General features: G+C 39.4%; 8 protein-coding genes and 1 long non-coding RNA gene across 14 annotated transcripts in view; 5 read left to right on the forward strand and 4 right to left on the reverse strand.

Moving 5' to 3' along the window:
- Positions 1–3,260: 3,260 nt before the first annotated feature.
- On the reverse strand, positions 3,261–60,811 carry commd10 (COMM domain containing 10). 2 transcript variants are annotated; one of them, XM_086075109.1, is made up of 7 exons: positions 60,664–60,811; positions 59,907–59,997; positions 59,371–59,481; positions 58,830–58,985; positions 54,186–54,296; positions 19,737–19,796; positions 19,380–19,652 (listed from the first exon to the last, which is right to left on the reverse strand). In XM_086075109.1, the coding sequence occupies exons 1-7, from the start codon at positions 60,690–60,692 to the stop codon at positions 19,614–19,616; spliced, it is 597 nt and encodes a 198-aa protein (XP_085931235.1). In that variant the 5' UTR covers positions 60,693–60,811; the 3' UTR covers positions 19,380–19,613. The 2 variants fall into 2 exon arrangements, with proteins under 2 accessions (XP_085931236.1, XP_085931235.1); XM_086075110.1 differs by lacking the exons at positions 19,380–19,652; positions 19,737–19,796 and adding an exon at positions 3,261–3,287.
- An 811-nt stretch (positions 60,812–61,622) lies between these two features.
- On the reverse strand, positions 61,623–70,441 carry ap3s1 (adaptor related protein complex 3 subunit sigma 1). 2 transcript variants are annotated; one of them, XM_086076819.1, is made up of 7 exons: positions 70,133–70,441; positions 68,669–68,760; positions 68,485–68,596; positions 68,331–68,402; positions 67,442–67,549; positions 65,511–65,552; positions 62,223–62,370 (listed from the first exon to the last, which is right to left on the reverse strand). In XM_086076819.1, the coding sequence occupies exons 1-6, from the start codon at positions 70,199–70,201 to the stop codon at positions 65,517–65,519; spliced, it is 489 nt and encodes a 162-aa protein (XP_085932945.1). In that variant the 5' UTR covers positions 70,202–70,441; the 3' UTR covers positions 62,223–62,370; positions 65,511–65,516. The 2 variants fall into 2 exon arrangements, with proteins under 2 accessions (XP_085932944.1, XP_085932945.1); XM_086076818.1 differs by lacking the exon at positions 65,511–65,552 and having other exon boundaries at positions 61,623–62,370.
- A 2,607-nt stretch (positions 70,442–73,048) lies between these two features.
- Positions 73,049–79,599, forward strand: cdo1 (cysteine dioxygenase, type I). Of its 2 annotated transcripts, none has more exons than XM_086076956.1 (5): positions 73,049–73,304; positions 74,280–74,357; positions 75,321–75,475; positions 75,979–76,148; positions 79,019–79,599. In XM_086076956.1, exons 1-5 carry the CDS (start codon positions 73,156–73,158, stop codon positions 79,043–79,045), a joined length of 579 nt encoding a protein of 192 aa, XP_085933082.1. In that variant the 5' UTR covers positions 73,049–73,155; the 3' UTR covers positions 79,046–79,599. The 2 variants fall into 2 exon arrangements, with proteins under 2 accessions (XP_085933082.1, XP_085933081.1); XM_086076955.1 differs by having other exon boundaries at positions 73,052–73,304; positions 79,016–79,599.
- Positions 79,600–81,744: 2,145 nt separating this feature from the next.
- On the reverse strand, positions 81,745–92,613 carry cep78 (centrosomal protein 78). The gene is made up of 16 exons (XM_086076143.1): positions 92,483–92,613; positions 91,754–92,017; positions 91,505–91,680; positions 91,216–91,288; positions 90,989–91,092; positions 90,210–90,384; positions 89,970–90,083; positions 89,435–89,499; positions 89,253–89,343; positions 88,640–88,757; positions 88,311–88,374; positions 88,086–88,238; positions 87,935–88,012; positions 87,413–87,588; positions 84,135–84,264; positions 81,745–83,770 (listed from the first exon to the last, which is right to left on the reverse strand). The coding sequence occupies exons 2-16, from the start codon at positions 92,013–92,015 to the stop codon at positions 83,270–83,272; spliced, it is 2,280 nt and encodes a 759-aa protein (XP_085932269.1). The 5' UTR covers positions 92,016–92,017; positions 92,483–92,613; the 3' UTR covers positions 81,745–83,269.
- Positions 92,614–94,249: 1,636 nt separating this feature from the next.
- LOC147173622 (leukemia inhibitory factor receptor-like) lies at positions 94,250–112,371 on the forward strand. The gene is made up of 18 exons (XM_086076142.1): positions 94,250–94,383; positions 100,166–100,307; positions 100,396–100,532; positions 100,722–100,875; positions 100,972–101,247; positions 102,503–102,632; positions 102,788–102,924; positions 103,488–103,630; positions 103,720–103,873; positions 104,522–104,586; positions 105,083–105,320; positions 105,526–105,699; positions 107,296–107,388; positions 107,499–107,648; positions 107,763–107,900; positions 108,557–108,650; positions 108,752–108,818; positions 109,657–112,371. The coding sequence occupies exons 2-18, from the start codon at positions 100,226–100,228 to the stop codon at positions 110,311–110,313; spliced, it is 2,889 nt and encodes a 962-aa protein (XP_085932268.1). The 5' UTR covers positions 94,250–94,383; positions 100,166–100,225; the 3' UTR covers positions 110,314–112,371.
- Positions 112,372–112,960: 589 nt separating this feature from the next.
- spef2 (sperm flagellar and cilia associated 2) lies at positions 112,961–131,094 on the forward strand. Its single transcript, XM_086077020.1, has 36 exons — positions 112,961–113,160; positions 113,969–114,071; positions 114,179–114,407; positions 114,509–114,664; positions 114,814–114,954; positions 116,195–116,271; positions 116,778–116,970; positions 117,092–117,280; positions 117,376–117,563; positions 117,862–118,009; positions 118,687–118,903; positions 118,984–119,057; positions 119,134–119,188; positions 119,264–119,298; positions 119,379–119,482; positions 119,944–120,185; positions 122,016–122,094; positions 122,172–122,332; positions 122,410–122,580; positions 122,924–123,048; positions 123,145–123,272; positions 124,316–124,454; positions 124,541–124,678; positions 125,259–125,381; positions 125,596–125,655; positions 125,742–125,919; positions 126,002–126,133; positions 126,317–126,455; positions 126,572–126,644; positions 127,339–127,590; positions 127,778–127,960; positions 129,341–129,430; positions 129,519–129,689; positions 129,800–130,003; positions 130,532–130,654; positions 131,007–131,094. The coding sequence occupies exons 1-36, from the start codon at positions 113,103–113,105 to the stop codon at positions 131,070–131,072; spliced, it is 4,944 nt and encodes a 1,647-aa protein (XP_085933146.1). The 5' UTR covers positions 112,961–113,102; the 3' UTR covers positions 131,073–131,094.
- Positions 131,095–131,763: 669 nt separating this feature from the next.
- On the forward strand, positions 131,764–137,805 carry LOC147173624 (UDP-glycosyltransferase 3A1-like). 2 transcript variants are annotated; one of them, XM_086076306.1, is made up of 11 exons: positions 131,768–131,902; positions 132,207–132,308; positions 133,708–133,809; positions 133,890–134,010; positions 134,100–134,263; positions 134,350–134,514; positions 135,449–135,657; positions 136,568–136,713; positions 136,789–136,874; positions 137,014–137,233; positions 137,338–137,805. In XM_086076306.1, the coding sequence occupies exons 2-11, from the start codon at positions 132,227–132,229 to the stop codon at positions 137,603–137,605; spliced, it is 1,563 nt and encodes a 520-aa protein (XP_085932432.1). In that variant the 5' UTR covers positions 131,768–131,902; positions 132,207–132,226; the 3' UTR covers positions 137,606–137,805. The 2 variants fall into 2 exon arrangements, with proteins under 2 accessions (XP_085932431.1, XP_085932432.1); XM_086076305.1 differs by having other exon boundaries at positions 131,764–132,308.
- On the reverse strand, positions 132,190–138,945 carry LOC147173625 (uncharacterized). Of its 2 annotated transcripts, XR_015094857.1 has the most exons (6): positions 138,853–138,945; positions 138,632–138,773; positions 136,817–137,559; positions 136,562–136,707; positions 134,341–134,508; positions 132,190–132,367 (listed from the first exon to the last, which is right to left on the reverse strand). It is a non-coding gene; the product is annotated as an uncharacterized LOC147173625 (long non-coding RNA). The 2 variants fall into 2 exon arrangements; XR_015094856.1 differs by having other exon boundaries at positions 138,632–138,918.
- A 3,181-nt stretch (positions 138,946–142,126) lies between these two features.
- Positions 142,127–143,478, forward strand: part of pdxp (pyridoxal (pyridoxine, vitamin B6) phosphatase) — a 2,741-nt gene continuing 1,389 nt past the window's right edge. Inside the window, exon 1 of the mRNA XM_086076804.1 lies at positions 142,127–142,929. Within this exon, the coding sequence (XP_085932930.1) occupies positions 142,332–142,929 (598 nt within the window). The 5' untranslated portion in view covers positions 142,127–142,331. The remainder of the gene's footprint in view (positions 142,930–143,478) is intronic.

Below are 143,478 nucleotides of genomic sequence, written 5' to 3' on the forward strand. Positions count from 1 at the left end.
TAAAATAGATTTGTAGATAGTGATTGCATAGGATACAAAGGCAACTCCTAACTATTAAATAAAAGATTAAAAACATTATTATACATCAATTACCATAAAAAGGAATCAGAGATTTAAAAAAAAGTATGATGGATGGTGGGTGGACTGTTGTCCGCAATGGGCGGAGACGCCAGCCCACACATCAGTGGAAGGAACGTGACGACGGGAGGTACCAAGGACGGAAGGACCGTGCGATTCCCTTTCGCTCCAGGAGGGGGGATCAATTCCCCTATCCTGGTCGAGGAAGGGCTCAATCCCTCATTCCTAACCCTAACCCTAACCCTAAACCCTTAACCCTTAACCCTAACCTTTATAAATCATTAGAAAGACTCTAAATCGTCCATAGGCATCAATGTAAGTGTGAATGTTTTTTTCTTCTTTATGTGCCCTGTGATTGGCTGGCAACCTCGCACCCAAAATCAGCTCTGATCGGTTCCAACACAGGCGTACCGCTTCCATCTGTTGCCTTGTAAACGATTGTCGAATGTGAGGGCCATTAAGGCTTGTTTATCGCACGTGCCCAATGATCCGTTCTAAGTGAAGCCACATGAGATACGACAGCAACGCATGATATTTATGCAAAAAAGCCGTGGACCCGGGTTCAAAACACCACCACTTAGCATCATGCCTTCTAATGCATTTCAGACAGCCGCAATTCACCTGCAATCGTTTTTTTTTTAGGAATTAACGACACCACAAGAAAAGCTTTTAGCTCATAAATCGGTGCATGTGAAAAAACGACTTTTACCAACATGAATTGCCTCGTAGCTGTCGGGGGTGCGGATCGTGTGGAGGGTAAGAAGAGCGGACCCTCCAAATTGGAAGTCAACATTCTGCGACTGTTCTAATGACGGATTTTCTTGTTTTTCTTTTTTCTTGGAGGTTGAAAATCTGCAGCATGTTTATGACAAAGGGGGTCTGAAAATGTCGGCCCTCTCTTGTTTCTCACTCCTTTTCTCTTCCGCTACCTCGCTCACGCGCACACACATATGAAAGCCCCTCCTCCATAATTGATGCAGTAGATAAGGCTCCCCGGGGGGGCCCCTCCTATTTTCCCCAGCTATTCGGCCATCTCCTGCTCACCTTCTTTCTTTTCCTCCCCTTTGGTCTCGACCACGAATTTACATGCTCAGCTCCATCGACGCTCGTTTCTGGATGGAGGTCACAAGTTTGATTCCGGCAATGCAAACCAAAGCGCGACCCCTGTGACCTTTCTGTCTGCTTGGCCTTCTCTCGTGTCTATATATCGAAATGACCCGTATATAAATTCCTCCTTCCCTACGTTGAGGCACGTACACAATCTGTAGACAGGACCAAGCGGGCGCCAGAAGCTTTTTATCACACTGTACCCGCATCCCCGTCCAGATGGGACGTGTCTTTTTTTTGCCTTGCGGAGATAGCCGGACACACACGCACATTTACACACACGCGCACTCGATTCAGAGGAAAAGCGAGCCTCCCGAGAGAAGCACTCTAATATTCACATCAGGCTTTGGTGCTCACCTTGCGCTTTTATTCTGATATTGCAGCAAAGAGTGCAGATAGTACGTTTCAGTTGACATAATGCACACACTTACCAGCGAAACTCCATTCATCACAACCACCCGCTTTCGGAAATATTCTTAATACACATATTTTATGGGCTTTGCTATTCATTATTCATTCATAATAAATAAATCTTGCCATAGAGAGCCCTTTTGAGGATGAAAAAAAAGAGTGTGTCACTTTGAGGCTTCAGCACTTCTTTAAGTATTTACATTGGAACTTCCATTTAAATCACACGCAACCAACGGATTCCGGATTTAGCAGACAGAAAAGAGTCCACTGAAAATGTAAATTCCAGATTAGGTTGCTAATTTGCTGAAATTCGTTTGGAGACAACCAGAGACTGGTACAAGTATTTCCGGCTGTGAGGCTGTGTGTGGCTAACAGATGTGTCTGCGTGGCGGCCATTTTGATTGTGGCAACAGCCCAAAGGCAATGAGAGGAAAGCATGGACATTAGCTTAGCATCGCTATAGGCACGCAACAAAAATGGAGCGCGTCGTATCTATCTATTCATATCTATGACTATTGTTTAATGGAGTTCACTTGTGTTCTTGAACATGCTAGTTTTGGTACAGTTTATAGTTGTTGTTTTTTCCAATCTAACGAAGATTGAAAAACAAAAAACAAACTCAGCTTGAGTGACCAGCTGTATGTCATTATATACTTTATGTTTCAAACGACTTGAAAACTTTTCAAATGGTTTTGAGCTCTTTTATATATATATATATATACATATATATATATATATATAAATAAATGTACACAAATTTTGAAAAAACAGTACTTCAATTTAATGGACAATCAGCTTCCTGGCCTCTTGTTTCTTTATATTTTTAATGTCTTAGTGATAAACAACTCAACAGTAATATTTACAAACACAAAAAAGCTACTATGATCGAATAAAATAAAAAGTAATAAGTGTATATATATATATATATATATAGAGAGAGAGAGAGAGAGAGAGAGAGAGAGAGAGAGAGAGAGAGAGAGAGAGAGAGAGAGAGAGAGAGAGAGAGAGAGAGAGAGAGAGAGAGAGAGAGAGAGAGAGAGAGAGAGAGAGAGAACCAGTCGTGTTACGAGCGTGGTCACGGAACCAATTAAACTAGTATCTCAAGTAGGGATGGGCAAATACTAGTATTGGGCTGACACCTGGCCTAATTTTAAAGTATCGGTTCTCACAACAGCAGCCGATACCAGCATTGACTGGCCTCGTATGGCTGCTTTGTAATCAGGAATTCGACGTTAGAATAGAAGAACAGAACATATCTATTCATGCTATATTGGGGTGTGTCTTTCTCAATTCTCAAGGCAACACTGCATGTATAAATATCCAAAACAGTACCCTTTCCCTGATTAATTCCTTTCCCAATTTGCTTTTTAAAAACAATATTGCGTATGTTACCATGGGCACGAGTCCTTGCCCATCATCAACTGAGCACAGTTTGACGGAATCGATATGAGCTCAAATTGTCCCGTAATGACTTCATGTCGGAGTGATGAAAATACATCAGAGATTTGCCTGCCTGCCTTATGAGAGATGCAGTCTGAGGTGTTTGCTGGTTAGGAGCTGAGAGGTACCTTGCGGCAGGCCTTGGGTGGGCGGGGCTTTTGTGTGTGGTGGTGGGGGGGGGGGGGGGTCCCTCGGCCCTTGAGGGATGTCGTGATCCCACCCAGCAGATGGGCCCATCGTCATGGGTGTCTCTGTGAAAACAAGCGTGCTCCAAGTAAAAAACATAGCAGCACAGCAGCCATGAATAAAACATGTCGCTGTGACTCCTATTTGACTCCGCCATGATGGCCTCCCTGTTTTTTTTTCTTCTCTTTCTGTCTATAAAAGCAACACAATGTTGTTGACGCAAGAATCACAGCCGACACACAAACAGGTTTATATTCCGCGGATGCGTTTGCCCTGATCGTTCGTATGTGGCAGGATAACAAGAAGTCTATTTTGAGGCACCGCCTTGAAAACTGCAGCCGCACGCACGAGATGTTTATGTTGTACCAGGAGAACAACAGGATGATATTCTATTCTAATAATAGTTCTTCAACAATGTAAAATCACTTTTTTTTTTCATGAATACAGTGGAGAGAAAAACGTATACAATCCAGTTCAAATGCTAAAGATAAAATCTTTCATCTTTTAATTTTCTTAAAAATGGGAAGTTCAGAATTAACCAATCACATTCATCTTGGCATCCATTTTCTCTTAAATTGGAGTCAGCACACATCAATCAGTATTTAAACATCTCAGATTAACCCCAAATAAAGATGAGATGTTCTAGTAGGCCTTTCCTGTCATCTTTGGCAGAAGCCCAAAAAGATTTTGTGTTAACAATTACAGCTATTTCAAACTGTTCATAATTCACTCCAACTCTTCTAAAGACATGGGTTCCAGTTTACAAAAAAAAAAAAAAGCATGACGCTGCCACCACCATGCTTCACTGAACATAACTTTTTGAACAAAGATCAAATTTTTTTTTGTAATTGGGCAAGAACGAGAAGAAGACAACACAGAACTTGACATTGTTTTATAGATGGAATGTTATGAGGGGATTTTACGCTGTGAGTCCAAATGAAAAGAGATCAAGTTCAGCCCTAATCTTGACCAAGTTTGGTTGTCTTGGTTAAAGTTAAAGCAAGGAGTATTTGTTCTTTTTTTTCTTTCAAATTGTGTTTAAAAAAATAAATAAATAAATAATCTTCTCATCTGAATACTCCTGCCTTTCTTTTCGCCCAAAAAAGGCCACACAAAAAACAATATATGCATCAAGTTAAAGCTATAAAGTATGCAATGATTTAAATAATAATAATAATAATAATATATATTTTTTTTAATTTTAATTATATTTATAAACGGCTCTTGCAAAATAAATTATTGCAGTTTCTGGGCTGATTCTTTAACATTGGTGAGCAACAGAAGTTAAAAAGTACGAATTACAATGCGCTCAAACCTTTCCCATCGGGTTATCAGGTAAGTTCATCGCCTCGATTACATTTTAATTGACTGTACATTCCCAAAAAAAAATACAATATCAAACCGGTAACATTTCATTTTTGGCAGTACTCCATCGTGACTAAGACATGCTAGCAGCTTCAACAACATAGACTCCAGCTTTAATTCTTTACTGTTTGATTTGTTTTCATCGCATTGAACGGTTCATCAGGAATCAATGGAGGATCCTGTAGCTTCTAGTCTGAACTTTTGCATTGTAACGTCAGCAAAGCAGCCACACATCATTTGACCTCTGCATGCTCAATTAATTGGTTAATTAATTGAGCGCTGGCCAGATGGGATATGAGGTGCTAAACTCCTCAGTGGCGAACGCTCCTAAATTGAGGAAGATGAATGGCCTTTTGAAGTACATCCAATCCAGCTAAAGTCTTTGATTAGCTCAAGGCGACCACTCTCATCAAATGCGCACTTCCCTTTGTGTTGCTTGGCCTCGGGGTGCCAGTCGGAAAAGTGTTTTTCTTAATCAAATATATGAACGATGGATTCTTGGACGTGCAACCTCATCCATCACCGCGACCGTACGCGCGCGCGCTCGTCACAATATTTGGACGTTCGCGAATGAGGCAAGAGCTGCTGCGCGCGGGTTGTAAATGAGCTTGTCACCGGTTAGTAAACACAAGCGAGGGTGGCTGTGAAGTTTGCGCGTCTGCGAGTGCGCCGTGTCACATCCAATGACGCGGGCGAGAACTTTGTTCCCTCGGGCTGAGCAGATGCGTGCCGTGCAAGCGATACACCGGGATGAAAAACTCTCCGCTTCACGCATCACTGCATGACGCCACACGTTCATTCGGGATCAAGCGCTGGAAGGCCCCCGCGATAACTCGTGAGCAGCTTTAGTCAAAACCTCCCAAGGGTTTGCATGCATTTTTTTTTGCAAAATGTTGCCACTTTTGGAGCATCTAGGCCAGTTTAAATAGTTGACATACAATAGTCCCCAAGCACCAAGATGCAGACCGGTACCGGGCAACAAGCCATTTGGTATAGAGCTGCACAAGAGAGACAGAAAAAAAAGAAGACGTTTTTTCTTTCTTTTTCTGTCAGGTTTTGAATAGTTTTGTGTCATTTGCAAACAAATTAATCTTTTGAGCGAAAATACTGAATGGAATCACTTCATGAAATTATCCATTAAAAATAGGAACCTTTAATCAGTCCTGTGACGAAGACAGACTAACCAGTAGTCCACTGTACTAGCATAAATATAAAATATATCATATGAAAACAGCTAGACTGTTTATCAAAAGGGATACTTAACACCTGTGACGAAAGAGTACAAATCTAAAACACTGGGTGAACTTTTTTTTTTTTTAATCAAAACGCTTAAACTTAAAACACACTTTTGAGTTCTCACGTTCTCACTCGCACAATTCCCCACAGTGTGCTTCCTTTAAGCTAGCTGTCACTCCCAGTTGAATCTTAGCATAAAATTGACACATAAAACAAAAGAAAAGCAAACACTGTAAATTTGAACTCCAAAAAAGTTCAAACAAATCAAACAAAAGTCCATTAGCTTAATGCTAACATATATAACAGAACACCGTACGCTGGCTCGTGCAAATTAGCATTGATGTTATGGTAGCAAACAATATTCACAGGCATATAATCTCTCTGCTCTTCATACTACAAACATAAAAATGTCCGCTTAAAAATCTGCGACATAGCATGGGTGCACGATTAGTTAACCCAGCATGAGTTACCGGTTACAAGGTATACCACGGTTTTAAAACATCACGCTTTCTAAACCATGACAATTTCCCCCCAGTTTTGCAAGTTATTTTTGTTTTGTTTGGAGTCATCACTTCCTGTTGTTGGCGCGAGCAGTCTGTGAGAAATGTACATTTACGAACGCAACACCCATCGCTCTTTGACAAATTCACAGTAACGTTAATATACTGTACTTGAAATGGACATTTGCTACCAGCTACGAGGGTTAGCATGTCTACAAGCGGTGAAATAAATACTCTAGACTTGCTACCGAGGCAGAGAACTAGCTAGCTAGCATGGCTAACATCGGGTCATTTTATGAGAAATAAGTACTTTTCCTGTTGCACTACATTTTGATTTTCTTTTTTTGAAAACAAGTTGCTGTCACACATGCTCACGCGAAAACAATAATGTCGTCACACATACGATCAAATGTTCATCTAGTCAGGCAGGTGATGCCGGTAGAATTGGAGCTGGCTATCGTAACGAACGCCGGAGCATGACAGCAAAGACGTCATCCTCATGAATCCTTAACTAAAAGTCCATCAATAAACAAACACAGCACTAAATAAACCACCAGGAGACGAGGGAGCGTCTGACCCCTTTTGTAGTGCTTTTTACCTCACACGGCAACGGCACGTCACCACAAACTCAAGGTGGATTACAGACATATCGGTTAGGGTGGATTGTTGTCAAATAGACGAATGATACATGGTATGTTGAAGAAATATGCAGCCCGAGTCGGATTTAGGTGAAGGAATTTGGATTTGAGGGGAACGGATTAGGAGCAGTGCGACGTCGGTGTGTTGCGGAGGGTTAAAGACAGCAAGGAATGAAATTAACAGAAGATCATTCAGTGCCAGCTTTACCCTACATATACTTTTTGGGATTGAACATCTGGATTCTTAAAGACATTTTTTTTTTTTTTTTAATGGTACCTGACATTGAATGAGTTTTCAGGTGGTCCTAAGAAGTAATGACGCAACGAAGACAAATGTTCTAATTTTAGGAATGAGGACAGGAATAAAACTTTAATGAGTAACCTTTTTCAAGCTTTTTTTTTCTTTCTTTTTTTAAAGGAGGCTTTTGTTTTGCTGCCATTTGGTTTCTTTGACCCGCTGTTCATCCATTCATCCACGATCCATCTGTTGGCAGGATAAGACGAAAAAAAATCTGCTGGAACAGTATTTTATAAGTCACACTCAGTTTGTATAAAAAAAAAAGATGGAAGGATGTTTTTCCAATAAGGTGTATATGATGTATGAAGAACTCATTATTAAAAGTATATGTGGTCACCAATTAGCATTCTTGTTTTCATGCCAAAATGCTATATTATTATTTCCGCCAAGGCATTGGTTCTTCTGTTTGTTTTTGTTTATTTGCTTCTAATTAGATACCGTATTCTTCCAAGGATGTTCCCATTAAGGTTTAGTGGAAATCAACACACACTGACGGCAACCTAAAACCATATAGATATCTTATTATATTTCAAAAACACCGTGTACGCATATGTAGGCGTTATTATAGGGATTGTCAGTTTCAAATAAGTAAATAAAGGTAATAAAAATATAACAACCTAGAGTATACCAGAGGTCATAATAACAAAAAAAAGTACATTATTCCCCAGCAAAAGCTCAGCCTTGATGATCAATGGGAGAAAAAAAGTATTTATGAAAAAAAAAAACGTTCTATGTCTACAATTCAATAATAACTTCTAAGTAGAGCCAGTGTGCGGCTCAAAAGCATAAAGTAATACTTTCCCCCCTCTTGACTCATTAAAAAGTGAGGTTTCATCTATCCAAAATAATTTTATCATCTAACTTTTGCCAGGTTAGGAAAAGCTGTAGCTTGTGTGATTAAATGTCTGTTTTCAAAAGGAACAAAAAAATCCATTTCCAAGGCTGCCAGTAGAGGAAATTATTGTTAAAAAAAAAAATAAGCTGAATTCTAACCGAAACCAACGCTGTTCTTCTTTGAGAGCAAGTGCACTTAAAGGCAATTACAGACATTAGGGAAGATTGTGTTCTTTGCTGATAAGAAGCACTTTTAACAGCAGGTACTCAAAAAACATTGGACACTTTGAATATCAATTCAACAAGTCTTTTATTAATGATACATTCACAAGTGGAGTGTGTGAATGGAGGTGCTTGTTGCAGAAAACCATTGAAAAATGGGATCGTCAGTGAATTCAAATCCACATTTGGCCCATATGGGAAGTTGCTGCCTTTGGTGTTGAAATAAATAATGAAGCCCACAAGACGTTATCACTTGTCATTCCCTCGCGGAAATCTTTTGAACTGTGGAGTAGAGCTTCTCCAGTAAATGGGGTACGCGTGTACAGAGAATCGGGTTTAATTGGAGCATTTTTCCTCTTTTCGAACCAAAGATGTCTGATTTTTCAGGGCCGACGGACAGTCGCAAAAGTTAAAATGTGCAATATTTACAATCCCAAATTAATTATTTAAGTGATAATTAGTCCGATTTTGATATTTTCCCCCATCCATTTTGATCAAAATCAGCATAGTCCGGATTATTAGATTACCCAGATGGCATTTTTTTCACATCATCAAGAGAAACTCATGTTTTGCAAATAAATCATGAGCGGCTCCTCTTTTGACCAGTTTGTCCGTGCACAAGTTGGATCACAGGACTTTTTTTTTTAGGGACACTCCCTATGGCATTGATGACCACCATTTTGGTCTCATGATAGTTTCAATTTTCCCCAAACAGAGATTCCATCACATGGCTAAAATGAGAACACTAAAAGTCCAGATTGGCAATTCGCACAAGAGATTCCCTTTTCCAAGGTTTTGAAATTGGATAAATAAAGCAATAACTACCAGATGAGGCCAAGCGGTTGCCGTCAGACATTTATAAATTATTTATAATGTATAAATAAATAAATAAATAAATAAAAGACATGTTTAATATGTTTTACAGTATACTTAGTAGGAAAGGAGAGCCACAAAGATCTCAACTTTTCACTTTTCATCTCACATATGATTTCAAGAGTGTTCCAAAAATCAATAAAGTCAGCGAATGTTTGGTGTCAAAACTCTTAAACTTCTGTCAGATTGCTCCTTTCCGCCCCTTTTTGCTAGCCCAGCACTTAAAATCATGGCTCGCTGGCTACTTTAAGTGTTTAGATACAAAGAAAAAGGGGAAAACAAACCACACTGTGTGTATTGCACACAGGAGTAACATCAGCTTCCTGTACTGAGCAAATAACAACCAACAGGACACGACTTTAAGGGTGTTGGAAGACTGCAGTGTTTGTCTGAAGACAGCAACGTACGACGCTGAAAACATAACGACGACGATAATGTTAACAAGCTTGTGAGCAATCCCTCTGCAGTATCGCGGCGAGGCGGTGAAATAAGGAGAGACAAGCTAAATCAGAAACGCAACGAGGGGGCTACTGATGTGAGGACGTCGTGTCCGTATCAGCGCGAGACTGGCTGGCGCTTCTAATGAGCCTCGTCTGTTTTTCTTAATTAGGCCGAAATGAGTCACTCTCAGCCGACACCTGCCGCATGCGCTCCTCTGGGATGTGTTCAACTTCTGTATTATTCCCCGTGAAATAAAGATGGCGTGACACACGGATGAAGGCCGAGCTACTCTGGGCAGCAGGTGGCATGGCTTTTTCACTTGTGGAGAGGATTATTTTGTATCTACTGCTTTTGGTTTGGAAGATTTACGGAAACATAATAATGATTGTACGTTACTGTAATTGCAGACACTACCCAACATTCGCATTTGGACGTACAAACAGATTGGCATGCTAGTTAAAATATGGTTTGTAATACTTCTACAAGTCCGCAGTAAAAACATGACATTATTGTCATTAGCATCAGCTGTGCTGCGTCAGTTATTTAGCACACTGTGCTGTTGATAGCTTCTGAGCAATTAGCCTTAACATGCTATGATAATCACAAAACAACTAGCGATAATATTTCTGTAGCTAGGCAGCATGGCGGGGGTCTTCACTGTTATGGATCATTTGTAGAGATTAAAGCTCCTCAAGGTTTGTGTAATTTCAACTGGGCACTTAGACCAGCGGTGTGAATCCAGCTTTAGCTTCGGACAAGCTTCGAGGGGGTGAAAAGATATGGCAAAGCCCAATACAATGGCAACATGCTACAATGGAATACTGCTTGTTGCTAACCTCACAGGTTAAAAAAAAAAAAAAAGGTCGGTTGCAAACGTATCAACGGGAGCGGTACAAGATGTATTCTCTGCAGTTAGTGAACTTACAAATACCGCGAGTATTCTGCTTGCTGGCAAGGTTAGTTTATTGCTAATTATGCTGTAATTGCTGTATGGTAGGGATGGACAACTGGTAGTCCATATTTAATGTTCATAAAAATGAAAATTCAATATATATTTTCCATGAGCAACGGGGGCAAACTAGCAACCAAAAATGGATTTTAAAAAATCTAATATAAGAAAAAAAATGTGAATCCGAAGGTGTCGCCGAACAGCAAATATGAACTACAAATATGCAGGGGTTGAATGTTGTTTTAAGTTGGAATATCCCCATTCACCACTAGATGGCAGACATGTCTTACACTGTGAAAAAGTGTACAAAATGAGTTATTGCACCTAATATTGTTTTCTTGTTCAGCAGTTTTGTGCCGTCCTTGAACGGTAATTTTAATTTTTTTGTGGTTATTTTGTTGTTGGGTTACAACAGTATCTTTTATACATGCATTGAAAAATGAAATAAAATATATTAAGAGCACATATTTTGCACATAAGCATGCATTTTTTGTCCATATTTAAAACTTTTTTTTGTGTGACCCCTGCAGTAGCACTGATAAAATGTTTTTAAAAAAGTGGCCCCCACCTTGCTGTATGGCATTCACAAAATCCTCTCCTACACTCCAATATCCGAACACACTTGCCTAGAGGAATGGCCAGTGATGAAGGCAGAAAAACCGCATGAGAACATTGACAAGCCATCAAGGACAGAGGACGGAAAGTAGCACAGAGGAGGGACGGAGGGATGAAAGGACGACGGGATGGAGAAGGATGGCGATCCTACCGCCGGTAGCTGCGCCATCTGTGTTTACGCAACACAGCACTGCTCAACACAACACCACTTTGCAGACGACAAGAAGAAACATCTGCAAGGAGGAATGGCGCCAAAAAAAACATGGACGTCCATCCATTTTCTTATACTGTTCTGTATGGTGAGAAATAATAAGAAAGAAAAAAATAATGCTCCTTAAAGTTAATAAATTGCTCCTCAAATGAAGTCACTGATTAGCAAAAACACCTGAAAACTAATTTCTATTCATGGAAAAAAACGCATGTCTAATTTCTTCCTCAGAATCCCATGCGGAGCCAAATCACTACAAATCTGAATTCATCTCTAATGTAAACAAGCAAGAACAAAAGTACACCTCGCAGCCTGAGACAAAAGAAAAGGAGACAAGACAGAAGAAAGCGAATTGCTGTCAAAAAAGGAGGGAACACGACGAGCGAGCGAGGCACAGCCAACGGTAGAGTGACCGCAGAGACGGATATTAGTGCGGGCTGACAGGGCTGTCGTGTCTTGGCAGTGCCAGCTCCACTCCGGAGACGTCTTCCGCAGACGCTCCTCACAAGATAAACAGAAAAGACCGGGTGTCCGCAGAGAGACGCGCTGGTGGCAGGGAAAGTCCGGGGCAAAAATATGATTGTTATTGAGATAGAAAATGAATTGAGTTTGTTTTGGTGTGAAATATGGTCAAATATAGTTGGGGGGGGGGGGGGCGTGTATTGAAAAACTCTGTTCCCAGTAATTTGATTCCTAGGAATCGTTTGTTTCATTGCCTGACGATTCTGCTTAAAAATTGTTCTTAGAAAAAGAAAGAAAAAAAACACAGCTTGAGTTGTGCGGCCATTTCTCAACCGTTTAAAAGCGTCTGGATTTTGGCCGTGATTGGGCTCGTGTCACGGTGAGAATGATGGAAGAGTGAGAAGGAGAAAAAATATCCGCGGCAAAAAAAAGTGTTGCAAAATGGGCGTTTCCAACGTTTTTCTATTATCGAGCAGATTTACTACTTTTTTTACAGAGCAATTCTTTGTTTTATGTCTGAATAATTTTTGGATCAAGTTGAATGTAAAAGGAAAACTGTAAATAATCCCAAATGCTCGTTGCCAAAGTGTCATTTATTAGGAATAAAATAAAACAAATACCCGGTGGATTAAAGGAGAGCTCATATCCTGGCACAAATATTGAAAGGTAGAAGCTCTTCTTTAACATTGAAAACCCAATGATAGTTCACCCAATGAGAACTGATAACAGAATCAATAAAGAATCTGATTGGTAATGGAATTGCTAGAAAATCCATTCCCATTTGTCTCCAGTTAATCACAGGGCGCATTAAGCCACTCACACCATGACTAATTGAGAACAAAAGTCAGGTGAGTTGAATCACACCGCCAGTGACTTGCACGCGCACAAAAAAAAACAAAAAAAAACATCCAATCAACTTTAATAGCTCACTTCAAGTTTTACCCGAAGCAAGGTCGCGTCCATTGTGACGCGAGATCAAAACCACGGCGCTGCTTGTTTATCCCACAATCAGCCAAATTGGCCGAGCAAGATGGCTGGCAGAGAGATGAAAAGATGACGCACGGAGAAAATGTTGGGGACGCGAACGTGCGACGGGTCTGGCAGCTTCCGACTGGCTGCGCGGTGGAAAGCCAGAGCAGACCAGGCTGGATGCCCAACTTCGCCACCCATGCAGAGGGCAGTGGACCCAATGGGGAGCCACTTGTTGACAGTCGCTCTCCATTTTGATGTGTTTGTGTCAGCCGGGCAGGGCGTGGACGCACCGCACGGGTGGCAGACGACAATAATGACGCTTAACATGGTTGGAAAGTTGTGGAGGAGCACAGACCAGAAGTAGAAAAGAGAAGTGGAAAGGGATCATCGTAATTCAAGTGGAATAGCAAGACAATGGGGAAAAAAAAAAAAAAAGCAGTGTGCATGTTTGCGTGTGTACTACAGAGTAAAACAAGAGCAAAGTTCACCATGAACATTTTTCCCACGTCAGCTAATTAACTAACTTACTCATCAGTGTCAGGTCTTTGCAAATATTGCACTGTGATGTGTTAATATGAGCAAGTCTTGCCACAGTTACCCTAACAATGTAACTAGTTACTTTACTCAGTAATTACTTGCTTTAAAAAGTAACCTATTTGATTTATTACTTGATTTTAAAAGTAAGTTAAATTACTTAGTTGCTCTAATAGTCACTTTCGGCAGGTATCGACCCCCCTGCTTAACATAAAAATGACACCCAGTTTTGCCACTTAACTCATTTGCTCCCAAGAACGTATAAATACGTTCTATATTAAATATTCCTATGCTCCCAAAGATGTATTTATATGTTTTTTTTATGCTAAAGCATACAGATGGCTTTGATGCAGCCGCTGACCTGAAGAAAATGCATGACGCAATTGTAGTTATTAAAAAAACGACCAGCAGGCGGCAGTAGCAGAGTATAAGAGATCAACCAGGGCCATGTTGCAATAAGCTCTTTTCCCCACTGTTTTAAACAGATTTGTGAATAATGATGAAACTTAGCTATATTCTAATGCTAATTGCTGCAAAACGGAAACAGATCGAAATATACTTTATATACTTTTTCTGATCTAATCTTTCTTTTGGTAGGTTCCATGTTTTTATAGCAATAGAACACAATATTTTGTGGGCTTTGCAAAATCAGTCAAAATCCAGTAAAACAGCCAGGAGTGAAGAAGGTTGCTTCAGTGAAAATGACTGGCAGTGAATAAGTTAATTGGAAGTGCATTTTCAACAGAAACATATTTTTTTTTTTTTATTAAAATTAAAAATAAATACTTTTTGACTTACCATAATTATTTATTATTTTATTTAAAAAAAACATATTTTATGGATTTTATTTAACATAAATTTGCACAAAACAGTTAATGTTTAATTCCATGTCATTACTGTATGTTTTTATAAAATGTAATATTATAGAGTGCTATTTTTCTCAGTTAAAAAAAAAATACAACAATTTTTTATTGTTGTTTTGTTTTTTTACAAATAAATAAATAAAACTCAAATCAAGAGGGGGTATAACAAAGGGCACTTAATAAGATGTGATTTTTTTTCACATTGTTTAGACATTTAATGGAACCTAGGCAGCCCCTAGTAGTTGTAAAAAAAAAATGGTATCACTGATTTATAATTTATTTAATACTCAACGTAATTCAATATGCTTCACATTCTATAATTAAAAGTACAAAATTTAAAAGCAGTTACAAATACAGTAAGAGAGATTTAAAAGCAAAGTAAAGAAATAAAAAAAAACTGCTAACTAAAATCACTAAAAGAGAGTACAGTACAAGAACAAGATTTTCAAAAACATGATTTTAGTTACTTTAAAAGACCATAAGGGAAAACAATGCATTTTTTAACCTAGATTTTTAAAAACATTTAGCTTTTTTTTTGTTGAGCAAATTATACACGGGGTACGTATTATTCACGTTTTTTTTTACGGAACTTTATTCATTAGCCCTTTGCCCTTCAAAGGCTACTCTGCTTATGTCATTATTTTATTACTGCAGCCGGTCTGCAGTAGGAAGCAAAATGTCAAGACGGATTAGATTCAACCTTTGCTTAACTGCGTTGTGCTTGCGTGCGAGTGCGCGCGCCTGTTCGTATGCCACCCACAATGTTCAACATAAATGAGCACAGTGAAAAAGTCTGCTTTTAATCCATTTATCTGTCAATTTTCAATCATTAGACTCGTGTTTGAATCATTTGGATATGAAATATTGATTCCGAAACAGAAGCCAAGGTTGGCTAACAAATCAGTTGGAGGATGTACTCATGTATGTTAAGCACCGAGTATCTGCAGAGGAGGCCATTTATATTTTCAGGGCAGACGGAAAGTAAACTCACTGGAGAGGGCAAAAGGGAGTTATAAAAACTCCCACCCAGAGGGAGGCTGTGATCCAGGAGGTAGAGAAGGCAGGAAAGCAGCTTTACGGGGGACTGAGGGAAAGCGTCCTCATCTGTAAGCGGCAGGGTCAAGCGGCGCTCATGGCTGGCAGGCAGGCAGATAGGGACAAAAAAAAGGGGGAGGGAGAAAAAAAAAAGTTCCAGCGGCCAACCAGGTGGCTCACTTCGTTTCAATTGCATCGTATGCAACTCCATTGACGTCAGCAAATGTCACAAGCACACAGGGAAGACTCTAATTGACACTTTTTTGTTGTTGTTGTTCTGTGTTTTGTGGCACAACCCACCGCCACAAGCGTCGTGATTCAAAGTCATGTCAAAGTGCTCGGCTTAAGATGGAAAACCGCAAAGAAAAAAAAAGCTGACTCGTCATTTTTTTGTTCAAAAACAAAAAAGGGATATTTGAAGTGGTGGCTGGAAACTAAACGTTGTTTTAAGAATGATATGTGACCATGTGAGTAATATAAGCAATAAAATGAGTAATAAAAGTAATTCCATTAAAATGCAGTCACGCAATGTGTGTGGTTGACATTTTCCAGCAAGATAAGTTCTAGTCCGTTTAAATGGGATGAAGCCTTCCAAATTACATACAATAATCCTCTGCATATTCGTGGTTTAAAATTCACAAATTCACTTCTTCGTGTGTTTTTTTTCTGCCTAAAAGCAAACATGTCAAGGAAGTATGTTGAAATGATACATCTCCACTGACGGACAAGCTTTGCATGTCGGCGAGGAGCTAATTTTAGCCCGTGTTGTTCGTGGAAGTTACAGAGAGTCTTCACCACATGCACACCTTATTTGTAAGAGTAATCTTGTAAAAAAAATAATATATATATATATATATATATATATATTTTTTTTTTTTAACTTTTAACTATTTGGAGATTGTATTTTATGTTATATTTATGGTGATAGCCACAGTGGATCTATAAAGTCACATCAGAGGCACTTGGATGAAGATTTTTTTTTTTTTTTTTAACATCTTTGAATTATTATTTTTTTATCGGTTGGATTGCAGAGGTCACATTAAACGTTTTGAAATGATTTATTTCGGTTTTATTATGCTATGCCACAAAAGAAAGCATTTTAACGAGGGTGTGTAGACTTTTTATATCCACTATAATATGATGATGCCTTTACAGTCGTAAATAATAGTGCTTAGTTTTGATTGACACTATCAGAAAGAGATCAATTTAACAACCTAATATCGTTTCTCAAAATTAAGAGATTAGAAAAATAGAAAATTCCCATTACTTTTAAGCAATTTTAAAGGAAAATGCTGTATTGTGATATATAGGTCTGCCTTTAAACTTATGTGTTTTCTTGAGTAAATTTTCTGTACCAAACATACTAGCAGATTCAGTGCTTGGTATTGTTTTTTATACTGGTATCGATCTGAAAAAAAAAAGTGGTATTGAACATCCCTAATACTTATTACTATTGCGCTTGTTTTGAGCCCCCAAGTCATGTTTTGGTTACCCTATTTTGCAAAATACAGGAAATAGAAAAATAAATAAATAAATAAATAAAACATAATACACATAAAAAAAATTTTTTTTTAAAAAGACAAAATTACACAGACTATTTGCAGCTCTGCAGCACTGCAACAACAATCAAAACAGAGCAATATTGTCCATGACAGAATTCTGGATACAGCTTCTGTGTATCTCATTAGTTTGTGTAGGTGCACCGAATGCGCTAGCGTGTACCAAAAGTGGCCTCATGGCTTCAATTTGTGGACAACAAAGTACAACATCTCAGACAATTGAAAAAGCTTCAATGGCAAAATGCTGGCCAGCAAGTAGATGGTGCGCATAGGTCATGTGCACGAACACCGCAGCAGTTATTACAGCTCAATTTCAACCTCAAAATCAAACAATTTCACCAAATAATCCCCCCCCCCAAACGCCGCTTCTATACAGATACTCAAATTGTGCGCCGTGTTCACCTTGTGGACTTGGGCTAACTTTGAAATGCAAATGTGCGCCCATGACGGCGTTCAAGCAGCACTCAAACAAGCTCGCCGCTCTGAAGGTACGGAGGAGGACTTCAAATTGGAGGAGGCATCCAATTTTCTCACACTCTCCGCTGTCAAAATGGAGGCCGCGCAAGTACTGCTTTCTCATTTGTATCCATTTAGCCGGGAACACAAAAAGACACTTCACGCATGGTGGATTACAAACGCTCCGGCGCTACATGGACACAAATATTGGAAAGCACGACCAAGACTAATCCAACCTCGGGGTGAGCGTAATTAACAGACTGGTCAGACTGTTGTCTGTCTAAAGCCCCTTTAGTACTTTCTATTCAAACACGAACGAGACCCGCCATTAGCTGCTCTGTGAAGAACAGAATGCGAGTACTTGAGTTCCTCCTCAACATCACAGCTCTGACAAGCACAACTCACAGACATTCGCTCCGCTTCATCTGCATGCGATTCTGCGAGCGCAGCTCGCTGTTGTTTCCGCTCGTCCATCTGCTCGCCACGCTGTGGGGTTAGAAAACGCTCCCACTGGCTGCTGCAGGTGTTTGGAGACAGAAATGGGCAATTTGGGGAGACAAAAAATACATTCATGATATCAGTGAACGAGGACATACAGCGGTGCCTTGAGATACAAGATTTGTTTGTTACTTAATTCTCTCAAATCATTTTTCGGAAAAGCCATTAAAAGGGGAAGTCAACCTTAAACAATATATTGACGATGTTATATGTGACCTCGCTTGTCTAAATAAACACGACATTCTGATTAATATTACACTGGGATATGAGTTATGAAGCAAAATCCACGGCGGCCATTTTCCCAATTGCTGTCGCGTGACAATGACATCACAGTTGCTCAGGGCTCACGCAACGACCAATCACAGCTCACCTGTTTTCTGAAGCTGAGCTGTGATTGGTTGCTACCTGAGACCTGAGCAACTGTGATGTCATTGTCACTCGACAGCAAGTGGCAAAATGGCCGCCGTCTGATATTGATAACAACTGCTGGATTTTGCTGCTTAACTCATATTCCACTAACGCAATATTATATTATTAATATTAATATAATATTATTCTGGCAATATTAACCAGAATACCGTCTTTAGACTTGTGGGGCTGCATAGAACTTAACTATTTTAAAGCCACACAAACAACTCTCATCTTATCTAAACATAATATGTGTGCTGTGACTACATAAACATGAAAGATTGCGTTCCATTCTTTCATTGGAAAAAGAGTATGTTTCTACCTTTATTCTCTTTGTTAGTAATCGCCATTTGAAAATAGGCCATCTGAGTGACATTGAGCGAAAATTGAAAAGATAAGGAGAAAACAAGCTTTTTGTGAAAAGATAAATTTTCTGCACAACAGTGACTTTGACACAAATATTGTTTGTTTAGTGACGCTCTGTGAATTAGATTTAATGCGACAAAAACTTTGATCATTCACGTCATCCTTGAAATTCATCAGATTCGTCAGGTTTCATTGTAATTTATACTACAGGGAGCCCATTGAAAAGAGATACAATGCTGCCATCTGCTGGCCGTAGTTAGTGGGTGTTTGTGATTTCACAAGCCCATTCACTAGGCAGCGCGCGTAACAAGTTCCACTGTCCATTGAGAAAAAAAAACCCCGTAGTAAACGTCAATAAATGTTTTTGGCGGCATTTAGATTTTAATATACGACATTAAAAAAAAAATTGCGGAAAAATAGATCATATTGTCAAGAATTTTTGGGGTGTTGACCCCCCTTTTAATATGTGACATCCAAACCCTACCCCCACCCGTTTGTTAGCGTTAAGCTAAATGGACTTTTCCTAACAACGCTATGCGGTTGTTTTAAATACACGATGTCTAATTCTTGCAAGCTCGTCCAATCATTGGCTCGTATGTTGAAAACTTTGTAAATCAGGCACCACTGTTCTTGACACTCACCTGTCTGCATGAAATAAAGGTCAGGAAATAAGTCGGTAAGTGAGAACCAAATATGCCTGGCAGTGTTGGGGGTAAATTGTTTGTTGAAATCCAAAGTGCACCTTTCAAACTGCACAATGACATTCGATTTCCTTTTCATCGTTCATTTACAGTCAAACACACAAATGACAAAAAAAACGGAACACGCGTTTAAAAATTGTTTTATTGACAAAACATCTAGTGACATTTTGAACACCAGCTCAGCTGTGAAAACGTGGCACACAATCGCATTTGTCATACCTTTCTTGAGCGAAGGAGAAACGGTGGGTTGCATTCAAGGACTTTCTTGTTTTTCTTACAAATCCCCTTTTAGCTGTCAGCAAGACACTACTAAAATGTGAGCGTGTGTGTGTGTGTTTGTGACTGCGGTTTACAATGATCAAGTCAGTGAATCCAGTTGGCCTTGTACAATTTCAAGCTGTAAGAAAGACAAGGTTGCGTAAAGGGGGGCGCTGACACAAACACACACACATACACACAAACGCAGATAGTACACACTGACCTTGTTGTAGAACTCAAGCAGCTCCTGGTGGTTAAACTCCACAAAGACGTTTTCCTGAACCTTCGGAGAGAGCAAGGACACAGAGAGGACACGTTTGGACGATTTTTGCGGTCTTCTGGCGCTTTCCGTAAAAACCCTTCATTTATTATTACGGCACTGGTCAACATGTGCTCGCCTAAAAACTCGTCAACTCCCAGCGTGATTAAAAATACACTGACAGCAGAGCCAAAGCCATCACATTTTCACATTGTTTAAAAAAGATCAGAGGCACTTAATTTAAAGTAGCGCTTTTTAACATTTTTAACCTGAAAGTGAATATAAAAAGTCTACACACCCCTGTTCAAACGCAAGGTTTTGTGATCATCATTTAAAAAAAAAAATCCAGTATTTTCCAGCGTAATTAACCTATAACCTTTGCAACTAAAACGAAAAACATGAACTATTTTAGAGCGGTGAAGTAAAAATAATAGTGCTGTCAAAGTTAAAGCGCTAATTGACTAATTAATCACAAAAATATACCGCATTAATCATGAATTAACGCAGATTAATCGCACTATTAATTTTGACCATAGATTAGCCTTTAACGTTTAAGGTAGCACAGGTTGTGTTTGAGCAATAAACATTATTTCATGCATTAAAGTAAAGCATTTAATGAATGTTTGCGCATCACATTTAGAATATTTTTTCATATTTTTCATCATATCATATTAAGTGATTACTGATTAGAAAAAAAAGGAGGATGAGCGTGTGCAGTGGATCAAAAAATGTTGAAGACGTCCTCATAACATTAAATGTCAAAAGAATTAACACATAACCGGTGCTCTTCAAATTTGGCGGGGGGGAAAAATGTAGATAAAAAAGGCTTTTTTATTAAACGATTAATCGTGATCAATCAAAATTCTAAGATGTGATTAATCTAATGAAAAAATCGTTTGACAGCTCTAAAAAAATAACCAACTGAGATAACGTACGTGCTCAAGCTTATGACTGCGGTTATGGCTGTGTTCAAAAATGATTTATTCTTAATTTTACATCACAAAACCACCTGGCATTTGAACAAGGGTGTGTAGACTTTTTATAGCCACAGTCTATGCTGTTTAGGTCAGATCAGATCCATTTTGACATTTGACTGCAATGATAATAAATAAACTAAATTTCTGTTGTTTTTTTTCCTCACAATAAACTTTGCTGACTTTTTCCAAAAGTGACCCAAAAGAAACAAAAACAGGAATATATTTTAAAATGCGTTTTTTTATGTTTGTACAGGTGTACGTTTTGGATGTTCAGGGTCAAACAGTGAAAGAGTATCGAAATCATCATGGCTGTAAAATTTTTCATGTCTTAGATCAGTCGATCGAAGCCCAGGGATTCGTCAGAGGTCAACACACACACCCGACTCAAATAATTCATGATGTGCACCGCTTGCCCATCATTGGCTGCAGGTGATCATGCTACATTGCTCAGTAGTCGACTTGTGATTGTTGTGATGGTACGTCGTGTGATTTCTTTTTTACTGCAATCCCTTCATACTTAATGTGTCGAGCAAAAAAAGAAAGTAGTCGGACGAATATGTGCAATATGAATTCACATGTAGAACAGAATGGATGGTGTTCCGCACGGTTCAATTCTGAGACCTCTGCTGCTTTCATTGTATCTGCTTCCCCTGGGTGCCATCTTAAGAAAAAGTCAAGTGTCTGTAGTTCATAATGTCATAGATAGTTATTATGAGCAAGCATACTATGTGTGAGCATGGCAAACAATATGTAAGGTTTTGTATGTTGTTATCCCAAAAAGCATATCCCTTGCCCTGTGCAAGACCTGCTTTCATGCAGACAGTCACACACAAACAAATCCTTAATGGAGGTAACTAAGGGCAACCGTCCGTGAGGTGTGATCATCATCACACCATCAGAAGTGAAGGCTGAACAAAAAAGTCTACCATCTGGAACGTCATAAATGCGACACGCACGCTCTTTCTCGATCTTGTCAAAGGGGGCTTTGAAAAATGTGTTTGGCGTAGTACAGATTGTAAGGGGCTGTCTTGAAGCCAAAGTGCACCCTGTGTCATCATAAGTACTGAGGATAAAAGCAACCAAATGGTGGCCAGAAACCAAGACTGTAAAAAAAAGAAGAAAAAAAAAGAAAAGGAAAAATTGCTTAGAGTCACAGAAAGCTGACACGAGTTGTCAGTACTTGTAGTTTGCAAGCTTGGTGATCAAACATGACTTGCAGGCTTGAAAGTAACTGACTGGTTAGGTGGGTGGTTGGGCGCGGGGAGACGGCATGTCAGAGCGAATAAATGCCGAAGATATTAATTAGAGGCAATGTCAAAAGTTCATAAGGGAGAAAATGCTATCTGTTTATCAACGCCCCCCCCCCCCCCCCCAACCCACTCTTGGCTGCACAGCACAGGGAGAGAATGTAGGACATGGTTGAATTAAGCGATTGCTGAGGGAGCGCCGCAAGGACAAGCCTGTGTAACGCTACTTATTCATTTGTTGTGCCGTTGTGTGTGACTCAACTGGGAAAAATGAGAACGGTGAGGCTGGGTGAGCGCCGCTATTGATTTTTGACGCGATGAAGAGAGAGACACCTATTTGGCTTGATGGTGAGAAAAAGGTGACACGTGGGTCATAACCAAATGTGCTTTGCGTGTGTTGACGCAAATAAGATCTGAAAAACATCTGACACTCGTACATGGGAGGAGTTTCAGGATAACCGTCTGGCTGGACTACCCAGGCACTGCCCGGGTGTGCGTACAGACGGGCTGTTCTTTAGCATACACACGAGTGTGTGTGTGTGTGTGTGTTTGGCCCATCCCGTTGTTCCTTAAGGGTTGGGATTTTGCCAAGGAGGAGCGTAACAAGGCGCTGACAGATCTAGGCTAACACTAATGGGGATAGGACGCATGATGCTCATCATCGCAGCCCTCGACTACAACTTACACACACGCACACACATCACATGGCACTCCATTGACTTGCATTTGTTAAGAGACTTACTCTACGATTATACAGTACAGCTTTTTAAGCCAAACTTGCTGGCGGTCATATAATTGGCACATTTTTCAAGTATTTAAGTATGTAATGAGGGCAACGCAGTGGACCCGATTTAAGCATGTATGGGTTTGAATCCTTCCTGTGCTTATGTGGGATTTCTACGGGCACTTCCATATTCCAAAAACATTAACTCTGATGATTAAAGACTGTTGTGAGAAATTATCCAATTGTGACTACTTGACTCTTTTTTTTTTTTGAGCAGTAAAAAGTTTGTCCAGAAATAATTTGATAACTGCATTATTTTTTTTATACAATACCTTTAAAAGCTATTTTATTTTTCACTTGCTGTCGACTGAAGATGACATCACCTGTGCTGAGGAAGTAGGTAACGACCAATCATGGCTCACCTGTTTTCTGGGTTTGGTCAGCAAACTGAGCCATGATTGGTCGTTACCTACTTCCTCAGCACAGGTGATGTCATCTTCAGTCGACAGCAAGTGGAAAATTTTGTTTTTAAAGGTATTAATTCTACATGATAAATAATGAAGTTATCAAATTAATTCTGGACAAAATATTAACTTTTTATTGTTGAAAATGCGTCATCACTTGTCTAGACACGGCAATGTGTTTAATATTGCGTTTGTGGATTATGAGTTAAGCAGCGAAATACACCTGTTTTCATCCATCTCAGGGGACCGCCATTTTGATAGTGGCTGTCGACTGAAAATGACATCACAGTTGCTCGGGGCTCAGTTAACGACAATGGCTCAGCTTGTGAACGTCACATGATGAAACTCAGAAAACAGGTGAGCCTAGATTGGTTGTTTCCCTGAACAGCTGTGATGTCATTTTCAGTCGACAGCAAGTGGCAAAATGGCCGCCACTCGAGATGGATAAAAACTGGTGGATTTTGCTGCTTAACTCAAATTCCACAGACAAAATATTTATTACTCCCACAACCGGTTCTTAACCTTTATTAATATTTCAAGCTTAATAAATACTCTACAATGTGTGGCAAATCTCTGCAATCTGTCCTTATAAATGTGGCATTGATCGACGTTAATGTCCAAACTAATCAGCAATTTGTAGTGAAATCAAATGCATCAACGTTAATACCATCCTTGGCTGAAGTTAAAGTTGCGTGGGGACCAACTGATCCCTGAAAACTGGAAGGATGGAGAAATAAAAAGCAGAAAGAAGACAGGATGATCATCATTAATTCATCAAATGGATCCGGTGTGCTGAACGCGCCGTTAAGTCAGGGAATATCATTTGTATGTAGGTTACATGCTGAGGGAATCCCAACACATTAGAGAGCATAAACTAACAGAAGGAAAAACAAACTTTCAAAAAGAAAGAAGACATTTGGACAATTTCGTCATTCCGTAACATAACATAGTCTGTTGTGGATCACAGCACAAACAAAATCAATGTTTTATAGCGATGTTTCCGGCGCTATTTCCTGGATGAGGCAGCACTGAGCATCAACTCAGTTGGGAATAGGGACTGCTGGGTCACGACATTAAATGTAAAAACAGGCACAATGGACACGCTGCATATTCATTCAGCTGAGCAGTAGCTGCTGTCAGAAAAAAAAAAAAGGAACTTTTTGAAGTTTGGATGGTGTTGACTTTTGTCTGGAACAGACATCTTAACACTGAAAGAGATGAAAGATCAGGAAGGTGAGCAGACCTTGATCCTCTCTCCTGTCAGCACATTCACACCCTGAGACACCCTTTTCCCTTTCCTGACAGCTTTGAACCAGAACCCATTTGTGTCTACGACTGTACTGTACACTGTGTGACCATTGCACACTCTCTGGACACATTAGCTGAGCCCACTTGCATATTTCATTAAATGGGAAGTCAACATTAAACATTTCTTGACAATAACATGTCATATGTGACCTCACTAGACTAAACATGACATTCTGATTAATATTACATTTGTGGATTGATTTATGAAGCAAAATATAGACGTTTTTACCCATCTCAGGAGGTGACCATTTTGCCTCAGCTTCAGGAAACAAGTGAGCTGTGATTGGTTGCTGCCTGAGCAACTGTGATGTCATCTTCAGTCGACAGCAAGTGGCAAAATGTCCGCCTTCTGTGATTGATAAAAACTGCTGGATTTTGCTGCTTAACTCTTATTCCACTAACGCAATATAAACCAGAATACCGTATTTAGACAAGTGGGTCTGCATAGAAAATATTATTGTCAATAATTTTTTGGGGGGGTTGACTTTCCCTTTAAGATCTATTTTACAGCAATCCACTTCATTCCGGTTAGGGTTTGGTATTGTGGAGAATTTTTTTTTTGACATAAACATTTTGCTTCTTTAATGATATCAGCCCACAATATGAAACATCATCAGGCTGCAGGCAACAGCTATAGTTTGTGATTATTTTGCTGTATGTTTAGTATTCCCATGACCTCCTGAGCCTGAGCCAGCCCGTAGGGGTTGTTGCTGAAAGGACCCTGCCACAAAAAAAAAAACGGCGTCCTCATCTTCAGCCTTGTGTTGGAGCCATCACAAAGTGACAGACACTGAACCTCAAAACGTCAGCCATTCTCTCAAAGCCTGTCGACAATAACAAATGAGGGCTGTCAAAGCCAAACACTAGAAAGTGTCAATCAACCTCTGTGTTTAAAAACCAGAGCCATCCAGAAGGGATGCAAACTTGCATGAACAGAATTTGAATTGTGAAAACCCGTATGAAGTGAATATTTTTGCCCAACTTCACATTACTATATTGTTAGTTGATGAGAGGATTTGCAAAGGCCAGAATATCTGACAAATAACCTCGTAAGAGAAACACAAGCCATCTCTGAAGATTCTTCATCCCTCTTAGATATGTTGTTTTCTTTTTGACAGCCCCTTTGAAGCCCGTCTTAATTCAAACACCACAGGAAGCAAACTGTAGTTGAAAAGCTTACAAGAGTGGCGTGTAAGCCACTGAACATCAGGTGAGACTGAGATTTTGGGCAACAACGGAAAGAAAAAACAAGAAGGACAAAATATTACTTAAAGGTTTGCTTGGATTTGCTGCATGAGAGACGGGACAAGCTGGGTCAAGGCAGACACTTCGTCGGCCTGGCATGAATACATTCCTGACAACAAACGACACATCCATAACTGTGACACACTTTACATAAAAGGCTGCCTGGTACTATAACCTCCTATGTTTAAACAAAAGAACACAGGAAGCGGTGTAGCATCTTATGCAAATTAGAAAGGAGAGAAGAAATTAATGTGTAGACCAGAGGTGTAGGAATCCTTTTAAAAGTAGGGAGGAACAAATTGTTCAGGGGTAAGCAAACTTTTAAGACAAAATTCACATTTTCTTGCGTTCAACTGCTCCTCCCCGTAGACTGTCCAAAGAGTTAAATAACCAAAACTGCCAAACCTTTGTTGGGTTAAAACACAATGACAGTAAAGCAAAAGAAGCTCGATAATTCATTGCCCAATGGCATTGAGGATCTCAAATGTGAATACTTTCTGATTTCCTCCATCTTCCATGAAAACGGTCAATTTATGTTTGTGCTTTAACCCATTAATGTAGCACTAAGGAACTTTTCAACCTTAATAAAATATTTTCATATCTCTTCTGATGAAACATTGTCTTTAAACTAGTTTAATGGTACCTTTACCATGGCCTGACGGGGCCTATATAATTTTTACTGGCACAAAGCAACTTTGAGGAGGATGGTAGGAACACTGTCACACCAAAAAACTACAAATGTGCTAATTGCTTTATGGAATACATCACTTCCGCCTTTCCCCATTCGCTACAAAGACGGAAGTCAATTTGAATGTGTGAGAGCTCAAAAACGGCGCAATGCGCTTGTCCTCATGGGAAATGTGGTCTTCCTTCAGGCATAACATTACCGCTTTTGTCCATATGGTGCCGCCATAAACAACGTTAACTAAAATTTCCTTAGTGTTGCTTTAAGGCCGGGAGCGCATTACCACGTTTCTACCACTAGAGCCGGGAGCGCTCTAGAGCTTTTCTAACTTTAAATCCGGGAGAGCGGATACGTCATTTTGTTTTAACCAATTCTTGGTCTCTTAGCCGATGAAATGCATCAGAATATACACGAGAATGTCACGTGGGCCTCGTAGCATGCCTTGGAATTGTATTCGAGCATTCATGGCTGACGCAGATTCGCGGGAGTTATGAAATAATTTGACGACGGCGCGGGGGACTTCGAATCAGTGTTGACAGTGACATATAGTTAAGAAATATGCTTGTTAACCTTGAGAATGTTGACAATTTCGACGGCTGTGTAATGGAATCAACGACAAATAATTACCCAGGTGATTACAACTGTGCTCCAGTGTTGAAGGTAAATATACCCGCAGATGTGACACAGTTTGTTGATAAAAAAAAAAAATATATATATATATACTTAGGTTTGTGTGAACGACACAGGTGCAAGCTCTGAAATGTTTTTGGAACTATGTTTCTAACTGCTTTAGGAGCTGAGATGTCAATTATTTAGTAGGCATTGACAATAAACTTCAGGTTTTCGGGCGTGTTTCTAAAGTCACCCATTGGTTTTAGAGGCATGTTTTGCCAGGCGCTTTAGGCCTTAATGGGTTGAACAAAAACAAAAAAAATCACAGATGACCATGAACAAACGTATTGTATCCCCTGGTGGCATCACCAAGGCGAAACAACCTATTTAGCATCAATTGTGGAAAAAGATCAGCGTAAAATTGTGCACCATCAGTGAAAATCCCAACAACTGCTTAGACTTTATTTTTTATTAAGAAGATGCATGCAGGACTGGAGCCTCCCATTTGCATTTGAAAGTTGTGAAAGCCCATTGACAAGATGGCAAAACGTGAGTAAATTAACCATAACCTGACCTTTATTTGGATTTGCAACCAACTACCAGTACTTAATGCTTGCATTTTGGTTGTAAAATTCAAGAATTAATCTCAGAGAAAAATCCTTGAAATCAGAGGGAAACGTATGAGCTCATCCAAACAAAAGGCAAAGCAGCACTAAACAGACCATAAGCAACTAGCACTGCCAATGCACCATCATACCCACAATTAACCTCAACACGCACAACTGCAATGACTGACTGCCCGTTACCTCCCTCTCGTCACACATTACAAGCTATTTCACAATAACTGCCCGCAGGCTGCACTAACATGATGTGAGGTCTTCCTTCACTTCAAGGTGGTTCTGCCTCGCTCTACCTTCTCTATTCTCGCCACAATCACAATGAACGCACCCCAGCTTTATTGTATTCCTTTATCACTCCGGCTTTGCCTCACCTCATGCATTAAGTGGCAGGTTGTCTTAACAGGCCATCATTAACCTGTCCATCTATAACCCAGCTGTGCACTGACACTTAGTTAGACGTCAACTTTGGCTGCAACCAGCCCATTGCCTCGCTGTGTATACCCGCATGAATACTGCGAACCAATTAGTGGAAAAACAGGGCATATGTCTACATGCAGGGGAAGGCAAGAGCACAGAACACAACAACAAACCCAAAACTGAGACAGCGGGTGGATAAGAGATGAGCACAGATCTCAACTTGCTGGATGAGGTATTGTGAAAGCAAAATATTACTTTTTTTTTTTTTTAAGGAACTGATGAAACAAATCCTTTACATCTTTACTCAACTTTTTGTAAATAGATCATAATTTTTTTTTAATCAACTGCCACATATGACTTTTGATTTGTATCATATTTGATACATCCGATCATAATGCTTTAAATTCGTACATTTGTAACTGTCAAAAATATAATAATAAACAGACATATCAAGCATATTAGTATTTCCAAAAATCATAAAGAACATTTCCCACTATTAATCCCAGCCATTTTTACGTTATGCTGATTTATGATGCTCTGTAGATAGCAACCAAGATCTAAACAAATCACATCCTCTTATTTGTCTGTTGGTTTTGTCACCCAGGGATGAGGTCACCTGTGCGCCGTCTGCCTAATTGGAGCGTATCCATGGTCAGCGGTCATTTGCTTATGTGCACGCGTCCTATCAAATCTCCTCCCATTTTCAAATCCACCACATCCTGTGGAGGTTAGGAACAAAGGAGTCATGACTCGTCTTTCCCCCGAGGTTAACACGGCCGCATCCGTCTCCGGCATCTCACATGACTGACATCAAAAGGATCGGTTTACACATTAACCACGAGTACAATGCATTGGGACATGCATCTTAGGTGTTAGCTCGGAGGATTTGGTTCTACCTGAAATTTAATTGTCAATGTGACTGAGACATTTTTTTGTAATCCCCCTAGGGAAATTAAGCAAGTTTGGTGTGAAAGGTCGTGTGGGGTCATTTTTGAATGTTTTTGGAAGAAAAAAAAAAACACAACAAATTCAACAAACGGGAGTCTGTACCATGGATGGCTGAGAATCAACACTAACCAAAGGTGGCAAATCCAGGTCCAGAAAGTTTACTTACAGGACCGTCTACAAAACCACAACACATTTTTTGGTAAGCAATGCGATAGAAAGCGAATCGATCATTTATTGAGCTTATTATATTTGTGCATACCATATAAAGATTTTCTACATTTAAGACTGTAAAGTCACTTAGGAGAAGTAATGTTACATGTCAGTGATCTCGTCTGCGACCATTAGTCAGCTCATTAACTTTCCCAATTAATGAAATAAAAGAATAAAGATGAAATAATCAAATTCCTCAACAAAGAGTGTGGTTGTTTCAGTATGGAGTCCTCACTCTCCATCTTACACACAGAGCTGACTATCACTAGGTAGGCAAAGGCGGGATTTTCACACGCCTGGTTCCCCTGAATCCATTCAGTACAGTACACAGCATGACAACAGGACACACACACACAAAGCCCGGAATTGTCTGCACTCCGTGGGCCACTCGGAACAAGAATGGCAGAAAGACACAAAGCCAAGGATGCAGATACATGCACAGGCTGCCTCGAGGCATGCCTGAACAACATTCAGAGATTTTTTTTTCTTTTCCTGATGGAGAGCAGTGGCCACATAGCTAACTCTTTGTCCTCTTGGGGCCCACAACTACAACAAACACAAAGTCGCTATTTAGTCAACTAAAAACTGACAAACGATTGACTTCTCAGATGTTTTGAATGCATTTTGGAAAGTTATTCATTAACAGCCACCGAGGGCTCTAATCATGCCTGGTAAAAGCCACCCAAATGTTCTATTATGAAAATAATGTCATTATTACAGTTGGAATAATTTCATCAAATTTATGCAGTCGGGTCTCCTAAATTTGTCTTATGACGGCTGATAATGTGCGTATGCATACAGAATTCCAAACAGTGAATAAATCACCATTAGTTCATTAAATCTGGTATAATACAATGCGTTATGTGATGCTGTATTATACAGAAATCCTGCACTCGTGGGTTTGTGAAGATTAATCTATTTGTGAGTAGTGGGAGGTCAAACATGGATAAAGGAGGTTAAGGATTATAATCGATGTCTAAATTGATCAGATTTATTTAAGATTTATACAAATGACCTGTTCCAGGTTCAAACTGACTTTTTAAAACATTCTCAACAGCCAAAAATTTTAACATATAAAAACGTACAGTATTAGTACCATTCTTTGTTCCTTTTCTCCAGGACTAGTGTCACAAAAGCTATATTTCAAATCCAAACTTCAAAACACCCCCCCCCCCCCCCCCACACACACACACACACAAACACACACACACACACACAGTTCTTCTCGACTAGGAACTGTCAGATGCTCATGGCTCATGGTAATTCGGCAGAATCTCTTTGTAGACATCCTGGTTGATGATCTGGCCCACAATGAAGATGAAAACACGTAATTGGGTTTGGAATATAGCTTTTGTGACACCAGTCCTGGAACTTTCCTGACGCCCATATGTCCCAGCTCAACTCAATGAGGTTAAAGCCACAAGGGTTTGTTTCTGTTGAAGCCAGCAAACCTTTTGAACTTTCTTGACAAATTCTTGATGACGACTTGCTCCCCCCCCCCCCCCCCTTCACCCTTCAATCACCCACATGGGAAACTTCCCTCCTTCCCGAGGGATATATGACAGCTCCTCAATTTCTCTCCTCCTTCCTGTGGTCAAAGTTGAATAGAAACCCAGTCCCAGTCTCATCAGACCTCCAGCCGGCGTGTCCGCAATGCGTCATTTGATAAATGCTGTGGGTAAACGTTTGCAAGTGGCTTTACAGGCAACAAGCTTCCACTGGTAACTTGTAAAAGCTCTCTGGGTCTTCTTATTGCCCGCAGAAACTCTGGAAATATGAACATTATCACTGAAGGAGTTTAATGTAATGCTTGGCACTTTTTTAATCTTTCATTGGACCCTGTGAGACAGTGAAATACGGTGTAGTATATATTCAGCACTTTCAGATGCAGAACCTTACGATGTTCTGCCTGACAGCCAATATATGGCGCTTGAGGGAAAATCTGAATATTTAAGTCATGATAACGATGCTTAATTTATAATCATTCATCCATCCATTTTTGACAGCGGTTGTCCTTATTTGAGTGGTAAGTAAGCTGGAGCCTATCCCAGCTGAATTTGAACAAAAAGTAGGGTACAAACTGGACTGGTTGACAGCCAATCATATATAAGGAATAAAACCAGATGGAATTTTTAAAAAAAAACAGACAATCTCGGCTGGTGTCCCTAAGCAATAAACATTCCCTAGACTTAACAAGCAACCCCATCAACCTAAGTTTGACAATATTATTATATAATATATGACATATCTGGCAAATTGCTTTGTTCAAGGACTGCTGTACTGATGCACAAGCTTGAAAAAGTGTAACAAAAGCCTCCCCTAAGTCTGTAAATCCAAGCAGAACCTTTAAGACGGTGTCAGACAAGACTCAGGCATGTTTTCATCATCTTAAGAGGAATCATGAGGTTTCAGCTCTGGCAGTAAATTTAATGTGGGCTGCAAATTGCAAGAAAAACTTTGAGATACCTCCCTGCCTCCCTCTCTCCTATCAGCCGACATAACTCCCACTCGTATTACACGCCCTTAAAACCCCCAGTAACACTTGTTTAATTCAAAAACGTACCTTTTTAAACTTGGAGAAGTGCACTTTAGTCCATCGCTCATGTGGATTGACAACTATGCACAAATCTTGATTTTCAATTCAATGACTCTTCAGCACCAGCTTCAATATAGGATGTAATCTGCCCTACATCCTCAAGTGCCTGGTGTTTGTGTACAAACCCTGTCCCCCAAGGAAGGATCCTTTACACATACGGTGCATTCGGTTGGAGTGCAAATCAAGTGATGGGGGACATGGAGAAGCCAAACGAGAAGCAATTTAATTTCAAGAGTGAAGCAAGAGAGAGACACGGTCTGCCGCTACCCATCACCACCACCGCTTCATATTGGGGCCAGGCTGACCTAGACGCACACAAATCAATAAAACGATCATGTCTTGCCATATAAATCTTTGGACGGTGTTGCGTCATCCATTTCTCACTTCAAGGCTAAACATGAGTGACAGGTGCTGTAGGGAATGCATACAAGCAAGTGGAGGCTATTCACACACGACGGAGACATATTAGGAGTTGTCATGAGGAAATTCGCAAATGCGTGATCTCAGTCTTCCACTTTTAAAGATTAATAGCTCTAACATTATCTTTGTTCTTAATGGGCAAAACTACACTACCCACAGCAATAGCAATTTGGATAGATAAACCTAGAAAAAATATGCTTGTTCACTGCCAGCCCAATAAAAATTGATTTTTGACGTTAATAGCCGTCAATGGCAGTGAATGTGCTAGATTTGTTTGGTTTGCTTTGGAATTACTAGCAGGCACCTAACAGCTAGCGGCAATTTATTGGTATCAAGCTAACAAATACAAGTGAGGTGGAAAAGCATATCAAGTCATCAAGATCCACTGGTTCTTGTTGTCTTTCTTTTTGTTTAGCACGTTTGTTGGACATAGAGTGAACCCTTGCCGGCAAATTTTTCCATAGAACTTAACTGAAGCCATTTGCAGATTTTTTTTTTTAACGCAATGTTACGCACTTATCCGCGTATTTGTGTGCTCTTTCTTTCACACCTTACTCCTTGTAATGTGCCATGCGAGCTAAAAAGTAGTTGCTTGACAACAAACAGAAGCGCAATGGAAGATAACATAATATACAGCTGGTGCCCAAAGGTTCTGTATTATTAACAATGGCCCTGGGTTACTATTGTGACTGGGTCAGGCCATCCGACCACATTCTTACTTTTTAATATATAATATTCAATAATTTGAGTTGTATTCATTCTAAATGGATCGATCATTATTGATCTTTTTAATGCACTGTACACACTTTTTCCAAAAAGAATGGCGTGTACAAGAGACAAAGCCCAGTAAATGTCAAATGTTAAATATTGTTAGATTTCAAATTGTATATAGCTCTTATATATTGTGGAAGGCGCAACTCATGTCCAATTGCATCACGGCGCCCCAATCTAGCCAAGCTCCCCAAACAATCAGGGACAAAAAACAAACAATTTCATACCACCTCCGGTCCTCCACAATTGAGTGCTACATAAGTCAGTCTTTGAACATGATTGAAACAATCATCTTCAAACATGTACAGTATTTAGAAACAAATCTCTGAATTTACTTTACAGGGGTTTTAATAGTAAATCAGATGTCTTAGTGGTGTATTTGTGACGCTTGCCTTAAATCACATGCCCGCTACAGCAAAAAAATCTTTCCAATGTGGCCATTTACTAGCACAAGCAACATTCAGAATATGAAAACGACCAGACCTCAAAATGTGCGAAGGCCTCTCCCCATACTCGTCATTACCATGTTTGCTTATCAGCGCTTCATTCCTCAAAGGAACTACCTGGCCTTGTTAAAGAGGGAGAGGAAAACTTTAAAAGTGGAAATAAGGCATACATTTCAGGCGGGTCCCAGAACGACGCATGATACCGAGCTATTTCCATAATGGTAGCTTGACAGGCGCTAGCCAGCGGAGTGAGGGGCGCGCCGCCCTCATTAAGGCACTCGCTCAGGAACAGATTAGCGTGTCATTAACATACAGGGAGAAGAGGGGAAAATAACCGCTCTCCATTTCACAGTCTAAAAAGCTGGCACAGACAAGAGTTACAGATAAGTGGCGGGGGAGTGATGGACTCATTTTCAGGGAAGATTAAAAAAAAAATACAATGTTAAGTGTAAAATTGGCAAGTAATTCATTCTGATTGTGTCCGATCATAAATATGCTGGACATATTCCTTCTCTCTCTGCCCTCATTTTGTGTGCTCGCTCCCATGTCCAGCTCTACGTTCTCATTGGCTCCTTCAGCTACACCAGGGTTTGTTGCAATATTAAGTCAAGACTGGCCTGTGATAGTTCTCTTTGTAACACCTGCACCAGCCAATTGAGAATACCCAATTCCCAGTTTGCCAGGGCAAAGCGGGCCCAGCAGGGTAGAAGAATAGAAAGACTTATGCTGGGATATGCTGCTCATCCAATCCACATGTCGGAAAGCAATCAAAGGTTGAGGGGAATTGAGGAACCGGTAGTATGAAGCATGAGTGAAAACTCTGTTGGGAAACTTGTATTCAACAGTTCATATTTCAGTATTTAGGATATTTACGTCCAATAATTTGTGGTCATAAGGCCTAAAAAAATCTACTTGGTAAATATAGGAAGCTCTAAGTTTATCATATGAGTGTCTTAATTGAAATACAAACATTGTAACTTCCATGTCCTTTTATTGAGGATATGGCAGGAAGGTGGTCTATACATCGTATTCACACGACGTCACCGACCCAGAACGTGTTTGGTGTGGCAAACGGCCAGCAATGCTGGGGAGAGCTCGTGCTGCTTACTACAAGTTAATTTGATTCATTGATTTGGTTCATTCATTCCAGTTTTTCACAAACCACTTCACAATATTGCACCCGTGAACGGCACACGTGTGCAATATTGGGCGAACAAAGATGTGAAATGAAACTTCTAGTATTCACATGCCATCATTTGCACCACATTGTGTGCCGGTCCATGGAATGTCGAATGGGAACAACAAAGTGTCCAGAATTACGGCAAATGTTTGTAATCCAAACGATTGCACTAACCCAGAGGCGGGCGATCTCGGTCCTCGAGGGCCGGAGTCCTGCAGGTTTTGGAGGTTTCTCACTTCCAACATGAGCTGATTCCAATCCACAGGATCGTTATCAGTATTATGCTATGTATACTTAACTACAAATAAAATTGACGCTAATCTGATCCCCTTCATGAAATGACTACCCATTCTAATGCGACAGTAAAAATTCCATAGAACGCCTCATTATAAACCTAATCTCTTCCCTCTGTTCAATTCCTGCTATTATATCCTAGTTACAAAACGCATCCCGTTAAATCATTCTTTATGCCACCAGCTAACAGTAATAAGCAGATATCACACTATGCCTTCTAGACGAGGGATGGTTACATAAAGGTTGGCTGGGTTATTAACTCAGCGGTGCGTCTCTCAGTCTCTACACTAAAGCAATGACAAATACTCAAATTTCACAGCAGTAGAGAATATCTGTGTGAAGTGAAGCTTAATGATGCCACATGAACTTGGCAGTCTTTTTAAACTCCAGTTTGCTCACTTCGGAGTACTCGGGTCTTTTGATCTGCAGGAAAAAGGCCAGGTCAAACTTGAGATGAATGTGATGGATACAAATCATCACTAATGGGCTCAAACTCATTGAGGGACTGTTTGCCCTAATTTCAGCCCCTGCTAACTAGAATTCACCTCGTCGAACACCACAATTACAAGACAGAGACGAGAGGAACACTTGCTCGGTAGCAGTGTTGTGCTGAAGTCAAGCTACAGATGGGCTTCAATAACAAATGACCCATACAGGAAGGTCCGTCGCTTGCAGGGAGAACAGAACACTGAACACTGAGTCGCAGAATAATGAGCTCCAACTGTGCTGTGAGGTTTCATTACATGTGAAAGCATCACCTCCGCTTAGCCTGCAGTCTATCTTAGGTATCAGCCCTGGAGAGAGGAATCACTTGTTTTTTTTAGTGTTAATGTGTAATTGGTTTGTATGTTCACTTTGTTTCAGCCCACTAAAAGCTTGGGAAATGTTGTATGTGTTTTTAAAAGAATCAAAGACGCAGATACTGAAGAAGACCAAGACAAGAGTTTTTCCTAGCATTTTTAAGTCTACCACATGCTACAACGTATATTTAGAATGTAATTTGATCCATCCAAACAGTCGCATTACAAAGGGAAGCCAGCTTTATGTAAGAGCAATAGACATGCTGCATGCTAAAAAGCAATACGTTCCTGAAATAACATCCAGCGGTGACGCACAACATCACAGACAAAATTCATCCCAGTGCAGTAGCCTAGATTCTGTTTCCCTCTTTCAACATCTCACTGAGAGGGGGGGGGGGGCAGACATGATAGCTTTGATTGTACTTTATCCTTGACGCGTGAAAAAGTAAACAAAGTGAGGGAGAAAGTAGTATAGGAGAAGCTTCAGGTGTCATCCATATTCCGCTGCTATCATGTAGTCTTTCATGGCCGAATCAAAAACAAACCCGGTGTGTCACGTCTTCACTGTTGGCCTCTAAACTGCCTCTCACCCAGCGCTTTCAGAGCTTTCAGCCATCCATCAACCATTGTTTTTAGAACCTGCACACCCTGCTCAACACATAAGCATAGCATGGCCCATCTGTCATCTCAAGTATCCACATTTAAACACCCATTACACACGGGATGCACTAAAACTGAGTTATGTTCAGTGTGTATCTTCGACAAACAGACCAACAAAATGTGAATTTTGAACTTTTTCCCCTCCCAAAAAAACACCAAAAATCCATACAAAAGGCTCAGGAAATTTGGAATGCGGTCTTCAGCTTCGAGCATATCTGACTGGATGACTAAGTAGCTGCTTTCTGGAAATGTCGGAACTGACCAAGAAAGTCTATGCCAGGTCGGGGCAAAATCAGATAAAATCCCATCAAACAAGTCTGGTCTCGGTACTTGTGGTGAATATGCACCTACTCGTTCATGTCACCTTGAACCCTTCGCATTTCTTCTAAAACCATGATGGCTGCCAAGATTACGCGCTACCCTCCATCTAAGGCACAAGGAAGCTCATTGATGCCCCAAATAGGGAAATGTCTGTGAAAGGCTTTCCCGTGTTTTAAGTCAAGGTTGTGTGCCGTCTCTCTCAAAAATTGATGACTTCTGTCGACTTAAGTGCCTCAGTGGAGATGCAATTCCATGTTGAACTTTGACATCAAACTAAAGAATTAAGTGAGGCGCCACCGCTTGAAGGCATCCAGTGTTGCAAGGCAAAGGCATAAACGATATCCAGTGTGACAGGTTTATGAGGCAAAATATCACTTCATGCAGCCATCTAATTCGGGATATTCTAGAGTTTTTTTTAAGTGAGTGAGCAAAACAGCCACTGGCAAGACTGAAACGTGCCTTTAGACAGGTTTAACTGAATTCCAATCCCGCCGACAAAGATTAACCCTTAAAATCAGCTTGTGCATGTGCTTAATTGGCTTCCCCCATCCCAACTGTGACTAAAAGGATTGTGAGGATTTTTAATGTAATGGCAAAAAAAGAAAGTATGGTTTCGAGCAACGCCCAACTGAAGGATGAGTTTTATTTTTAACCTCCTCCTCAGCCCAACTCCACCTTTCTCCAGTCTTTCTCTTCCCTAGCCTATCTCTTTGTTCCGCTCTCCAAGTGTTTTTAGCGGCTTCAGAGCCTGGGTGTCTTATCGAGGCTTCCCAGGTCTACGGCAAAGCTGCGGAAATGGTACACCGTAAAACCCCGCTCCCTTCTATCAGCCCCATGGCAGTCACAATGAAGCCGACACGCATATCCAAGCCTACAGAATCAAACGCCAGCACACGCTCCGCTTTATAAGCCTCACGCAAAAGTCTGCTTTAGAGTCGAGTCGTTTTCCTACAAAGCTTCTGCTGGTATATAAACTGTGCTGAACTAACATAACTGTGAAATACTTTTGCAAAACTGTCATTAAGTATCAGGGAAATACATTGAGATTGGGTCCAATTTATAAGATGGCAGTTTTTCATGTGACGATGTCGTTGCGTACGCTGAAAGGGATTTTTACAAAAGAGATTTTAAGGAATAAGTATGACGCATGTTTCCAGTTTTTCTTTTGCGGTGGCATTTACCGCCTCAGACAAAGGGTTGCGATTGTGCTTATCACTTTAGGGCCGTTTATAATCTAGACTGCAATGAGTCACATCAGGAAAGAAAAATACGGGCCAGACACAGACAGAGGTAGAGACAAAGCAAGAGAGACAAAATATGCAAAGACATGCAGGCTGTTGACAACTTCAGGCTCTGTCGGTGTGATGACCAGATTGGCAGCACCAGTATCGTTTTACCTCGGTCACCCAGGGAGCAAACATACACAAACAAATGATGTGGAAGAAAATATTCACACATTTTAGAGTAGTGAGTGCAGAATGGAGAGGGATCAGCTCAACTGCCGCTATCATAAAACCCAATATCGATAATAGCGTATGACGAAGCTTATTACTAATGTATACGATTCTGTTCACATTCTTGTTGAGGCTGCTCCTCCTGTTTTCGATGTTTTTATTGCGATTCAAATTCAAATGGGCGTTCACTGGTATAATCGCTTTTCTCTTTTTTGCTTTTTTTTAATAATCGTTAGGTACTCAAAGCGCTTTAAAGAGGAAGTCAACCTAAAAATAAATTGATTGACAATAATATGTTTTTGTAGCCCCACTGTCTAAACACGGTATTTTTGTTAATATTGCGTTAGGGGAATATGAGTTATGAAACAAAATCCAGCAGTTGTTATCAATATCAGAAAGCGATGTCAAGTGAAAATGACATCACAGTTGCTCAGGTCTGAGGTAACAACCAATCACGGCTCAGATTTAGAAAACAGGTGGGCTATGTGATTGGTCGTTGCCCGAGCCCTGAGCAACTGTGATGTCATCTTAAGTTGACAGCAAGTGGCAAAATGGCCGCCCCCTGAGATGGATAAAAACGGCAGGATTTTGCTTCATAACCGATATTCCATAATATTAATCACAATGTTATGTTTCGTCTAGTGAGATCACATATAACATATTATTGTCAAAAAAAATTTAAGGTTAACTTCCCCCTTTAACACCATTTCCTCATTTTACTTACTAATGAATGTAGCACCAGGAGGAATTAGTGGTTCACTATCTTGCTCAAAAGACACTTCGACATGGTCACAATGGCGAGGGAACGGTTGTGGAACCCACAACCGCTGGATTGTGATACGACCATGCCGATTCAGAAAACATTCCCTCCATTATCAAGAGTCTCTCGTGTCATCTCTATAGTATGAGAATACACAATATGCCACATGAAAGGCCTGAAGACTGTTCAATTATCTTACTTAATTCTATGTAAAACACTAATGAAAGGATAGGTTTGAAATTACCTACAAGGATCCATGTTCATACATACTAGCTGAGGTGTTTCAGACAATTACACTATTTTACAAGGAGCTAAAGCCTCGGGAACATGAAGGAAAACGACGCCTATGTGAACAAGTGGGATCTGACGCTTCTACCACAGAACAATAAGGATTATTTCTCCACACCCACCAACACTGGCGCGTTCTGTCCAATCTGACAAGCTGTCATCTTACGCCATTGTACCGCGTGTACTGCTTCCAGACGGGGAAAATACACATTGGTTTGTGGAAAATAGCAAAGATCTATGGGAGCCTAATCTCTGCCAGTGGCCATCATTTGAACAAAACCATTTGAATTGGATGCAAAAATGAGCTGAGAGACTCAGAGAAGCATCCTCAACAGTCTTTTCATGTCAAATGCATAATACAAAAAAAACAAAAAAACGCTAAAGCAATACCCTGCTTGTGTGCCGAGGTATCAATTTTATTTGGTAATCAACAACACGCTATTTAAAATGAAAATGAATACAACCTTCAAGGAGTCGAGACAGTGCTAAGTCACAGCTGGGGGGCAATTCAGGGTGGCGAGCTGCACTTTTTACAACAGTGCATGTGTGTATGTGAGCAGCATCATTAGAGGAAGGTCAGTCTGACTTTATCAACACACCTTCATAAATAATTTACAACTACACAAGAATTAGACTTTGTAATTAAAACGCTCCGTGGAGCTGTGGCTGTATTTGCATGTTTGTACCTGTATGCATCACGCGGCTTGTGTGTCTACAAGCGTGAGCATTTGTATAATCTCTAATTAGCACCAAGAGAAGAACTGCGGCTATTAGCGTGTTGCATTATGCAGAGCTGGGGATGGCATAAGGCAGCACGGGGCTCAAAGTCTCTGGGTTACTTTGGACGGTGACGTATGGACTGGACAGGCATCAACCAAAAGAAATGGACGGAAACAGGAAGTGAAGAATAGGAGAAATAGAAGAAATCCAGAATGTATTTATTTAGTTGTGTGCCTGACACCAAACGACCGTTGCAGCTCTTGGTCAGACGAGCCACGTTTCACATTGCCATTTCCAATCAATGGCATCACCTCAAACAGCACGTGGCATTTGGCACCTCCGCTAATGACATTTCGGCGTCACCAAGAGGGACCATAGTGTCACTCCAATTAGAAGAAACGCGCCTTTGTAGAGGAAGCTGCTACGGACAAACCTTTACTCCACCCTGCAAATTCGGTAATGAATTATTGAAAAGGGCAAAGCCTGAGCACCTTGATGAGGCTGGCACATTTGGCAGTCTAAATGGCTGAAATGACACAGCCCTAGGAAAGATACGAGGGGGTTTAATGGCAATGCTATCTCAGCAACTCACAGCTGATTCAGATGCTCGAGTGGTGGATTCCCGGGGCGAATGCATGCAAAAAACAATTGGCGACAGAGAGAGAGGGACAATTTTGAAAGTTACTGTCAATATCTAGCTAGGCCAAATTTTCAAGGATCCATTAGGACACTACAGTATATATCAGATTTTTTTTTTTTTTGCCTCAAATGTCCTTCCAAAAACAAAACGAAAAGCTAAATAAGCATCAGTCAGAAATAAATAAAGCCCTTACAACATAAGCATATGCACACAAGCAGCTTGCGTGTACGTCAGCCGTCCCCGAGCGTTGATTGAAGCTGATTATGACAGAATAGTGGCACTGGTTCCTCCTCTGTCAAGCTCCGGGGACCCATGACCCACCTCTTCAGTGTTTTGCAGTTTAAAAGACCAAATCATCAAAAGAGTGACTGTCACTTTGACAAGCTCTCACCTTGCGGTTTAGCACTCTCACTCTATTATTTATAGCAGACAAGAAAACTTTTTCAAAAGATTACAGACCACCAAAAAAAATCTAGTTTCCTGACGATGTGATGATGGGATTGATGCTGATGGAAAATGACTATGTACAGAAAATGAATATGAAAATGTGATGTAGAATCAACTGACATTACTTTTTTTTTAGACGGCAATGAAGCATATTACCTAAAAATTGCACCGTTGTCTTTGTTTTTAATTAAAGCTGCTAAGAATGGGCCCTTGCATCCCACACTATTGTTGAGCGGTGAAAGACAAATTGTGGACCACATAGCACACCTTTGTTCAAAACAGGTGAGCCGTGATTGGTCGTTACCTGAGCCCTAAGCAACTGTGATGTCATTTTCAGTCGACAGTAAGTGGCAAAAATGCCGCCCACTGGGATGGTAAATGGTACTTCATTTATCTAGCGCTTTACATTCCACTACTCATTCCCCAACTTATGACGCAACTGGGGGTTCAGTATTTTACTCCGACATGGTCACAAAGGCATGGGATCGAACCCACAATATCTCTGGGTTGATGACCACTCTACCACTGAGCGATGCCGCTCCCAAGATGGATAGACGGGTGGATTTTGCTGCTTAACTCATATTCCACAAACACAGTATTAAATCAGAATACTGTGTTTAGACTCGTAGGGGCATATACAACATAATATTCTAAAGGTTAACTTGACTTCCACTTTAATGATACACTACAGCATATTCTTTCACTCCCACACACATACAGTATATAGATGTATGAATATACACAAAATCGCCCAGAGAGCATCATCCAAAAAGCAAAGCAGCAGGTCATCATGCAAAGAGAACACATGACCAAGTATCTGTGTGTACTTGTGGATGTGAGGGAAAGGGGGAGGCCAGTGTGAGCTGGCAAGCGTCCATGTTCCAAAAAGTTAGAAAGATGTGTGTGCCTGTTCAAAATCTTCACATTTGGCAAATTGGCAGAGCTATTTGACAGCGCAGATGTACAGACAGCTCTCAGAAACTGCTCATTCAGAGTGGTGGAATAAACCAATGAAAGATTTTTGTAGTCAATGAAATCACATAATGAACTATGAGGCCCAAATGTTAAAATACATTGACACGCAAGCCCAAAATGACAATTAACTTGAGAAACTCCCAACATTGCCAAACATGTCGTGTTTCTTGTCAAACTGAAGCCTGAAGAAACCACAAAAACGCAGCTCCTTCCCTTCCTCCCATGCATGCATGCCGTCTCCCCTCTCCTGTTTTGACCAAACACATCAACGCCTCAGATCATCTCCAACTGGCCTCCCTCATCATCAAGGCTGCTGCACCTGCTCGGAGGAAGCATTGATTCTGGCTTTGAAACTGGGAGCTTTCATGTGGCAACACTCTGTGCTCCTCCAATGTTTACCTTCTTCTCCTTTGTTACAACTCCATCTTTACCAGGAACCCCTGGTAGAAACTCGAGTTAAGAAACCGATCAGCGCCCACGCACCAACACGCAGACGTTGTGTTCCCTGTGTGGTGCCCATCAAATATTTACAAGATATTACTTTAGGGCTTTTTACACCCTTCATTGCCAAAGTACTTAAAATGGATCCTACTTGTTTTACAATATGTAAATCTGTTGCAGTTCCACCATCATGCTCTACCTAACCACCTAAGATTAAAAAAAAATCTTGAATATGTGACACCTCCTATGTTTGGATTGATTTTTCCCCCTTCTTTAAAAAAAATAATAACTGCACAAAGTGTCAACACCATGCATCTAGCATGTACACAACCATGGATCCATGTTACATAAATTATTATATTCAATGTTCAAAACAAACAAAGTGAGAGTGGTACTACTACTATTACTTTAAAAAATATATCTTTCACAGAACCAATAAATACTCATCTTCTTCTGTTCTCAAAATCGTCTTCTCACTACTTGTTGAGGTGAATTTTGTATCGTAAAACAGCCAGAAAAAGACAAAGACAAAGCAACGGGCAAGCACACCTCATCCTAAAATTTTGTGAGGTATTTCTTGGGCAGAAGAAAGCCCAAGAAAAAGTCAAACATACAGATTTGCGTTGAATTGATATAACCTGAGAGGCATTCAAATTTAAAAGGGTCCCGTCTCTTTGGTTATAATGACATGCATTAGCATTTTGATTTTTGTCAGTACTGCACAGCTACCCGGTTTCCTTTCTCTCACTTTGCTACAATGACGGTGATGGAAGCGATAAGGACCGTGTCTATTATTAGCACTGTAATGGAAGGCTGTAGTTGTGGGGATGTGACAATGGAGATGATAACAAAAGTGCATATTCCTCTGTTCCTTTATCATTAAGGAATCAGTCGCCGTGCAGGAGCCGGTCGGGGCGCCGTTCTAATGGGCTCGGGATATTACTTGCCATGGTGAGCATCATCCACCATTACTCAATTTGTGCAGACATTAAAAGGAGCATCATTACATTTATGAAATTACCTATGCCGTCGCTGCTCTAACAATCTCCAGTAAGAGAGGCGCTCCGGGAGTGAATCTTCTGTTACGACTACCAGATGCTATTTTGTCGTCACTTCTGTCACGGTTTTAGCTGATCCAAATCAAAACATGCGACATGTTCATGTCAGAAAAGGCAGTTGGATGGGATGTTCCTGCTTGCATTATTATCATCACCTCTGAGCCATTAACTTTGAGCAGGCAAATTTAACACCTGGGAGACATTATGGGATAGATGTGCAAACTCCATGTCTCTCGAAGCTGTCATTTATATGATGCTGTAGTAATGGTGAAACATTGCAATAACTGCAAAGAAAAGTGCGGTGGTGGAAAGTAATGAAGTACAGTACAAATATTATATCTGTTCTAAATGCACAGTTTCATACTCTTGTTAACATAAAAGTGGGAAACAAATTAATGCATCTTTTAGTCATTGATACAGTATTTTTTTTTTTATTCACAAAATTGAGTTAGAATTAAAAACATGTACTGTAGTGTGACTAACAAGTGTGATATTGATTTGTGCAGAGGTCATTTTCTGCCACTAGATGGCATAAATGCATTCGTAATAGCTCAGCTCAGTGCATTTGTCTTATCATATTAAGAGCTATCTTTAACATGAAGTAACCTGTGAAATTCTGCAAATTTTTTAAATTGTAAAATACAACTTGAACCCAGTCTCCACAAACATATGCATTATTGTTAAAGTTATTACTGCTAAATAAGTAAGGGGCAGTCATTAATCACGCATAGAAAAAATTAGTGGCGTTAAAAAAAACTTTAAATTAACTCAACATTAATGCACTCATTTTGACACCCCTAGTTACTATACTTAATTTTTTACTTCGTACAGCATTTATTTTTGGTGACTTTTTACTTTTATTCCTTACATTTGAAAATACTTTCTATACAGCAAATACAGTTTTCACAGGTGACACCTAAACCCCAAAACAAACACTAATGTTTAAACAATCAATCAAAAAAGCAACACCTGAGCAACTACAAACATCCGACAATTCATACCTAATTGGATTACTTAGAGCCACTTTTAATAAGTACAAAAATAAATAAATAAATAAATAGATACACAAGAAGACCTGTTAATTTTTTATTCTTGTTTGCATTTTAAAGTGTGCATTGTTTTGACTTGGAAGCTGTCATACGAGCAGCTTCCTGTATCCATAATTGACTGCACAGTCTTTCGACAAAGAGCATTGGCGTGTTCGGCTCCAATCTAACACAAAGCAACTGATACGCCTCCCAAAGCGTCAGAAGAAAATATAGTCACGGAGCGTGCCACTGAGAGTTATCAGCGACTTTGATGGTGCAAACGAGAAAACGGACTGACAGGCGGGCTGGCAACTACATGAAGAACAAGCAAGATTCTCTTCTCCATCTTGATGGGTTTCCTCTGACCCACATTATCAGGAAACAGACGGCTTGACATGTGAACAGGCTTGAAAAGAATGCTACGTTTATACCTGTTGAGTTTCCTCTTCGTACCACATCCACAAAGGGAAATTAAAGTACTTCTCATGCTTTGTGTACCCGCAATTAAATGTGATGCTCAATCTAAGCATGGATTGGATTGCATTGGGGATATGTTTTGCACATTGAGACGTTATGATGTTTTCACGGGGCCCGCTGTACTGTCAAAAGCCTCCTTAGGGCCTCAGTTTCAACATTGTTCCTATTAATTAATGTGTCCTAATTAAAACACCATTTATTGTTAATGGAAGATGGCATATGTGACACAAACAACGATTGTCATGGGCTTTATCGCTCAGCGTGACGCCTGTGGCAATTGTCACACGGAAAAAGAGGTTCAAGCATCTTCTACTGCTTTTGTTTATCCAGTTTTAGATCATTAAAATGTCAATTGCATACATTAATAAACTATACTCAAGTTGCCTACATGCACACAAGTAGTAGATCCTCACTTGAGAATTTTTTCTTTGACATTAGCCCACATTAGGTGGTTAATGGCATCAGGTGATATTTGATTCAAATGGATTCTTTTGATTGTTGTATTTTTTGAGTATGCGTAGCACATTGAGTTACCTCGTGTATGAAATGCATTACATTGAGCAAAAATGATACAATTCATTCAAATAAACAATTCGGCTTTTAAGTGTCACATCAACATCAACAGCAAGTTCGATGCCCCGCAGACTTCAGTACCGTAAATAAAGGCTGAGGCAAAATTGGAACTATCGAACTGATAAACCTCTCAAAAGTGATGTTTCAAAAGTGTCTATTTAGCCTTGCTGACAAAGAACAAAAAAAATAAAACACATAGGAAGCCATGTCATGATCAAAAAAGAACTAAAGAAAGAAAAAGACAACAAGTGATTGACAGGTGAAGCCGGTCTGAGAAATGTCTGTAAATAGTTTTGTGTTTTCATATTGTTTGTTCACACCTCCCACACTTCCTAGAGGGAGGGTGCCAACACTGGCGTGAGACAAATCGCTTTAAGCCCAAAAACATGGCAAATATATTAATTGGAGTAAAAAGAATTGTGTGACTCTTTGTTCATAGCCCTTTTCAACACAAATGACATCTCAAAAGTTGATCCTTTTAATCCCTGTTATAGCTCGTGCACAATCAAATGAGGCTGTCAAAGTCATACTGACAATGCATGCTTGTCGATGACCACCACAAAACTTTTTGGATTTTTTTTATTCAATCTAACACTTGTATTTCTGCCACAAAAAAACATCAAATATGAACATTTTTTATTTTTTATTTTTTTTACAATAGTACATCATGATAATCATTTGTGCATCCAGTTTAGATGGATGGACGGACGGATGGATGGATAATTCAATGTGCATTATGCTGCTCATTCTGTTGTGCATGTGTTGGCCGCCAGAGTACAATACACACAAACTATACAGATTTTATGATGAAAGTTGTAACAATAAGTAATTTTTTGCAGAGGATAAAGAAAACATGATTTTGAACATTGGGAACTGTGCAACATTTATGCTAATTTCATTAGCCTGTTAGACAAAATTAATGTGGGTTGGTTAAATACACAACAATCTTGTTTTATGTTTAGTTTTAAAGTAAAGTTCTACTGGTAGTGGCACACACATAGGGCAACAAAAATCTTGAAAAACTAGAAATTGATTGGTGCTTTTTGTTTTCTGTCATCAAGAAAAAGCACACGACAAGCGTGTAAATACAATGTATAGCATTTTTCCCCCCACTCTTTGTAAAATGCCATCGTAAAACCAAAGTGGTAATTCTGTTGACCAATGAACAGAGGGCAGCAAGTTTTGCTCCAACCTCCAAGAACAGACCAAAGCATAGCAAACCATTACATCAGGCACCCCAAACAACGGGTCCTGAAAAATGGGATAGTTCAGCTTGGATATTTTGTTACCCATTACAGTGGACATTCCAAAAACGTGTACTAAAGTGAACCGAACCACACGGTCGAAATATGTTGTGGATTAACCAATTCCAATGTATCCTGGTGGTCTACACAGATTCCATCTCTCAGACATAGCAACAGATGAAACAGACAAGATCTGCCAAAACTTTGTAGAAGTTCCTAAAACCACATTGACCTCTAAATCTGTTTTCTACAAAGCGACTTAGAAGCTGAAAAAGCTGTGTCAAACATTAATTTTATTAATGTGTGTCAAGTGTCTTAAAAAAGCGAGCCAAGAACTTGCAGAGCGAGCCTGAACTATCAAATCTGAGTGCCGGGTTCTCACATAAGTGGCACTCGAGACCTTCAGTCGAGGCTGGCATCTTGAAACAGTATGCATTTGAAATATATTGGCCTGGCACATGCTTGGAGTGGGCTGGGCTGGATGCTGTCATGGGCAACTGCAACGTGAGTGCATGCAAAGACATTGTGGCTGCCCCACACGAGTAACGGCTGCTATTCAAACCTAAGGCCCATTTCTTTCCCAGTATAAGGCAAAGCTAGAACATCGCCAAGGCAGCCGGCCTATGCCCCCAAGGTATGTAGACACTGGCGCTCCTTTGCACAGCAAAGGAGTGGGAAGAATTTAAGGCTACATGCAGGAGGAAGAGGAGGAGTGCTATCCAGAGAAATGGCGACATTTCATCACATTCTAATTTGTTCACCATTTGGTTTTTAGAACTGTCCTTGAGACGATAATATTGTATCTCCATTGCTAACAAAATGATAACTGATGGGTTTAAAAAATAAGAAAAAAGAAAAATCAGGCTCCCTCCCTAAAGAGGTCATGATTTTTCTTATGGTAAGGCACAATTTTACATGAAAAATTATTTTATTTTATTTTTATTTCATTATTTTATTGTACATTTTAAATGTTTATAAAAGTACAGGACACTGTGAAAAAATAAGTAATATTTACTTGAAAAAAACTAGCACTGATTTTTCGCTCAGAAATTCTAAGTACATTTTACAAAGAGAGTTTGCAGTACATTTTACCTTTTTTTTTTTTTAAGTATTAAGGATGAAGAACAAACCCACAACCATCAGGTTGGTAGACAGCCACTCTACCACCTGAGCCATGCCGCTCTTGCTGTGTGTTATATATTGATGGTGTCAGGCGGAATCCTTGTACATACAAAATACCCATTTTTGGTCTTATTTTGGACACACCAGCAATTCAGTATAGTTGGAAACAGCAAGAGTGGCATGGCTCAGGTGGTAGAGTGGAAGGTCATGAGTTTGTACCTCAAAGCTCAAAACGTTTTTATTTTTTTTAGATAAACGGGAAAAATTTACTAAAAACTCTCCTTGTAAATTTCTGAGTTTCTAGGTTTCTTCAAGTCATTATTTTAATTTTTTTTCAGCGTACACTATGTCTCTGAGATGAAACTACAGCATAGAATAAACTTACCGGGTCACTGGCAGAGCATAACCAGGTTGCGCAACATCTTGGGAAGCGTGTAAATAGAATGCAGACAAATCAAATCTCCTCTGCACTCATAATAGTTCTGTCAGGGTACTCCGACCTCACACATCCCCAAAACATGCTTCTTTGGTTAGTGTATTTGTGAATGTGAGTGTAAATTGTCGTTTGTCTAAATTAAAATAAATAAAATAAAATAAAATAACCTGAATGATGAGAAATGGCATCGAAACTGATATTTATTTTTTGGGGTTGAGTTTGCTGGAAATGCAACACATTTTGATGTAATACAAACAAGTACCATCAAAGGGTAGAAAAGGAGTTCAAGAAGGCACTAGTGACAATTGTTTTGATTCACAGAGCGAAGGCTCTTGTCATCCAAAAGTGCTTGTTTGATGACTCCGCTCTTTATCATCATGAGTTCAAGAGGAGGGAAAGCCCCGCAACTCAATTCCTTTATCTCGTCCCAACACAAAATGACGAAATGATATGATCAATATGTAGTGCGGTCTTTCAGAATAGAGGAATACTCACAATCTGGTCAATAAGGATAAAGTAAAGTTAAGATTAAGATGTATCAGGCTGTATTATTATTAAATGTGCTATTATGGGGTAAAAAGGCAGCCTTTATTTCCTGTGACGGCAAAATGCCTATCAGCCTTTCAGCGGAATGAATGGATTTGATTCGTGATTTGGCTCCATGCTTCTGCAATCAGAGCGCCTTGTTTCAGCTGCACCAGATTTCTCACCCCTGCATAGTTCTGCCGGGAGCTGGGCCAATGACGAGAGGAGGAGGAGGACACGTTCACGTTCGAAAAATGGAGTCTTAAGCACTCTCTTATCATCGCTACCGGCTACGGCAAAACGACACCCCGTTTTTAGGGGATTAATGATTACTTGACAAAGTGGGTGTAGACAAAACAGGCTGGATATAAAACCTCTGCAGTGGAAATTTAAGAGAGACGTTAAATCAATGAGATTTAAATGGAGCTGGCTTTGCGGGTTGATGGCGTTCCTACGGGGGTGTCAAGCGTTGTGCGGTGAATGTACTAAACAACATCCAAAACATCCCCAAATCCCCCGGGCGCCTTTTGAGAGGCCAAGGAATCCGCAAAGAGAACTGGCTGGAGAAAACATGAGAGGAGGTTAGATGGGCCTGAATGGAAGGGGAGAGATATAAAGGGTATGTAGTATTAGGGAGAGAGAATCAATAGGTGCCCCCCCCTCCCATGTAAAGCAAAGCCATGACATCATCACATGGCAAAGAGCGAGGACTTGGGTGAGGAGGAGTGCGGCGAGAGGGAGTCCACAGTCACCCATTCTGCTCTCGGGGCCCATCCGTTGGAGAGGATAAGAGCCCAACAATGAGCTCCCGATGAATGGGATCCCAAATCCCACAGGAGGAAAAACAAATCACCAGTGGGAAAGCGATGGAGCAAGAGACAGAGAGGGGAGAGACCCCTGAGGGAAAAAAAAAAAAAAAAAAGATGGTCGCACAAAGCAACAAAGCATTTTGGGACATGTAGAGCAAGGCAAGTGGAAGTTAAAACAAAGCAGCCTTTGTCCCTCCTGGCTGGTGGGCGGCTGTGTGCGAAGGATTTCGAAAGTGCTAGCATTTACATCGCAGCGCTCCGATATATTGATCGTGCCGTGTAATCCCACGAGTAAGAACGTAAAGCCTGGATCTCCTCTGGAAGCCGTTTTTATTGGGACTACATGGCAAGGGCGTGTGGGAGGCAGAGGCTTTGCTTTACGTAAGCTTTTGAGTTGCGTTCAAAGCGCAGCCCGCCACCCTGATGAGAGAGACGTGAGGCGGCCCCCGATGCTCAGGAAAGTGTGTGATGACATCACCCCTCCCGCAGAAGTCAAAACAGAATGTTTAATTGCACCCCTCGCGATAAAAGTGCGAATAAGCCTCAACCTCAGCATGCGTGCGTGATGCAAGTTTTGTGTACAAAAAGAATCCATTCCTGATTGTAGGAAGCCAGAAAAATTATAATTTGAAACACAAGGAGAAAACAGTCTTTCATGTCTGATGCTTTGAGAGCACAATAACAAAAAAAAAGAAGAGGTTTCCTTAAACTCAAATTGGTGGGCTTATTTTTTTTCTTTAGACATCAGCTGGGGACAACTTGACACATAACTTTGAAATGAAAAATACCAAAAAAGAAGGATTAAAGGGAACGTTCACTCAGGACTAAACCAGAAACACAGGAAATGAAGGCTTGCATGATTTATTTTGAGGCTTGAATAAAAATTAAAAAAAGAAGTTGAAGGGTAGAATAATGTGATTGTGAACGAGTCAACAGAGGCCACTCAATTCTGATTTGCAAGAAAGAGAATCCATTCAAAAGTGCTGAATGTATGAATGAGCACAATTAACCGCAGAGCCGCTATTATTGTACACATTTCAAGAACAGAAACATCATCCAGCTGCAGTTACTTTTAAACACAGCCTTTTCAAAAGTGCTCATTTTTCATGAACAAGAAATGACACCTAGACATATTGTACAAAAAAAAATAAAAAATCTCAAATATCATTGTTTCATTTGCCTCCTGTTCCATAATGACTTGATCCGCGTGGAGTGTGTTCTAATGTTCAGCACTTTTTGTTTGCTTAACAGCATACACTTTCACGCTTTTTAAACATCTCTTTGAAGTACACCTTGGGTGCCAAATCCGCTGTGCATGCCGGATGCGCTTGTGCTAATGGCGTCTACAACAACGGCTTGGCGCTATCAGATGATAAACGCCACCTAGAAGGAATGCTGTACAGATGTTGCACATCTGTACTTGTACTCCAGACACAAACTATTTTAAAGTGAAGAGTGATGACAACACTTTGCTAGCCGAGTGTCCGGCACTGCAGCACGCCACGTCAAGTAAAGAGAAGTAAACAATTGTGTGGTAAAGTATTACTGTGACTATTTTATTTTATTTTGTGGTATTCTATGGAAGTAGTCAAGTACTTTTTTTTTTACATTCTTTATTTTGTAGTAACATGGCATCCATATTCCTACTTGTATATCCCACCAGACTCGAGGTTCTTTGTTGTTTAGATTTTTTCCTGATCTACTGTTATGTATTCCTTATACATAGTGCCCCCTAGTGTTCAGACTGAGAGACCACTTATCTGAAATGCCTTGTGTTACAGGTTACAAGAGTTATTTGTTCCTTGAGCGAGTTACGCGAGGTGATTATTTGATGGTGGATGATGCACCTGGTGGTTAATTGGAGTATAGCATCTAACTTGGAGCAACGTCATTTCGGCATGAAAATCCAGAATGTTGGGGCCCTTTCAGAACTACTTGCAGCTTAAATGTACTGTATATTACTTTTCTTTTCTTTTTTTTTTGCTTAACATTGTGCCAAGAAATTAATTTAGGGAATCGCAGTACAGCACAAAGCAAACACCTACACAGAAAGAAAAACAATAATTTTGTTTATGTGTTTTTTTCTCCCTCCTCTGGCTTAATCCTTGCATCGCGTTGCTTTTGTGTGTGTTTTTTTCTCAGCCACAGAAAGCAGGCAGTATTTCAAGTGCATTGAAGCGAAATAAAGGGAAAAAATATACGTGTTTGTAAAATTCTAAACACTAGCAAGCAGCTCGTGGGCGCTTTATGCGTTTGGTTCCTCTAGAACTTCTCTTAAACGACTGCACGCGCACATCCAGATTGCAGATTGCAGTTTCAAGGCACATATAGAGACAGACGGTTGATGGATTTGTTTTGACAAATGGAAAAAAGTCCCCCACAGCCATTGTTAGCAAGGGTTCATATTAAAATTCCCTGCTGCCTTTACTTACGGCATCACGTCCACAGGGAAATGCAAAAGAAGCCCAGAAAAAGAAAAAAAAACTCCTCCATATTTCACTTTCCTTTCCATCCTGTCAGTTTTTTTAACTGCATGGTGATCCGTCCCTGCGTCTCTCTATGTGGTTTTCACCAACTCCAGACAACTTGAGGCTTTTTCTGTAAACGCTGCTTCTACGTCAAAATAACATTTCAAGCTTCATTGCAACAGGTGCCATGCGATGACAGGGATGCCGCGCTCAAGTATTGCATGTGGAAAAGCATAAAGTAGCTGCTCGCGTCCAGTTTTTACTGACAGTGGTTATCGTTCACACTAAATTGTATACTTGTATGCGAGTTAACAGTATTCAAATGTTACTACAAGAAACGGTTTTATGATGGCGTCACTTAATTAGCATTTCATGGGATAAAAATGTTTTCCCATATACTGAAAGGGACTCTATTAAATCACACACCCCCACCCCCCCAAAATAAACTTTGTGCGACATCTGCAGCTGTACTGCATGTCTTGTACTGTTTGGTGAAGGAGAAGTAAAGCACCTGGCATTTCTGCTCCGCCTCCTCGTTCTCCTCAGGGAGAGTGCTAATGAAGCAAGAGACTGGTCAGATGGCAGAGCCTCCAAACTTTCTCCGCACCAAGCAATCGATACCACACAGGCCGACATTATTTTACTCCCTCTTGTCCTATTTGTCTTCCCGGCGTTGTTCCTCGGTGTTCTCCAACTTCTGCCAGGGTTAAAGCTCCTATTAAAGTACTATTTTATATCCACTTCCTCTTGTTTTGCAGTTTTCACTTTATTGGAGATAGCAGCAGGCTGTTCAATTAGTGTATGCTACACAAAACCTCAAGAAAGGCTTAAAAAACAGACATTAATCTAATGGTTCTTAGTCACAGCATGCGTTAAAAACTGTGAGACAACAGCGCCCTCTGCAGAAGTATGAAGGAAAGTCTCTCTGGTGTTTTTTTCTCTTTCTGTTGTTGATCCCGCTTCACTTTAAACGAGCAGTTTTTGAGCCCCCAGCTATCTCCGCCCACAAGGGGAGTTGTGTAAGTGGATTTAAATAAATTTATGCTTCCTTTAGTAGCCTCAAGTAAACACTGCAACAACAAAAAAGGAGGCCTACTAAATGTAAAATCCTGCTTCTCTCTTGCATCAACAAAGACTCCGAAAAACCTATATTTCTTTTCCCCCTATCATGGCGCCTATAGGCCCATGTTTGAAGATACCCTACTTAATTCCATGGTTAATCTGAGCCGGCATTCTCTCTGGGAAGATAAGGCAGGAAAAGACACTTGACTAGTAAACTGAAACAAGATAGTCCTGGGAATTAAATTGCCTTGGAAAAAGCCACTGAATGCCTTTTAAGGGACTGATTTAAAATAACTAAGAAAAAACAGTTACAATGAAACATACAATTTGTGCAAGGCTGAATTTGTTTCAGCTACTTGCCCCTACTAATTAAAACTAAACAAAATCTGAAACTTTGGAGTTATTACAGAATACTATGCATGATGTTTATGGATTATCGTTTGCATGGTCTATGATGTGTTACACCTGACTGGATCATTATTATTTTTTTATAGTAGGGGAGGAAATATTTACGTATATATTTTTAAATTTGTATATTATGAAAAAAAAGATGTAATTTAGACCCCCCCCCAAAAAATTTTTTTTAATATATATATATATATATAAAATAATAAAATTATATTATTAAAAAGTTTCTCTTCTAAAATACTGTGTAGTCACACAATATTAATTAGATACTATAGTGAGAATAAAAAGTATCTATTTCAGTACTTTTTGACACATAACCGTGGAGGTTTCAGATAACAAGCTCCCCGACCTCTGAACTTTACACATGACTACTCTGGAACCAAATGTCTATCTACAAAACAAACACCAGAGGGATTAACATCTATTAGCCAAGTAGGAGGGGCAGATGTGAAAAAGTGTGTGTGTGGGGGGGGGCTAATGGAAAGTGATGGATGATGTAGTCTAATTGGGTGGTACTTGGTGTGCTTTCCCACCTGAGAGTCTTCATTGTGGAGGCCCAGTTGGAGCACAGCACTGGGGGACTTGAGTCTGGCCTGGCTGGACTGGGCCATCTGCAGGTTCAACTGCCAGCTGACAAAATCCAGCTGGAAACACAAAAATACAGGACGTATTTATTTTCAGATGGGGGAGACACACTTTCCAGAATGTCAGCCACAACAACAATATGACTCTCTCCCTCTCTGTGAATGTTCTGAACTCCTGCTGCCATGCAAATGTTGTACTGAAAAGACATCAATAGATAGATAGATAGATAGATAGATAGATAGATAGATAGATAGATAGATAGATATATAGATAGATAGATAGATAGATAGATAGATAGATAGATAGATAGATAGATAGATAGATAGATAGATAGATAGATGGCCATCTCTTATCTAAATAACCACCAATCACGGGGCACATACACAAAAAACCATTCACACTCATATTATGGACAATTTAGAGTAGGGCTGAAATCTGTGGCTTTATCGCTACAACTTTACAATTTTCATGAAATAATATGTACGTAAACATGCGGGCTTCATTTCTTAAGCACTGACCTTATCTAGACACTATATAAATAAATAAATAAATAAATAAATAAATAAACAATAAAGCCTACCGACAACCTTTTGAAAATTGCATTCTACAACACTGCCCTGTTGATTTGAATTTCATTAATTGTTCAGCCCCCCCCCCCCTTTTTTTTTTTTTGGGAGTTTTCATATAATCCAACATGCATGCTTTTGGTACGTGGGAGGAAACCGGAGGACCCGTGAGAAAACAAAGCAAAAACAAAGCAAACTTCACACTGGAAGGCCGCTGCCAACATTCGAACCCAGAACCTATGAAGCCGGCGTGCAAACCACTACCCCACTGTGCTGCTCTAAATCAGTAACATTTACAGCCATTGTAGAACAATTACAATGATTTTCAAGGCTGAGTAATTTTTAAATCCTCACACTTCTTTAACTAACCAGACAGTCATGGCAGCAAGCGTAAAAAATGTTGCTTCTGCCCCGACATAAATTGTCATTCAAGTTGGGCCTGGCGGGCTGAAAACTCAATGTTCCCAATCCCCCTCTCCTCCTCAGTCCTCACGCAGCGGCGTGATAGATCCACAGGATTGAGTCAAGGCGCCGCAGTTAAGCAGTTTATGATGCAGTGAGAGGTCCTCATGATAAACTATGTGTGACTTATTGGTTCCGGATGCTTGTGCAGCATCACAGGACCGGCGCGAGGTGGGAAAAGAGCTGCGATTGGCACATTATTCACACCGGGAACAAGATCCGCATTAGCGTTGAGTGATCGTCTGAACTTGTATTACTTTCAGTGTTGACATGCTGTATATAGATCCCTAAATCAATTTCAAAATAAAAGTAATTAATTGCAACGAGAGAAGGATCTGAATTCCAACACGGTGGGTCATAAATAAACATAAGAAAGGCAATTGCATAGAGAGCAAGGTAATATTTTAAAGCATGTCGGCCGGTGCTGTTTACGTTTGCAATCTAACCAATACAAAAACTGTGTGAACATTTTATAATAAATAACTGTATTAGTATACATGTATTATTGTTGTTGTACTTGCTGTGGTTTAGAACGTCACTGCACAACCGAGAGCTTATTTGCTTTGGTGATTATATTCCGTGAAATGAAGCAGATGTGGTAAGTGCACAATCTTAACACGCTAGTAATAGCGGTGATAGGGGAGACTTTTAGAATTAATTACATTCAAAATGATATTACTAATTAAAATGTAATGGCTCTCCTTTATTTCTACTACGGCACAAAGGTTTCCAGTTAATTGTACCCTAATTGAAGGGGTTATTGATATTTTGCATACATTGATTATTAACTACAGTGGTGCCTTAATTCGCTCCATAGCCACGCTCTTAACTCAAAACACTCATACCTCAAATGATCTTTCCTCATTTAGTTCCGGCCCCACAAATGTCATCATTTTTGGTGTGCTCGTCTTGACCACCAGGTGGCAGCATAATACAAACATCCACAAAGCAGAGTTTCACAAATGACACACTAAGGTACAGGTCATATCAGTCATTTTTCGCAGAGGATAAAGAATACATGTCTGTGAGTACTGCTATTAGGGGTGTTAAAAAATAATAAATTTGCCAATATATCGCAATCTTACAGTGCACAATTCTCGAATCGATTTTATATGCGGCCAAATTGATTTTTAAACATCCATTTTTGATGGAAATATTCAACAAAACGTCTTACTTAGGGTTAAGGTTCTCACTTTAAGCATGGAAGAATGTTATATAAATGGAACATTAAGCCTTAATATTTTATTTCAGGGCTGTTTAAACATGAAACAGACTGCAACCTGTTAAATACAGTAGCTCAGTTATAAGCCTGAAGTTTACATTTCCATACAAATCTTACAGTGTACATGTACAAGTTTACTGATTAGTATTTTTTAAATTTGAGTTTTAAAAAAAAGAAAAGAAAAAAAATCGCAATAATCAATTTCTAGATCTGTATTGCTATATTGTCTGTCTACATGTGTTGCTTAAATGTTTGTGTAAAAAAAAAAAAAGGGATAGAACTATTGAAATATGCTAGCTTTTAAGCCTGTCTATGTCGCTTTGCATTTAATGTTAGCATTAAGATAGCAAACGTTCGTATAAGGCGCAATTATGTGGTCGTTTAAAATACACAGTGTAACTTCTTTATTTCATGTTTAGTTTGGCAGTAAACTGGGAGAGGCTATAATAATATCCTGCGTCACCAACAAAAAAAAAAAGCTAAATAGCTACAAGTCAAGCAACTATAAACTTCTGCAGACTCTGAGACGTCCTCCAGAATACGAGACGATCACACTTCTAAAGCCAGGGTGCAAATGAATCACTAATAGCAAAATAAAGCCACCACTGGCAGCTAACAAAACATTTGCTCGGTGTAATTTCACACTTGACGGGTGGGCAGGTGCTCCAAATACCCAACTATTAGTAGTTGCACACAAGCGATTAGGTAAAAGTAGAAAGTCAATTTTCCATAATGTGTTCCCTTTAAGGCTTAATAAACTGCTGTAAATCGTTAGAAAAGATGCAGTGACAAAATAAATGAGGGTGATTATCCTTAATTAATGATTTAGAGGAAAGGATAAGCGTATTTTTATTTTCTACACTGCAGGTACGTACTTGTTTTTGCAGATGTTGATCTTCTGCCAGTGTCGATGCACCCTCTGACCTCTGACCTCTGTCTGACTTCTGTTTCTTTTGTTTAGTTAATGTGTATGATTACTCTTATTAGGGGTGTGAATTGCCTAGTACCTGGCGATTCGATTCGTATCACGATTCATAGGTCACGATTGGATTCGATACCGATTAAATCCCGATACAAATCTATAAATGGATTATTGCGATTGAACACAATCACCACTATTCCATAAAAACTCACATTTACATGACTTGACCCAAACGGACTCTAATCTCTAAACTAATCCTTGAGAGGGGTCACAAACTATGAATGAGAAACATCAACTTCTCCAACAAAGCGGGCATTTATGTCAACAAAACCATCTGTCACTTCCATTGTGACTCGACTGGTCCTCAAAATCAGACGCAACGGCGCACAAACGCCTCGACTGGCTGTTGAATCAAATCCATCAGGGAGGAAGAAGATGACGTGCAAAAACACAAGCAGCCGACACGTCTGAATGACAACCACAACTGCTGCCTACATTCTGCCACTTTATTTGCACTTAGATCTTGACTCGCCGACATTGTTTGAAATGTCGGGGTGGCACAGGAGTGGCTTTTTAAAAAATGTATGCGACAGCTTTCACACGCTGAGAATATTCACTGTTATTATAAACAGCGTGATGTTGATAAGGGGTGCCTAAGTGTAATGTGGATGAAGAGAACACATGAATATGGATGAAGCTGTATTTTGCATGTCAGTATCCATCTCCATTCATCCATTTTCTATAGTACTTGTCCTCATAAAGATGGAGGGTGAGCTGGAGCCTATCATAGACTACACGCTAGAGTGTTTTTTTGCCAATCTCAGGAAACATATAGACTGACAACTAGGGGTGTGCCAAAAAATTGATTCTCATTTAGCATGATTCAGAATCGATTTTGAATGTCCCAAATTCGATTTTATTGAAATTATTTTATACTGTCTTGCCTTTGTCTGTGTGTGCCTTTGTTTGGAGCGCTGTTCATGTTGTACCCGGTTTGGCCACTGAGGGGCAGTGTGGTTCCATGCGGTTTAATACACTGTTAAGTTGTAGCCACATTAGAGAGTAGAAGGAAAAAGTCACGATCAAGTTATTCCAATAAAAGTTTGGGTTTTTTTCAACATGGCGCCATTCTTTTGAGTAGCGCGCTAATTAGCATTAGCGAGTCAGACTGGAGTAGATCATTACAATACCTTGCACATCTATAGATTGAAGCAAAAATCATTGTCAATCAAATCATTTTGAATCAAAAATCGTTCTTAATCGAAAATCGATTCTGAATCAAATCTTGAGACATTCAAAGATTCCCACCCCCACTGACAACCATTCACAAAAAGTTTGAACTGCCTGCATTGAAGTCAGGCGAGAATACAGCTGTTCTTTTCTCAGGTCCAAAAAATTCAGTTGTTATGACGGATCTTACCTTCTTAGGGGCAAAGATATTGCGCTTTAGTCGGTCCACCAGCTCGGGGCCAGAGGTGGACCACGTTTGAGAGAACACTTCGGCCTTGTCGGGGTTCATGCTGATGTCCTGAAGCTGCTGCTGCAGAGAGGAGGGCTTCACATTATGGTACACCGCCTAAACGGGAGCCAAAGATGGGTGAGGACTGGAGTCACACAGACAGTGCAATAGTGAACCCAAGTGGACAAGTGTGAACATTACATGTGCCACCAAACCATTTGACTTTTCACTTGTAAATAATTATAACAAGCATTGACACTCACATTCAAACCTTAAAAACCCTTACCCAGGTGGTCTAGGTGGGCCCAACACATTCATTAAATGTCGTTTCAAAAACTGAACAATTTAAATTTCTATCTAATTATGTCGTTACTGTACGCTTTTTAAAACACTGAAATATTCTGGAGTGTTGTCTTTTCTTTATTAAAATCCAAATACACATTGCACCAGTTTATTATCACTAATGTGGAGAAACAAAGGTCACATGACCGCTCCTCCTCACCTGCTCAAGAACGAAAGCGGACGTTTCCAGGACTAAGTTGAGAGCCTGTTTGTCCAGCGAAAGAGCCGTTTGAAGTTTTTGCTCCTCCTCTTCGCTAAATGTTCGTTCTCCCTGCAAAGAAAAGCCCAAGACATCAACATCAATGGTCATGGTCACTCAACCGGTTAAGATAGACCACAATGCATCGCGAGCAGGAAAACTAAATAGAGCAAGCGAGTGACAGCACGAGCAAGAGCAACATACTACGGTAATAATTCATTCGTTGTCATTGAACATATGCACAGCAAAGGAAATCATTTGACATTATTGCAGCTGTTGTAACAGTTGGTCCTCTGGAAAAAAACATCCACATATATGCAGTGGAAACAGTGCAATGTAGAAACACTACAAAGAATAAACAGTTGCGAAGAAATTAACACAATTTCATGTAAATAACATAGGCCAATGCTTCTGATAGATTAAGCCAAAAAGAAAAGAGGACCACTGCTTCAATCATTTCCTGTATTAATATCAAAGGTAGTATCAAATGGCCATACCTTTAGATGAAGCTTATGGATGATGCGAGAAATCAATCTGGAGAACTTTATCACGTCTATGGCATTGATGAGAGTCACTGCTTCCTTGATACTGTTAAAAAAAAAAAAGGGAAGTAACAAGCATAAATGTTATCAGGATTGATTTGTTTGTTTCAACACAAACATATATTAATATTCATGGTATGTGCGGTGCTGGGATCTTTTGTAGTCAAATGCAGTGCGAGGTAGACATACCGAACATTTGAGCATTTTACTGTCTTCTGATCAAAGTCAGTAGAGGCACAATTATTGGATGTGTGGAAAAGATAAAGATTAATTTAGGGGGAAAAGCACCTTGTTTGTGTTTAAAACTGCATGACGAGGATCTTGTTCAGACGTTGCCAATACTAAAAACTGAGCAATACACTCAATTACAGCAATAACGTTGTCCATGTTTAGTTTTGATTCTAATTTGTCATACAGCTCTTGCATTGTATCGCATTGTGTAACTGCACCAAATAACAACCAGTTTTAACAAATGCAGCAGGTTAATTTAATTAGCAAAATGTTAGAACGATACATTTAGGTGTCCTGTACAACGTTTACTGTATGGATAATGTTATTTTCAAAAGGCAAATAGATAAACAACACTACGTCATGTTAAGTTAATTCTGCACTGATCAACACATTTTGGGACAGCGTTTGGCTACAGGTAGCTAATAGGCTAGCTACGACTGAGGTTGCGTAGCAATTCAAATTATGAAAAACAACAACGAACCTTTGTGTTTCTTTAATAATTGAAGCCATTGCATATACAGTAAGTTCAAGGATCAGAACCAAAGTTTCAAAGCAGTCGCAGCATCCTCAATTTGTAGTCACTTCGAGCTTCCTGGTGTAACAAGACGTTCCTCGCGACTGTCAACACTGCGCAAGGATGCTTCAGGACCCCGAAGCGCCGTACGCCCAATAAATGCAATATAAGCTAGAATTGTAATGAAAATTAACCTGTATAATAATTTTGACTACGTAAAAATAATAATAAACAAAAGGATGTAGAATAACTGCTTAATTTATTCAAAATTATGTATTGCGTAAAATTGCGCAATAGGACTTTTAAAAATAGTTGCAATAACTACGGAAAGCGCAAAAGAACAAACATTGTGGAAAGCGTTACTCCATTGATATGTATAATATATGATTTCCTTAACTGAAACTTCACCTAACGTTGATTTTAAACTACTTATCTTGATTTAATGTGCAACGTGTTTATTTACATAAATCTCATGTATTTGTTTGGTACTTTATTTGGATGTTTTTTAAAGTTATTTTCATAAACCTGATTTTGTTTCACTGTTACTTGCACGAAAAAAAAATGCACTGTTGTTGCAGCTTCTTTTTTTCAAACTAAAAATAATAAACCGGATTACTTTTAGTAGACAGAGAGATATTAGTACTGCTTTATAACTTGGAATTTTGTGTAATTCAACCCGTCTTCTTCCTGTAGTGAAATAAATGCTGCATGAAGTTGGTTGTATTTGTCTGAATGATCAATAATAACAATAGACATTTGGCAAGAAATCATTCACTTAGCCCATGGAGCTGTGTACTGGTCCTGATGTCTGTTGACATAGAATCAAATCATTTTAGCATGTCTGTCATTCACACCATACACACATTATTAAAACTTGTCTTAAGCAAAAGGGTAAGGAGGGAAAAAACAAAGAAAAAAAAAGACTGTCAGTTTGAACTTTTTATTATACAGTAAAAGAAGAGGTGGGCAAAATTCATGCGGAGAATAAAATTAAAAGAAAACCAATCATTTCAACAGATACAAAATATAAATCCAGGATATATGATCATAAATCTGTAAAACAGCATATCAGCAATATCATATTCTTCATTGTTTTATTTGGTTTCACACGCACTGCAAAGTATGACTTTTCCAACACTGTATTGATCCAGACTGTTCCCATTCGATTATGTTTTTCTGGAATGAGAAACTTGCACTTAAATCAAACTTCATTTCTTTTCAGAAAGTAAACACTCGAGTTGGTGAAATGACTTCCGTTGGACTGAGATGGCTTTAGCAGCTGAACGTCACGAGGGGATTAGGAATGTACCGTGGACAAATAAATACTTTATTCTGATTTCGCAACAGAACACAAAATGCATAAAAGCGTCTTTTTTTTCTAAGAAAAACAAAGCAGATCAAGCTTTAAAAAAAAAAAAAAAAACTAATAATCACACAGTACTTCCATGATTGGATAAAACGAGTTAGTAAGAGGTTTTGGTAAACAGATTGCATCACGTTAAAACATTGGGCGACATCTCCAGGCAGCGGATCGTCTGCGTACTGCTATTTGAAGGACGGCAAATTTGGCACTTTGATGCTGATGTCGCCAATGTTGATGTTTCTGGGCATTTCCGGCAGGTTCATGTTCTTTACAGCTGATACGGCACGAGCCGGTGCTCCTGCAATACCAGCCTGTGCACACACACACACACACACACACACACACACAAACACACAATATTAAGACTACACGGCACATCATCAAACAATCACATTCAACGGTGGACACGAGGGACAAACATAACCACGGCACGTTACTCAACGAGACTGTTGACACGATGCCAAAGCACCGACGACTACCATGACACACGTGTGCGTTATGGACATTCAGATGCCGTCATAGCGTCAGATGCACATGCAGTATGCGGTGCTACGTTGGTTATGTCACAACCAGAGCCAATTCTGAATCCACTGTGAGGTCATTCACTTTTTTTTGGATGAGCTGGAGTGGGGGCGTTTGGGCAAGCACTGCTCAGAGTGAACCCACCGGACTCTCGAGGGGCCCAAAGAGAGAATTGGGATATGGATTTTTGGAAATGAAGACTGAAAAGAGTACAGTAAGTTTTGAATGAAAAGGAGAGGGGAAACATAAGACAGTGCTACATTGGATGTTATACAGCGCTTATTTGTCCGGCTAACTGCTATATATATATATATATATATATATATATATTATTTTATTTTTTTGTGGATGTAGGAACAAAAGATTGCGGTATTTACATACTGATGACATGGGTAGGGGCGTTGAAAAGCTAGCACTCAACTAGACTGGAAGATCTGCTTTGCGGACAGAGGAGGCAAGTGACTTTAACACAGTGAGTCTCAATTGGAACAATTTAGAGCAGTGTTTCCCAAGTTTTGCGCCAAGGCACTTGTTTTGCATGAGGAACAATCTCACGGAACACCGCCATCGTCGAAAAGAGTAGATTTCTTCCATTTATTTTCAGAATGATAAGACTGAACAAAAAAGCTATTGTTCTGTTATATGAATAGCAACAGGCTGATACGCAGGTCAATTGTACCTTTTTGCATGTAGTGTATTGGTTCTTAACTCGTTTACTGCCATTGACGGCTATAGACGTCAAAAATTCATTTGAACTATTTCTATTAGTTTAACATTTTTTTCCCACTTTTGTTAACAAGAGTATGAAAACCTAGGGAAAAAAATATTGTACATTCAGACCAGGTATAAAATTTGTGATTAATCGTGAGTTAACTATTGAAGTCATGTGATTAATTACAATTAAAAAATGTAATCGCCTGACACCCTAATATTTTATAATCTTTTCTTCTTCTTTTTTTTCTTTTTTTTTTTTAAATAATATTTTTTCAAAAAAAGAAAAGATTATTAAAAATTAGGTCGTCAGGCAATTAAAAGTTTATAATCTTTTTTTTTTTTTTTTAAATAATCTTTTTTCAAAAAAAGAAAAGATTATTAAAAATTAGGTCGTCAGGCGATTAAAAGTTTTAATTGTTATTAAAAGTTGCTCAGGGCTCATTTAACAACCAATCACGGCTCACCTGTTTTCTGAAGCTGAGCCGTGATTGGTCGCTAAATAAGCAACAGCGATCTCATTTTCAGTCGACAGCATATGGAAAAATGGCCGTCCCCTAAGATGGATAAAAACGAATACATTTTGCTGCTTACTTCATATTCCACAAACACAATAAAAATCAGAACACCGTGTTCGCACTAGTGGGGCCCCATAGAACATATTATTGCTGTCGTAGACAGATGGTATATTTGATATTTGCACTTTGCAGTAAAAAAAATTCCGCGGCAGACCTGACAGCCTCTCATGATACACCAATGTCCTCCAGTGGTTCAGAATCACTAATTCAGAGGTTTTTTTTATGCAACAATGACTTCATCATTATCCAAATTTGAGAATCACTGTGTTTAGAGAACCCCACCCAATCCACCCACGCATGTGAATCTTTTACGCAAGACAGACCCAAAAGTGACCAGTCACAAGTGAACAAAGCTGTACATTCATTGCTCGGGATGTGACATGTCTGGAATGTACATTCCTCCACTAGGCTGACTTTCCGTTAGAGCCCTGATCATGCATGAGCAAATCATTCAGGGCAGGGCATGAAGTTGTAGAATAACACAATAATGATTATTACCCGTTAGAAGCTGGCTGTGAACTGGCTAACCCGTTAGCAGCTAGCTGTGAACTGGCTAACCCGTTAGCAGCTGGCTGTGAACTGGCTAACCCGTTAGCAGCTGGCTGTGAGCTGGCTAACCCGTTAGCAGCTGGCTGTTAGCTGGCTAATCCATTAGCCCGTTAGCAGTTGGGTGTCAACTGGCTAAGCCATTAGCTAGTTAGCACTAGCAGCTGGATGTCAACTATATATGAATTGTTTGTACATCAGTTACGGCCGAAGCCGTTTGCGTATGAATTATCCGTCTTTTTTTAAATTGTTTTTGTAAGTTCACAGTTGGCTGTGTCTATATTTTACCACTGTATGGGCATTACAATACATGTTAACTAGCAGTGGTAGGCTATATTAACTCTTTCACTGCCATTGATGTCAAAAATTCATTTGAACTATTTCTATTAGTTTAAAAATGTTTTCCACTTTTGTTAACAAGAGCATGAAAACCTATAATGTTTTTATTGTACATTTAGAACAGATAAAAAATGTGTGGTTAATCGTGAGTTAACTAGTGAAGTCATGCAATTAATTATGATTAAAAAATTTAATCGACTAATTTTTTAGAATATTTTCTTTCTTTTTTAAATCGCGTTAGGCGATTCAAAATTTTTTATTGTAATTGATTGCATGACTTCAATAGTTAACTCACGATTAATCACAAATTTTATATCTGTTCTAAATGTACAAAAAAAAAATTCTAGGTTTTCATACTAATGGAAAAAATGTTAAAACTAATAGAAATAGTTCAAATAAATTTTTGACGTCTACAGCTGTCAATGGCATTGAATGAGTTAAATTATCTAGCGTTAGTACCTTGTGTTGGCAATTATAGACATTTTAGTTAGTTCTGCATCGCACTCAAGTGTGAAATTAAGCATTAGTCAATGTGGAAAAAATGATGACCGTCGAAGCGGAGATTCCATTTCAATTCAGCCCTCAACAAAGACATTTTTGGGTCTATCACGAAAGATTCGTGGTGTATGTTAGTGAAGTTATTGACATTTTTTTTTATGGAGAGACTCAAGGAGGAAGAGGAGGAGGAGGAGGCGGGTAGGGGAGAGTAAACTTCAGTTAGGATTACAGTACTTGGTTGTAGATTTTAGCAGTACCTGCGTCTACCTGTCCTGCCTGGTAGACTGAAAGATAAACGTCTGTAAAGAGAGAGAGAAGAATGGAAAGAACTAGACAGGGTCAGGGGGGAAAGAGGAATGAGGAATGTTAAAGCAGGTTAAAGTAATTACAGTTTATCTGCACAGGAGAGGAGGGGTGGGGGTGAGAGGATCTATCGTAGACCACCAGGTATTATCCAAAACAGCCTGCTGAAACACACCCCAGTTATGGAGGTCTTAAGAAGCTATTAGTCTATATCAGGCTCATGGAACAGCTCATTCCTTACTCTCCTGATAGCTGCCTAGAAACGGACGCTGCCGTTTGAAATTAGCGTGCGAGTGAGAGACACAGTGTGGTCTAGGGTAGGTCCCAGATGTGAGAGACGAGAGCAGCTCTGATGAAACTCTGCTTACAGAACAGCAATCAAGAAAAAAGGAAAATAACAAAATAATCTGTCGAGTTAAAAAAAAAACACAAAGTGCAGCTCGGATTAAAAGAATGTCAATTCTATTATCACGAGTGATTTGGAGCACACAGCAGATGTCAGCCAATTAGAGAAGCCGGCAACTCGGCACTTGATGTTATTATGTCCTGTCCGCATTTCACAGTGCGAGAGGAAACAAGGAAATGACTTCAAGAAATTGTCTCTGGCTGTTGGTCTGACCGTAATTCTCATTCGCAATTGATATTTATGGAGGACGGTCACACCGAAAATAAATAAAGAAACTGTAGAATTTAAAGTCTTACAGGGATCAAATGAAAATATTTTCATGATAAAAAGTTACCATTTTTGGGTTACCTTGACTTTTTCTCTCAAAAAATGCAATTTGATGGTCAAAAATATATTACCTTTTCTCAAAAAATATGCATATTCTTTTTTAATTTCTCTTAAAAGTATACAAATGTATTCTCATATTTCAACTTGAATATTGAAAATATACAATTTATCCAAAAACATAGCTTAAACCACATTACCAAAACCTTTTTCTAAAAAAATATAATCTCGTAAATATTAAACTTTTTTATAATATTATGACTTTAATAATTTCAATATTATGTTTTTATCAAAAATGTTTATTAATATCAATTTTGAAAATATGTGAATTTTTATCTCTGAAAAAGTTTTTTTCCTCAAAAATATAAAACGTTCTGTTTCTTCTTGTATTTCAACTTTCATATGGAAAAGATACAACTTTACTCTAATATTTGGAATATAATTTAAAAAAAGCTTTTCCTAAAAACACACCATTTAAATAAATAAGAAAATAATAATATCATGACTCAAATCTATGATATCAAATGTATAAATATGGAACTTTTTGTCCTAAAAATATAAAAACTTGCTTGGTTCTGTAGCTGTGTGTCATTTATTTTTGTTTTCAGTGCGAGAGTAATACTCCGTCGTAGAGATTAGCAGAGGCAGCAATAAAAGCAAAGCATCAGATATCTACATAACACATTAAGAAAAATAAACATTAACTGCATCATGGACGCCATGTTTCATTGTCCATCCACCCATCTGCTATATCACCTGTGCATGAATGATATCTGGCAAAAGGGCTGGTCTCAATATTGTACAGAATCCACACGGAGAATATTTTGCTATTTCATTTGTGTGCACTCTTAAAAAAAAAAAAATAAGTGGATGATTTAGAGACTCAATGATCATCTGGAAAGATGGAACAGTTACGTCCGTATGAATGGCAGAGTGTTGATTAGTGTTCAAAGCAGTGCGGTAGCGAGAAAAAACAACGAGAAAGAGAGAGAGCGCAAACACCCAGGATCATGTCGGGAGCATCACAAGGTCACTGGAGAGTCGCATGCAGGGTGCAGCATACGCGCATGCCTGCATACTCTGTACCATCCCTCGTAGAAGAGCGAGACGGGCGGGCGGACGGACGGATGGACGGACGGACGGGCGGGCGCTTACCTCAGACTTCTCCATCTTGTTCTGGGCGTCCACCTGGGTGATGATCTCGTTCATGTTGGTCTCTAGCACCATCCCGCCCATCACCATCTCTGCCAGAATGTTGTGAACCTGAATGGGAGACAGTCCGATAAAGCATTTGTCCATGCCATGCCTCAATAAACAGCCTCATTTTATACAAAATGAAACTGTACAAGGTCCTCAAATAGAGTTCCCCAATTAATAATCAGGTGCAGATTAAATAAACAAACAAAAGCAAATGAACCAAATGTAAATGTGCATTTCTCTCCGCAAAACCGGTATCGAGTACTTATGGAGGCTGCCTGTACTGGCCACTGATAATTCAATAAAAATAAATGACTAAGTCCTCGCCTGTAGTTAATTAATTTGAACTATTTCTATTAGTTTAACATGTTTTCCCACTTTTGTTAACAAGAGTATAAAAACCTAGGGGGAAAAATATTGTACATTCAGACCAGGTATAAAATTTGTGATTAATCGTGAGTTAACTATTGAAGTCATGGGATTAATTACGATAAAAAAATGGAATCGCCTGGCGCCCCTAATTTTTAATAATCTTTTCTTTAAAAAAAAAAGAAAAGACTATTAAAAATTAGGCACATCAGGTGATTAAAATTTGTAATTAATCCCATGACTTCACTAGTTAACTCACGATTAATCACAAATTTTATATCTGTTCTAAATGTACAAATAACAAATCTAGGTTTTCATACTCTTGTTAACAAAAAAGGAAAAAAAATGTTAAACTAATAGTAGTTAAAATGATTTTTTTTAAGTCTATAGCTAGCTAATTTATTATTACGTCACTGTGTAGGAGAAGTAATGCGATAGTTCCTAAATTGTTGCGCAACCCATTTTTGACATTTCCTACCTTGTCTACATGGAAAATGAGGTCGAGCTCGCAGACATTCTCAAAGCATTTGTCCAACGTTTCCACAAATACCTAAAAGGGAAAAGGAAAAGCAACTTTTAACAATACAACATGACAAACATAGCAAATATACAGATTTTTTATTTTTTTCTACCTGTATTAAGTCTAAAATTCCTAGTTCACTCTCTGAGGAATCCACGCAGAACACAAAGTACAACGTGGCGTAGTGTCTGTAGATCAGCTTGTAGTCGGATCCGCCGATCAACCTGACACATGGTAAACATGGCCGACTATCAGTTCACACCAAATAACCAGTTTGCCAACGGCATGCTACTTACATTCCACCTTCCAGAAAATTGCAGACGTTCTCATCTCTTTTGGACACCAAGTGGAAGGTTTCCCTGATAATGTGTTGCTCTGTGTCTTCACTCTGCATGAGAGAAACAAAAAAGTGACTATCACATTACGTGTCTGCTCCTCACGGACGTGCTTTTTATTACTACAAGCACACCATTTTATTTGTCTTCCTTATGTCATTTAACACAAACTGAGCGACAAGGGCCGAGTCCTACATTGCCGTTTGCGTTTGTCATATTAAATCAAACACGCTCGCCCCGGGGGCCACGCAGGCCAGGATTTCAGCTTGCTGTAGACTCTGCGCCGCAGATGAAAGCTCTGTTATCTTCACTTGAGGATTCCTAACAGAAGTATGTTGTACCGACCATTGCTAGGGATGAATGATTTTGAGAAAATCATTTTATTGCAATTTTTTTTCCCCCCTCAAAATGCGATTGAGATTTAATATGCAATTTTTTTCAACATCCTCTTCCCTTGGATTTTTCTGAGCCAGAATAATTAAGGTTGGTATGATTAAGAAAATACACATCAGGATGGTCTTCCAGCCGTGGAGCAACTTGGCCAGAGCAGCCATGCTTGTCTCGATATAGTGTGTGACGTTTCTTAGCAACGCTCCGCCTCTAGTTGCGCTGCATTATTGATAGGAACCAAGAATAAAAGAACACACAAATTAGACCTCATGTTAGGCCCATAGGCATGGAGACAGAAAAAAATAGAAATAAAAGGACAAAGTACAAATATTTCAGAAGTTGCGGGCTCCATTCATTGACTGCCCTCATGAATTTTGTCAGAAGCATCTCTATGCTTCACTTTTTCACCTACAGAAACATACAAAGTTATAAGCATAAATGGGGGGGGGGGCATATACTTATGCTATATCGGCTACATTGGTACAGCTTGGCTGTGGCCCACTGGAAGTCGCGATGGTGGCACCAGTGCAATTTTTGTTGCGGCAGAGACTCTCCACGCTTCACTTTTGAGCAAGTGATGATAGTTTAGACAGACAGACAGACAGACAGACAGGTATACTAAAAAATATCTACGAGTTTATTATCAAGCTTCGTACACCATGTCTGTTCCGTTCCTGCCTCCTCGGTGTCATTTAAAACAAAACAAAAAAGGAGGAGGGGGGGGGGGGGGAATGGAGGTTTGCATGGTGAAGGCACGAGTGCCTCACAAGGGCGTCATTCAGATCATGTGACACAAACAGTCAACTGAGCACAGTGAGCAGTAAGCAGTAAGCGCGCTCACACTCACACGCACGTCGGTTCAGCTTGCCCACGCTCAGTAATTAATATTTCGAACCGGTTGGCAAATTCATATACCCCCCGTAGCTCGGATGCCCTACGGCGAGAAATGCAGATGGGCAAGCATCCCATCGACAAGTACAGTATAATGTAAATAGATGTAAAGTCATTCTACTAAAAATGCAAACGCTTACTCACAAAATGTTCGTAGAATTTGATCAGCCTCGGCTTGCCGTGGTTATTGAATATTAAAATTGCTTTTATCATGATTGTTGCTGAGTTGGGGGGGGGAGGAGGCGGCGGGCGGGGCGGGTCGGGAGCAGAAAGGTATCAGTCCGTGTGTGACTCCCGTCAACCCGAACGCGACCGAGGGATTGACGGCCAAATCCCGTCTCGATTTAAGTTTAATGCGGGGATTGCTTGGACTCGACACGCCACTACTGCTCCATCGTCTCTTTACGGAAATGACTGTCCACGTCAAGGAACCGCTCCTCCCCCGCCCCTCCGCTGCCTGCCTACTACGGCGAATGAGAAGGGTTAAACATGTGCCAGACTTACATAAAATCGTATTGCTTTTAAAGGGGATCTTTAAATAACAAAACAAAAGAGGAATTCTTTTTTGTAACATTGTTAAACAAGCTTTAATTTAAAGGGATAACATACAAAGGACGATTAGACTGCGTCTTGACATGCGCAAGTCACTCGAGAAAGGAAAGGAAAAAATATATAGTACACACAGGCATATAAACACCGTATTGTGCTCTGAGACATACGTGTAAGTCATAGCCATGATGTGTGTGGCACACTTGAGCGCTCAGTGGAGAGGCCCCATTCACATTCAGTTTTAAAAAGTGATATACTCTACTTAATTTTTTTTATGTGATTCGATTACATTTTAACATGAGAACAATTTCAGAATGGCCAGTGGAACACACTCCTCGTTTCCATGTTCAAAATGGAATGGAAAGAAGTCTAACCTTAAAAACAACAACAACAAAACATATATTTTACTTAAATGTTTTATTAATGCAGTAAAAATAGATGGGCACAAAAAACAAAGTGGGTTACTTTAAATCTGATGATTATTCATGTTTACTCGTTTGGACAGTGGTTCGCAAACTAACTTTTTACACTAGTAACACCAGTTTTACAACAAGAATGAGGATTTTAAATAAAATAAAAATAGGGATTGGGGGATAAGTATATTTAAGCCATTGTAAAATTATGCACAGTTTAAATATTAAGCTCACACTTAAATAGTTAGTAATAGTTTTTTTTAAGTACTTAAATATGCATCAAATATTTTTTTGCATATGAAGAGTTACATTAAAAAAAAAAACCTAAATAAAGTCTAAAAACGAACAGTTTTTAAATATTACGTGCAAATGTACTGGACCTAAAAGTTTAATGAACTGTACTGATGCAGTGATTCAATCTCGTACCACTAGAGAGAGCCTGCATACCAGTGGTAATGTAAAGCTGAATGACGCAGTTAGCCACAAGGTGGAGTACAAAGAAAAAAAGAAAGGCCAAAGAAAATTAACCTCATTGTACCAATACTTTTGGAGGGGACCATGTGCAAGTTCCCATAAGAAGTGGTACTTACGCTCAGGGGTCTGTCAGAAAGAAACTGAAAACTGTTTTGCTTTCACTTTGAGAGGATGTGCCCAGCCCATCTCCCTAAACAAATGCAACAATAGCATAGGCAGTAAATTATAATACTACCTCTTTTATTTTTTTCAAAAGTTAACCATTTTCTTGAGAGTACCTCGTGACAGAAATGTTATAGAAATCAAAATATTGTAAACAAGCAAACAGAAATGTAAAAAAAACATCTCATTTAAAATTAATTTTAAAAAAATAATCTAAAAAAAACATTATAATTAGTGCAACATGCTAAAAAAATAAATGATCTAAAAACAAATACAAGCATAATCTGAACTGGCACTCTTTTTTTGCTGGTTTGATAGCCTAAATTTTATAACCCTTTTCATTCCCATGATTAACCGCTATATGCACAATTCTATTCACGTAATGACACAAAAATGTGTTTTTCCAATTATTCTTGGGAAAAATAAATTGCAGCTACACCCACTTCAGCAAATTGTTAAACAATCTCTAGTCTGGATGTTACGGTGTAAATCAAGTGATGTTGTCGGCCACAAGGTGGAGTAAAACAGTTGATGTCTGATGATGTGGCACCTCGGGTGTGAAAATGGAGGGGGACAAAAACAGCACATCTACCTTTTTTTAAATGGTTGATTACACTTGGCTCAAAGCTACGAATAGACAATCTTGCATTGATTTGGTGTTTTATGTTCCATAGTCAACCACTTGACAAACAAAGAAATGCAGATGCATGTTGTTAACCACAACTCCTGAGGACATCATGATAACATTTCAGAGAACATCAAGATATTGTTTTAGCTCTGCATGGCTGACCACTATAGGACTTCCATCTACGTTTGTTTGCTTTTTTTTTCTTCTACTCCATCACAACATCAGACTTACAGGCCTTATGAGGGGAAAATAGGATTCCTGTGACAAATGCTACTTACTAAATTTTCCCGTCGGAAAGAAACAGAAACAAGTTTTGCTTTCACATTTGGAGGATGTCAGGCAGAAAGGTTGTTTTCCGGTCGAATTATTGGCATTCCCCTATTAAATGCACTGTTTTATTTGAGAAATGATCCATAAATGGTGTTTCCTCGTGATTAAGCGTAGCAAAAATGCGCTTGTTTTGATTTTGTTTTGGACAGTGCACTGAATTGGGGTGCTGTGGGGGCCACCAACAGGCTGCAGGGCTATTGTTCAAAAAGGAGTTCAATGAGAGAGGGAGGCTGCGTTTGTGGCAACGTGGTAGAAAAACACTCGAAGAGGACCGGTCCAAATTTGTTTTGAATGCATCAGATGCATTTAATGTTTCGTTGAAGCGTGACCAATTTCAAACAACCCAAGTATGCAACGGTGGTGGGTCAGTCATGTTGAAAGTGAAAACATCCATTTACGTTCTTCGTCACCGCGCAGACCACCCACCCACCTCTGTGTAATTCATACTGGCGTCACGTTTGGGGGCGTGCCCCCCTCCACCCACGATGGTACGGTCCAGGTTATAAATACGGACGCTGTGGCGGTAAGTTAGTAGGTAAGCATCTTCGCTACTTGATAATTGCTAACAGGCGAACAAGCTGTGCTGCTGCACACATACACAAAGAAGAAAAATGCCTTCAAGTCTGCAGGAGCTGATCCAAAAGCTGCACGAAATCTTCAAGGATGATCGTGTCAATGTGGAGGAGGTGAAGGAACTCATGGAAGCATACCGGACCAACCCTCAGGACTGGAAGCAATTCGCCATATTTGACGCACATAGGTAAAACTCATCCTTTGATGTACTATTAGGAATCGTTAATGATGAAGTATTACTCATTTCAAGAGCAAGGATGCGCTTTGCACGCTTGCTGTGACGTCAGTACCTTTGTATTTGGTTTAAAATTTGAAGTTAGTCTCTTTTTTTTTTATTCTGCTTTTTTGTGTGTGCTAGTTTTAAGAAGTGTACAAACGGTTGCGAAATGAGTCACTAAAAGTTTGGAATTATATTTTAATGGTATCATTTTAAACTCCGAGATAGTTGACGTCACACACGTTTATCTACCCTATATTAACCACATTGACCTATAGTACATTGCAAGTGTTCCATTGCTAGTGTTGTGATGGCCAATGGAAGGGGGAGGAGGTAGTGAACGGTGTGCGGTTAACCAATCAACAGTAAGCGAACGACACACACCCGCTCCGTGTGTGTGCGTGTGTGTGCAGAGGTTTGTGCTCCGGTGGCGTGGAGATCACCAGGGAGCCACCGCAGCTGCCTTCAAAATATTTGGCGAATGACGGAATGTGAGGGGAGGGCAAGCGGTTTAGCCTGACCCCTCCCCTTCACAGTCTGTAAAGTACTAAGGGTGGCACCACTACAGCTTAACAGTGGAAATAAAACAGACTAAATGATTTTTAGGTATGGTGTTTTGTTTGTGCCAAAAATACTTTTGGGAATTATGGCCAAAGAATTCAGAATACTACATTTTGTTTCAGAGACTTCTTTTTACTTATGGTCTCGAAAGTATTTCATATTTTTTTTAAGTTGTACAGGTTACATACATGTCATTAATGGAAAGAAGTTATGAAATGATTTATCTTATCTTTTATAATACAAAAAACTGGCATTTCAACAGGGATGTGTAGAATTTTTATATCCACTGTGTGAATTGACATCACTTCCAATGAATTCAGGGCCGTAGATTGGAAATGTGCCGTTTCACTATCACTCATCATTGATTGCTTTTTTTATTTGCAGATATACAAGGAACTTGGTGGACGAAGGCAACGGAAAGTTCAACTTGATCATCTTGTGTTGGGGAGAAGGCCATGGCAGGTGAGAAAATGTTGATATGGATGCAGCGCCATACATTTTGTAAATCTTTAGTACCCAATGCTGTGACAAATCATCAGGTTTGCTGTTGGAAATTATCCAAAATTGCTTAATTGTTCCAAAAATAATGATTTATTTATTTATTTACTAAAAATAGCAGTTATCATCTATCTTTGCCAGCGATGTGTATTGCAGGCAGAACAATTAAATGCTGTTCAATGAAATGGTACACAATTAACGCCTGTGTGTCCACTTTTTTTATTTGGTGATGTGCCGTAAGATTTATTTTGTGCCGGCACCATATTTGTTTTTTGTAAAAAGGTAAGTCAAAATGGCTTCCACACAAGTAAAAAAAAATAAAATAAAATTATATAGTACTACTGATGTATCATTATTTGGTTTAAAAATAATTGAGATTTAATATGTGTGATGTTTTTTGTTTTTAACAAGCAATAAATTCATCTGCATTTCAATAAAAATAGACATGAATGTTTTGATCCTTTAGGTTAGGCTTATGCAAAAAAAAGGAAAATGAACAATAAATTCATTTGAAAGAAGTTTACCGTATTTATAAACTTCAATTAGAGGCATTAACTTACTAAACACTTTGACATGCAGTACAATACAATTATACTTGCTAGTTGCCCTTATTGTGAATTTAGGGAAATGTGGTCAAAGGCATCTTAATAATCCCTGGAAAATAGGACTTGTTAAAAATAATACCATATTTTAGATACACAAACATTAACAACATTGTTTGACCTTAAACACACGAACAGTTTTAAAAACATTGCCGCCTTGTTGGAGGTAATTTTTTTTTAGAGCATAGCACATGAAAATATTTGCTTCTTCTGTTGGTCCACACGTGGCTGCACATATGGTAAGTTTTTTGTTTTGTGATGTTATTGAATATACCGCGCCTACTAACACTGTTGCGCACGCCCGTGTGCTTTGACCACCTTGCAGTAGCATACATGACCACTCAGACTCCCACTGCTTCATGAAGATGCTTCAAGGTGAGCTGAAGGAGACGCTCTTTGACTGGCCTGAGGGCGAAGACAACCAGATGAAAGAGAGGTCACACTCTATCCTGAAGGAGAACTCTGTGGCCTACATAAATGGTAGGAAGAAAACCAGTTTTTTGGGGGGGCAGGTGTCTGCATTCTTACCAATGTAACTAACGTAATCGAGTGTAGAAAATGAATGAATGGATGGATGGGTGGCTGCTACAGAGGTGTGCGCGGAGTTCCACAAGGATCTACCCTGGAGCCATTTGTTATTTTGTTGACAATGCAGATTTTATTGGCCCACTGGTTTTAGTAACTTTAAAAAAAGTTTGTTGGTATAAAATAACGTTCATTTCATTATATTCTCTGAGAGTAGTATACGACCTGTGCAGGGTGTCACCTCTAAAAGTCGATGGATGAATGATTAAAATGTCAAAAGAAACACTGGTCGCTGAATAATATTTTCCCTTGCATTTGGTATGGCCCATGCCCCACAGAGGACTTTGAATGAACTGCGCTGATCGGAAAAGTTTTGTCACCGCTGAGCTACTCGTTGCTTCCAACACCGGGAGAAAGTGTCTGCCATTGCTCTGTGTTTGTGTGTGCGTCTCTTTCAGATTCCATCGGCCTCCACCGCGTGGAAAATGCAAGCCACACGGAGGGATCAATCAGTTTGCACCTGTACAGCCCCCCTTTCCAGACGTGTCAGGTGTTTGACCAGCGCACCAGTCACAAGAGTGTCGCTCAGATGACCTTCTGGAGCAAATATGGCGAGAGGACTCCACTTGTAAGCAACTTTGTGTCATTGTGCAAAAAAATGCTAATCCAGCTATAGTTTACAAATAGCAGTCATACCAGACAAGGAAACGGCTTTGGTCATTCAAGGTGGTGTTCTAAATGGACCCTACATGGGTCGTGTCCCAATTTTGAGGTATAATTTAGTTAATTAATCAAGACAAATATTAATGTTCAAAAAACTAAATAAATATACATATAAAAAGTATCGTTTTATAATCACCATTTGCAAATTCACATATTTAATTTGAATTATTTGTTTATTTATTTATTTATTTTTGGGGTGGTATGCATATCTTCCTTATCTTTGCAGAAAAAAAATCGGCAAAAAACCCACTTTTTCTTTTTTAAGAAAATAAACAGTATAATTCATTACCCAAATGTGTATTTAAAAATGTTTTTAATGCATTTAAATAACTATATTTCATGGTAAAAAATTTTTTAGGACAACATATGTTATTTTTGTCAATGTTCATGGTTTCAGTTGTATTTATTAAATATGCAATCAGATCACTGTTCAGGACAGTTCGCTTAATTATAAACCAAAAAAATAGGTCATTTGATCATGCATTGATACATTTCATTTCCTGGAGACGCAAAAGGTAGCGATTCGGTGGAATGGCTAACGAGCTGTTAAAGTATACCTTGAGCACAACAACGTGGAGTTTTAGTACTTAAGTTTGTGACACTAAATAGACAAGAAGATAAGATAGCAGCAGTACAAGGGAGTTACTACATAATAAACTAGGCCACGTTTTTCTTAAGGTAAAGTTTTGTAAAAATATATTAAAGAAAAAATAATAACTAGAAAAATTTCCGCGGAAATTTTGAATGGGCCTGCTGACTCACGTGGAAACACGCAATAAAAATAAAATTTAAACCATTGAAATCGCTCAAGAAATGTGGAAGTTAACCATAATCAACAGTATCTTACTGCCCCTTTAAGAAACATGCACATTCACGCACACACATTTGATTTTAACTAACATTTCAATGAGCTGAACAGTTTAAAATTCAAACCATTGAAATCGCTCAAGAAATGTGGAAGTTAACCATAATCAACATCAAATAAAAGTATCTTACTGTCCCTTTAAGAAACAGCACATTCACGCACACACATTTGATTTTAACTAACATTGAAATGAGCTGAACAGTTTAAAATTCAAACCATTGAAATTGGTCAATAAATGTGGAAATTAACCATAATCAACATCAAATAAAAGTATCTTACTGTCCCTTTAAGAACGCATACACATTTGATTAACTTGAGTAACTTGTTGGGAGACGTCACGCACCAACATTCCATAGATTTTGTATGGGATAAGCACACCTCAAACAAAAGCCTCTCACGACTTAACGGTTGAAGATGCAGATTCCAGAAATGGCTTGTTTAATGGCAAGGGTTTGGGGAACGCGAGCATGTTCTCAGTTTTTTAATCGGATGAAAAATGACCAAATGAGAGCAGGTTGAAAACCTATGATTTATCGAAAATGAAGAAACAAAGGCGGATAACTAACATTGAAATGAGCTGAACAGTTTAAAATTCAAACCATTGAAATCGGTCAATAAATGTGGAAGTTAACCATAATCAACATCAAATAAAAGTATCTTACTGTCCCTTTAAGAAACATGCACATTCACGCACACACATTTGATTTTAACTAACATTGAAATGAGCTGAACAGTTTAAAATTCAAACCATTGAAATCGGTCAAGAAATGTGGAAGTTCACCATAATCAACATCAAATAAAACATGCACATTCACGCACACACATTTGATTTTAAGTTGTTAGGAGACGTCACGCACCAACATTCCATTGATTTGTATAGGATTACGCTCACCTCAAACAAAAGCCTCTCACGACTTAACGATTGAAGATGCAGATTCCAGAAATGGCTCGTTAGAACGGCAAGGGTTTGGGGAACGCGAGCATGTTCTCAGTTTTTTAATCGGATGAAAAATGACCAAATGAGAGCAGGTTGAAAACTTATGATTGATCGAAAATGAAGAGGGGAAAACGGCGAAAATAACATTGAAAAGAGATCAAAATTGTGCGACTTCTCCTCGCTTAAAGTGAAAATAAAGGTACTAAATGACACCTTAGCCAAATAAAACTTAGTTTTTCAGAAAGCAGAGGCTTGTGGCTACAAAATGTACGAATTTTGATGTCTAGTGAGCAAAGATTGTGGCCATGGTGACGAGTTGAAGTGAAACTTGAAAAAAAAATTTCCCTCTCTACACTCTGTTTCTTAATTGGTCCGCTCTAGCTCATGCAATACACACACATGGGATAAAGGATATTTCACTCACTGTCTTTGAACCCGCACAGGGGGGAGAGCTTTCATTCCTTAAAATTTTTTTTGACACTGAGCTAAAGATGACAAAAATTCCAACAAAATGAGCTAATTTTTACATCGGTCGGTTAACGTATGCGCGCGCAGCGTGTCTTGGAAAAAGGTGCTTGATGTGATGTGATCATTTTCGGTTTCCCATTCATTCCTATGGGACTTTTATTGGCAGTTTTTTGGGAATAGCGTCGCCATGGTAACTGGGAATTCTTATAAAAATAATAGCGCAGCGAGTCAGATCAAGCCGCATCGTTTGATACCTCATTTGTCCCGGTGCGATCTACGGTTCGGGCCGCATTTTTGCGGAAAAATCCGTGAAATAAAAAAAATAAACCCTTGTAGGATAGTAATATGTGCCTGCAGGATAGTAATATGTGCCTGCTTGCTCCGCTTAGCAGGCCCATAATTATACATCATTTCAAATGAAAATATATTGGGGGGTTTCAATAAATGTAATCGTTATTTGATTATTATGGAGAAGCTTAACTGTTTCTCTTTTGTATTTTAGCAGACGACCGCATCAAAAGAGAACAACTAATTGGACTCTGGATCATCAAGATTTTTTATTTTTTATTTTTCTGAATACGCTTTTTGGCATTTTATAGAGAAACTGTGATTTTTATTTCCTATCCCGAGTTTCTTTGAAATGATAACGTCCTGATGGATGGCTAGCAAATTTCTCTCACCATGGAGCACTTTTCTGTCTGCAATATAATGTTCGGTGACGCCACATATAGTTGTCTTAATATCTGCTGAAAGGTGACTGGATTTTAGCCTTTTTTTTTGTACGGTGTGATGAAGGAGGGGGGGGGGGGTTCTGTTATATTTTTTTTGGGCAGGTGGGTAAAATGTAATGTTTGTTTAGCTAGGCCAGACCAATTGTTAAAACAAACAATTAAAGTGGTTATAATTGGCAAACGATACTGTGTGTTGCTTAATTCCGTACACACTCAGGATTCTACATTTTATATTTGTAGCTAGTAAATTCATATTGTGTAGTGTTGTCATATTTTTTTTAATTGATATAGCACTGATATTTGATGCAATAAATGATCAAATGGAACAATAAACATTTTGTTTTGTGGTTTCTTATTTGTTCGTTTGGATTTCCTACGCGAGGATTTTTTACAAACAAAAACATGACTAGCTGGTTAGCTATTAGTTATTATATGTTGACAATGCTGAGTCAATTGGCTCAGTAATTTTTTGTTTGTTTTTTCTCACAGCCTATCGAATATATACACATATACAGTATCTTTCATATTGCTAGTGTCGGGCCAAAACCTCGTAAGTCACAATTTGCCAAATTTCATATTATTTTCAAAAATCTATGGTATGCTATTAGTCAGTCCACACACGTGGGTGTGATTTTTCTTCTGAATTATTAACCAATCTTAAGTGTTGAAAATGGCTGGTTCTCTTTGATGCAATGTTAATGGTTGAAAAAACATTTCATTTTTGTGTCTCCTGAAAAGTGACAATTTTGGAAATGCAAGGTTTTTGCTTGACGCCAGCAATATGTGACAATTGACTAATGAAGTCAACTAACCCTAATGAGGACAAGCATTATAGAAAATGGGTGGTTGGCTGGACAAACAGAAGCATCACTAAGTATGTGTGAGTTAGTGGAAGCTCGACCTTTAGCTCCGACCAATAAGTGTGGGGTTTGCATGTTCTCCCCACGCTTGCACGGTTTGGGGTCACCCAGTCTTTACAAAAACATGCATGCCAAGTCCATTCAATTTGTTCATGGAGTTCAATGTGTGAATGAGTCTGTGAATACTCAATTGATAGTCATAAAATCAACAGTATTTGGGCAAATAAAAGATAAGCTGTATCTGTCTGGCACCTGTCCACAATGTGGAGAATTATTATTATACTATTTTGACTGATTAAAAGATGTCAGGCAGATTGGGAAGACAAGGAGTAAAAAGCTTGATGTGCTTTTTTTCGCATTAGCATGCATTTTTTGGTCTCAAACTGCTACATTGACATGTGTGGCAATAATTTTTTTATCTTTTTTTTCTCTCACACATTTTCTGGCCTTATTTAGGGAGTGTAACAACTTTGTAATTAATTGACTGTTTCAGCATGGTTATAGCCTATAATCAAAACTAATGCAAACTCCAACATTCATTTGTTACAATTGGGATTTTATTGTTGTACAGATTACCACTTAAATTCAAAGACTATTTTTTTTCTTAAAATATGAGTATGGTATTTGTTTTTCCTAATTTTGCATTTTAATTGTCAATATAATTTGCTTCTTGTAACATTCTGAATTTAGGACTTAATTCTTGTAACCCCCTAACATTGCCCATTTTTCTAATAACACTATTCTTCTATTCTTTTTTCTCATATAGTTTCATTTTCGTTGCTCTAATAATCCTAAAATTGTCTATTGAGTGACTTCACACTGATAATTGTTATATCAGCAGACATTGTTATAAATTTTTTAAAGAAACTAAATAATTGTGCAGTATATGAAGAAGCTCACAACACGTGCGATGAACGCCAAAGGTTTGTACAAGCTCACAGGTCAATGGTGGGGACACAGCCCTGAAAAAGGGACCTTTTGCTCATCTAATTTCATCACCGTTTGCTAAAAGTACACAACGTGACATGAATGAAACTCAGGGGAAACCATGGGATGGCCGACAGCCAGTATGAGTATTGAAAGTCAACGTGACAGCATTCATTTTTAACATTTTTTGTTTTGTTTTTTGTTAATACATATGAGACACTGGACAGAGGCTCATCAAATAAAAAATGTCTTATCACCAGGTGACGATAAGAACTTCCTGGAGGGCTACTTGCCAGTTTATTTTTTATTTTTTTTTATATTATATAACTATGTAGTGCGAGCCATCCAATCATTGGTTTGTATCTTTATCTCCAGCTGGCTATAAATGTCACTACCAAAATATAAAAATAGACAATAAATGTAACTATTTAGTTAAGATACAGACAGGATGCTATACAATTTCAACACCTACAATGTTATGATCCTGGTGCTGTACGTAGCATATGACAAACCATACTCCCAAAATAGACAGCGGGGATCCTTGTCAAAACCATAAATTTAGCTACTTACTAGTCATGCGTTTCACACATCAATCTGAAACAATATGATTTGACGGTTTTACACTCATTTACCCATTGATTTGGTCTCTCCCAAAATATGGTGTAAACACTCGGTATGTTCTATATTCCCATTTAATCATGGTGTTCCTCAAAGATCTGTCCTGGAGCCACCAGGTATTTTATTTGTTTTTATTATTTTATTTCAACAATTACAGATGCCCACTGATTCTAATTAAAAATAACTGGAAAAACAACAAATTCTGTTTTATCATAGCAATATATATCACAGTTGTCTTTTTCTGATTAGAATCCTAAAATTCAAAACTGTGATGCAAATGTCCTAAACACTTGTACACTGCGCTGCCCTTAGACCGATTTCGAGCAACATTTGTCCACATTCCTAAATATCCTAAAACATTATTATTGAATCATCAGTATTAACAATATTTTTACTCACCTATATATCTTTGATGAGCATACAGAGAGCGAAAGCACATCAACTCACCTATACGAAGTTTACGTTCCACTTGACTTATTTTATCCAAAGCATCAATTAATGTATATTGTTGAGTTAGCCATATTGTACTGATCAGCCTGGGTCAGCGAGCACACTTTGCAATGACTGCCATCTTTCTGCGGTGACACATGCAAAGAAGCCAAAGAAAACACCAAATACACTTAGGGAGTTTGGATCCTCACTGATCTCACACAATATGCTAACAACTGTAATCCAAAACCCATGACTGCAATAGTTAACTAAAAAAATTGTATTTGCTGTATGCAATTTATAGAAAATAAATAAATACTGCCATGAAAATATATATATTTTTTTAAAATGTGCCAGGTCAGACAACATCTCATTTATCTGTCTTTCTTTTGTTTGGTATCACTGTTCCCTCTGCTTTTTTTTTTTTACAAATTGTTCTCACTCCATAATACAACAATCAGCTGAGGCCAAACCTAGATCATAAAGCAGGAGCGCAGTTTTCTAACAGACTGACAGTGCTAAGTCGAGTCTGGCACTGTGCTCGAACATGATAACCGTGAGTTTGACGAGTCAAAGAAGTGCAAGATGTGGATTGTGGTTGCCATGCATTGATAGTGAAAGCATTCATTCGTGAAGGAGTCAAATAGTATGCGGTATTATCATGTGACTGCGACTAAGCACCAACATCCACTTCTATCTTTAAATTTTTTTCATTTCAATTTGATGTAAAATCTTCTACTTACAATAAACAAAGATATACAGCAACACTTTTGTTTTTGCTCCCATGTTTCATGGGCTGAACTCAAAGATGCAATTTTGTTTCATGTCCACAAAACAACTATTTATATCAAATATTCTTAACAAATCTAACTTACTGTGCGTTAGTGAGCATGGCTAGGAATTTAAAGAAGAGTTAATCTAGTATTGCTGGGAAATTCAAAACTGTTGTTCTAAAAATGCTTTTAAAAGTAGCAATAGCAAAACATGTAAAATACATTAAAAAAAAAAAAAAAACTGCTGCTAAGAGAAACTTGTCATTTCTTAAAAGGTCTTAAGCAACAGCTGATGGAAAGGTTAGCCCGGAGCCCTGAGAATCTATTGTCAAGGAATGTCCAATTAAAACGCAATCTCTTCAGTCTTCAAATAAATTAGATGAAAAAGAGCTGCCGAAACAGAGTGTCCACCGTGCAATCATCCTTGCAGAGCCACCAAAGAGCTGATCTCCTCCAGAATGTCAGGAGTTGTCTTCCGCTCTGACCCTTCTGTCCCGGACTGTTCTATGGCCACCAGCCTCTGAGATCCCGCTGACTGCGCCTTGTTACTTACAATGTCTCTCATGATGTCGCTTGCGCTCCATCTGCCATGGGAGCTGCAGCTGTGGGAGGAATTGCTGTGACTGGAATTTATGCCGTTACTGTGATGGGAACCGCCGAGGCTGCCGCGCGGGCGACTTCCCGGAGTCGGACGACTTCGACGGTGGGATCTGTGGCTAGGGAAGCTGTGCTCTGAACCAGAGTCATACTGGGTTTTGGGTTGAGAAAACTGATCTGGCTCCTGTTCTCTTATGACACTTAACTTCATCTGGGCTTCAGTAGCCTGTTGGAAATTCATGTCAAGACCGTCTTGATGCACAGACTTTCGGTCTGAGGGCGGCGATTTAGGAGTGCTGATGTCAGCTATGTCAGCAGCAGCCTAAAAAGAAAGTGGAGGATTTATTTTTATTGATTTAACCTTTATTGATCCAGGTAAGGCAATTGAAACGTAAATGGACCCTGGTCATTACAGTGCATTTTTTTCAAAATCAAATATGCCAGTTATTTTTAAGTGTAATGCAAGATTATTTTTGACAATTTTGGTATATTTACAGTTTAATGATTACTAGTGGGTATACAAACTTGGGGAGGGGTCTTCAATTATATACATTTCCACTATTTGCAGCAGGACTGCGTTCCATGCTTTGCATTTACAGATACTTTAATGAGTAACTTCCTGTTTGCTAAACCGAGGTAGGCTTTAAAAAAACAGCACAAGAAATCCCTTACAAATGCTTACTTACCACGACAGAATTTTGCATCTGAATATCGTGAGAATGACGTCCACCTCCCAGTGTGGAAGAGAGCTGCGGTCTTCCCAAAGGCGAGAAATCCCCCGTGTCAATGCCAGCCATTGATGCTAGCTGACCTAGGCTAAGTGGGAACATGAAATGGAAGAAAAATGACGTTACCTTACACGCAAACTATAACCAAAACATGCACCGTTAAACACAATCGTTGATGCTGGTTGACTTCCAAGTTTTTCTAATGACCAGTATTTTCAAAACAGTGTTTCCCAATTATTTCCAGCCTCACACAATCACCAACATAAAGCATGTAAAAACTGTGCAAGTGATTTTTATTATTATTTATTTTTAATAACCATCATTTGATTATTTGTGACAAGGAAAAGAAAAGGTTTGCAAGCAAAACTGCCACTTTTGGGCATTTTATAGCTACTGCTAGAGTTAATCAGCATGCCTATATACCATTCCATAACCCTATTTACATAAACATCTGTGTGGAAAATGTCACACATTCACTGCCTTTGCCAACACTCGCCACACAGTGGGTGGAATAAGGGCTTAATTGATGAGAACATTAATCAACATTCAATATAGTTTACCATTTCAATTGCTTTTATAGTCACATTGCGAAATGGGTGACAAATGTGGCAGAGGTCAGAGGACTGAAGAGTAAAATGAATCATGTACCAAAGGGTGAGAGGTGCGCTTGGGTGAAGTCAAATGAAGGAAAAGATTTGATCCTTCTCAAATTGTCTTCAGTTTAGTTTGAACATTTCTAGCTGTATAACGAATATGTGTCTTATTTCTAGTCAGCTGGTCTAAACTCATAAATGCACAGGCATGAACCTGCAAATTACAGTAAAAGAGCATCTCTTGTTTAGCATATAATTGCATTCATTATTTGCACTTCCGTTTTACGTTTTTTTTTTAATTGTTTACTTACTTGCGGATGCCCTTTTAATTCATTTAATGCTAGGAAAGCGTTTCAAAAGTAGATTTTAAAAAGTTTAAATTAAATGTGTTTAAAATGTGTGGGAGGCATAAAACTGAAATGTAATTTTCTAACTCTGTATCGTGTTTTGACCTGTTATGGATGGTTGTGGAATGTACTCTCTCAATAAACCGGGGTTCACAGTTCTGTTAAGTCAGGATGGCTTTATCATGCCAATAACAGATAAATGTTTAGCAACACTGGCAGGGATTTACTGAATTTGATGACATTCTGATCATCTGCAGATTAAAAGGAATTAAGATGAGATAAAATCCTAATCTTTTCATGATCCCCAGGGTTATCAAAGGCAGTAGTTGTGTCAAAATAAAACTCAAGGATCAAAAAAGGGGTGGGTCTATTTGCTAAGAATTGAGCCACTTGACTTTCAATGAAAATGAATGGAAAAATTGGGGTGTTCTAAAACTTTGGCGCAAACGTTTTATTAATTATATATTTAAATAGTGGTTAAGTAAATTAAATATACAACACTTTTTTTTTCATAACAACACACTATAACTCTTGCCTGCCCCCCCCCCCCAACAATTGTCCATTTGCCTGATTTACTGTAAAAAATTACATTTGGCCCTTAAGCACAAATGTCAGTCGGATCTATCAATATAAGCATTGATACTATTCATGTATTTGAACCAGGTCTTGTTTTAAGTGTCCTCGGTTGTTTTGAAACAGGCTCGCTGTGTAAATGTAAATGTATTCAGAACATTTATATTATATTCAAGAGGATCAGAGCATCAGAATAAAAAAAGAAACCTTAATCCTTAGGTGCGACTTTCATTCTGACTGTCACTTCTAGACCATGGAACGAGTTCTCACACTGTCGTTGAACCGACGAAGGAAGTGAATGATCAGCAACCCCGCCAAGGCAATGCATAGAGTTTCATTTTGAGTGTCAGCGATGGCAGCTGAGAATGGAGCGGAGTTATTTTAAACCACGTGACCTGCATGTATGCTGCGTTTTGATGTCATCACTTCTCGCCCATGGAAACCTCCCTTAATTAACTGATTCATGTTCCATTGTTATTGGTTATTTTATAACTACACTAACTATGTTGATATACCACATTCCATAACACATAACGAAACACAAAGTAAAGCTATTTCAAAAAGAAAGGGAAACAACCCCCTCCCATCCTACTCCAATACTTTCCCTCACCAACAGCTAGCTGATTCACAAATGACCTTGGTCAGCGTGAGAAAGCTACAAGCTGAAAGAAAAAGGAAGTGCTTAAGAAACAACATCAAAGCAGAAGTAAACGATGACCGACTTTGAACACAAAATCTTCAAGAAAATAGGGGTTGAACTGGAACTTGTACTGTATCTGGTTTGGGGACGAATTTAATCCAGTAAATGAAGAAAAATATGCAATAAATCAGATCAATCAAGATTGCAAAAGTCAACATTTGAACTCAGCAATCCATTTTGCAAGCAAGCAAATGACTTTAATGATAGATCCGATCAGATGGTTTAAGCATGAGCAACATTTTGGTTTCCAATTAGTGCAATGTACTTCTGCAAATGTCTTCTTTTGCATGCATTTTTCTATTTCCTATATCAACTATTACGATGCCAATTTCCACCTACTGGGACTAATACAGGTGATCTTATTTTATATCACATTATAAATATTTTTTATTTTAATATACTTTGAACCTCATAGGCCCATTTTCTCGGCTGACATCTATGGAGATGTTCATTTCCTGTCCTTCAAAGCTGTGTAGCATTCAATTTGCTTGTTATTTTGCTGTTCAAAGTTGGTTACTCTACGCTATTTAATTACTCGGTTCCAGGCAGACCTATGTGATAAGTGTACTGTATCACCAATTCACTTATTTCGGCGTTTCACATCGACATCTCTGTCATTATAGCTTAGCCGTTATAATTTCTTGATAAAAATACTCGTCAAAAGTATCGCTTATTCGCTGCCACGGTGGTGATGATTAGGGACTTATGCTGTGTAACACCGTGCGCAAAAAGAACTTGGGGCTCCGCATCGTGTTTAGCCATATCAAGGTCATCAGCTAGGTAGCCGTAGAAGCACAAAATAGCGTGCACCAATCATTCCCCAATATAAACAGCGGAATTTATTAAATGTGTACTGGCCAGAGTCTTGGTGGCCCGACACAGCATCCGACAATTATTATTATTTTTTTTAATATCCGGAACAATCCGTGTTCCAACCGTAATGTCTTTGCATTCAGTGGTTTCCTTATATTCAAGTGTCAGAGCAGTGTGGGAATAGAAATGGCGGGTATCTTTGTTACCCACCCAGCATCGTTGACGAGATCCAGGAAAGCGTGGAACTTGGCGAATGAGCGTTCGATGCTCTCCAGCACGTCTTCGTCTTCGAGCGCCCTGCGGTCTGGCGGCACAGAGCCCATGGCCGCAAGTGCCATGGACAGGGACATGTTGTTATCACGAAGACGAGCATTCTCCAGCTCAAACTGAATGAGGAAAAAAAGATGATGACAAGAAAGTTATTTTAGAGCGGCTGTTTAGATAACAAGAGTAACTGTTATCATTTTTTTTTCTTAACGAACATTATCTGGAAGGCAAATAAAAAGTGCTTTTCGTATCATATTGACTCAATGATCTAAAATCTGTGCGCAAAACTGTAAAAATGGAGAGAAATTGGCATGAAATAGCGGTGAGTTGCACTCATTCATAGCGGAATCAAACACCCATTCATACTCACAATAACACAATTGGACAATTTGGAGTCTTCAATGAATGTTTTTGGCTAAAACAATATTTGATTTCAGTAACAATCAAGATAAAGCACACTGGTACCTCTCTGAGTGAAGACTCAGCTTTAAGTCTGGCCCTGCGCTCCTCCCCTAATCTCAAACGACACTCCTGTAGTGCCATCTGCAGGACATGCATGACAAACAGCATTAAAAAAAAAGTTGTAACTGTTAAACTAGGGCCAGATGTGGCTAACCTGCATATGATCTGTCCGCCGTGTAATGTCGCTGTCCTGGTTGCTTCCATTGGATGGCCTTTGATCCCCCGCCACTATTGCCTCGCACTCTTCCTCACCGCCATCCTCTTCCTCCGAATCAGATGCAAATGTAACCCTCACAGTGGACGCAGCCTTATATGGGATCAGAAGAGAACTTATTGCCTATGTAAAATGAGTTATAAAAGTATTAATATAAATCCATACTTGACTTTGAATATGCTGTGTTGCCTGGAAACCGTGGGCTTTTACATCTCCAGGAGGAAAACCTCTGAAACATAAGAAAGCAGCTCATGAGCTTCGGGGCCACAGATACAAAGTACAGTGTCAATATGCAGCCCAGGTCACCGAGGACACAGGGTGTTAATAAAAGATCCTGTCACATCTGGAACTGAGAATCTTTATTCTCTGCCATTCCATTTTAGCTGCTGCAAATTCTCACTCAGATTGTGGGACCTGCTGCCTCGTCATCTTCAACCAGTGCAATATTATGTCCACTTGTTTTTAATTTGCAACTATCTCAACAGTCTCCTCACCGCTGGCGCCCAGCACGTGCAGAGGAATGATGAGGCATATGTTTGCAGCAGGAAGCGGATCGTTGAAGCGGAGTAGAAACTAAGCCTTCATCTCCAGTAGAGGTCAGTTTTTGAGGAGCTGCAGCACAAGATCGCAACATTGCCAGCAAAGTTAGGACACCGCATAATATGATATCAGTAAAGAGTCAGACAGAGTCTTACGGTTGAGTCACTCGAGATCTGCAGAAAGTGTTCCTCAAAAATGAGGCAGGTTTTATTCCTAAAACTTATATTTAAAATGAATGTAAGCTCCTGTAACATTGCACAAGTTGAACATCAACACTGTCCTTAAATACAGAAAAAAAACTGCACTTAAAAATCGGCAATGCTTTAATCAAAATGTACTGCACATACATTTTTAGAAATTAAATACAAATGTATTGTACTTAGTTAAACGTTAAATACAAATCTGAATAGATTTTTTTTCATACCACTAGAGGGAGACCAAGTACCACTGTATAACATTTTGAGACTTACTGTACTGCCTTTTCACATGAATGATTAAAGTGTTCTGTCAGGTCACTTAAGCACATTTTTGAGTGTTGACTTAAGAGAAAGTGTAAATTGTACGTACCGGTACTCTCTGTGGAAGCCCTGGACAGCACTCGCCGATTAGAAGCAGAAACTTTTTGTTGCTCTTTGGTGGCAGGTGTGATCCAGCAATACTGCAGTGAACACACAAATACACGCCATTTATTTATTTGTATTACTTGCTAGTAAAAATTACTTTATAGGGCACGAGCCGAAACCACTCACCTCTAGTGCCTGTGTTCCAGCTTTCATTAGTACTTTCTCTATTATAGTCTTAATTATGGCATTGTCTAAAAGAGAGAGGGGGGGGGGAGTCATATTTAGCACTGAAATGTGAAAATGTAAAGATTCTCATGAAAATGTATACTTTGTTTCATGAGTTGAGCATTGTTCTATTTTTTTTTTTAAAGATCATTCGGGCAGCATCATCTGTTAAAAGCGTGTTCGTATTTGTCTTATTGGTCCACAGTGCAGTGCTTGTGTCTACATACAGCAAACTAAAAGAGGATAGATGCAACTAGAAATGCATGGTGAGATTTAAGATAACCGAAGCATCTCACCAAATATCAGCGGGATTTTGTCACATATGCATTGCATAATGAAAGGCTGGTTAGATGGCGATGCTGAGAATGATCATAACTTCATTAAAATTGTGGCAGTGAATGTGATGCAATGTAAGAAAACGCAATGTAAAGTGAACAATCATTATACAAATAGGAGCATGGGGTGACAAAAACTAAAGTAGTTAACAGCTTCCTACCAACTAAAGGATTATTACGGATATCCAGTACACAGAGAGTAGAATTTGTCTTCAAAACCTCCAGCAGATGACAAGCTCCTCGATTGGAGAGACCACATTTCTGCAGGTCCACAGCTGCTCAGGACACCCAAAACATACAAAGAAAGATCTTAAAGAACTTGGTGATATATAAACACACATTAATTATATATCTAAACATAGATATTTTTATTTGCCGTCGTCATATTTCCACCTTCTAACCTTTAAGCCAGAGGTCTTCAGCCAGCTCACGTGCAAGACGAGCAGCACCCAGATCCCCGATCAAAGTGTTACAGTTCAGGGTGAGGCGGCGGAGACCTCCCATGCCCTCAAATTTTGGCTGTTGATACCTCAAAGATTGTGCCCATGCCGAGCCATGCCTCTGCATGCCCTGATGCTGAAACACAATAGTTTGTTTGTGTCATTGTGGCTATAAATTTAAGAATATTTTGGGTTTCAATACATTTTACATTAGAGAGGCCATTTTGTAAATTATGAAGTCATAATTGCATGAGAAAATAGAAAATAGTGAGATTTTTACAATAATGTCATAATAGTCGGATTAAAATGTTCGGCAACTATCGTTTTGACATCCGCACCTGAAAGCACCACTTAACGTAATTTTGCATGCCATTAAATGGAGACAAAATATTCACAACATTGTGCCATAGCGTAAGGATTCCCAACAGCGACATAACTACATATTCACATTCATGCATATATATTAATGTGTCAATTTTTTCACTAAATAAGAAAAGGTTAATATAAAAATTACCACTGAAATAAAAACAACAGTAGCAAAAAATGTCTACCCAAAATAAGCTATACAAGTCCAAATTGTGCGAGGTATTTTCTAGCAACAATCCATATGTTCTGGCTAACAGTTGTGTGTTATAACATGTTTTAAATCATTTTTTTAAAGGTGTGTTAAAGAAGACGGTGGGTGTGTGAGGCTTACACAATTAGGTAAAGACTGTATTATTGCAAACATTAAATTTCACCTGGATGATGTTGGCGAGGTGCTCAGCTCCTCTCCATGTGATATTGCATCCTGTGAAATCGATTTCTTTGATTCTTGTCGAGTACTTCACACTTTGGCAAATGACTGAAAGATATGGGAAAAAAAACATTCTTGCTAAAATGACAAAAATGTAACCCAATTTAAGATTGTCTGACATTACTGAAAATAGCAAAGGATTACGCACGTCACAAATATGTAAGCACTTACCCTCCAAGCCGTCGTCTGCGACAGGACAGTTTGCCAAGGAAAGAGCTTCCAAGGAAACACTTTTTGCTACACCCTGAAATAGAATGACATTTTTATGCATTAGGTAATACCGTCAATAGAATACACTGATGCCTTGAGATATGAGTTTGATTCATTCTGTAACCACGCTCATAAATTCAAAACAATTCAATCTCAAATCATTTTTCCCTGTTGAAATACATACAAATACAATTAATCCATTCCAACATGCAAAAAAAAAAAAAAAAAACTTTTTTTTTTTTATTCTTACCTTTGTCAAGTTGACAAGGTCTCTTTCCCTCAGAGGAAGCCCGTTAAGCTTTAAAGTCTTCAGGTTGGGAGAAATTGACAGACACTCCTTCAGAGCTTTACACAACCTGAATGTCATATCCTTAGAGCGGATAGATGGGATCTTTTTCCTGAACACTGGCTTGTAGTACTTCCTATCTGTGACATTTAACAAAGAGATGCAAAGCTGAACTCAGTGGAGCCCAATCTTATGTACTTTTTGAAGCCTTACCTATATCTCCACACCCGTGGCTTGTCTGGTACGTGCTAGTAATTGTAATTTGGTGAAGGTGCTTATTGATAGAGATGGAGTCCAGGATGGGAGGCCAATCAGCTAACTTGACCCTGTCCCCATTGAAGTCCAGAATGCCTTTGTCGAGATTTACTTTAACAACAGTGAGGGGGGTGGATTGCTGTTGGGTGCAGGCATAAGTGTAGTATTCCAAGAAGTCATGGGCACCCCGCCTCTTGATCTGAACACTCTCCTGGACCATTGCTGAAGGTGGAAGAAGAATCAGATCATCATGATTAATAACACCATATATTTCGGACTAGAAGGTCCTAAGTATATATCGCACCAGTCAAATGTCTAATGAATTAAAAAAAAAAACAGTAAGTCACTCGGATTTGATTTTTTTTGTAAGCCCCTTGAAAGTTGGAGAAGAACACTAGGTTCTCTCTTTTCGCAGCCCTTTTGTTAGTGTAAGTAATACACATCAGAGAGTGACAAAGCACAAATAATGAACAATTAAACGAAATGTCATTTATTTTGGTTGAAACGTTCAATAAATAAATTATTCCCGGGAAAAATGACTGGACCCAAACAGTTTCAGACGCTAGCCTCCTAGCAACAGTCGCGTTAAAGAGCAAAGTTGTTAGCAACGCGCTGCTACTAACGGTAAGGTCTCGCGCCGTTACAAGACATACAATTTCATGTTTGAACGCATTGTTTACTTTATACCTGAACGTTTAAAAAACTTCGGCTGTTCAGGTCTCGTTGCTCAAATCTTCGCCAACTCCTAAGGTTTGTTGTTGTGGCAGCAGTGGTCTTTCAAATAAAGTGACGGCCACTTCTTCGTTGTACGGATGCCATGTCCGTCATCTTGATGCTAAATACTTGCGCGCCCCCTATCGTACGTAATACACATCCTATAGTGGGCACACAATCATAGCTCACAACTAGCACTGGCAGAAACAAATAGCACGATTTCCGATTTGAATCTCGTTTAACCCTTCTCTTAAAGAAACAGACAATGGCATAATAAATAAATAAACCGCGTTGCCCTTTCCCCCAGCAAGTTTATTTTTCAAACATCAACATTAAATCATCACAGAAATAGCAAAAATACTTTTTCTCTTTGCAGATAATAAAGACGTGTATCTCCTCTTGGGAAAATAACCGTTAATCTAGAGGTGTTCAAATTTCTTCTTCCAAGGGCAGCATTCAGAGAAATGGAAAGAAAGGAATCATTTTAATCTTTAAAACCTACGGAACTGTGAAAATATTGTTTTTACATTTATTTTGAAAATAAAAATAAATAAATAAATAAATAAATACATCCAGGTGATAAAGCAATACGTAAAATATATTTTTAATTAGGATATTTGGGCAGCTGTTTCCCACTGGATTCATGCCCGCATGTACTGAGCAGCAGCTATCACAACTCCTCAGAACCAAAACAAGAACAAGTTTTAAATTGACCTTGACATGCAGAGCAGAATGTGGAGCAAAAAAATCCTTATCTTGAGGCGCGCCTTGCCAAAGGATATGTGATTGGTGGAAAACAATCAATAAATTAAAATGTTTCTTCTTTTGTCCTGCCGAGCTGTGAAGAAAGTAGTAAGTAGTGCAATGCAGGCAAACGGGCCTTATCAATGACCAAAATGTGTAAATAAATAAAAAGATTATTTTTGTAATCGTCAGAAAATTATCAACTAATTTCGAATTAAGTGCATGACCGTCACAGAAAATAATCCTACATAATAATCCTACATGTGCGTCGCTGCATATGGAGATCAGCACAATGATTCAAAACAAAACAACAGTGGATTTTTCATGATTTTGGGGTGGCCCACAACCATGTATCCCACTACATTGTCCCCTGCCCAGAACAGATCTCCACATTCAGAACCATCCATCCATCCATCCATTTTCTTAACCGCTTATTCCTCACTAGGGTCGCGGGGGGTGCTGGAGCCTATCCCAGCTGGTTTCGGGTAGTAGGCGGGGCACACCCTGAACTGGTTGCCACTCAATCACAGGGCACCATTCAGAACCAAAGCAAGAGTATTTGGTAAGATGACAATTTTAAAAGTAGTATTTACTTGAAGGTCTTAGCTAATCATTAATGTGATATCTTCACAAATCTGACTTTAACAAAGACAGCAGAAAGTGCAGGAAAGCATTTTTGCTTCCAAAACTAAAATATATGAATTAATTTGAAATTGTATTATTTAGTTAATAAATAGTTTATTTATAGTCAAATTTCTTAATAGTAATAGTTGTCAGGTACATACATGACCATGACGGATGTGGGTGTAGAAACACCCCACTTTTTCAACACCCGCATTCTTTCAGGGAACGATACCCTTTTCCAGTGGTACATGAACGCACCGCGACAACGCCCTTTCTTGCGGTCGGTTGTCTTCTTAGAATCCTATTGGTTGGTTCAAGCGCCAATCAAAAACATTGCGTTCCAGTAATCCCAACCCACGCTGTTTCTATCCATTGGGATTGGGTATGACAGACAGCACGGGCCCACGACTGTAACACATCAAATCCAGAGAAATCACCGCGCCAATCGTTTACTCACTGGATTACGTGATCCACGACATCATAAAGGATTTGTGGCCACGTAGAAGGTAATTTTCGTGTCACTAGTGAGCTCATAATAACCGTTAAATTATCATTTAATCGGGTATGCTTGTTGTTGGCCTGTTGTTTTTTTCCCCCCCAAACATCATTGGCCTTTCATATACGCGTTTTCGGTTTAAAGAGATGGCAAATATTTAAGTCGCTTTAACAACCCCGATGTGCTTAATATTTCACGATATTACCAATCCAGAAAATTGATGCGACTCAAATGTCATGGAGGACGTCACGACATCTCCGCCTCTGCTGCTGACCACTGGCTAATGCTAACCTTGGTGATGCGATGCAATGCGGACTGCCTTTTCTGTGACTTACTATGGAGGATCAAAAGTAACATATATACAATCTATATAATTTGTGCACATGACATCGTCCTCTAAATGTTGAAAAAAAATGTTTTTAAAATTAAAGGTCATCCAAGATAATTTTATTTACTTACGGCGCTTTACACCTTGAACAGGTCAAGAACCACACTCATACAGTTCATAATATACAGTATTCAAAAAACAATTGTCCCCCATATAACAGTGACTTGGCGACAGACAACAAATGCTCTGAATATATAATAGATAAGCATGTGGCATGTGTTGTTGTTTTTTTTGTCACGTCATATTTCTTCGTATATTTAAGGTCCCCAGAGGACTAAAATGGTCCCTTGTAAGAAAAAGAGCTCTCCTGAGCTCTTCTTCTAATACAAGCTATTTGCCACTTTAATTATAATGTGTGCGTGTGCGTGATTATAGTGCCGTTCTTCTGACTCGTTGTGTGCACTGAATAAGTCTGTAAGGTTTTCTTATACTTGACTCTGGTGTGTCTTGGTAATGGAAACTCAGAGACGTTAATGGCCATTACAGACGGGAGCTCCTGTTACACCACCTCATGGTTTCTTTCTCTCCACTGACTTGTAGGTCTGTTCATATCGGATGACATAGTAGGTTTATGGCAAGGCGGGTGCTTGTTAAATCTCCTGAAAGAAACACGCCACTTATTGCATAAAAAAAAACCCCAATAATAATAATGTTCAATATTCGATTAAGCAGTGTGTATAAGAATAATCCTGCGAAAATAATCAATGGCATCTGATGACCTGGGGGGAAAAAAATAAGATTAAAAGTCACAAATAATAATGATATTACCTTGGGCAGCGCTGTTTTGAGCATTTTTTTTTTAGCAGTCTTGTGCTTAAACATAGCAGATATTTTTTGTATTCGTTTCATGGTCTAATTTGCTATTATAGGAAAAAAGAAAACGCCGCCTGGCATTGCCAAATACTGTCATAATTCAGATAGGGACACTACTCCTAACCCTGCCAGGTTTCATGTTCTTCCTTCGGGAAATAATATTTAATAAAATTTTTAACATATAGCGATAATAGGTGGCAAATGTAGCCCAAGCCTCCAAAAGAGACAATCTCAATCGCTTAATGTGAATAAGCGTAATGCCGTTTTTGTCTGAAAACTGATAGGATTGTCACCACATAATTCATGTACACATCTTTACTCATGCCCACTTCATCTTCTGAAAATATTAAAACGATCAATTCAATGCTTTGGATATTATGGACGTTGGTAAGCCTTTTCCTCTTCATATGCACTCATAGAGAATAAACATTTATGTCACTTAATGTATGAACTACAACCAATTGTTGTGTACATCTATATTCATGCCCACTTATTCATCTGAAAATAGTCAAATTATCGCGCCGGTATTTTGAATTTTCTGAATATTAAGTGTCCTCCGATCCAAAGAAAATTATTCGACAGAAAAATGTGCCTTTGTAGATGTTCTAGGGTTAAATGCTTAAAGAGCTACAGAGAAGAGGAAGGAAGGAAGGACTGATTGAGTCTAACAGCTTCACACACTGGACTGAATGTCCTCTTGCTAGTGATGTCAGAGCACTGGCATTTTCACACACACACGCCCACTCACACACACACACGCGCGCGCGCGCACGCACACACACACACACGTCTGTGAACTTACTTTTGTCCTAAAGCATCCGGTCGTCCTCTAGTTCCCATTCAAAGGTCGGGATCAGGATTGTGGCTCATGTTTCAGAATATCAACGCATACCCGAAAAAGTGATTTATTTTTCTCTCATATGTACCCGCAGTTTCATTTATTGTGTTGCACATCTGAAATGGTAAATAGACTGCTTTTTATACCTAAGTAGCTGCACAATATGGTGCCCTTTTTCTTTGGTGCTTTTATTTCCACTGGTTCCAAAAGATGGACCACCGTGGTCACATGAGTCACATGGCGGCCCACGAATGGTCAGCATATCCAGATTTTATTTATTCTAGGGCTCGGGAAGACGTTATTGCATGGACACAGCCGCCCTTTTTTAAGTGAGTGGACTTTGTGTTTATTACTCGGACGTGCCCACTCTGTTTTTCTGCTCTGTTAACTTCTTATTTTGCCAGCAAATTTTAAGTAACGTTATATGTTGCATTATGGGGTGCCACACTGCCTCACATGATCGCAAAAGGGGGTAAAAAAAAAAAGAATGGCTGAAGAATTCACTACTCTTCTGCTTGGCGGGAGAAAGTTTGCATGATGGTAAAGGCCTACAAATCATGTAGATTGTAGAAAACAGACTGTCCAAAGTTTGGGATCATTCATGCAGCATGTTTATGGCAATTCGAGATTTGAGCACATAGTTGTGATCTAAACATCAATTGTAGGTAATTTAATATAGTCTATCATCACTACACTGTATTTATATTTGTAGTGGCTGTAGCCTGATGTTGGCATGAAAGTGGTGGAAACGTATTCGTGTTGAATTGTGTTTTGGAACCAACAATTGGAGTTGGCTGTGTATGTTGTTGTTGTTGTTGTTTTTTCCCCAAAATAAAAGCCAATTGCTTAGTCTCCTTAACAGGCCTTTCATTCCCGTTATGCATTATTTCTTATTGTTGTTTAATAATGCACCAGCTTTTGCCATGCAGGTACTTAATCAATAACATTAAAAACACTCTATTCTAAAAATGTTTGATAGCTGCAACCCTAAATTATTCCTTAAGTGGGGCCATCTTTTCACACTTACAAGACTTTAAAAAAAAAGGGAAAAGAAAAAAAGAAGAAGTCACTGTGCATTTGTCTTTATACTTAAGAGTGAGTATTTTGTAGGTGAGCAAATCACAAGTTAACCAGTGCTCAGGACTGGATTGTGTTCACTTTTTATCATAAACAACTAAATGGATAGCTGATGTGAAGGCAAAAAGGGATATATATATATATATATATATATATATATATATATATATATATATATATATATATATATATATATATTCATATTTTAAAAGTCATTTTTCTTATGGTTCCCTGTTTTATATTGAGTAATTTGTATATTAAAAAAAAATGTAAATAAATTCGACCAAGTGAGTTGAAGTTCTGTGGTGTGGGGCTTCCGGGCTGGAATGAAAAGGCTGGAAACTCTTTTAGGTGGTCACAACAAGGTCTTACTGTTGTCCTGTTTTTCTTAGAAAGAAACTGGACAAAAAGACCTTTAAACAAATTTGGGTTCTGAGAAATGTTTGCAGTCCTGCACTTTACACAGCATTTCGACATATTTTCCCGTAGCTTTGGGGACAAAAAAAAAAAAAGACAAAGTCTGAGGTGTTGAGGCGAGGATAAAGTCTTGTCTAAAATGGGAACACTGCTGGCATACAGATGAAGCTCCCGGCTTGGTTTTTAAGTGCCGACCACGTTCTCGTAATTGCCTCATCTGTGGTCGCATTTATCGCTGCTGGCCTGCAAACAAGTATTGATTTGTACGCGCGTATGCGGCTTTTAGAGCTATCAGTTTCTTGGGTGTATTTCCCAGAATCTGCCCATTGTCTAGCTTCCAATCACTGGACCTACAGCTCATATGTGGTGGGGGCTGGAAGGCGTATTCAGCTTCAGGATCTTTTTACGTGGGGGGGCCACCAAGCTTGCAACCAGTTCAAAAACCATCGTGGTGCTGACACGCGTGTGGGGAAACAATGAGTCCAGACAGCTGTATTTATGTGAAGCTATGACTTTGTATTTGTATCAAACCATATCAACTGGAAGTATTTTAGATGGAATAAATGACAAGCTCATCATTTTTAAGTCAAAGTGTAGGCACGGTGTGTGTTGCAATAATGGATTGAATAATACTACCTGCGTGTTTTCTTTTTGTCACGCGTGTCCAAGCTTGTCCAATTCGGAAACTGAAGCACCTGTGTTGCAGTTGAACAGAACACATCCGAGAATTGGTTACACAAACACACAGGTTCTTCAAGTTCATGGCTTTAAATATGGCACCCTCCCGAATGCTTTAGCACCAATTTGGTTATCCTACCTTTTCCAGCTGGACTGTGTAGTGCATTTTTAGCAATTATTGACATGACTCTTAAGCCAAACTGAAATGTGGTGTTGACCTTGTTGATGAACTTGACTTGCAGTATATGACTGTATGGGATTCTTACAGGGGGAAAAATCATGCCCCCTTTTTTTTTTTTTTTTTTCAGTAGAGGAGTATTATTTTGTGTTTTAACATTATTATTATTATTTTTTTAAACTTCTTTGGACCATGTGTTAGCTAAAAATGCTAATGGGATTTTGGAAAGAAGACTGCTCTGTAACTTTCCATAAGCTGATGCATGAATAGGTCCCAAAGAAGAACGGTTTTCTTTATTGAATACGCACTCACAACGTAATAATATTCCGTTTTGAGTCCCACTGTAAACATAAAAGTAAACACATTAGGTGCTTTGAACATTATGCTGCTCTCTGGAAGCAAGGTATTGGAAACACTTCAGTATACTGCTGTCTAGTTATTGTGGGAAAAAAAAAATACACAGTGTTTTTTGCTTTGTGTTGAGAGCCAAAATTTGAGTCACAAGTGAGCTTCAGTGCCCCTGCTCGAGTGAAGTGGAAAAAAATGAGACGATTTACAAGTAGAGATTCAGAATCCAGCTCCTGACTTCGCTTCATTAGGCCACGCCCCTTAAAAACACACACATTCTACAACAATTTGCTTTCTTTATGTTCTTTTTCATTATGTTTAGATTTTTTTTTTTACTGCACAATTTTTACTGTGATGTTTTTATAATCTTCATACAAGAAATCTACAAAATAGAAAAAAAAACTAATACTAAAACAAATAAAAACGATGAATAGAAACTAACACAGCTGCTCTGAATACGAATTAAAACTAACTACATTTTAAAATAACAAAACGGAATAAAAACTAACTATGATGAAAATTCCAAATCTATTATAACCCTGCTTGGCATAGGATATATATACCCATGCAATTTTGCTGCAGATGAGTCAAAGGTGCACATCCGGGAACATATTTTCACTCTTTGGAGTTGTGGCAAAGTAGGACAGCACCATATCTAGTAGCGGGAGCTGCGATGAAAAGCATGTACTGTGAAATACCGCCACCTTCTGGACTGGAGAGCAACAGTATCACTTGGCATGCATATCTTTTTTTATTAGTAAAAGGACATAGACTTGAGGTCTGTGCTATATAATTTTGGATCGAGACCTTGTTGCGCAAGTGTGCACATATTGTGACCAATGTATTTTTGTGCTGTGGCTTGGTTTATCCTTCAGGTTGGTACATGCGCTGTTGGAGGGATGGCTCTTCCAGTAAGGATAAGATAGAGTTGACGTGCGGGAAGAGCAGGCGGTCGTTTCTCAAAAATCCAGCTCGTTCAAAACAAACGATCTTGTGCATATAAATGGCTTCACTGAACTAAATGTCCGTATCTGTGTATTTTTATGCTCTCGCAGGGTGCTCTGCCAACAGCATGGTGCTGCCATAGTGCAACGGCCCACAAACAGTCCCTCGCCATGCCTCAATTACAAGCCAGCTGCTGGCCTGTCTGGCTCATCTGTTGCCTCCTTTCAGTGGTACACACTCATGCACAAAATGGTAGGAATCTTCCATCACATCGGGCTGAACTTGCGCAATACCAGCAAAAGATTCAGGCTTTTGTTTGTTGTCTCATTTCTCTTCTCAGACCTGACCGTACCCCATCAGGTAAAACTGGCACCCAATATGAATGCGCAGCAAATGTCCATTTCCTGGCTGGGAGGCAGCGCCACGACGTTTGATGCCATCGTCCTCAGGACGGAACTCAATGAAACCGTCTTCTATGTGAGGGATATTCTCTTTTTCTGAATTCTTATTTTGAATTATGTTGCCAGAGTCTCATTCTAGAGTAGATACCCTACGAGTGGCAATCAGTCCAAGATGTACCCTGCCTCTCAAAATGTATTTTTTTTTTTTTTACTACCATTTTAAGTTGCGAGCACACCGCAGTAATTTGTTACTATAATGTTTTAGGACTCGCTGCATGCGACTCTAAACCAGACGACTGGTCGGTACGAGTGGAATTGGACCTCAGCAGAACCTCTCGAATGTACCTCCTTGTCTGTCCAAATCCGCTCCAGGGAGGGGACGGTGACGAGTGAATGGAGCGACGCGCAAATCCTCCAAGGTCAATCCTCTCTGCTCGAATACACCAAACATGATCTATTTATACTTTTCCACCCTTTGAACGATTCTCTTCCTCTTATAATTTTTCCTTCTTCAGGAAACGATCTGCCCACCAATGAGAAGTTCCAGATGTACCCCCAGGATAGAATCGTGCGTGCGGGTGACAGCACCACCTTCTGCTGCATTGTGGCGGAAGGGCGGATCTTCGGTTCGATGCATTACGGCAACGCAGCCGTGAACGCCACACGGCTGAGTCGGCGGAGTTACAGCGTCACAGTAACTCATCAGGCTCCGTCAAACAGGACAGGGAGCAATGTCATCTGCAAGAACAAGGAAAATAACAAACTGTCGGGAGCCGTGGTCTTTGTTGGATGTAAGTTTACCAACGTGTAATTGCACATCCGCTGCAGTAGGTGGCAGTGTTGCTCTCATTGTCAATGTGTGTAAAGATATTAGCTCCTCTGTAGAGGTGTACTTACAACAATTTTATTTCATACAGCAATGGGAGAATTGCCCGCCATCTTTGTGGAATTTTCTTAACTCTTTTACCGCCGAAAACGTTTAATGACGTATATTAAAATCCAAATGAATCCCGCCAAAAGCTTTAATTGACGTTTACTACGTTTTTTTTTTTCAATAGGCGGTGGACGTGCCTACTCAATGGACTTGTGAAATCACAAACGCCCACTAACTATGGCCACCAGATGGCAGCATTGTATCTCTTTTCAAAGGGCTCCCAATAGTATGGAATTACACTGAAACATGACCAATCTGATTAAATTGAATGTTTTCAAGGACGACGTGAATGATCAAAGCCTTTGTCACATTAAATCTATTCACAGAGTGTCACTAAACAAAAAATATTAGTGTCATAAAGTCACTGTTGGGAAGAAAATGTATCTTTTCACAAAAAGCTTGTTTTCTCCTTATCTTTTCAATTCTCACAAAATGTCACTTAAAAATTACCGAAGAACAAAATAAGAAATATACTTTTGTTTTCTAATGAAAGAATGAAACGCGATCTTTCATTTGGTACCCACCATGTTTATGTAGTCAAAGTACACAATATTATTTTTATTTTATTCTTGAAAGATTAGTTAAAATGCTCGAAAATTAGCTGGCACTGTCGGGGTTGTTTTTTGGATAACGTGTGGCAGTAAAAAGAGTTTTAAAAACAAAAAAACGACCATGGAATGAGCACTTCAAATGCCTCTAAAATCCTCCATAAGAAATAATTTCACATTTGTGCTAGTTAAGTTGAATTTTTGGAGCAAGTGTTAAGTCTTGGTAATTTTGTCCCGTTGCCTGTATGAGCTATTGGTGGATATTTTTAACTTCAACTTGTTAGCCAATCAGAAAAAAAGCGGTTCCCCAAGTAGAAGACAAAAGGGTCAAGGCGCGAATGCTGAGAAATTATTAAATTAAATAATTAATCATAAAAAAAATAATTAAATAAATGATCCTATTTGAAGGTGTTTTTCCCCCCCGGCACAAAAAAAAAATCAGTTTTTCCATAACCAATCGTCTGATTATCCATTGGTGCGTCGTGCTCAGGTTAAAGTGGCCGTTCCACCCAGACTCGGCATCTTTCCCCGTTTCTACTTCTTACTTTACTATTATTTCCCCAGATCCTCCTCTACTCAGTGATTTTCATTGCGAAACTCGAGATTTGACGTCGGCCGTGTGCCAGTGGAAAGAAGTGCGAGACACACGTCTCTACGGCAAGCGAAGAAGAACAATTTACTCGCTGAACGACAGGTACTTTGCATGTGTGTGATATCGCAAACATCAAATTTGAAGCAACGTTCGTCCAGCGAAAAAAAAAACAGTGTAGTTGGCCTCCAAAATGACACTTATTTTGTCTCAACCAAACGGCAGTTCACTGTCTAATATGATTCATTTTACTTTTGTAGGAAATGTGAGGAGGCCACCTTGGTCGAAAATTTGAGGACGTGCAGTGCAGCGCAGTGGGAGGGGAACTGGACGCTGGAAGCTGTGAATCCTCTCGGACGGGACAGCGTGTTGGATTCAGCTGAGATCCGACACAGAGGTGAGTGGCTCGGCCTCACCTCATTGCGAAACACAGTAATGAGTTTTTAACTCATTCACTGCCATTGACGGCTATTGACGTCAAAAATTAATTTGAACTATTTCTATTAGTTAAAAAAAAAAATCCACTTTTGTTAACAGTATGAAAACCTAGAAATGTTTTTTATTGTACATTTAGAACAGGTATAAAATGTATGATTAAACGTGAGTTAGCTATTGAAGTCATGCGATTAATTACAATTTAAAAAATGTAATCGCCTGACGCAATTTAAAAAAAGAAAATATTAAAAATTAGGAGCATCGGGCGATTACATTTTTTAATCGTAATTAATTGCATGACTTCACGAGTTAACTCATGATTAATCACACATTTTATATCTGTTCTAAATGTACAATAAAACAATATATAGGTTTTCATACTCTTGTTAACAAACATTTTTAAACTAATAGAAATAGTTCAAATGAATATTTGACGTCTATAACCGTCAATGGCAGTGAATGACTTAACTGTTAAAATTCTAAAGGTAAAATGCAAATGTAACTAAATTCAATTTTTCATCCCAGTGTACCCGGTGGCACCTGCGAACCTGAGCGCTGTCGTCAATGCTTGGAATGCCACCTTGCTGTGGAATTGGGATTATAACAGATATATTTCCCTGCCGCTTGTCTGCCAGGTGGAGCTCAGGTCAGATGGCAACAAAGCAAAGGTCAGTTACTTCCTTTGCCCAGTAACATTGTTTTTTTTCATGTTCAATAATGTGGTCTTACAAGTGTTAAAAATGTTGTACGTGTCCAGCGCACCTTCACAGGGGTCGGTCTGATGACGGTGCGACTTTTGGAGCTTTATCCCAATGAGGAGTACAACATTAAAGTCCGATGTGGTGCCCAGCAGAATTTCTGGAAGTGGGGAAACTGGAGCCAACCCCTTACTATCAAAACAAATATGGATGGTAAGGATGAATGTATGGTTTGAATACCTTTATTTACTGTAAATCCATTTAACTGCATTTACATTTTTTTATATTTGACAATTAAAAGGTGTGAACTTGCTAACTAGGGGTGTGCCAAAAAATCTATTCTTATTTAGTACGATTCAGAATCGATTTTAAATGTCCCCAAATTGATTTTATTTAAATTATTTTATACTGTCTTCCCTTTTGTTTGTGTGTGCCTTTATTGGGAGCGCTGTTCATGTTGTACCCTATTTGGCCACTTAGAGGCAGTGTGGTTCCACGCGGTCTGATACACTGTTAAGTTGTAGCCACATTAGAGAGTAGAAGGAAAAAGTCAAAATCAAGTTATTCCAATAAAAGTTGTTTTTTTTGCAGCGTGGAGCCGTTCTTTTGAGTGATAAAAGCGCCACGAGTAGCGCATTAATTAGCATTAGCGAGTCAGACTGGAGTAGATCATTACGATTACTTGAACATCTTTAAATTGAAGCAAAAATCATTGTCAATCAAATAATTTTGAATAAAAAAGCGTTCTTAATCGAAAATCGATTCTGAATCGAATCGCACACCCAAGAAATCGGAATCTAATTGAATCGTGAGACATTCAAAGACCCCTATTGCTAACCATCATTTCAATTTCCATCACAGTTCCAGATCAGCTTGATGTGTGGATGCATATCAACAATGACAACTCCGGTCAGATCATTTGGAAGGTGATTTAAAAAATATATGTAATTTATGTATTATTTAAGTGAGTTCATATGCATATTCATATATTCAAAATTAACCATGTTTGCTCCTTAAGTTTTTAGTTTTCCAATGAATGCTACAATGATCATTTGCACTTTCAAAAAAAAAAAAAAGTTACATATCAATTGGACATTTTATTCATGTAACGAATGCTGTAATTGAAGAAAAAGATAAATAATTCAGCAAAGTATTAATTTGGGGGTTTGTCATACACATGTAGCCAACTGATTTTTTTTTACTTGTACAAGGTTTTATGATTTAAAAAAAAAAGGTTTGAAATAATATATTGTGATATCATTGTTTTTACTTTAATTGACCTGTGTTGACTGTCTAAAGCCACTGTAACAGCTAGGTATGAATTAGTCTGCACTAGGTAACCAAGTTTCTATCCCATAATCACCTGAAATGGCAAATTAAACGAAACCTCTCTTCCTTTTACAAAACCTTGCCCCTCTTTAGCCTCTAACAGCCCGAGAAAGCCACGGTCCCATCACGTCTTACGAAGTGACGCTCTGGAGCCCCGAAGAGAACCTGCAGCACACTGAAACGCTCCCTCCAGACACTTTCATGCTGCCAATCAACCTCACACGAATCTCCGCCTTCACCAACGACAACCAAGTCATGGCTGCTGTCGTTGCCAAGAACGCTGCTGGGGATTCGCTGCCCGCAAGTGTTACCATACCTCTACGTGTCGCAGGTGGGTCACAGCTCGGAGGGCGGCGTATGTGTACAGATTTAACTCTTTCAATACACTTAAGCAAGCTAATGCGATCAATGAAAAGAGATTCTGTCTTGATATTTTAAGTATCACACAAAAAATGAAATTCGGATTAAGAATGTCTGAGAAAATCTAATAAAAAAAAATGTATCTATTTTTTTATTTTATTTTATTTTTCTACTAGAGAGGTGCCAGAGGGTGGTCTATATGGACACAGGTTTCCCCCTGGCCTGGCAGGATGACACCAACTCCAGCTGCGGTTATGTCATAGAGTGGCACGACGCCCACTGCCAGCAGGACTGCCACGTGGAGTGGGTCAAGGTGGCAACGGGGAACACAAATACTTCCATTGAGTCAGGTACTTTAAGCGACATGAGCTTTGAGAGAGGGGAAGTGTCCACACCCCTCTAATAATTGGCATGTTTACAATATATCATTCACATTCAAACTCTCATTACGTGGGAGCCAGCACACATTCATCAACATTTAAAGTGCCTGTGATTTACCACTATTACTGGTAGATTGTAGTTGTTCTAGTAGGCTTTTGCTGACAATGTTTACCTTTCAATCAAGAAGTATGGGGGGTGCACTTGTAAAACATACACGAACCAACATTTCTTTTACAAAAACGTGCTGTTCGAGTCAATAATGGAAGCGGATATAGGGATTATACAAACCCAATATTTATAATTAAAATCCTTAGAATGTAATCAATTGATGGAATATTACCGCCTCAAAATTATGTATAAAGCCCATCACCAAATTTGACCAAATAACTTGCGAAATAGATTTATTTTTAAAATAGAAAGTGAGTACAAATTAAGAGGAATTGATTTTTTTTCTAAACCAAAGTATAGAACAAAACAAAAAGAAAGATGTATTTCAATCCAGGAGGTCAGTCTATGGAATTAAATATAACAAAAATGAAACGCATGATATTAATATGTAGCAGTTAACTAGGTTATTGCATTTATTTGGTAAAATTGTAAAACGGTTATTTTGTGTAAGTGTAACTTGACCATAGCTGTCATTCATTTTGTGTTAATTAGAGGCAAATGTTATATGTTTTGCTTCTTTCTGCCCCCTTTCATCTCTCTCTCTTTTTTTTAAAGAATGAAATAAATAAATTAAAGAATGCCATGCTTGGACCTGGGGCCTTAGACAAGTTGGAAGAAATTATGAACAGTTAAAATCTGTCAGTTTTAGGGCTGGGAATCTTTGAATGTCTTTCGATTCGATTCCGATTTTTGGGTCTGCGATTCGATTCAGAATCAATTTTCGGTTAAGAATGATTTTTGATTCAAAATGATTTGACTGACAATGATTTTTGCTTCAATTTATAGATGTGCAAAGAATCGTAATGATCTACTCCAGTCTGACTCGCTAATGCTAATTAGCGCGCTACTCGCGGCACTTTTACCACTCGAAAGAACGGCTCCACGCTGCAAAAAAAACAACTTTTATTGGAATTACTTGATTGTGACTTTTTCCTTGTACTCTCTAATGTGGCTACAACGTAACAGTGTATCAGACCGCGTGGAACCACACTGCCCCTAAGTGGCCAAATTGAGTACAACATGAACAGCGCTCCCAATAAAGGCACACACAATCAAAGGCAAGACAGTATAAAATAATTGAAATAAAATCGATTTTGGGACATTTATAATCGATTGTGAATCGTACTAAATGAGAATCGATTTTTGGGCACACCCCTAGTCAGTTTTATTACAAAACCTCCAGGGTTCTCATAGAACGCAAAATACAATGTCAAGAAAATCCAACTGAACAGCTGAAATGTATTTGGGGTTATTTACAGACACAACCTGGGTTGGAATGTCATGTGACCTTTGCATTTGATTAAACACTCCTGAAGCTGGCTTTCATTGTTACGTTTGGGGATTTTTACTTTCAAACCAACTTCAATAACAATAACAATCTCTTATCCCTTCGTCAGTCAACTTCCAGCCAGGTGTGAAGTACAACATCTCCCTGTTCAGCTGCTCCTCAGAGCTGCTGCAGTGCTGGCAGGGCTACATGCAAGAACTGGGTAAGTAGCACCAACCTTTCTTCTTTTTTTTTTTTTTTTGCCACCGAAGCAGCATTTCTTTTCAAAATGCCGTTGACTTTCAAACGACCTTCATACTTTCCTCACTCAAGCTCCCGCCAGAGCCGTCCCGCACCTGCTCATCAGTCAGCAGGACTCGGACGTTCTCTTGACGTGGGAAGCCATGCCGGAGGCCAGCAGGAGAGGTTACATCTTGGGCTACAACGTTTACCTCAGAAGTGACTCCCAGCTTATGCTACTCGGTATATACCGGCCTTTTCTAACAGTCGAGCAGTGTTTGAGTGCATCAACATTACCGCTACATCCTCTTGTGCTCTTTCTTTCTACCGTGTTCCCCATCTTGTCCGTCCTCGCAGCCAATCTATCGGGAGAAGGAAGCAGGAAGTACACGGTTAAGGGTCTCTCCAAGGGCTCCTATAAATTCACGGTTAAAGCATACACTTCAGCAGGCGAGGACACAGGCGCCACCACCTCCATCACAGTGGAGCAGTTAGGTATGTGCACCCTCTAAATACTTGCGATTACTCCCTGTGAATATACTTATGCAGTAGTAGGGGTGTGGCAAAAAAAATCGATTCTCATTTAGTGCGATTCAGAATTGATTTTAAATGTCCCAAAATCGATTTTATTTAAATTTTTTATACTGTCTTGCCCTTGTTTGTGTGTGCCTTAATTGGGAGCACTGTTCATGTTGTACACGATTTGGCCACTTAGGGGCAGTGTGGTTTCACGTGTTCTGATACACTGTTAAGTTGTAGCCACATAGAAGCAAAAAGTCATGATCAAGTCCAATAAAAGTGTTTTATTTTTTATTTTTTATTTTTTTTGCAGTGTAGGAAGACCATATGTCGATCAGTAATGTTAAGATGCTTCTCTGTATACATTCCTGAAGTGTTTTGTATGAATAGTCGTTCTTTCGAGTGATAAAAGTGCCACGAGTAGCGCGCTAATTAGCATTAGCGAGTCAGACTGGAGTAGATCATGACAATTCTTTGCATATCTATAAATTGAAGCAGAAATCATTGTCAAGTCATTTTGAATCTAAAATCGTTCTGAATCGAATCGCAGGCCCAAAAATCAGAATCGAATCGAATTGTGAGACTCCCAGCCCTATTATGCAGTCATTTATCCTATGTTCTCTTCCTTCAAGCTGATTGGCTCATCCTGGAAATGCTGTCATCTCTTGGATCTCTCGCATTATTGCTATCCATTGTCACCTTCCTTTGCTATAAGAAACGAAAATGGTGAGTCAGCGCACCTTTTATTTGAGCATGTGACATGATTAATGCTAAAGTGATGTTTTTATTTTGACACACTAACATTTTTCCGTTGTTGTTCTCATCAGGGTAAAGACGGCCTTCTATCCAGACATACCGCAGCCCAAATTGAACGACGACTGGACCAGGACACAGGTACGTGTCAGTAAATGTATGGCCACAATTTTGAGTACACTCGTACTTTCTATTTGTATATTAACGTTTTTACATATTTTACATTAATCTCGTAACACACCAATCTTATTCTGTTATATGAATGGCAACAAATGGATACATGGGTTATTTGTACCTTTTTATATCTTTGTGTTGAATTTTTCTGTTACTGGCATAGATAGCAAAACTTTATGATCTTTCATGACACACTAGTGTGCTGTGTTTGTGAATGACTGATCTAAACAAGAGTTCTTAAAGCGGAAGTCAAACCCCCCCCAAAAAAAAAATTTCTTGACAATAATAATGTTCAATACACTTAGTCTAAAATCCATTCTGAATAAGGTTGCGTTCAAGGAATATCAATTAAGCAGCAACATCCACTTTAAAAAAAAAAATCAATTTCAGGGGGCGGCCATTTTGCCACTCGCTGTTGAGTAAAAATGACATCACGGTTGCTTAAGGCGAAGGTAGGCCTAACACCCAATCATGGCTCAGCTTACGAACGTCACATGACCAAACTCAGAAAACAGGTGAGCTGGGATTGGTCGTTTATCTGAGCCCTGAGCAACTGTGATGTCATTTTCAGTTGACAACAAGTGGCAAAATGGCCGCCCCCTGAGATGGACAGGTGGATTTTGCTGCTAAATTCAAAATCCACAAATGATGATGACTGATTTATACTAACTGTAAATAAACTACAATAATAAACGTGGCACTAATCACTGACAATTTGTAATGCAGGTCTATATGTATTTTTATTTTTTTTAACTATTCTGCAACTCGCTTCCATCTTCGATCATTGATTGACTGAACCCGACAGGGTCCGCTGGATGTGAGGCCATCGCCCCACAACCTGGTCCATGTTGTCGAGAAGCCCGAATTGGACTCCCTGAAAGAAGTGCTGGTGGTCATTCCCGAAGAGGATGAGGAGGAGGAAGAGGATCAGATGATCGGAGACGGGCCACTCGACACGGATGAGCCAACGTCGTTACGCTACTACAACCGAATGATCGACGAGCGCCCCATAAGGCCGCGTTATCCGGACTCTTCGGACTCCTCTTCGTCATCAATGGACTCCGGGCAAACCGATGTGACTTACACAGGAATCCAAACTTCAGGGTCATGTCTGGTCTTCCACACAGATCAACAGGGTTCCTCTGAGGTTGAAATGGCGGCCGGTGGAGGTGGTTACCGCCCCCAGAGGCAAGCTGCAGCGTCAAGTGACAACTCTTCCCAAGATCCTCAAGCTGCATGCTCCGGAGGCTACAAACCTCAAAGCTCTTGGAATTTGGACTCGCCCGGGGAGGCCGAGGAGCAGGACTGCCTGGCGCCCTGTTTGGGCTCACCCACATCAGTGGCCTCCACGCAGTTCCTCCTCCACGACGGCGAGTCGGAGGAGGACGGCGAAGAGAAACGTCCGCTTTCTACTTCCGCGGCAGGCTGGTTCACCAACCTGCTGTCCTCTGCAAAACCATGATATCCTCTCATGAGAAGCTGCCCGGCCCGTCAGATGGCCTAGTCCTCTTACATTCATTAGTATTACCAGTGACGTGGATCAAACTGCAGAAAGCTTCATTCGTCAGGCAAAAATGTAATATGTCCATTTGATGTAGCAGTTTGATGGCAGGTAAATAATCATGTTTTCCTCATATAGTGGGCCAGGGGCATTGATTTACTCATTATCATGCTATAAGTGTGCATCCATTAATAAAGCAGAGGCCACTATTTGAGGAAAAATGGCGCACCTATTGGCTTTCTTTGTGACTGTGGGCATTCAGCACTGACGTGTTCCAATGTTGCAGCTTTTAGTTTTTATTAAAAAAAAATTTTATTTTACTCGTGATGTGAATTTAAAAATCCTAGAAAGTAATTTTCAAACCAAACATTTCCATAAGCATTTATTGAAACACTACAAAAGGAATTATTTTTATTTTTATTGTTTTTTACGTTAGATATGAATGGAACATGTCTGTTAATTGTCTTTTGAGTAGCCCTCTCATGAGATGATGTCCTATGCACTTTTAATGAGTCATTATTCTACACACAATCAGAAGGTGATTTATTTTACGCTCTGGAATTGTCTGGATGATGACACTGGTGATATAAGCTAGAGCGTATTCAATTTCATGTACTGAACACATCATGTTACTTTTGTTTACATTTGTCTTGTTTTAATCTGTAGGGTTTTTGTAAATATTTTACAGGCCAGTTTTTTTATTTTTTTTTTTAAATATGTATATCTATAATTAATGTCACATGTACTTTTGCTAGTTAGCGGCTTTCCGTGCAAATATTGAGACTGAACTTTGAGAATCAATCATAGTGTTCCATTTTAATGAATCATTTTAATTTTCACGGACTGCTTTGCTACTCAAATCAACTGGTGTGCATTATGCAAAATGACAGTAGCTCAGAACAGATGAATAATGTATGGGACACCATTTGCAGCATATTGTTGTTTTTAAAAATAATCTGCTTTTATTTTACTTAGGAGAGATTTGCCGTGTCCATATTCCTTTCATGTTATGCCTTTCCACAAATTGTGTCATGCTTCAATTATCCGTTGATATTCATTTGCATATACTGTATGACAGGAAATGTACGCTAATTTCACTCAAGTTTCTCAGTGCCTACAGCTTACAAGCTTTAAGTAAAACTACTGTGACAGGAATAACGTGGCTGGAACTGGATGACTTTGCTGGTCAACTTCTCAGGCGGTCCTTTTCTGACTACTGAGAAAAAATGTCTTCGTTTAGCAATGCTGTTCTTGTTTTACAAGGAATATCGATTGACTGGATTCAATCCAAAAGCTACAGTGGATGGTCGGATGACTATCCAAGCCGATATGAGGTCATATGAAACAGAGGATATAGTTTTGAGAATTTAAACATGGCTGCACATTGTTTTCCCCTTTTAAAGCCTGCATTTCCAATGAGGCAGGGTATGTTACTAGATTTTATTTGTGGCAACAGATAATGTTTTATACTAAACCGTGTGTCATTGTATCAATAGCATTGTTTATGATTTACCCAACAGATCTGAATGTTTTTAGTTAGTAATATTGTGATTGTCTTCCAATGATCGCTTCGTCTGCTTTCACAGCATCTGTGTCAAATTGCTGCCAGACGCTGATGTGGCCTCGAGTAAAGCAGAAAACCGCTTGTGTAAATAATATCAGGGTACGCTTGCTGCTGCACCTTTCCTGATTTGTAAATGCACGGTGTGTAAGCAAACACAACAAAATCACGATACCTTATACGGTTTGAGCTCCCATGGCTTTAAAAACTAACATTGACTAATGCTGTGCATGATTTTATGACTAAATGTGCACCTATAAATGCTTGCATTATTGAAATGCTTTAAATTGTATGATCTGTCAGAGAATAGTATTCTCATGTTTGTAATTCCTGATGATTAGGAGGGAGAATAAAAGGATAGATTATGAAAATGTTGACCCCGCAAACTATGCTTAATGTTAACATCAAGCTGAAATGTTACTCATGTAAAAACAATAATAATAAAAATAAGAATAATTTGTCTGGCTACATGCATGTTATTCCCTCATGTATTTATTGGTTGTTGAGAAAACATTTTGCATAGTCTCGAACAATGGTTGCAAAATCTAAAAATAGCATGTCCCTGTTGACCCTTTGTTTAGCGGTTGCGAATAACAACCGATCCTGCATCTGTGAGTAAAGCTCCATCGCCCTCTGCTCTGGTTGAAGCGCAAATGTGTATAACGGATTCAGGGACAGGTGCCCCGCCTTTTTTCATGAGAGCCTCATCCTGCTGATTAGAGTACTCAACTTTGTTGTCGCGTATCCATGGCGACATGACAACCTGGGATCCTCGACTTGACACCCTTTTTTAAATTAATTCAGTCGCTTTTTATATATATATATATATTTTACGTTTTTTCCATTCAAGGATTTTGTTCAAATAGTCATACGTTTTAAATTTAGTTTTACATTTAAACGTGTAGTTAAATGAGTGGCACCTCGACTTGAACCTGACAAGAAAGAAAACGGTGGCCCCAATGGAAACCTGAAGTAGCACTTACTGGTTACCATAGCAACACCGCTCCGATGCGTCTGTTTACGTGCCGTCGACCAACACTCGATGACGTAATCTCCTAAAAATGTGTACCGTCTCCTGGTTAGGAAGAGTTCCAAACGACCCCCAGAAATGTCGTTTAGAAAAAAAAAAAGTAGCGCTAGGAAATCTACCTTGTTAAATTAAAGAGAGGCACATGTTCAAAAGAAGAAAATGTCGGACATATTGTGCAAGTGGCTCAACGAAGAGCTTCGCCTGTCAAAGGTTATCGGTATGTATGACTGAAATGTACTGACAGTTACTTGTGTGCTAACTCATTTATACTAATGCCGACTGTTGGCGATTTTCTTGTAGTAAATTAATGTATCTTTAATGTTGAGCCATAAATGACAGGTGAATAGAGTGTTTAAGCTAACTGACTGGACTGAATAAAAGCTAACATTTAATTTGAGACCTCTGCAGGTGTAATAAATTACAATATAGTAGAAAGGTTTGTTTTCATTTTCAGTAGTTCAGTTCACTATTACAGTGTTTCCCAATTTTTTTTTTGAGTCAATGAACATATTTTACATAAGAAAAAAATGTCACAAAAAGTGCATTCTGTACACAGGTTAATTGCCATCTAGTGGAAGAGCTTTTAATTGTTCTGCCGTTCTGATGCATAAACTAAATAAGTAGCTGCTTGGTGCCCCCTTGCCACTAGAGGGCTCCCAAAAAGTGTGACCATTTTTTTTTTCTTCAAGCACATCGAAATATGGTGGGGGAGAAGCTTCCTAATCAAATTCTGGTGGGATTAACAATTCCAAATTCCACTTAGTGTTAACACAAAAACTTCAGGACAGGAAAAAAAAAAGTCAGGAAAAAAAGATCTACAAGAACAGCTGAACTTTATTCAGAGTTAATTTAATGCGCTTTAAAATGCAGGTGTGTTTACCATTTAATGTGTGATTAAATAATTCTGAACATGCAACCACATCGCAGTTTTTTTCCATTTACTTCCCCTCTCCCCCCCAAAATCTCAATTGAACTGATTTATTGTTGTTTGTATTATGAAATAACTGGCATGTTCATCCTTTCAGAACCAAAGAACTTCGCTAAGGATTTCTCCAATGGTTACCTAGTTGGAGAAGTTTTACATAAATATCAAATAATAAATGATGTCAGTACCTTTATGAAAACAGAGTAAGTTCATTTATTTTCTCCTCCTTGAAAACCAAACTCTCAAAAACGGATTGCTCTTTTTTGAATTTGTCTTACGTTTTAATCTGGAAAAAAAAATATGCCCACAGCACCCCCACGTCCAAACTGAACAATTTCACGCGCCTCGAGCCAACTCTCCATCGGCTGGGCATCTCCTTCGACCTGGCTGCAGCTCAGGGAGTGATGCAGGAGAAGCCTGGCGCCGCCACGCATCTTCTTTATCAGCTCTACGTCACACTAGAGAAACAGAAAAAGAGGAAATCCGAAATCATGCAACATGATGCCCTGCATAAAAAAAGTCACGAAATCTTCTCTGATGTAAGTGTGATGAGATTTATTATCGCACCCTGTTAAACGCAGGTCTTTACCAAGTACAAGCAATCTGAATGTGAATCCTACTCAGTGTTTGTTTTCTGTAGCGTCTCCATCTTGTGGTGAAGAAACGCGATGCGGAGTTGAAGTTGCAGAAAGTTAATCAAGACATAGAGAAGAGACGCCCTGAGTTTGACAAGTCAGCCCAGAAGAAGGGTCAACTCAAAGACCAGGATGACAAGAGAGCGGCACACATGAGGAAGGTGTTCAAGGAAACTCATTGTCTCCCGGTCTCTCTTGCCAACACAGATATCAATTTTAACCCAGTACAGTGTTAGCTCCCCCACCCGTGTTCTCACCATTAGCCTGCCTAAAAATCACACATCACAGCATTATTCTGTATGTTTTGCAGTTTTCTCGTCCGAAATCTAGTGATGTCATGTCAAATCAAAACCAGTCCGCTGACGTCCAGGTGCCAAAACCACCTCCCTACTCTTCACTGGTCAACATGAGGCGGCAGAAGCATCAGCAGCGCAAAGATCAGCAAGCGGAGGTCACACTCAAACTCAAGCTCATCAGAACTCAAAAAGATTATGACAACGCTTGAATTTGCCCTGCAAATACTCGAGCCTAGACTTAGTTTTAGGTTTGAAAAATAAAGCAGAGACTTACTAAGACTTCTACAAGACTACAAGACGTATTAAGACCTACTTCAAAGACTTCAGTCTTGATATTGCCATCCATCTGCTTGAGTTTAGTTTTGGGCTCAAGATCAAAAGATAGACTAGACCTATGCTCAGAGGTGGCACATCCAGGTCCAGTTTTACTTTCTGGACCTGGACTTCAGCTGAAATAATTGGGGGGAATCAAAGTTGGACCAAAGACCTGAATTTGTAATGATAATAATTAAAATAATATAATTTAAAAAAAAAACTTGTACCTGACATCAAAAACTAGGCTTTGGTTTAAACTCAAAGGCTGGAGACTAGACTTGGACTTGAATTTGATTGAAACCAGTTCAAGGGTGCTGGATTTGTCCTATAAAAATGTAGAAATTTTACCTTGAGTTCAAAAGCTAGAAACTATATGAAGATGTGAAACTGCTACACCACCTCCTGTTGTCTTAAACTTCAGACTAAACTTGCACTCAAGCACAAAGACTCAAGACTAGACTTGGTCTCAGATTCAAAGAATTGGGGCGGGATTCGAAAATACATTAGAGGGGACTTGTGAACCTTATCCTGCAAAAACTCGGTCTCCAGCTCCAAGAAATTAAATTTGGATTTTAGAACCAGGTGTGCAAGTAAGTAGAGTGTTAATAAGTAGACTTAACTTGAAAGAACCTGTCTTAGACCGGTCTTGTAAATACTAGAGACCAGGCACAAACATTTTTGGAAAAGGTGCTCAAGGGGCAACCATCACCAAAGTTATTCACATAAAGAAAACACTCAAAGCTATATATAACTTACATTATATATTAATTTCTGTTCACACAACCAGCACAGTGAGCAGAAGAAGCTACAGCAGATAAAAAAAAAAAAGTCAAAAAATAAATACTTGTCTGATATTGATTGATTTAAGATGAGACTGCGCTTGCTATCCAGCTCAAATGTGCAGGACACAGATTTGCCTTACAATGACTTGATTTGATCAAGCTTGATGCATTTGACATACATTTAGCTTTTGAGAAGACTTGTACTTCATTTCATTGGCTCAAAGAGTTGTAACTCGACGTGGTATCCAGGTCAAAGTCTTTAGGCTTGTGTTGTGTCATTATACTTCCGTCCACGCAGACAGTCCAGGCCGAAATTGCAGAGTTTGAGATAAACAGGAAGAAGTTGACCACTTCAGGCTTGGCTTCAACTTCAGGGTGAGAGAAACATTTTGTGTGCATCTGTATAGAGATGGAGCTCTATTGACTAATTGACGCTTCCCTTGAAAAAAAATCTGTTAACCCAAAACAGTTTAGTGACATTTCCAAATCACCACCGTACATTATCCGTAAAAATAAATGGCTTACAGATAATGATTTAAAAAAATGTCATTATGAAACAAGAACAAATTACAGTGACAAAAAAACAATGCAAAAATTTGTGAATGTACCGGCATGTATGTGCGCCTCACAGTCGAGATGTACAACTTTCACATACCTTGACACCACTGTACTCATTTCCTATTAGGCAAGACTTTTTGTCGCCATCTTGTGGCATTGTAGGGCTTTTCAAAAAGACCACAAACATTTTGATTCGGTGGGTTTTCCAACGAATAGCTGGGGATAGGTTCCGCTGAAAAAAAGGCAAATTAATACATTATAAATAGTGATTACTCTGCATATTTTTGTTGGGTGTTTTTTTTTAACCTCTTTGCTCTCACTAGTGGTCTAGATGTTCCACTTGGAGGTAACACCCAGGGCAGTGGAGGTGAAAATGAGCTGACGTTCCAATCCAGCAGCGCCTATATTCAGGAGATCCGCCAAAGATTGCAAGAGAACGTGGCCGCTTCTGAGCAGAGAGAAAAGAGACGAATCCGGTGCCTGGTCGAGCAGCTCAAAGCCCACGTGGCTCAAGAGGTGGGCCACATAAGCTTGATTGGGTGTACAGAGAGAGACACTGGTCAATTTCTCATCTGTCATTTTGATTGTTCTTAAACTCACCACACGTGAAGGCTATGTGGCTTCCTTCCCCCTGCAGGAAAGATGGCGAGAAGAGCAACTGGTAAGGTCTCTGACAGGCCAGACTCAGCAAGAGAAGCGTTTGGCGGTGCAGCTCCTCCAGATGCGCAAGCAGAAGGATGCGTTCCGGCAGAACCGCCTGCTGATAGAACAGCAGTTCCAGCAGCAGAGAGAGAAGGAATTCCGAGAAGCTCTCGAAAGGGAAGCCGTGAGTGTCACTTCACGGCGCTGTCCGTTTGTAGATGTTATATCGGACGTCTTCTGACTTGCCGCGTGGCCTCCTGGTATCTCTTTGGGATTCAGGCCTTGACCCGCCAAGCTCAATTAGACCGGGCGGAGGAGATCCAATTGGAGCTGGAATTCTGTAAGAAGATGGCTGCGGAGTGTGCTCGGAATAGATCTAAGAAGCATTTTGAGAACTGTAAGGAGATTTTGGAGCAAATTGTGGACTTGGCCACCAAGGTTGGAGAATATCGCCTGCTCACCTCAAAGTAAGCAATATGTTCGACCCCCCCCCCCCCCCCCTTATGTAGCATATAATAATCAATGCAGTATTAATAACTGCATTTTATATAGCACAATAATAATGGAGACCCAAATTTACAATTTGTCACCCACAACTATATATTTGTGTTAAATACCATTTCTCTTTTTTAGGAGTTGAGTGTGGAGTGAAATGATAAAAAAGTAGTGCTTAGTTGGTTGTGTGACGATAGTAAGCAAAGACAATGTTGTGGTATACTTTGTTTGTTTAGTTTTGTTTTCAAGTTAAGGCTGTGTCATTTGCAGTCTGATTCCAGCCAAGCTGATGCGGGAATTAAAGGAGTTGCTGTTAAATGGCCTCCCTCTTTACGAGCAGCAGCGGCCCACATCGCCCGACCCAGTAGAGCTCCAGAAACAGGAGCTGCTCAACAATCAGGATTACGAGGAATTTGTTGTGAGTTATATTGAACACAAATATAAATGTAGCACTTACGATTTTGAGTTAAATTCAAACATCTTAGAATTTTTCTTTGAACTTAAAACCTAATTTATCTCAAATATTATTTATATAATTTTTTGGGGTATTTATTTGAGAGTTTTTTAAAAAAAATATTATTATTCTGGGCAGCATCTACAACATAGGTGTCAAACTCGGGCCCTCGAGGGTCGCAGTTTTGCAGTTTTTGGAAGTTTCCCTCTTCCAACACAAGCCGATTCCAATCAGCAGAAACGTTATCTGGCTTATGCAGAGCTTGCTGATGAGCTGATCATATATCAGCTGTGTTGGAGAAGGGAAACATCCACAACCTGCAGGACTACGGCCCTCGAGGACCGGAGTTTGACACCTATGATCTACAACATCCTGATATTCCACACCTGTGAGCTGGATGGATTATCTCAAAGGAGAAGTGCTCACTAACACGGATTTACACATTTTGATTTGTGAACAATATTTGAGTAAAATAACCTTTTTTGTGTACATAGGAAAAAAAACTATTTTATTTGGAGCAAAAACAAAAGTCTCGCGTTAACATTTGTGGTCAGTGTATCGCTATTTAGGTGTATGTGGAACGGGACCCGCATGCAGGGCAAGTGAACCTTCCGTTCTGACTTAACTTTGCTGTGTGTCAGAACATGGTGGGAGAATGGACATGGACAGAGGAGTCCGGGGAGGCCAGTTCACCGGTTGTGCCGTGCCACAACGTTATTCTCAGACATGTGTTCTTCAGAATGAGGAGCATGCTCCCGCCGCCGAGCCCGTCAGCAATGACTGGCTACAGGATCAAGGCGTGTGTCCTGGGCAAGATCTGCTCGGGCAAGACCGCCTGTTTGAAGAAGATTGCTCAAGGTGCGTGCGTGCGTGCATGAACACCTCATGTGTCTTATGGGCTTTCTTTTCTAAGTCAGCCTGTTGTCTTCTCCTTGTAGATCTCAAAATATGTGTCCTATCAGTGGATAGGCTCATAGAAGAAGCACTGAACTCTCACCAAAGTAGAGAGAGGGTGAGCCGAGAATCACCTTACAGACCATACTGTAGGTCAGGAGCTCGCTAGTAACCGTTTTAAAACATGCGTGCAGGTCAAAGAAGAAAATGAAGAACATGAGAGTGAATTAGGCACAATTATGAATACCGGTGGGCTACTTGTTAATACGACTAATCTATGGCAGCAATTTTTCTTTGTTATTGTATTGATGTTTCATTTTTCAGATCTGTATGGGAAAGAGGAAAAATCGCAGATAAATGTAAGAGAAGCAATTGCTGACAAATCTTAAAGATGCAAAATTCAAGTCTATCCCAAGCGCTCCCTTTCTCTTTGTCCCAGTTGTCGATCCGTGCAATGCTGGGAAGAGTTGCGGCAGAGGAGCTGAGCAAAGGCAACGCCATCCCCGATAAGCTATTGGTGGACATTGTCGTGGAGGCTATCAGGTATCACTGCATTGCACTCAATGATAGAATATCCACACATGGAGAATTAACTCATTCACTGCCATTAACGGTTATAGACGTCAAAAAACATTTGAACTATTTCTATTAGTTTAACCGTTTTTTTCTACTTTTGTTAACAAGAGTATGAAAACCTAGATTTTTTTTATTGTACATTTAGAACAGATATAAAATCTGACGCCCCTAATTTTTAATAATCAACTCAAATTTTTAATTGTAATTAATCGCATGACTTCACTAGTTAACTCACGATTAATCACACATTTTATATCTGTTTTAACTGTACAATTTTTTTTTTATTGTACACTCATACTCTTGTTAACAAAAGTGGAAAAACATATTAAACTAATAGAAATAGTGCAAATTACGTTTATAGCCGCCAATGGCAGTGAATGAGTTAATAGACATACACACTATATAAATATTTATAATCTTGTGAGTAGCCAGATTCCATTCGAGTCAGGCTGGATCCTGGATGGCTTTCCGGTCAACATAGATCAGGCCCATCTACTTGAGACAGCCATCGCCTCTCTGGATACGGGGTACGAAGTATCGGACAGAAAGGTAGACCTCGCCTTCGATCCGAATCCTCCGCCTCTGCCGCCCCCGGCGCCTGCACTGGACTTGGTTGTACTGCTAGATATTCCTGATCAGTGTGCAGCCAAGCGGGCGGTCCATCACACCGGTACGTGTCGAATAATCAGTGAAGTGATAGGTTCTGAATATTTTGGCCTTTTCATGCAGCAAAAATAGATCGACAGTACTGTGCAAAGGATTTACACCGATGCTAGCTTTGTTGTTTTGAGTCACCTTTTCGTTGTTTTATTCAGATACAGTAAACTATTAAATAACAGAACAGAAAACACATAAACAATTTCCCAACATTTCGTGAAGGTGGTGCATTGGCCAAGGAAAAACCCACCACACATTGAAAATCTGGATAAAGGTACAGATAGGCATTAATGCAATAGTCCACTCAACCAGAATCATAATGGCAGAATCCAACATTTTGGGCTCATCTTATTCCTCTTAATTACACATTCCTAGTCCTAGGTTTAACTATTTAATTTGAAATCTTGCATCCAATTGGTACACATCCGACTTAGTGATGGGAAAAATGAAGCTTCGTGAAGCTTCGTGAAGCACTTGCAATATTTTTTGACTCCTCTAGGTGGTGCTCTTTTGTTAATAATAAAGGCAAGTGCAATGGAAATTGATTCAATTTCCACTGCATCTTTAAATCAAGAGTGCCATCTAGAGAAGTAAAAAAATATATCACAAGTGCTTCATGAAGCTTCATTTGTCCATCATTAACGTCAGTTTTCAACTTGACCATTGAGGAGCTAGAAGATTTCTGCAGAGGATACATTAGACATCACTCGATTTAAGCTCGCCCGCGGAAGCTCAATCTTCGCACCTCGAGACGCTCCTTAACTCATTCACTGCCATTGACGCCTATAGACGTCAAGAATTCATTTGAACTATTTCTATTAGTTTCACTTTTTTTCCCCACTTTTGTTAACAAGAGTATGAAAACCTAGATTTTGGTATTGTACATTTAGAACAGATATAAAATTTGTGATTAATCGATTAATTACAATTAAAAAAAAATTATCGTCTGACGCCCCTAATTTTTAATAATTTTTCCCTTCTTTTTTTTATTAGAAGCATCAGGCTGGTGTCTGTGGATCTCACGCGGCTTCGTCTGTCCTTCCTTCCTTTTCTCTGTCCCTCCTTCGGTCTCTTGAGGCCTCCCTGATTTTATGTTTTTTGGATTTGTTGGGGTCTGGATGTTTCTTGGGTTGGGGAGGAGTTCTGGTGGGTGGTGCCTGGTCGGTGCTGGATTTCACCTTCCTTGGTTTTCTTTGGTCCCCTTGGGTCTCCTGACGGCGGTGTTCGGTTTAGGTGAACGGTATGAGATTTTTTCTAATAGGTTTTTTTGGTGAGCTAACAAATACACGCACGCACGCACGCACACACGCACGCACGCACGCACGCACACATACTCACCCACACACACACAAAAATAAATAAATAAATAAATAAATAAAAAATAAAAATAAAGAGCAATGATGATGACATTTCCGAATGAACAATACTGAGCTCTTTATAAAAGAAAGAAAAAAAAAAAGAAGCATCAGGCGATTCTTTTTTTTAATTGTAATTAATCACATGACTTCACTAATTAACTCAAGATTAATCACGAATTTTACATCTGTTCTAAATGTACAATATATTTTTTTTTAGGTTTTCATACGCTTATTAACAAAAGTGGGAAAAAAATGTGAAACCAATAGAAATAGTTAAAATGAATTTTTGACGTCTATAGCCGTCAATGGCAGTGAATGAGTTCACATAAGGAGTAACAAACATTACTGAATGAGCTGTATGAATTATAGTTATACACGGTTAGCCAATGCCAATTCACACATTGCCCGATCACAGTACATTATAAGCAGATTTTTTGATTTATTGCATCTCTTAGAAATTTTTATCAAATTTCTTTCATGAATAGATAGAAGTAATCAAACTCCTGGTGCCGCAGTCTCTCCACATGTAAACAACCGATTGTTTGTGGCACAGATTCCACACAGGTAATAAAAATGGGATGAGCAGCCTTGATTGTCTGTCGCCATGCATCTCCAGCCTAATACCCATTCTCTTCTTTTAGGATCACATCTTTTCAGGATACTTGGGTCAAACTTGAGGAATGGTTTGGAAACGCTGGGCGGAAAAGTATTTTGACACGTGTGAATGCTGATATAGCCAAGGAGGAACTTTACTTGACCATGAAAAGCATCTTGCAGAAGGCTATAGAGCAAAAACTGGAAGGTAACAAGGATGCATTGAGAACCATTTTGTCTGGAACATAACTTTTATTATATATATTGTTTTATTTTCTGCAACAGTCCCTTGGCCGCCGTTTGAGGAAGAGGTTTTGGACACTGCTGTACCTGTCGTGTCCCCCCCTCCTGCTGTGAGCTCCGCCCAAACGCCGGCCGTCACAAATGAAGACGTCAAACATGAAGAATCTCAATTGAGCATTACCGAGGACAAATCCAACCCGGTCACCTCGACAGGTGCAGTGGTCGTATTTGCAAATGTGTGAAAACAAGCTCGAAATGTTTGCAATTGTGTTCAATTTAGGCACAATTTATAGAGATCTACTTCCACTGTGTAGCATATTTGTAGGAACAGGTTTTCCCCAAGCTCGCAAAATTAGAGGCGGTAGAACCTGTAAACTTTGGATAATGTCGATTTCCTGCCAACAAGGAGTACTTTTGTGATTTAGTATGCAGAGTCAGCTGCACTGGACTGGAAAGGCTCGTAAAGGCTGTTTTGTGTTAATTAACTGTGGAATTGAGTGGCGACTATAGAGTAGAAGTCATTCGAGTTTAATGGAGCTTTCTGTCCAAGCTGCAGATCCAGCAAGCAAGACATCAGCTGACTCAGTGGCCGACGAAGACTTGCAAGAAACCCCACCCACTTCTTCCTCACCGTGCCCGGGTTCTCCTGGCTGGGTCTACGTAGACGAGCCGCTGTCCTCAGTAGGAACCAATTGATGTTATCAGAAGGCATGGGAGAATTCCCATCCTGTCATAAACATAAATATGTACTTTTGTTCTCTCCGTGTCTGCCTTTAGGATAAAGCGGAATATCTGTGCCAACAGTGGGAGTCAATATGTGATTCTTATGTGAGCAGTGTAAAGGCTGTGATGCAGGAGCTCCGCTTAGAACGCACTGTTATTGTCCAACACTTGTATGACATCAGGTATACTACATTTGGAAGTGTGTTTTCATATACTGTAATAATGCAATGATGCCCACTTTGCCAGGTGTACCTCTATTAGTATGCAGGCTCTGAATAGTGGTACAGGAAGGAATGTTTTTAATTAAAGCTACCAAACGCAGACAATTCCATTTCGAATCGCTACTGCCATCTGTTGATGAAAATAGAAACTGCACACGGCCTTCTTAACAGACACAATGCACTATTGACATCACATCCACGGACAGAAGGCGAGGCGGGAAATTCAAACCCGAATCCAGTCTGAAAATTATTGGCCTGAGGCTTGCGGGAGTACCCATTGTGAACAGCTAAAGTGTTGATTTACTAATTAGAAGCTGTTCCAGTCATAAATGGTCTAATAAAAAGGCTATTGTAAAGATTTTTTGGGGGGCAAAGAGCAACTTTAAATACTGGTACCCAAAAAATATACAACAATTAAAACATGTAATACGATCAAACATGTTTGAAGAAACTTGTAGTTATGTGTATATTATTTATTTTTGTATGTTAATTTTTTTATTTCACTACTGTATACTTTTAAGTACAGGTCAGTTGTATTCAAATTTTAAATACAGTACAATGCATTTTGCATTTAATCTATAAGAAATGTTTGTTTTTTATGTGCAATCCACTTTCATTAATCCGTATTTAAGGGGATTTTTTCCTTTTCCTTTATTTAAGCACAGTGTTGATAAACAAACTGCATAACGCTACAATGGCTTACAATAACTACAGTAGCTAAATTTGGGGAATAAAACCACTTCCTCATTTTGTTTTTAATGATCACTGAGACCTACTAGATTACTACATTTTAATGTTGTTCATGATGGTGGTACTTGGAGAACTACATAAGTGTTTTGAGGTGATATTTATAACAATTATAGTATATTTTGCTGTCAATCCACTGAGTAATGAAAAATAGTTTTTTCAATATAGTCTAGACTAGTTTGAAAAAAAAAAAAAGACTAACAATATTTTTTCCCCTTTGTATCCCATTCGTTTCGAACCATGTGACACATCTCCAGAGAGGAGTTCAAGCAATTCCTGGAGCGACCGGACCTGAAGCAGGAATTAGTATCTCAGTGGCAGAAGGACTACAACAGCATACCCGATGATCTGAGGAAAAACGAGGAGACCAAAGCAGAGTTAAATCATCGCCTGGATGTAAGTACCCAAAAAAATAAATAATACAATTTGAACACAATAGAACTGGCTTAAGAGTAAACTGAGGCATTGTGATTGGTACATAGGACCTACGGGAGCATTTGTGGGACATCGTCGATACGCACAAGGAGGACGATGAGACACAACGGACCGGGCTCATACGTGAGAAGTGGTTGGAGGAGCACACCATTATCTTAGTCAACCATCATTTAAGACTCATACAGGTAGCACTTTTTCATGAAGTGGACCATCTATGTACGATTACATGTGAGTAATGACTACAGATTTAATGGGAACTGGAGTTTTTGAGAACGTTGACTCCATGAGTCATTTTCTGTTTTACACAATAAATATTTATTGAGTGCCATTTACCGGGACACTTATCCAGTGAAAATAAATCTATTCTGGCAGGTTAGCTCTCCTTTGACTGTTCTCAGGATTTAAAGTTGTTCTATCAGTTGGGCTGTATTAATCTTTTTCGTCTGTTGACATACTTAGAGAATTAAGTTGCCTACTATTTCTGTTTTCCTAATCGTACATTACAAATTGTGAATGCGTACAGGATATGCTGTGCGTTCTTCTGTCCAAACTTTGAAGCAAACACATTTCTATGGTTCCATCCCCTCACCCACTGATAATAAAATAATAAGGAATCGGATCAATAAGCAGGCTCGATAGTGTAGTCATAAAAAAAAGCTAACTTCTTATCAATTCCCATTCCAAGTTATGACCCGATTTAGTACATACACTACCATCACTTTTTTTTTCTCTCTGAACGCTTTTATAAAAATCTATGTTCTTTAGGTGGAAATGAGCCGTTTTCAGAACACACGCAATATTTTGCGGGACTACTATCTAAATGCGGGTCAACAGGAACACCTGGACTCCATCCCCCTCCTTGACGTTGAAGATATTGGACCTGTAAAGGTATTTCCCAGTAATGTGATTTCCTGTCATATTTCCTTTTTGATGTTTTTTTTTGTTTTTTGTTTTTTTTTTTTAAATATTCCCGTTCCCTTATGAGTCAAGTACCATATCGGCTTTCTGCACAGAATTTGGAGAAAAAAGTTGATACAATTGAATCCAAAGCATACCAATGAATATTTGCCATCAGTCAGGTCGTCTTGTTGATTGTGTTCAGGTACTTCGTGAGATCTTGATCGACAAACACGACGATGCCCTCGCAGTCATAAGTAAACTGGTAATGCAGGACAGGAACATGTATAATATATATGGAGCAGATATATGGAAGGCATGTTTTAAACGGTGACTTGTGTCGGCGTGAAGGTGTCAACGGAACCTCAGCAGGTGGAGCTGAAATCACAAGACATCCAAGAGAAGGACAAAGTGCAGGAGAAGGAGAAAGAAAAGGAAAAAGAGAAAGAGAAGGAAAAGGAGAAAGAAAAGGAGAAAGAGAAAGATAATGCAAACAAAAAGACTAAAGACAAAGATAAAAAGCAGAAAGGTGTGTGAAAAAAAAAATTGTGGTTGCTAGCAGGTTTTCTACATTATTTAAAAAAACCAAATTCTTTACGTCTTGTGTTCAGCTTCTCCATCTCCGCCTCCACCACCCAGCCCGCCGCCAGCTGTGGAGACTGTGGAGAAGAACACCGGAGCTGTTAAAAATGTCAAACAGAAACAAATAATCAGAGAATACACAGCCGTGTTGAAGCATGAAGGTGTTATGGCCAAAATGCTATTCATCCAGACATGCACATTTTTACAAGCGATCATTTTCTCCTGTCTGAACATGTTCAACCAATCTGTACACAATAAATTGGGCATGGCAGTTTTTTTTGTTAACCTTTAAAAACACCATTCTCATATATGTTAGTGTGTGTTTGTGTGTGTGTGTGTTCCAGAGAGTGCATCAAAGGTACGAATTCAGCTGGTGAAAGGCCACGGGCTGGTACTGGTAAACTCTCTGCTAAGCAGAGCAGAACAAATCTTTAGCGACATGCGAGACAGATTAGAAGCACATTATGTTGCACAAATGAAGAGGTCAGTGTCTCTTTATTCGACATCATTTCACAGTTTATGTAACGTAACTTGCTATCTTAATAAAAATGAACATGTTGAGAATGATCCGTTAACAATTTATTTAATTTTTTGTTTAGTATTGACCAACTTGCCGAGGTGGTGCGCCACTTTATAGAGACCGCTGCTAAGCTTCAGAACGAGTTGGTGCTGGTAAGTATTAAGTAGTAACACCTTGTTGTGTTTTTTTTTTCTTCTTTTTAACTCATTCACTCCCAGCCTTTTTCATTGAAGCAACCCCCTTCACTCCCGGCTGTTTTACTAAAATTTCGACTGATTTTGCATGGCCCACAGAATATTGTGTTCTATTGCTATAAAAACATGGAACCTAACAAAAGAAAGATTAGTCTCTTCTTTCATCAGGAAAAAAAAAGTATATTTCTGTCTGTTTCCGTTTTGCAGCAATTAGCATTCGAATATAGCTAAGTTTCATCATTATTCGCGAATCTGTTTTAAACTGTGGGGAAAACAGCTTGTTTGCAACATGGCCTGGTTTGATCTCTTATACTGCGCTGCCACCCGCTGGCCGTTTTTGTAATAACTACCATTGGTTCAACCGTTCTCTGCAGTTCAAAGCCAAAAACATTCCAATAAAAAATGTATAAATACGTCTTTGGGACACTGGTTATATTCAAAATAGAACGTGTTTAAACGTTTTTGGGAGCAAATGAGTTAAGGGCATCTGTGCATAATAAATATAATATAAGGTATATCAAAAAGTATTGTGTCATCTGGTTACATTACACCAACCAGGACTGAAAATGGAAAAACATTTAGTTAGAAAATTGTATTCATGGTGAATAACAATCGTGGCTTCTTAATATATTCCATATTCTCTTGCTTTTAGGAAAGTATTGATTTCTATTTGAACGGCGACTCCCAATTGATTGAAAGTCCCCCTACCCCACCGAGTCCACCTGCATCGGAGAGAGAAACAACCTCAATGCTGACCGTCCTTCAGCTGGACTCGCTGTACCACTGTCTTTGCAATGAGGCTCCAACAGGTGTCATGTCCAGTTCTGAGTTCTTCCATCTAATCAGGGACATCCTCCCTTTCAACACTCTGCCCGAACCCTGGGAGAACATGAGTGAAACACAGGTATGCTCAATTCTTCAAAAATATGACATAACATGTCAGGATGATAATAACACAACGTTTCATACAGCTCTTGAATGAGATCTCATTAGATTATGCACCTAATGTAGCCAGTGAGCTTTTATCACTTGGTGAGTAAACAGACCCGGTCACGTGTGTCGTTACATTACATTTCCTCTCTTGTTGGTAGTTGAACGAGATCATTTCTCTGCTCACTGATGGATACAAACAGATCGACTGGCGTCGATTCCTTCTCAGTGCTGCCATCCCGTGGCCATTTCCCTCGTTAACACAACTGCTGCTTGTGCGCAAGAATTTCAAGGCAGCAGACACTGACGACACGGGATACATAAATGACGAGCAGTATATGCAGGTTAGTCTCTCTGCAACAAGAAAGAAGACCCTTAACTCCCTGAAGAGTTGTCTCCATTCATCATCCATTCCAGTGTTTCTGTTTAACAGATGGTAAACAACTCTTCAAGCTGTTTATCGCCACTCCTAGTTTACTGCCAAACATAAATCAAAGAGAATTACATGTTGCGTATCTAAAATGGCATCATCACTTTTTTTTGTTCTATGTTGCCCTAAATATGGTATTCTGGTTAATATTGTGAAATATGAGTAAAATCCAGCCGTTTTTATCCAATTTGCTGTCGACTGAAGATGACATCAATGTTGCTCCGGTCTCAGGTAACAACCAATCACAGCGTCAGAAAACAGCTGAGCTCTGATTGGTTGTTGCCTGAGCCCTGAGCAACATTGATGTCATCTTCAGTTGACAGCAAGTGACAAAATGGCCGCCTCTTGAGATGGATGAAAACGGCTGGATTTTGCTTCATAACTCATATTCCGCAAATGTAATATTAATCAGAATGTCATGTTTAGAATAATGAGGTCACACATAACATCTTATTGTCAAGAAATGATGAAGGTTGACTTCTACTTTAAAGTCCTTTAGCTTAATGCTCACACATGTTTGTATTATACTACCCACTGAATTAACTCATTCACTGCCATTGACGGCTATAGACGTAAAAAATTCATTTGAACTATTTCTATTAGTTTAACATTTTTCCCACTTTTGTTAACAAGAGTATGAAAACCTTGAACATTTTTTATTGTACATTTAGAACAGATATAAAATGTGTGATTAATCGTGAGTTAACTAGTGAAGTCATGCGATTAATTATGACTTTAAAAAATGAATCGCCTGACACCCTAATTTTTAATAATCTTTTCTTCTTCTTTTTTTTAAATTAAAAAGAAAAGCAAATATATATAAAAATTAAAAATAAATAAAATAACTTTAAAAAAAAAAGAACAAAAGATTATTAAAAATTAGGGGCGTCAGGCGATTAAATTTTTTCGTAATTAATCGCATGACCACTAGTTAATTCACGATTAATCAAAAATGTTATATTTGTTTTAAATGTACAATATATATTTTTAAAGGTTTTTATACTCTTGTTCACAAAAGTGGAGAAAAAGGTGAAACTAATAGAAATTGTTAAAATGAATTTTTGACGTCTATAGCCGTCAATGGCAGTGAATGAGTTACTACAAATAATGATACTATTGAAATACAAAGAAATTGTTCTGCCTGTCACTCTACATTGTAACCATAATTAGATGAACAAAGATACATCATTTGTTGTAAATATAGTAATTTTTATGAAATAAAGTGAATGTCAAATCGTTTCTCATGGCACGCTAATGTGGTTGGGAGTCACTGATCTATTCATTTCATTTTCAGACTGAATTGTGGTTTCCCACTGAGAGAGAGCAGTCCATGTCTGAGGACTCCTATGAGCCTCTGAATAACCGCCGCGCTAACCTACGCAAGGTAAAGTGCCAGCAGGGGCGCAATTCCTGACGACTGTTATGGTAAAAACGCCTTATTTGTCAAAATGATTCCTATGTTTTTTTCCTAGTTCTTTTTCCAGCTGTTTTCCGACCACTCTACCACCCCGCCTCAACTGGACTACATGACCATGCTACTGTGCTTCGCCTCTGACCCCGACCCCAAGCAGGGCTTCATTAAAGCACTGAGTGTAATGACGGGACATCATCTCCAGTATCCCATCTCAAGCTCTCTTGAAACGGTACGTTCACTGGTGTGCAAGGAAAAAAGCGGCACTCCTCAACTGGCACTCTGCACAACATGGCGACCTCTTGTTGATGATTCAGTAACACGGACTTGTTACGTACTCAGACCGATACCAGCTTAAGGGAGACCACACTGGCCACCCTATCGGAGCCTGAAGAAAAGTGCAGAGAGGAGGAGGAGTGCTCAGCGAGTAGCTTACAGACAGTGTCCATCCCAGCACTCCTTACTGTCGTGGGCCCCGAAGTGGGAAAGATGAAAGGTGGCGTCAACCCTCCTTCTGGCTGCCTGAGCCAGGAGGAGAACGTCGAGGTATGATGGGAAAAAAATGAATTATATTTGCTTTGTAGTGCGCCACTTTAGAACAAAGGTTATACCTAGGCCTGTTTCGTATGGTGCAAGGGTTGGGTTTAAAAAGTGTTGTTTTTTTTTAAACCACATTAATTATTACCTCCACCAGGCAGAGGGTGTTTTCTTCTCTGTAGATTTGTCCTGTGTGCACATTTCTAGAATTTGAGCAATTCTAATAATGACAAGCCAAATTTGCTGTGATGAACAAGCTTGTATTGCAAAAGGGAGATTCTTCCCACCTGGTAGAGGTGGTCAAGGGCTCACTTAGAAATTGCCCCAAACCCTTAAAATGGACACAATAAACTCAGCTATAAATATAAGATTTGAAAAATGCATTCCATCCAATGGACATATAAATTGTATTTTATTATGCAAGGGTCGTGTGGGAGTCCTCCCCAAAAATCGTATTAATTAATTAATTCATATCTGTTCTTTTGTAAATGTTATGTCACATTTAATAGAACTAACAGTACCTTTACTACCCCGTAGCACCTGATGCAGATATTCGCAGAGCTGGGCTACACTCCAGAAGAGGCCGTTCCCTTTTCGGTCCTCTCCGAGCATCCTTCCTTTCATAACCTGATAGCGATCACCGATAACCACCTCTTTGTTGTAAGTCAAGAGTCATCTCTGTTCTATTCACAAGCACTCTCAACGCTCGTCCTATTAAAATAACAATTCACGGAAGCACACGAGAAGGTTTTTAATTGTACATATTGAACATGTTTAATTGTACATAATCAGAAGAAAAACAGCCCAGTTATCTTTATATTTGGAGGATTTTTTTTAATCACCTTTGTTAACTTTCGAAGCATTTATTTGTTTATTTATTTATTTATTTTTGCATTTTCTTTCACATCTCAGTTAATGAGGCATGAACCTTTCAAACAAAAAAAAAACAAAAAAGGTATTTTACAACCTTAATGTTCCATTTTCTCAAACACATATTTTTCTTGTCTTTCAGAACATTCATAATGTGCTGCAGGCCCCTCAGCCAAAAGGAGAGTCTCAACAGTCTATTATTTGTTGACACATTTATGTCTTTACTTCCTGTCTTTTATGTCTAAATAAACTCTTAGGAGAGAATAAATAGATGAAAGAAACTCAATTCTTGCTTTAGTAACTTCCGTAGTTGATTGAGTCGAACATTCTATAGTTTCAACGCGCATAGGCGACTTGAGCGAAGTGACGAGGCAGGCTGCCTGAAAACATCAGCCATGATGGGACTGACCTCTCTGACTTCTGCATTCTTTTTTTCCTGAAACACTCCAGCAGTTTTTCTGATTCACTTGTTTTTCTAATGACCTCTCTGACACAGAGGAGCATCGGTTTGCGTCCACAATGAGCGCATTGTCCAGGATAACCTACATGTCAAGCCTCACTTGCCAGCAGCGACCTTCCGGAGCACCCGCAACCCTATTGTAGCTCGTTTAGTCGGGATGCGCTGTCCTACCTACTGCTGCGCGCCTTCCAATCAATCCCGTAATCAGCAAAACAAACATGTCATTAATGCTTTATTTTTAAAGCTAATATTACCCAACAAATGACATTTGGAGAAAAAACAGGAATGAAAGTGCAGGCAACGTTAGCTAATACTAAATTATTATTGTGTTGACTTTAGTTAACATTCCTATTTATCCATTTGATTAAAGACGTGCTTTGGGGGACCGTGAGCCCCCCTTTTGCCGCCGCCCCTCCTCCTGGTCCCTCCCTTTCATTAACGCTGCAGGTCCAATGCTGGTAGACATGTGAGTGTCTGACTTTTAGAAGAAAAACGGAGAGGCTAATGTGTTATGTGGAGAGAACCACGCACTCAGCCTGGCGTGCCGACTCCTGAATGACAAGGATCAGCGCCTTAAGGTCGGAATTTTTCCATTAATTTACATTGACAGCCAAGCAAAGTGACACCCAGACATTGTTGCCGCCTTCTCCCTTTCATCAGCTTGACTCTGAATGTAACGTTGTCTTTTTTTCTACTCGAACGTATTTTTTGGATTCCTTTGCTTCCTTGTGGGTGGAATTGTTTTCCCATTGTAATTCTGCCTGCTACAATCAATAATTATAATTTTTCTGTGAGTTTTGCAAGGCAGACACTCGCACAAGAACGCTTTCATTATAAGTTTATTTTTAAACCGGAAGACTATTTACGGGACTTTGGCCGCAGATCAGGGTGGCACCAACGACATGGGGCTTGTGGTTTGGATGTGCTGGCTGTTGGCTCTCCCGCTTCTCCAGTCTGCCAAGATCCTGACGGTCTGCCTAATTGGTGAGTAGGGGTGCAGTCATTGTCATGCTTTTTTTCCTCCCTCGTTTCTTCTTAACTAGCTATCAAAAGAACAGAGGAAAAATGACACGGGAAATTATATAATGTTATTTTTTCCTTTTTTTTAATCGGTGTATTTTTAACTCATTCACTGCCATTGACGGCTATAGACGTCAAAAATTAATTTGGACTATTTCTATTTCTAACATTTTTTTCCCACTTTTCTTAACAAGAGTATGAAAATCTAGAAAAAAATGATTGTACATATAGAACAGATATAACATTTGTGATTAATCGTGAGTTAACTATTAAAGTCATGCAATTAATTATAGTTAAAAAATGAAATCGCCTAACGCGATTTAAAAAAAAAGAAAAGATTATTAAAAATTTGTGGCGTCAGGTGATCGTAATTGAATCGCATGATTTCACTAGTTAACTCACGGTTAATCACAAATGTTATATCTGTTCTAAATGTACAATAAAAAAATTCTAGGTTTTCATACTCTCGTTAACAAAAGTAGAAAAAAACTAATGCAATTGTTCAAATACGTTTTTGACGTCTATAGCAGTCAATGGCAGTGAATGAGTTAATGAGTAAGGACACTCTTCAGGGATATTTTACAGTTTGAAATTCTGGGGGGAAAATGTAAATGTGGAAAAAAATTTTTTTTAACAAAATACATTTAATAATTTTCTTGTTCTGTTCTTATTTTAGTCGTATTTTTATTTGCATGGTGTGTTAATAAATACATTATATTGACCCGACAGACCCAGTGGCTTCCTCCCTCCCACATTTGAAAAATACGCATAGGTACATGTAAAGGGGATGTCAAATAAAATAAAATAAAAGTCCTATGCACCCGGACAAATTCAAATACTTCTTCTGATTGTTTGTAGAATATGAATTAAGCAGGAAAATCCACCCGTTTTGATCCATCTCGAGGCCGCCATTTTCTCACTTGCCGGTGACTGAAAATGACATCGCGGCGCCTCAAAGGCTCAGCTTGTGAATGTTACATGACCAAACCCAGAAAACAGGTGAGCCACGACGGTCGTTACCTGAGCCCTTCAGCACTATGATGTCGTTTTTAGTCGACAGCAAGTGGCACAATGGCCACCCTCAGAGATGGATAAAAAATGGGTGCATTTTTTTTTTTGCTCAATTCATATTCCACAAATCAGAAGGCCATTTTAAGACTACTTGGGGTGCATATAACATTTGATTTGTGTGAATGCTTCTATATGTGTCATGCAACAGTTCTGGGTGTAGTCGGCCTTTCACCTGTCGTCACTCAGCTGGGATAAGCTTCAACTTCATCGACGTTAGGTGTACCTAATAAAGTAAAAAGTGGCCCATGAGTGTCTACTGGCCCCGCAGTTGTTGATGCCGTCTTTCCTGCAGGAGGAAGCCACTACTTGTTGTTTGACGAGATCTCCCATAACTTCCACCTGCACGGCCACGAGGTCCGCATGCTCCTGCAGCTTGGCAACCCTCTCATAACTGGTATTGTTTCAGATTGTTGTGCTGTTTTTCTGCAATATTGTTTTATATGATCCCTTTTCATATAAAATCACATCTGTCAGGTTTGTCCTATGCTGGTCGCAATGGCAGTTACCAGACTAGCACCTGGTCCCTCGGAGAGGATTATATTAAGCAATACAACGGCTGGTTCTTGGAACAACAAGTACAGTTTTTACTGGGCCGGTACCACACTTTTGAGATCCTTTTTACATTTATCACCCACACATTCATTACTGCTATGATTTGGAGTCAAACAAAATTTCTTCCTACAGGGACAGCTTTAATGGCTTTTTAAATTTCATGGGCCACCTTTCTTATCAGTGCGACAAGCTCTTAGGGGACAGCGATCAAATAACATTCCTCCAGAAGGAGCAATACGACGTCGCTATCCTGGATGCTTTTAACCCCTGCTCCTTCATCGTAGCACACAAACTTGGTACTTGGAGCTCAGTGATTAATTATTACATGTTGCTGTACAAACTCCGAAAAATTTAATTCCACACCCATTTTTACCTCATCCAGGTGTCCCCTACATCGCCTTTTATCCAGGCTCACTGAACGGGCCACTGTCCATTGCCATCCCCGCCTCCATCTCCTCAGTGCCAGCTTTCAGCTCGCAGTTGTCGGACCGCATGGACATCTGGGGTCGTGCGAAGAACTCCATCTGCTCTCTCCTGGGGGCTGTAGGTAAGGATGCATACAATTGTATTTTTTTAAAATGTTATTTATTTATTATTTTATTTTTTATTTAAAAATGTATTTCTATTTTATTTTATTTTATTTTATTTTATTTTATTTTATTTTATTTTATTTTATTTTATTTATTTATTTATTTATTTATTTATTTATTTATTATTATTATTATTATTTTTTTTTTTTTTTTTTTATTATTATTTTTTGTGTGTGTTATCTGCATAGCTTCATTATATTACAGTGGCCCCTCAAAAGTCAAACGCATACACTGTGAAAAACTGGTCTAAAAATAAAAATGTAATTAATACTCGGAAAATAACTTTGATCAATTGTACAGATAATGTTTTAAAGATGGTGCTATATGTTAAGTGCAATTCACTTTTTGATTGGTTGTCTACAAATATTTAGGTCTCTGAAATGCCTTCCCACCCAACGAACGCTAAATTAAGCAACCGAGTAAATATTTCGGGAGATCTATCTGTTATCAAAAATATAAGCGAGTCATTCTGATTTAAATACTGTAATAGCACCCCTTTACCAATTTGGACAATGATCTGCCCTTTTCCACGCGACAGGGGAACTACAAGTCTGAAACAGTATGTCAAAGGCAAAATGTAAGCAGCCAAGCTAAACTGAGTTTTGTTAGATGCACAGTTTACCATTTGTTATATGTGACACTTGATTTCATAATACTACTACTACGACTACTACTACTACTAATAATAATAAAAACAACAACTTTCAATTTATATAGCACTTTTTGTACACTCAGACAACAATGGTCAGTACAGCGGTGGCACGATCTTCACTCATCTTTGTGGCATTGTAATTTTGAGGTTCCACTGTACACCCTTTTTTGACATTCTCAAAAGAATACAGTAAACTATTCTAACATCATCCTAAAAAAATTTCCACTTCTCGTGGAAAGGTCAGAAAATTGTCTGGTCCATTTTCAAGGACGTGGCCGAGCGCCACCTCACCTCGGGCTCCCCCCCTGGTGGCCTGGATGAGTTCCACCAGAAGGCAGAACTCTGGGCCTTCAACACCGACTTTTCGCTGGAGTTTCCGCAGCCGCTTCTGCCTGCCACCGTGTTGATGGGGGGGCTCCTCAATAAACCCGCAGAGCCTCTGGAGCAGGTCAGTGCTCTTCATTACAATACATTCTGATATGGAGCTTATTATAGAAGTTGAAGTTGACTATCTTTGTACAAATAGTTGGATCTCTGGTGTGCCTGCTCACCCATTAAGTGTGAAATTAAACAACCAAGTAAATTGGTTGAATTAAATATGGTTAAATTAGCCAGTAGTGCTGCATTTAGCTGTGCTGTATGCACAGAATAGCGTTAGCTAACAGCGATAGCTTCTGAGAAAGGACTCTAAGTTAACTCATTCAATGCCATTGACGCCTATAGACGTAAAAAAAAATCCTTTGAACTATTTCTATTAGTTTAACATTTTTTCTCCCACTTTTGTTAACAATGGTATGAAAACCTAGAAAAAAAATATTGTACATTTAGAACTCATACAATTTGTGATTAATCGTGAGTTAACTATTGAAGTCATGCAATTAATTACAATTAAAAATTTTAATCGCCTGACGCGATTTAAAAAAATAAAGAAAAGATTATTAAAAATTAGGGGCGTCAGGCGATAATTTTTTTTAATCGTAATTAATCACATCACTTCACTAGTTAACTCAGGATTAATCAGAAATTTTATATCTGTTTTAAATGTACAATAAAAAAAAAGATAGGTTTTCATACTCTTGTTAACAGAAGTGGACATTTTTTTAAACTAATAGTAATAGTTCAAATTAATTTTTGACGTCTATAGCCATCAATGGCAGTGAATGAGTTAATAGTACTGATTAACGCGAAGGGCTACCGCCTACCAGTTTAATACACACTTCTGAAATAACACATTTGCTCAGATCTTTGATTAACATTTATACAGAATTGCTAGGAAATCACAATGTCCTGTCACTGGTGATGGGTCACAGTGTTTTCAATTGTGAAAAAAAATGATGCATTATAAATAATACTTGCAGGATCTTGACTCGTGGATCTCCACTTTCGGAGAGTCAGGTTTCATCATCGTGGCCTTGGGTTCGATGGTCTCCTCCGTGTCTGTGGACCGGCTCCTGGTGGAACTGGTGGATGGCTTCTCCGTAGTCCCGCAGGGCGTGATCTGGAGGTACAAGTTTGTCACGACGTGTGCACTCACACAAAAAAGTGTGTTTTGATCTTGATGCTTGTTTTTTGCTTTCAGGTACGACTGCGAGCGTTGGCCGCCTCACCTGAGCAAACCGTCCAATATTCTTCTCATGGACTGGCTGCCTCTCAATGACTTGCTTGGTGTTTGTCCACTTCATTATACAGTTGAAAAAAAAGACCAAATCAGAAAAGAATATATTATATGTTGACATGCATCATTGTTATCCGGGATTTGTTTATTGATTATGTTTTTCAAATGAACACTCCCAATTCTTCCAAGGACACGACAAGGTGCGCCTCTTCATCACGCACGGAGGTCAGAACAGTCTTCTTCAGGCGGTGTATCACGCCGTTCCCATCCTGGGCATCCCCTTGTTTGGAGATCAATTTGACAATGTGGTGAAGGCTGAAGCGAAGGGCTTGGGCCTCGCCATCAGCCCCACGCGGGTCACCGGCAAGCTGCTTAGCGCCACCATCCAGACTGTCGTGCGGGACGTCAGGTGCGTGCACGGGTTCGCAACCATGCAAATATGATGAAAAAAACAAGTAAATTACTTATTATCGACCATCTATTCTTTACGTGATTCCTCCCCCCTCTCTTTAGGTTCAAGTCGGCAGCTTTGGCCCTCAGCCGCATCCACAGATCGCACCCCGTGCCCCCCGCACTTCGACTTGTGCAGTGGGTGGAGCACATCCTGCACTGCGGAGGTGGAGCTCATCTGTGGCCGGCCTCGCTGCAGCAGCCTTGGTACCAGAGATGCCTGCTGGATCTGCTTGCCCTCGTCCTGACGGGTCTTGGCGGCTCCGTCCTTCTCTGCTGGATTTTCTGCAAGAGCATGACAAGCAAAGGTGACAGCAAAAAAGCGCAATAGTAGCACTCTTTTGGAGTTCTGGTGAACCATTCTGTCGCTACTGCTCGTTACTGAGTCAGGTGCTTTGCTCAAGGGAATCCAACAAGGAACCTCGAGCCAATAATGTTGATGTAGAAGATCTTTGCATGACCAAAAGTCTTGAAAGTCTTTTCTTTTTTTTTTTAAATAAAATGATTCCAAGTCTTAGTGGAACCTCAAACGTTGAACACAAGTCTGATTTGTTTGGATTTGGAAATCATCTGTTAGTAAATTCTGAAAAGTAAATTTGACTCTATTTTAGAGTGGGACCAAATAGACTCCGTTTTAGAGTCATATTTACACTTGGAAAGTAGTAAAATAAAGAATTTTAAAAATGTAAAGTCACTCAAGGGTTGAGGAACGTACTCACAACCTCAAACTACCACTTGAGCTATTTCCCTCCTACTGTTTGCTTATATCTAAGAGGAGTTACAAAGATTCCAGCTGACACGAGTGATATACTAACACACAGCAGGATCTGCGTAGATTGTCTATCTCTTTTCCAATTCTTTATTTTACTCTCTTCCAAGTGTAAATGTTACTCTGAAACTGAGTCTATTTGGTCCCACTTTAAATAGAGTCAAATTTACTCTAAATCATTTACAGTGCATGGGAATGTTTTAAGTAACATTTTAAAGGGAACGTATTTTGGAAAATTGGCTTCAAAATGGCTTGCCTTGCATTATCAGCCTTTTTTTTTTTTTTTTTACATTTTCCAATCTCGATTAAACTGCCAGCTGTGCTGAAAACTAAAGAAAGTAGAGTACTTCAACATTACAACAAATTAAAAAAATATATATATATCTAACGCGTTAAGTAACATATTATAGTCTATGGTGCGATGTCTAACTCCGCTCAGCAGAGGACAGCATTTGTTGCCTTCACGAGAGGCTCCAAAGAAGAGGTTGGAATTCTGAAAGCGAAGAAGATCCACACACCACGTTGCAACCGTAATATACCTATGGTTGGAACAGCAACAATGCATGAAGTGACATCACATAACTGTACCTAATAAATTGTCCTTCCTTGCTCTTCTTCTATGAGCTCAACTGGCGGTTGACAAACCAGCTTAAGCGCATTACTGGCTCCAATCGAAACCGATGTGAATTGACGGTGGCTGGATGTTGTGATGTTTACTAGCGGTGACGGTCTGAAGCACGCAAAAAGTCAAGACACTCACATCAAAAGGCGAGTCATTGGAGAAAAAAAATTATTCTAAATACATATACCTGCGTAATTTATTTAAATACAGGATTGAAATAATTCTACTTTGTTACTTCCCACCACTGGACACAGACGTCTTTGTGCAGCACTGCTGCATTGTCCCACACCTTCGTGCTGCTTTGACCTGACTGTGCTAGAAGCAGGGGGCGGGGGGGGGCACACGTAATCACACTTTTTGGAAAAAATACCCACATAAGCCCACCAGTGTGCACCATTGTTTGTGAGTAGCCATGTGGCCTCCAGGCTCTTCTTTTGGCACCCACACCTGCAGGCCTCAACTCCGACCCCCGCGGCCTCCCCTGCTTGTTGGCACATTCTGCTTCCCACTCCTACACAAGGCCCGGCAATGTTCACGGTCAGCGCTCACTCGGCAGTGGAGAGCAGAAAAGGTCTTGGAGGACCTCCCCCCCTTCCCTTCCTCTGCCCTTCTTCCCACCCCTTACATCTGTGTTGGGGGGAAAAAAAAGATAAATTAGCAAGGAAAGAATGACCAATTAGGGCGGCATGTTCTCTCTCTCTCACTCTCTCTCTCTTTCCCCCATTCAGCTGTCCAATCCTTCATGCCATCTCTTCCTTTCATTTGTCTGGCAGTTGCAGGTGCCAGTATGTCTTCCTCTGCCTCGCACGCAATCCCAAGTGGGCCGGGCAAAACGGGCCCAGGCATAATATAACAGCAAGCGGGGGGACAGATAATAATGGCAAAGGAGGAAAAAAAACAAAAGATGAAACCGCAATGAAGCAGAAGAGGAATGAAAGCAAACAAATTAGACGAGAGGAGGGGAAGAATCTGACAAGCTGTTGGCACGAAATGTTAAAGAAGAAAAAAACAATACAGCTTGCGGAATAAAACAACACGTTCACACGTCCATAATCTGCTGCTTCGCACGCGCAGCGAAGTCAGTGTGGTCATGTGCAGTGATTTATTGCCTGTTTGTAACACAGCTGCAGTGCAATACTGAAATTAGCACTCTTTGTTATATGAAGTGCTCTTAAATGAAATTCAAATGTCTTCTATATTTGTCACACCACAGAGAAGAGTGTTGTCAACCCTATAAAATTCGAACGATTGAATGAATCGCAACGTATATCAAATGAAGCTTCAAAATCAAGCTATTTACTCCGCTCTCAAATGTTGTAGGTGTGTCTACTCAATGTGTGCAACCTCGCCCCAATGGAAAATGGATGCTATTTCATCTAGCATCTATTTAGCAAAACAAAAACGAACTAATACTACATTTTACATATATAAAACTAACTAAAATGTATAGCAAAAAGTGTCCTTCATTTTAGTCTTTGTATACAAACTCTCAGGTTTATTTGAAATATATTTGCCGTATTTCGGTATTAGTGTTTGGCCATTAAGAAGAAGAAAGGGCATTTGGGAATTGAAGTTTACTTACCACCGAGGTCGTTATAGGGCTTTCCATATCAAGGCGAGAGGTGCTAGCCACCAACTAGCTCACAAGCTAACAGGCGGTGAGCTTGTCCGCGGCATTACTTCCTCGCTTGGGAATTTAAACAACAACAACAACACCGAACTGTTCTTTAAATTGTGCTGTATGCGGAGTATAGCCATAACAAGCAAGCAAGCTAGCTAGCTTGCTGCACACTGTGGTTCTTCCACTAGATGGTCGAAGGTACAATTAACCTGTGTATCCACCTGTTGCCATTCAGGATACTTGCCCTGAGTTCAATTTCATAGGCCCAGATTTCACACTAAAATATATTTGTGTGTAAATTGGGTATAATCGTATCCGTGATATAAAAAATGTTGCGCCATTGTTGTTTTGTGGTGTGAAACACTACATAAGGTAGGCATAGGACTGCATTGAGTTTAGGACAGACGCACATTAATGTGAGCACGCAAGCAGCGTTCACTTCTGATGAATGAAACTGCGATGGCAGAAAATATTGTGAGACTTTAGCTCAGTGAGCGTCTAAAGTAAAAACTCCACAGGTGTTTTGCTTTTTCTTTGGCTTTTCTCATTTTGCGATGCAGCGGCAGATAGGTAACAACGATAATAAAGAAGAAATATGTTGTGATGGGTGAGTCATTTCCCTTTCTTTTATTTTTTTTATTCAATGCATGAAATTGGTTAACTCGTGTCACACACACTTGTATGACAATTAAATTAATAATGCTAAAATCTGACTTAAAACACTGTCTGTACAGTCAATAGAAGTTTTATCATGCTAACACATTAATTCACTTTATATTAGAAAGTGTCAATTCCACACAGGAAGGCTTGAGCCGAGATTTGAAGACAAAATCTTGTGAGTTACTACTTGTGAGACAGAAGTGGATTAGGTTCACCGTGCTGCCTTGACTCAAGGTCCAAACCCCAATTATGTGGATTTAGCGCCATCTAGTGGTGTGGAGCATGTGCTGTAACATTAAAAGGATACTTAATTGGCTTTAACTTTAGCTTCTTACAAAATTCAGTGACAAATATTTAAACAAAATTGTAGAAAATAGGGAAGCAAAGTTCCCTAGTGGTTAGCACATTTGCCTCACAGTTCAGAGAATTTGGGTTCAAATCATAGTTATGAAGGTTTTATTGAGACTAACCATAAGAATTAGTAGTTTCTTTAGTATTTTTGTTTATTTTTTGGACCAGCCAGGCCCAGGACGCCTGTCATATTGGCATTTGCTTCCTATGCCTGAACAAAGTCTGTTTTTGTACATGCACTACAGGTACAACAATTGAGAAGATATAGATTCCGAAAGCAAACACTTGACTTTTTAGTCATAATGAAACAGAAAGTACCTCGCACAATACAAAAACGTTCATGTTACACTAGGGTCATTGAAGATCCTAAGTGTGAATGGACTTTACAATGGCACAGTCTAATTTTGTACACCTTAAACTGTAATTCATATTTATTTTATTTGTCATAACAATTAAAGATCAGCCAAACCAGTTTACTTTATTTTTTGTTACGGTTAACATTACACTGAAAAGTATCAAATGACAGTGAGTACAATTTAGAGGGCGATTAAATGAAGACAGAATAAAACAAATAAAAACAATAATAATAATAAACTTCACATTGTAAATATATAATCCGTTCTGATTGGTAATTGTTTTACTGTAATTACTTGAATAGTTCAAATAACGGAGTTGATTTGAAACATTTACACTTGCCGGTGTGAAACTTTCACCATAAAATAGAAAGGTTTTAACTTTTCACAGAGAAAAGGAACGTTTCTTGTTATGCCGTACTACGTTCCTGATTGGCCAAAGCGCCTCTGCAATCCGATTGGTCGAAATTTGACCAGGTGGGCGTGGCTACGCGTCAAGCTTCCTTCCTGTAGCTGCAAGATGGTACGTAACGTCACCAAGGTCCTCTCCGCAATGTGATTTAACGACGGACGGCCACGCTGCCATATTTCCCTCCCGTCAAACGCAGTATTATGGTCCAGCTCCCAACACGGCGACGCGCTCGGAGGTAAAACACGGAAGCGGTCGAGGACAACTCCGCCATGGCGGCCACCTTCGGCTTCAAAGCCTGCCGGAAAATTGGCGGTGCGCAGATTCGAGGTCTCCTGGAGGCGAAGGAGTTCTTCCTGTTCGACTGCGACGGGGTCCTGTGGCACGGCGAGAAGGCCGTGGCGGGCGCGGCCCAGGTGGTCAACTCGCTGATGAGGCAGGGCAAACACGTCGTGTTCGTCACCAACAACTCGACCAGGCCGCGCGAGAAGTACGTCCACAAGTTCTGCCGGCTGGGCTTCACCGCCGTCGCGCTGGAACACATCTTCAGCTCGTCCTACTGCTCGGCCCTCTACCTGCGGGACGTGGCCAAGCTCCGCGGTCAGGTGTTCGTCGTCGGCTGCGACGGGCTCCGGGACGAGCTCCGGGAAGCGGGAATCCCCTGCGTGGAGGAGGCGGACGAGCCGGACGCCACCATTTACGACTGCGCCCTGGCCGCGGACGTCAAGGCGGTGCTGGTGGGCCACGACGACAAACTGACTTTCCTCAAGCTGGCCAAAGCATCGTGCTACTTAAAAGACCCCAACTGCTTGTTCCTGGCTACCGACAACGACCCCTGGCACCCGCTCTCTAGCGGCAGGATACTGCCAGGTACGAAGGTGGTGCTCCGGTCACTCTGCCGAGGGGCATTGTTAGCATTTTACTGCATCGTCTTGACAAATTACAGATTTGGCAGCCCGGCACTCAACGTTAGCTATGATGAGCCCTGCCGCGAATAGCGAAAATCCGCGAATATAAAATGACACACCTCCCAAAAGCAGTTTGGAACTGCTTCAGGTGACATAGTGTTGGGGGGAGAGGGAGTTCTGCCTCGAAAGCTCTGCAATGTTTATTTTTCTACCTTTTTAACCCTCCCGTTAAGTTTACTTTAATTGTTGATGGAAAATTAGTTAAATTTGACCTTAACTCAGTCACTGCCATTGACGGCTATGGACTATTTCTATTGGTTTAAAATTGTTTTCCCACTTTTGTTAACAAAAGTATGTAAACCTAGAATTGTTTTATTGTACATTTAGAACCTATAACATTTGTGATTAATCGTGAGTTAACTAGTGAAGTCATGCGATTAATTATGATTAAAAAAATGTAATTGCCTAACGCTCCTAATTTTTAATCTTTTCTTTTTTTAAATGGCGTCAT

This window comes from Leptonotus elevatus, chromosome 5 (genome assembly GCF_054856555.1).
Source record: "Leptonotus elevatus isolate MCC_2025b chromosome 5, RoL_Lele_1.0, whole genome shotgun sequence".
NCBI lineage: Eukaryota > Metazoa > Chordata > Actinopteri > Syngnathiformes > Syngnathidae > Leptonotus > Leptonotus elevatus.

What these genes read in the sequence shown, in the direction of transcription:
- cep78 (XM_086076143.1), bottom strand. Translation starts at nt 92,015, where the DNA reads ATGGTCCAGGAGAGTGTTCAGATCAAGAGGCGGGGTGCCCATGACTTC. An exon ending in CTGGAACACAGGCACTAGAG is followed by an intron (nt 89,344 to 89,434) that starts GTGAGTGGTTTC and finishes TGTTCACTGCAG; the next exon opens with TATTGCTGGATCACACCTGC. An exon ending in CACAGCATATTCAAAGTCAA is followed by an intron (nt 88,239 to 88,310) that starts GTATGGATTTAT and finishes ATCCCATATAAG; the next exon opens with GCTGCGTCCACTGTGAGGGT.
- LOC147173622 (XM_086076142.1), top strand. Translation starts at nt 100,226, where the DNA reads ATGCCTCAATTACAAGCCAGCTGCTGGCCTGTCTGGCTCATCTGTTGC. An exon ending in CCGGTCAGATCATTTGGAAG is followed by an intron (nt 104,587 to 105,082) that starts GTGATTTAAAAA and finishes GCCCCTCTTTAG; the next exon opens with CCTCTAACAGCCCGAGAAAG. An exon ending in CTCCCAGCTTATGCTACTCG is followed by an intron (nt 107,649 to 107,762) that starts GTATATACCGGC and finishes CCGTCCTCGCAG; the next exon opens with CCAATCTATCGGGAGAAGGA.
- cdo1 (XM_086076955.1), top strand. Translation starts at nt 73,156, where the DNA reads ATGCCTTCAAGTCTGCAGGAGCTGATCCAAAAGCTGCACGAAATCTTC. An exon ending in GCCATATTTGACGCACATAG is followed by an intron (nt 73,305 to 74,279) that starts GTAAAACTCATC and finishes TTTTATTTGCAG; the next exon opens with ATATACAAGGAACTTGGTGG. An exon ending in ATGGCGAGAGGACTCCACTT is followed by an intron (nt 76,149 to 79,015) that starts GTAAGCAACTTT and finishes TTTGTATTTTAG; the next exon opens with CAGACGACCGCATCAAAAGA.
- spef2 (XM_086077020.1), top strand. Translation starts at nt 113,103, where the DNA reads ATGTCGGACATATTGTGCAAGTGGCTCAACGAAGAGCTTCGCCTGTCA. An exon ending in CTCACCAAAGTAGAGAGAGG is followed by an intron (nt 119,058 to 119,133) that starts GTGAGCCGAGAA and finishes ACATGCGTGCAG; the next exon opens with GTCAAAGAAGAAAATGAAGA. An exon ending in AGTTAAATCATCGCCTGGAT is followed by an intron (nt 124,455 to 124,540) that starts GTAAGTACCCAA and finishes ATTGGTACATAG; the next exon opens with GACCTACGGGAGCATTTGTG.
- LOC147173624 (XM_086076305.1), top strand. Translation starts at nt 132,227, where the DNA reads ATGGGGCTTGTGGTTTGGATGTGCTGGCTGTTGGCTCTCCCGCTTCTC. An exon ending in CCTGACGGTCTGCCTAATTG is followed by an intron (nt 132,309 to 133,707) that starts GTGAGTAGGGGT and finishes TCTTTCCTGCAG; the next exon opens with GAGGAAGCCACTACTTGTTG. An exon ending in CATCGTAGCACACAAACTTG is followed by an intron (nt 134,264 to 134,349) that starts GTACTTGGAGCT and finishes TACCTCATCCAG; the next exon opens with GTGTCCCCTACATCGCCTTT.
- ap3s1 (XM_086076818.1), bottom strand. Translation starts at nt 70,201, where the DNA reads ATGATAAAAGCAATTTTAATATTCAATAACCACGGCAAGCCGAGGCTG. An exon ending in TCAAATTCTACGAACATTTT is followed by an intron (nt 68,761 to 70,132) that starts GTGAGTAAGCGT and finishes TCTCTCATGCAG; the next exon opens with AGTGAAGACACAGAGCAACA. An exon ending in TCATTTTCCATGTAGACAAG is followed by an intron (nt 67,550 to 68,330) that starts GTAGGAAATGTC and finishes TCTCCCATTCAG; the next exon opens with GTTCACAACATTCTGGCAGA.
- commd10 (XM_086075109.1), bottom strand. Translation starts at nt 60,692, where the DNA reads ATGGCTTCAATTATTAAAGAAACACAAAG. An exon ending in ATATCTTTGCCCCTAAGAAG is followed by an intron (nt 54,297 to 58,829) that starts GTAAGATCCGTC and finishes TTGTGTTTCCAG; the next exon opens with CTGGATTTTGTCAGCTGGCA. An exon ending in TCCACAATGAAGACTCTCAG is followed by an intron (nt 19,797 to 54,185) that starts GTGGGAAAGCAC and finishes CTCTCTCCGAAG; the next exon opens with GTTCAGGAAAACGTCTTTGT.